This window comes from Zalophus californianus, chromosome 3 (assembly GCF_009762305.2).
Source record: "Zalophus californianus isolate mZalCal1 chromosome 3, mZalCal1.pri.v2, whole genome shotgun sequence".
NCBI lineage: Eukaryota > Metazoa > Chordata > Mammalia > Carnivora > Otariidae > Zalophus > Zalophus californianus.
Genome location: NC_045597.1, coordinates 92,530,996 through 92,649,914, shown reverse-complemented (window position 1 = coordinate 92,649,914; position 118,919 = coordinate 92,530,996). Strand labels below are relative to the sequence as shown.

At 50.4% G+C, this 118,919-nt stretch overlaps 1 protein-coding gene across 2 annotated transcripts; it reads right to left on the bottom strand.

Moving 5' to 3' along the window:
- Positions 1–39,082: 39,082 nt before the first annotated feature.
- TFCP2L1 (transcription factor CP2 like 1) lies at positions 39,083–96,414 on the bottom strand. 2 transcript variants are annotated; one of them, XM_027589892.1, is made up of 16 exons: positions 96,267–96,414; positions 95,628–95,657; positions 92,660–92,811; positions 63,500–63,576; positions 62,839–62,944; positions 62,061–62,167; positions 60,842–60,994; positions 57,492–57,602; positions 54,578–54,669; positions 52,881–52,929; positions 52,693–52,786; positions 50,551–50,641; positions 49,721–49,824; positions 46,224–46,366; positions 42,175–42,226; positions 39,083–41,268 (listed from the first exon to the last, which is right to left on the bottom strand). In XM_027589892.1, the coding sequence occupies exons 1-16, from the start codon at positions 96,326–96,328 to the stop codon at positions 41,222–41,224; spliced, it is 1,470 nt and encodes a 489-aa protein (XP_027445693.1). In that variant the 5' UTR covers positions 96,329–96,414; the 3' UTR covers positions 39,083–41,221. The 2 variants fall into 2 exon arrangements, with proteins under 2 accessions (XP_027445693.1, XP_027445695.1); XM_027589894.1 differs by lacking the exon at positions 95,628–95,657.
- Positions 96,415–118,919: the final 22,505 nt, after the last annotated feature.

The window sequence follows — 118,919 nt, the reverse complement described above, 5'->3', positions numbered from 1 at the left end:
CTATCCTTTCTGCACTAACTTGCCCTAGTAGACTGTTACAAATCAATTGTCCATATATTCATGGGTATGTTTATGTACTCTTCCTTCTCCTCCATGAGTCATGAAGAATTGTAAACTTCCTTCTCCTCCATGAGTCATGAAGACTACCCCCAAACCATAGAATTTCTTTTTGTGGGTATGTCGTGATCTCCAACCAGATAGGGAACTCTGTGACAACAGGAGCTGGTCCTCAAACACGTTGTGGCCCCCACACCTAGCATGCACCCAGCCCAGAGCAAACAGCAGGGAAGACTTACTGGGTAGCTCGGTAAGGAAACGAATGGGGAACTAAATGGCAGAGGTTGGCCTCTGGGTCTCCAGCTTCATCCTCTGCTTCCGTCAATTTCCGGTGGCTCTGAGTAACTTACCGGTCTAATCTAAGTCTGCCCCTGGGACGTGATCCAGCCCTTTGTAAGGTAGAAGGGAAAAGCAAGCAGTCCCTGGTTTCAGTACAGTGAGAGTCCACGGGGGACTTTCTCCCTGATAAAGTTCTGGGAAAGCTGGGGCAGAAGTATCCTGGCCACAATTGTCCTCCACTAAGTAGCCTTGGTTTTCTCCCTTCCCTTCCAAGTCTGGAGGTTTAATAAAAAATAAGGGAGAAAGGGTATATGTTTTGTTGCCATCTGGAACAGTAAGAGAGGTGTAGCGGCCGAGGCCCATAAGCCTGCGTCTTCCCAGGCACCTGTGTCATGGGCAGCATCTCATTCTGTCCCTGGCATGGGTAAGAAGGGGAAGCCTGCAGCACACAGGACTCAAGTCACTTGCCTAAGGTCACACGGAAGCTCAGCGGAGGGTGTCACCAAGAACCCTCAAATCTAAGACTCCTGGCCTGTGGGCCTTGACCTGGCGGTGAGATGGTGTAGGTGGACACACCCATGGCCCTGGGGAAGAGTTGCTCAGAGTAATTGCAAAGCGCCTGTGAACCCACAGTCACTCCAAAGATCGCCTCCATTCCGAATAAATAACATCACACACATTTACTTGGTGCCAATTTTTCCAACCAAAGTAGTTGAATGTTATCTTGGTGAATAGGTATAAATTCATGTTTAAAAAACTACGTATCATGCTTTTTTATTTCATTATATAGTCTATCAAACCGTGTATACAGAGGCCCAGCTGCTATCATGGTCCTTGACATTTTGTTGATGTTCTTAATGGAGGTATCCCCTGCTTAACAAAATTGGAATCTTCCAGGTTCCAGGCCTGAGAGGGACTCTGCCCTGGGGTTCGCGGTTCAGTTTCTTTAATCATGTCTGCAATAGTGATGAGCACTGGGTGTTGTATGTGAGAGATGAATCACTAAATTCTACTCCTGAAACTAGTATTACTCTATATGTTAACAAACTGAAATTTAAATAAAAACTTGAAATAAAAAATAAATAAATCGTGTCTGCAAAAGCACGCTGGAACCGAGACAGGCTTTAGTCACTCCTAGCTTTGCCTTCCACAGTGGAGACAGAAGTGAGTTCCAAGGGCACAGGGTGAGTAAGAAGGAGGGGGGAGCTGCCTCCCTCTCGCCCCAGGGTCAGGCAGACTCAGCCCAGGTGCTGCCTAGCACCCCAATCCCCCAGGGTTGTTCAACTGCTCCCCCAACCCTGCCCATTCATGCATCAGGAAAACCACAGACTTGAGCCCTTTCCATTTTGTGGTCGTTCAAGTGCCTTGGCTAAGGGCCTATTCTCCCCTGCACGGTTCCACCAGGCTGTCATTGAACACCTGGAGAGCTGTCAGAATGCATCACACTTGGTACCCAGACACTTCCTGCAGACATTTCTGACCCCTGTTCTGGGAGGTGAAGGGCCAAGGATGGATTGAGCCCAACACCCTTCCCAGGTCTGGACTTCCTGGGGCCCCGGGACACACAGCAAGGCAGCGAGCAGGGCGAGACAGCAGGGGAAGGGATTTGGGGTCTGTCAGAATCCTCACTGTGCTGACATGGATGAATCCCTTAACCTCTCTGAACCCTGATTTCCTTATCTGAAAGTGGGGATAAGAGCCTACCTAGCTTCATGAGCCTTGGTAAAGATTAAAAGAAACATTGGAAGTGCCTGGCCCTACGTCTGCTCTATGGCCGCCTCTTGTCTGACACCCGTTCCCTTGGTCTTCCTTGGCTTCCCTTCCACACCCTGGCTGTGTCTGCCCCACCGGGCCCACTCAGCCCCATTCTTGCGGGTGGAGAAGGGGCCTCTGGAGGCAAGTGGGGACATAGAGGCGACTGCCGGGGGGGACATGGGAACGCAGGTGTGTGTGCGCACGTGCGTGTGCTCATGTGTGTACAGACGAGGTCAGCCGGCGGGACACAGAGTAAAGGGCTCAAGAGAGCTTCCGCCTCATCGAATGCCCCAGATCCCACCATTCTTTTGAAGTTCTTTTGCCATAAGTCATCTTTTTAAAACACGAATGTCCTTGGGAGGCCTAACAAAGGGAGTCCCTCCTGCTCGAGTGTGAAAGCTTTTGCTGTTTTTAATGGTTCCATCTCCCTAAGAGTGATGCAGCGGAGGGAGACAAGAGGGGCAGGGGGGTTGGGGTCAGGGAGGGAAAGGCCCAGGTGAGGGGGGTGTGGTGCTGGAAGAAGACCAGCAGGGCTGACCTCACAGGCGGCACTCAGGTGCAGGGGTGGGAATCCAGGGTATCTTTTCCCTAGGGAGGCGGTCAAGACCCCACCCCAGCGTCAGGAAGGACACGGGCCAGCAGGTCGCTTGAAGCTGCGTGTACACTGAACTGTTCTCTGAACTTCTAGAACGTCTATGGCATGAGCAGCCTCAGGATGGCCACCGAGCTCACGCCTGCTCCCTGGGAGTCCGAGCTTCCCTCGGGGGACAGACAGGTGCCTGGGCAGACACTGGTTGGATGGACCCCAGGGAACTCCCCTAGAAGGTAATGGTTGGTTGGGCTCCCTTCACACCAGCTGCCATGGGCTTTTTGGGCATGGCACTCATTCCGACCTCCTGGCCCTCCTTACCAGAATCTTGTTTCCTCTGATCGCCCGATCCTTCCAGCTCATTTCTGGACCTTTTTCAGTCTCAGCTCAAATGTCACCTCCTCAAAGAGACCATCCTGGTTCCTCCCCACCTAAAACAATCTCCTTCTCCCATCAGAGTGCCCTCCTCCTCCCCTTCACAGCTCTGATGTAATTTGTAGGATGGATTCGTTTGCTTGGGGGGTGGGGATCATATTTCTAGGATATTCACCAAGGCCCAGTGAAGAACAGGTCCAGGGTAGGTCTCTGAGAGCTTGAGGAGGCCAAGGAGAAGACTCTGAACAGAGCCCCAAGAGGGCTGCCGGGCCTGCCGGGCAGTAGGCTGCACCCAGGGACCCTGCCACGTAAATTTGCCACGGAGCTGCATAAGCCTCCCAGAACCTAGACATAACCCACGGGGCAGTAAAAAACGGAACCCCAAGCTAACTGTGATCACTAAACATTTGCTCCCCCAGTGAAATGCAGTCTCAAAATAGAAATTAAGGTAAATTATAGAAAATTAAAGTTACATTTTCTTGCACACCTGGCATTGAGAGTATGAAATTTATGCCTGTCTCATTTACTTACTCAGCTATGGTCTGTATCCCGCACTTGACTCTAAGTTCCATAAAAGCAGAGACGTCGCTCCCTTTATAACTACTGTTTTCCCAGAGCAGGCACTGGACCTGGCCCCTAATACACACTGTAAATTTGGGAGGGGGGAGTGGTAGCTACACGGATGAACAACAATGGGCTTCCTCCTCTGCCAAACCCACCACCCACCCAGGTCTCCTTGTCCCTTAGGACAAGTATCCCTTCCCTCTGAACATGGACCAGCATGTCTGAATCCTCCCTCCAGACCTGTTTTCTGGGAAGCTGCCACAGGGGCTTGCCCTGCCATGATGCCTGAAGCCTCTGAGAAGCAGGTGACAGCTTGGGCTAAACTGGTCTCTTTGTTCCCAGCATCAAGGCGGGCTGAGCAGAAGCTTGGCAGATACCACTGGCAGGTTGGGCCTGCCAGAACAGGGGGCCGACGCCAAGCCAGGGAATGTGTCAGGAGATTCCGGGGGTGGGGGAGCACAGAGAGCACTCCTAGGTCTTCTGGGAGCATGCCCGAGCTCCAAGTTCACATGTCAGGCCATGCTGTCCACTGAGGCAAGAGCTCCTGCCAAGGGCAGGAGGCCACAGAGGCAATGAGGTCTGCCTCAGTGCCTGCTGGGAAACAAGCCAAGTGGTCATACAAGCTGCCAGTACATGTAGAAGGCTGAGTGCTGGAGTGGAGTGCATGTGGTTTACCGGCCCTAAGACTTGAGGCATGTGTCTTTAGCTCTCTGAGCCTCCATTTGCTCATGGCCAGAATGTTTCCCTTCTCCCCTCTGCCCATGCAGCTCTTTGAAATTCTGCACCATTGGCTCCCAATCACAAGGGCCGGTGAGTCATGCTGGCATGAGCAAGCATGAGTGAAGGCTCGTTTGGGTGGTTGCTCTACATACCTCATTAGAGCGTGTAGCCTTTACATCCTAAACCGCATCCCGTCCAACCACGGTTCAGTCTTAAATCTACAGGTCATCATTTAGTGTCTCCATTAGTCCTTTGTTGATTTGTCTCCAGTGATTCTGGTTGTCTGAAACGAATTCTTAATAGCCTTCTCAGGCAGGGCTCGTGGGAATTATAGTCCCTGAGTTCTTACAAGTTCATAACAGTTCATGGTCTGTATACTTGAAGGTCACTTTGGAAAGAAAGAAAATCCTTAGCTCACATATTATTTCCTTCAATATAAATATGTTTGTCTAATGTGTTCTGGCATGAAATGCTTCCAACAAAATATCTGATGCCAACCTGACTTCTTTTACTTAGAGAAGTGCTGTCCAACAGAACTTTTTGTGATAATGCAAACTTTCTAGAATCTGTGCTGTCCAGTGTGACAGCCACTAACTATGTGTCCTTGCTGAGCACTTAGAGCATGAAAAGAATTGAATTTTTTATTTTATTTAATTTTAATTTAAATAGGTACATGAGGCTGGCCAACTACCATACTGGACTGTGCAGCCTTACGTTGACTTGGCCTTATTTCCTACATATCCAAAAGATTTTTTCTTTAAAATTTGCTAATTTTAGGGGCACCTGGATGGCTCAGTCAGTTAAGCATCTGACTCTTGATTGTGGCTCAGGTCATGATCTCAGGGTCGTGAGATCGAGCCCAGAGTCAGGCTCGGCACTCAAAGCAGAGTCTGCTTGTCCCTCTCCTCCTGCTCACGCTCTCTCTCTCAAATAAATAAATGAATAAAATCTTTAAAAAAATATAAAATCTACTAATTTTACTGTAAGTCTCATCATTGCCCTTCTGCTCCAATTTCCCTAGGTATGGAGTGTCAGCTTTTGATATTTTGTTTCAAGTTTTTTTTTTATTTCAGGAAACTTTAAAAAATTAATTTAATTTTAATTTAATAGATTTTAAAGACTTTATTATTATTTATTTAGAGAGAGAGAGAGAGAACATGAGTGGGCGGGAGGGGCAAAGGGAGAGGAAGAATCTCAAACAAACTCCACACCGAGTGCAGAGCTCGATGCATCAGGGCTCAATCCCAGGATCCTGAGATCATGACCTGAGCTGAAATCAAGAATCAGACACCCAACAGACCTAGCCACCCGGGCACCCCTTAATTTTGTAGATTTTAATATTCATTCTGTCCCATTGCTAGGATCTTCTTCCTCAGACATCACTCTCATACATATATTAGATCTTCTTTGTCCATCACTGTCTCTCAAATCCTTTTCACTTCTCTTCATTTCCTTTTTACCTTTAAAGATCACAAGGGCCAAGTTCAAAAGGATTCAGGGGTTAATCCGAAGTAGACCCTACATGGGACAATTTGAACATGAGGCCACAAAACATCATAAGGTGGCGAATTTTTCCCACATTGTTGGGGGAGTCCATGTGCTGTGCAGCCCAGAAGAAAGACAAACACTGGGGCGCCTGGGTGGCTCAGTTGGTTAAGCGACTGCCTTCGGCTCAGGTCATGATCCTGGAGTCCCGGGATCGAGTCCCGCATCGGGCTCCCTGCTCAGCGGGGAGTCTGCTTCTCCCTCTGACCATCCCCCCTCTCATGCTCTCTATCTCTCATTCTCTCTCTCAAATAAATAAATAAAATCTTAAAAAAAAAAAGAAAGACAAGCATCACCAGCATTCATAAGTGTGTTTCCTGAGAGCTGCTACTGAGCCACCAATCTCCAATCCAGTCTGATGTGGAGGCTGGTCCCAGAGTGGGCGAGGAGGATCTAGTGAGGAGGAGTACATTGAAGGCATATCTTCTACTTGGGCAGTCACTTTTTAGAGAGAAGAGAGGTCTTCAAGAGTAGGGAATGCTTCTTATCCAACTTTTCACCCCAAATATTTTATACAGAAAATGGTACATATAAGATGTTACATAAATGCTTATTAAATTGAACTCAACTTTAAGGGCGGAACCATATATTTATCCCTATTAAATTTAATCTCATTAGATTTTGTTCTTAATTATTATTGAGCAGCTCATTGAATTTACCTTCTATCATCCACTTTATATTCCTAAGGCCAACCAGCTGTGTGGCACATATCACAAGTGTACAGATACCAATCTCATCCCGGCAGGAACTATAAAGAGCAGGAAGGGGACAAAGACAAAGCCCATGGATGGCCTACCTACAGAGATAGCCCGCAGAATTGCCCCCAAGCCCTCAGTCATGCTTGCCTGAGTGAGGCCATGACTCAGTTATAGCCCACCCAATTATCAGGTAACAAAGATCACAGCTAACACGTACTGAGCACCTACTAGGTGCTAGGCACCACACTGAGCGCTTTACATCAACGAGATTATTCTAGCTTCAAAATAATCCTATCATCTGGAAGTAGAGTTAGGTGTCTAAGAATAGAGTCTCTGAAACCAAACTACCTAAGTTCAAATCCCTATGACCAGGGACAAGTACTAACCCCTCTAGCTTCCCAGTTTCCTCTTCTATGAAAGGAAAGAATTGGGGCGCCTGGGTTGCTCAGTTGGTTAAGTGTCTGCCTTTGGCTCAGGTCATGATCTCAGGGTCCTGGGATCGAGTCCCTCTTCAGGCTCCCTGTTCAGTGGGGAGTCTGTTTCTCCCTCTGCCTCTACCCATCCTCATGCTCGCTCTCTCTCTCTCTCTCTCAAATAAATAAAATCTTAAAGAAAGAAAGAAAGAATGAATGAATGAATTGGCTGTACTCACCTCATCCAGTTGTTGTGAGACAAAATCAGATCATACATGTAACTGGCTTAACCCAGGTTCCCACAGGTGGTATGTGTCTAGGGCAACAGACATTGGTTTGATCCTTACTCTGAAGAAAATGGAGAGCCATAGACATTGAATAACTTGCCGAGGACATACAGCGAGAAAGTGGCCACACCCGTGCTCCTAACATTTCTCTCTCCATCTTGTCCACAAGGAGACTATGAGTGATTTTTACAAGTCCTAGTATAGTTCAGATGTGCCCTGTCTTTTGCATTTCCTTGCTCATCAGTATTTGAAGCCTGTCCTGAGAAAGACAAGCTGACAAGGAAATTAAGAAGGAGTGTTAGGGAATTTTCCGTCCTGGCTATTCATCTTTTTTTCTTCACCTAACCTGTGAGATCTGGACGTCAGAACAGAAAAATGACCAGAAACATGATCAGGTCATAAATATGGAGCAAGTGAGTAGTGCAAATAAATGGATGGGTGAATAAATGGACAGTTAGTCTGCACACTGCGAAGTTGTCCAAAGTCCAGACCCTTGATGATGTGGGCTGTGGCCTGGCATCGTGACAGCTTTCACTGCCATGGACATCCTAGGGAATTTTGTCCTCTGTTCCTTAGGAAGTTTGCTGTTCACGTGACACATGGGGACAGTTCCAGTTCTAGAAACTATAGCCAGCCATAAAACATTTTTAAAGTCCAATCAACAATCATCTGTGCTGTATGTGAACATGCTAGGAAGGAAAATGACTGCCCGGGGACCCTGGCTGGAAACATCAGGGCCACACCCACCCCTGCCTCCTCCCTGTGTGGCTGCCCCAGCTCCCGTGAAGTCCCCTAGCTCTGTCATGCACTGAGACTATAGGAATGACTCAGATTTTCATCCCTTGCCTAGAACCATCATTGCTGAAAGATTTAAGTCCTCACACTTGATTGAACCCAACTGTGCCAAACTCCAAGGAGTTATTGACCTACCTGCTGCTGGAGAAATCCAAAACCAGTGAGTCCCTTCATTTTTTTGTCCGCAGTCAGGGGTGGAAATCCGAAGATAGGAAACAATCATCTTGTGTAGTAAGTAACTCAGCTCCTAAGGGCTGCTCACCACTCCAGCCCAGCTCTCCCCATGCTGCCCTGATCACACTTCACACTCGACAAGACCAGAGGGTCTTGGGTCTAGCTGTAGGTGCCCCGAGGTGCCACATGGCTGGACAACCCTGGGCTCCACCACATGTCTCCCTACACTCTGCCTCATTTCTCAAAGATTCAGTTCATAATTTCTTTACCTCTATCACTGTTTGAAAATGTTCATTAAAAAGCTGGGCTGTGGGGGGCCCCTGGGTGGCTCAGTTGGTTAAGCATTTGACTCTTGATTTTGGCTCAGGTCATGACCTCGGGGTGGTGAGATGGAGCCCTGCATCATCGGGCTCCAAGCTAGGCCTGGAGCCTGCTTAAGATTCTCTCTCTCCCTCTGCCCCACCCCATTGTGTGCCTTCTCTCTCTCTCTCTCTTAAAAAAAAAAAAATGGGGATTTACAAAAAAATTTCAGTTCAAGTACAACCTCTTCCAGGAAGCGTTCCTTGTCTTCTCTGGCCAATTTAGGTATCATGACCCTCCTTTGGGATTCCACTGCATCCAGAGTTTGTCTCTATCAAAACAGCACAAAGCAATGGTTCAAGCTGTGAACTTGGGGATCAACACACCTGGGTTCAAATCCTAACTCCACTAGTTATTTGCTACATGACCTTGGGCAGGTCCCTAGACCCCCAGAGTCTTCTATAAAATCTGGTTGAGAAAACACCTACCTCCTAAGAGTTTTACGACAACACATTTAGAGCACTTAGTGTAATACCAGGCATAAAGAACATTTGAGCAAGGATAGTAACACTTATTTAAAAGTTATTATTTTAACACAGATGACTGTGTAATGAGACCAAACACCCATCTGTCTCCCCACTGGACTGTGGGTTCAATTTTATTTCCAACTCCTATCAGAGGCTGAGAACGCACAAGGAAACGAGATTTTTCCAGAGTTTACATCTTCCAAAGCCCATATCATGTCAAATGCCCTTTCTGGAAAGTCCAAGCAGCATGAAGCCTATGAAACCTGCAGAATTAGAGTCTAATTAGCAAGTACTAAAAGAGCAGAATAGATGACGTGGGGTCTAGAAGCCTCGAGGAGGGTCCACAATGAGGGCTGGAAGAACTCTAGAGGGCTTCATGGAAGAATGTCCTGACCTTTGGCCTCTAAGCACAGAAAAGATACAGCCACTGTTCTGTCCATGGTACTCAGCCTGACCTGGCCAGCCACCTTGCAGGTGGTCCTCGGGAGCAACCAGAGCCTGTGTTTCTACCTCCCTAGGCGTGCATATCCTGCAGCACTCCCAGTTATCACTGGCTCCGTTCTAAGATGCGGAAGCTGAACCATAGAGAGAGAACATGCCTTGTACGGTGGAGGCCAGTGTGGGAGCACCAGGCCTGTCTCACTAGGACGCCCGTACTCCTCGCCCTAAGGCTGAAGCCTCCCAGCACAACTGGAGAAATAGCAGGAACACTTTGCATTTCAGTCCTGCTAAATACTATTCCCAGGAATTTTCGTAACCTCCATGCCAACACTATGAGATGGCGTGGGCCACCTATAATTACCCTCTTGAGCAGTCGAGGAACCCAAGGCCAGGGTCAGCCAGCTTTCAAGGACTGGAGTTTTGAGTAGGTCTGGTACCGGCTCTCCACCCTGATCCAGCCTGGCCGCTGCCTCCGTCTCCGTGACTCGGCTGGGGGCGGCTGGGGGTGTGGAGCGAGCTGGGGAACAGATCCCATTAAGCTGTGTCCGTCCACAGGGTGTAAGGCCACACCTAGCCATTCCCTGGAGCACGGTGGTCGAAAGTGCAGAGGGAACGCTGGTCTGGAGGAACAATGGGTATTGATTACGCTGGCAAGTGCCGCGGACACACTCAGAGGCGGTTTGGCTTGGGGTTTGGGGTGGTTTTTCTTGGATGCTGCAGCCCAGTTATGCATCATTCTTGCTCTCCCTGGGGCCCTGGGCTGTCTGAGGACCCAGTGGGAATGGCTCCCCAGCACAGGACATGTGTTGTTACATGTCACCTCTCCTCTTGGGAGTGACTGGTGTTACCGCACTGGATGCGCTGAGGTTGACCTGATGTCCCTCTGAAGACTAGGACAGGGGCCTGGACGTACTGATCTGCAACATCCCAGCCCTGGAGATGGGGGCTATCCTCCTTTATACGGGGGCGCACACACCTGAGAACATTCTAGAGAGGACTGTGTCCATGCTCCATTTCCTGGCCATCTACATGTCACTCCAAACACTTTCTCACACACACACATACACACACACACAACACACACAACACATATACACACAACACACAAACATGGACTCTACCTAGACACACAGGGCCAGGCCATCCCTGCCACCACCATGATCACCTCAGTGGTCGGGCAGTCAGATGATCTCAAGCAAGTCTTGCTTCAGTCATCACTGCATGACCTCTCACCTCCCCTCTCTAGAACTCAACGTCCGCAACCATACGGCGAGGAGACTGGACCCATCGACTGCTCTGCACCACATCAGACCCTCTGCACCTCACCTGCCTCCTCCAGCCACCTGGCTACCTCTGCAGGGACCAGCTCTGCGTTCTTGCCCATCCACACGCCTTTCCTGGGGGCCACACAGTCACAACCTGAGAGGGCAGGATGCAGGAGCACGTGGGTAAATTCTCCTTCTCTCTTCCCTAAGATGAGGTTGGGAGCTTCTCAGAGCTAGGCCGGGGAGCCTGCTCTCAACCACATGTGACATCAGCTGTCCATCCCTCCCGCTTCACTCCCCTGCCCTCGCTCCGTCTCCGTGGAGTCACACTCCCTAACACTCGGCTGGGGCGGACTCAGGTCAAGACCGTGCGTTTGAGAACTTCTTAGTCCTCTATTCTGTGACCTGGGAAGGATGTTCTTCCAGGAAAGACTGCCAAGGCCTGGGTCTTACTCATCTCACAGCTGGTTTGCCTGCCTGCCTTCTTTACTCACTGGGTGGTAGCAGATTCTCGCCCAATTCTCACCTGATTCTTGCCGGCCCTTCATTCCTTCCTCTGTAAAATGGGCTGAGCCCTTGCAGAATTTCTCCAAGGATTAACTGAAACAACGCACATAGTGCACTCTGTGCAATGCCCAGTGTCCAGTAGGTGCTCAGTAAATGAAACACAAACAAACAGAAACAACGCTAGGCTTGAACAGAGCACAGAGAGGCAGTGGCTGAAAGCAGGGCCCCTGGGAAGTTTCCAGCTGCCCTGCTGGCCGGCCATGAAGGCAGAGGGACCCACGTCCACCCAGATCTCACACACACTCCAGTCTTGTCTCCCTCCTCTGCAAACCCCCAGATCCAGTGTTTGCAGGCTGGACACTGCACGCCCTGGGTAGGGAGCCCAGAATCGGGGCCAAGATTCCGGCAGGTGCTCAAGATCAACAAACTTCAGGTTTCCTGGTTGAGGTCATGCACGTACAACATGTTCCTTCTTTCCAGGAGGGGGGAGCAGCCCCCGAACCCAGACTTCATGCTTCTCTGTCACCTTGACCCCCTCCCACTCCCCTGCCCTCGTTTCCCCCTCCGTGGCTCGGCTGGCTGGTAGACCCGAACAAACAGAGCTCGGAGCAGAGGCTCCAGAGATAACTGTCTGCTTGCCCAGTGCCTCCACTCTGTGCCTGGAGCCAGCTTCTGATCCTGGGGGTCCCACAGCCCTGGGGCCTTGGCTGTGAGGGCACCTCTGACAGCAACCCCCTCACATCCAGCCACTCTGGAGGTGACGGGAAGGTGGGCAGCAGGGAAGCACGGGGAGCGCCGGCCTATCTGCAGTAGGCAAGAGCTCCCTACCAGGCTGGCACACACTGGCATGGAAGGTCATCCAACACAACCATCTAGAGCCCCTGAGTCAGCTACAAATTCAGCCTTGCCTACACATGCACCCCCCCCAGCCATCTGCCCACCCTCCAAGCTCCCCCTCCCCACCCCCCTGGCCTGCCCAGCACTTGTCAGGACCGTGGAGCTGGTACTACTGTTTGTCGCAGGCTCGGTGACACCCTCCTCTTGCAGTCATTCCACAGGAATGCCGACCACAAGCTTGCCCACCCTCTACAAGGCTCTAGGATGATGGCTCCGGAACATGATTCACGTTGGGGTGACCCTTTGCTCAAAATCCTTCCATGGCTCCCTAGGCTTTCAGGATGAAGTCCTCCAAGACCTCTCGTCTTCCCACAGCTTAGCCTCCTCCCCTGCCTGTGCTCCCTCTGTAGGCTTCCCCAAAGGCTGTAACCATGCTCTCTGGCCGTGGGACTTGGCACATTCTGTTTCTTCTCATTGGGATGCTCTTCTCTTCTTCCTTGACAGAGGATCCCGTAGTCTTCTTTCAGGACTAGGGCTTCTTCCTTAGGAAACCTTCCTAGATGCCTCCAGGCTGGGCGGGGTCTCTTCCTCGCCCCCACCCCCCCACCGCCGAGCTTGGGCCCTTCGAGTCCTTATACCCATACCTGCTTGCTCTTCTGTTCCCACCTATCATCTGAATTCTTTGAAAACAATTTCAATGTCTCCTTCATCCTTGGTAGGCTCAGCAAATTTCCAGAACATAGTAGTAGATCTCAAAAAATGTTTATGAGATGGATGGATGGATGGATGGATGGATGGATGACTGGGTGAACAGATGGATACATGGATAGATGCAGGATGAATAAGCAGCAAAAGATCCAAAATTTCCTTACATCCTCCACAATCAATAAAAATGTGGAAAATAATTAGATTAACTGAATTGAAAATTTGCCACCAGAGTGAGAGCTTTGCCCTTGGGATGTGGACTTTACTTCCTGTATTCACGCAGTCAGCATTTACTGCAAGCCTCCTGGGTGCCTGAAGGAGGAAGAAAGCCCGGAAGTAGAAGGTCAGGGCCCTGCCCGCAGGAAGTTGGCACCATCACCAAGCAGACTAGACATATCTGGGATGAACTCCAAGAGCCCATCAGCCCCCTCCTGAACAGGCACAGTGGGTACAAGGAGGGGGTTGGAGAGGCTCAGAGAGGGTGACCCCAGGCCTGCTCTGCAGTGAGCACTCGAGCCCCATCAAACTCTGACTCCAACTTCCACATCCCTTGAGATGGACAAAAATATGACCCAAACTTGGTGCCTGACCCTTGAGCTCTCGCTCTCATATTAACCTCAATCTAAATAAACGTTACCCATATCTGGGAGGCTTATCTGGCCTTAATGCAAACTTGGACAGAACCCTAACTGGGTGGGTCAGGCTGGAACCCAGACCTCAATCTTTACCTGCACAGAAAGTTCCAGAAGCCCTTGTGCGACAAGTAACTCTGTCGAACTCAGACATCCTCTGAGAGAAAGACTCTGGCAAAGGCAAAGCAGGTTCGGAGAGTGGCTCTGCTGTGGAAAGCCCACCTGCTCCCCCCCATCCTGCCACAGCCCAGGGCCCTGTGCCAGGGACTCGGGTCTCTGGGAGAGACACGGCCTTCAGAGGAGGGCCCCCTGGAACCTGAGGTCAGTTGAGGTGTATGGGAGCAGGAGAGAACAAATGGACCCTGTCCTCTGGATCAGGCCCTGCACTAGATACCCGGGGAGACCTTGCCCTCAAGAACCCAGTTCCCATTGGGAAGGCGAGATTTATTCCTTCCTTCATTCAACATCTATTACACATCTTCCGTAGTCTCCAAGCTCACGGGGTAAGCGTCCCGCAATCCAAGGATTTGGAAATCTGATCTAGGGACACTCCAGAACGCAACGGTCTCACATGTGTGAACGCTCAGGTTGATGCGTGGCCCAGGCACTGCTGGCATCCGCCTCTGTGACACTCCCTGTCTGAGTGGCAGTGCTAGAAACATTTCTTCTTTTTTTAAGATTTTATTTATTTATGTGACAGAGAGAACCACAGCAAGAGAGGGAACACAAGCAGGGGGAGTGGGAGAGGGAGAGCAGGTTTCCCACAGAGCAGGGAGGGGAGCCCGATGTGGGACTCGATCCCAGGACCCCGGGAACATGACCTGAGCCAAAGGCAGACACTTAACGACTAAGCCACCCAGGCGCCCCAAAACATTTCTTCTTCAGATGTTGTGGCAGGTAGCAATACGCCTGGCTTCAAATACTGTGAGAGCCTTTCCCTTTCTGCTGATTGACTCATGGTGACAAAATGGCTGCTGCCACTCAAGCCTCACAGCCACATTCCAGTCAGAAAAGATAAGGAAGGGCAAAGGGGCCAAAAATTCCTTCCCGGCAAACTTTGCCCTTCCCTAGGGACTTTCACCCATCTGCTGCTGTCCAGATCCATGTCACGTGTACACTCTGAGCAGCAGGGGAGATGGGACGATTGAGTGATTTTGTTTTCATAAAGGGAAGCAAGGAGAAGTGGGGGAGCATGGAGGCTGGGCAAACACCCAGCAGGGCCCGTCATAGATGGGCTATAACTCTGGGGCAGGGTGCAGCCCAGCTGGCTGGTCTGGGAGCTACATGTCCTCTTCCAGGGACAGTGCTCTTCTCTCTGACCTCTGCTGTCAACCTCACATTTAAGGGCTCACAAGCTGGTCTGCTCCCGCGTTTTTAAGGCTTTGCAGGGTTATGGCATTCGGGATCCCAGATACTTAAGACCTCTCCTCCGTGCAGGGGCCCTGCTGGGCTCTGGGGATGCATGCCGAGGCAGTCTCCCTTCCTCAGAGCTGGTCCCGGGGCACTCCAAGAAATGGTGCTTCCCGTCCTAATGTTTGGTCTCTCCGTCCACAAAGCCCCTGCTCCTGCTCCGCCTGGGCACGTCGGCCCACCCTTCTCTACTCACCCAGGCCTACCTCCTCCATGAAGCCTTCCGGATAGCTCCACTCCTTCCCAAACTCCTCCTCAAGCCCCTCCCAGCTCTAACCCTCCTCAGGACGCTGACAGCAGGTGTGCCCCCTGCCGTGAGTCTCACGTTCACGGGCCACCCTGGGTAGAATGTGTGCTGCGGCAGAACTCAAGGCCCCGCATGTCATCTGCACTAACTAGGTAGCATTTCCTTCAACGTCTCCACGGGCACAGACCCAGCGGGGCAAACACTCCCCCTGACAAGCTCCCTGGTTCCTGTCCCCACACAGCCCGTGTCCTCGCCTGAGCATGATCTCAGAAGCGGGGGGCTTTAGCCCTTTCTCTTCTCCCCCCAGGAGTGAGGCCCATCTGAGACATGGCAATGCAGGACCAGTCGTCCCTCAGTCTGGGCGCCCACAACTGATCCCTGCTGCCAACCCCAAGAGAGCGAGAGAGCTGCCCAAGGCCAGGCATGCCCTTGCCCCTCTCCTTCCCTCCCGCTATCCTCCTTCCAGCAGTGACAAACACTGCTAACTGGGGCGCAGCAGGTGCAGTGGAGAAGTGTTGCCCCGCCCCCGCCCCCGGTGATGCTGTGATGCTGTGAAGCAGGCAGCAGGGGGGAAGCCTAGGGAGCTGGAGCTCAGAGAACTCAGAGGGGCATCTCGCTGTGGTCAAGGGGGCCTGGTGAAACCTGCCCCATGCCTCTCTCACAGCAGATGGCCACTTTGCCCTCAATGCGCCCCACAGAAGCTCCTAGCAGGCACCCTCTGCCCACAGACTGGCATCCTCAGCCCAAGGGGCATTCCAGTTGCTTGCAGGGTGGCCTCTCCCCCCGCCTCCGTGCTGGAGCTGATTCCCCTCCACTCTCCCCCAAGCAAGAGGTCTGACTTCCCTGGCAGGCTGGCCTCTAGTTCAGATTCTCAGATCAAAGCAGCAATTCCCAAAATGTTCTCCATGGAGCACTGTTGTCGGTGAGTTGCCAATAGGGCGAGAATAAATTTGGCAAATGTTTGATAACACAAAGGGAAAGAGGTTCTTCACGGCAGACCTTCGCAGAGCCTTAACGTGCTTTGGTGTGGGGTGACCCCTGGACAGGAAGATCCTACGTGCAGCATTTCCCCCACTCATTTAAACACTGACTGTGGAACACCAAAGACATCTGTGGACTACAAGAGAGTTTGGAGAACTCCTTCATTCACTCACCCATCCAACGAGTGTGTCCATCCCCTGCTGGGCGCTGGGATGGGGCAGCAAACATGCAGGCTTGGCCCCGCCCTCATGAGGTTTACATTCCAGTGGGGACAGACATAACCGTACTTCATTCACCCACCCACTCAATGCCCACTGAGTGCCCCTCAGTCCTCAGTCCAGTGCCAGACCCTAGAGCAGAAATGAATCGGCCGGGATGGCGGCCCTCAGGAGTTCTGGGGTCAGCTGATGTAAGAGACTCTCCCTGGTGTGAGGTGTAGAAGGCATGGCTTTTTTGCAAAGGAGGCTTCAAGTCTTTTTCCCTAATCCAAGCCACCCCTGCATCCTTCCTCTTCCAGTCCTGAGTCAATCCAGCCTTCACGGCCTCCTTGAGCCCCTCTGGCAGGTGCTGAGGGCACCCCACTAGTCTGGGGACGGCGTGGCAGAGATCTGGTGTCCGGCCTGGGGCCCAGCCACAGTGGTGAGGGAGTATTTGCCCGTGAATGCTGGGTAGCCTGGTAGTGTTTCCTGCTGTGTAGCCCCCAAGTCTGGCCCTCCATGCTCTGGGGAGTGCCCTAATCCCTCTAACCAGGATTTTGGGGCTTGCCACAAGAACCCGCTCCAGGCTGGGCTCTGGGAAGCAGACTCCGGGTTGGAGATCAGCACGCAGGACACTTACTAGGTAGCACTCTGGGCATCCGTATGGGGTGAGGGAGGGGACGCCGGGGATGAGCGGTGACGGAAGTGGAGGGTGGGGGTGGCCGCCGTGTGGGAAAAGTTGCTCCTGGCAGAGGAGCTTCCCTGCAGTGACCAGAGGGCCCCCCCCGCTCGAGCTCAGGGAAGCGCAAGTGGCTGCCACGGAGGGAGGGGAGAGGTTAGAGGGGAGGCTGGACAGCGGATCGGGGCCAGGTCCTAGACAGCGGGAGGGTCAGGTGAGGGAAGGCTGGCCTCACCCCACCCCTAGGAAAGGACCAGGGATGTTTCTACACCCTCGCCGTAATGTCACGTTTGCACAGCTTTCACAACGTGTTCGGGCTGCTCTTAACAGTGCACCTGCACTAGCTCATGAAACCTTCACAGCACTGCTCAGAGGCAAGGACTCTTAGCGCCCCCATTTTGCAGATGAGAAAACTGAGACACCGAGAGGCCCAGTCAGTCATCCAAAGTCACACGGCTAGTAAGCAACCCCAGGCTGTCTGGCTCCAGAGCACCTGCCCTTCACCCCCACACCGCTCATCCCGGAAGCATCTTTGAGTGGCTGGGGCCAGGGCTGTGTCCTCTGACCACCTTGATTCTGCTTGATCCCCCGGCAGGCCCATCCCTCTGCCAGCCCGGTGGAGACGCCACTGACCCAGCCCTCCCAACCAAAGCCCTCAAAACACCAAACCCTCAAAGGCAGCTTGTCTTCCAAGGACAGTGTGGCCGATGCCAAGCCCCGGGGGATGGGCTGCAGGCCAGGGACACGGTTTGGCTGCAGAACATCATAGAGCAATTTGCAACACCTTCAAATCTCCTAGAACAGCCAAGGGAGGCAGGTGATGTGCATGTCTGCAGGAGGATGGCTGGTGTCAGGTTACCCTGGGGGGCAGAGGAAGGGCCCTGCAGGAGGGCAGGAGCCAGGGCTCCCCCCGCCACCCCGCCCCTCCTGACAGAACACCCACATTCCCCCCGGTGTGTGGGGCACGGCCTGGGGCCCCCACAACCAGGTGCCCAGGGCCTCTGCCATCGTGTCCATGAGCTCCTGTGGTACCGCACCTCGGGTCCCTGGCCACAGCTCCCACTGCTGCCCTCCTCAGCTTCAGCCCCATGGGCAGGGGGCTTCTCCCCTCCTCAGCCTCAGCCCCGCGGGCAGGGGGCTTCTCCGTGCCATGGGAGCACACACTGGGGGGTGGGGGAGGCTGGCAGCTGCCTGGCCTGCTGTGAGTGCCCATCTGCGTCAGCACGGTGGCCTCACGCACCGGGCCACCTGCCCCTGCCCAAGGGCATAACTGCGGATGGTGTGAAGGTGTGTGGGCGGCCTGCTGCATGCCAGGCACTACCTCCCGGGTTTATCTCCCGTCTGGCTTCCACAAGCAGCTGCTCAAGCCCTACCCTGTGCCGGGTGCCCTGGCAAGAGTGCCCAGGTGAACCAGCCCCAGGCCTGCCCGCGGGGCTCCCCCCTTAGCCGGCGGGAGCCCACCTCACAGCTGGGGAAGAAGAGCACGTCGGCGAAGAGACCCGCAGGGCCACCAGCGACTGAGCCGGGCCTGCCCTGGAGCCTGCTTCGTGCAGAACGCTCACCCCAGCCACCACAAGCTACAAGGTGTGGGCTGCCATGCCTGCACTCGAGACATAAAACTGAGGCCCAGAGAGGTCGAGCAACTTGCCCAGGCTCACACACCGGCCGCGCTGGGATCAGAACCTGCTTCTGAACAAATCCAAGGCTGTGGGCCCAGCCTGGGAACATGACAGGCTGAGAGAGGACGGTGCTGGGGGTGGAACAGGGAAGGCGGAGGGAGCTGAGTGATGACTCACTGGAAGACGTTGTCCTGGTTACAAAACAGGCCGGCTTGTGCCAGACACACACTTTCACTCGCTTTCCCCCTTTCTTTCCCTGCCCTTCCACTCCCTGATCCTTGGGCTCCTAGAGAACATTCTGTTCTTACTGAACCTTTTACTAACAGGGTAAAGCGATCCCTCGCCCGTGGACTGAGGGCCTCAGGCGACTGGGATCATCAGCTCCAGGCCCCCCGGCCTCCTGCGGGAGAGGGACGTGCTAAAGTGCACCCTCCTGGAGCCCAAATCTGCCAGGCTCCCCAGTGCTTTCCCGGTCAAGTTCAACCTATCCTCAACTTAGTCCCAGGACCAGCCCTCCCAGGGTTGCTGCACAGACTTTTACACACACACGGGGCTCCACATCCCCACCCACACTGCTCCCTGCAAATTCCAGATGCTCCTCTCTGTACTGTGGTTATGTCAAAAAATGCACTTGCGGGATGCCTGGGTGGCTCAGTTGGTTAAGCGTCTGCCTTCAGTTCAGGTCATGATCCCGGGGTCCCGGGATCGAGCCCCGTGTCAGCCTCCCTGCTCAGTGGGGAGCCTGCTTCTCCCTCTCCCTCTCCCCCTTCTCGTGGGCTTCCTCTCTCGCTCTCTCTCTCTGACAAATAAATAAAATCTTTTTAAAAATGCACTTGCTTCTAGGAAATACTGAAGTACTTAGAGGTAAAAGGACATCGTATCTGTAACAGTACTACTCTGAACCATTTTAAAGAAAAAATGTTTTGAGAGAGATGGGTAGATGATAGATAGATAGATAGATAGATAGATAGATAATAGGTAGGTGGTAGATATGGGGGAGGGGGAGGGAAGAGAAGCAAATGTGATAAAATATAACACTTTAAGGAAACTGAGTGAAGGCTATTGAAAATTCTTTGTACCAATTTTGCATCTTTTCTGTAAGCTTAAAATTGTTTCTTTAAAAACGCAGAAAATAAATTAAAAACGCACTAACCTTAAGCCTCATCTCCAGAAAACAGCCCCAATTATGGAGGCTGGGTGTTGGTTCCCTCCCTGGCCCCACCCAGCCCATCCCTCCACTGTTTCTTCGTGTTCCCTGTCACACTTCACTGGGATGGTCTGTTTCCCTCCTCAGCAAGTGGGCGCCTGGGGAACAGGGGCGGGGATTAACTCACATCTGTGTGTCCCCTAGCAGTAGGCTTAGTGCCCTGAAAATGCTGGAGCAGGATGGGACGTGCCCATCTTCAGGAGCTCCTGCTTGTGCAGGGCAAAGAGAGGAGAGGGCGAGCCACATTGGTGCTCGCCCTGGCTCGGGCCACTGTCCTGAGCTAACGGGCCACCACTCCCCTGCTACTTGACCCACTGGTAGCTGACTCCCAAGAGCCTGGGGCCAGGCTCTCCGAGAGCCCAATGTCCCTCCAGGGAAGTTGAAAGGAACAAGCAAGAGGAAAGGCCAGGCAGCTGAGGGCCAGGAACTGAAGGTGGGAGGTCAGGCAGGGCCATCAGGGGCTCTGTAAGATGGTATCACAGCAGGTGCATGATGCAGGAGACTGACCAGTGGAGAGGCAGAGCGGCAGGGACACTTGGAGAGGCCCAGGCTTGTCACCCTGTCACTCAGTCCTTGCTCTTCCTGGAGCACCTGCCCGTCTGGGCTCTGCTCCATGAACAGGCAACACAGCAGTGAGTGAAACAAACCTCATGGATCCTTCCCCCTCCCACGTCCGACTGCTGGGGACAGTCAACCCCACACAACTGCAGGGGTCTATATGTATCTGGCCCTTTTTGGTATGATGAAGCAGGGGACAGAGAGAGTGAGGGATGCGGTGGGGAGGGGGATGTTCCTTCATGAAGTGATAGGGAAGCCCTCTCTGCTTGGTGGCCTGCAGGGGGCACCATTCCCATGGGCCCTGCCTGTGGGGCTTGAAGGAAATAGGGAGGAGCCGTGCAGATACTGAGAGGAAGATCTTCCCAGCTGGGAACAGCAAGTGCAAAGGTCCTGAGGCCAAACAGCATTCCAGAAAGAGCCCAAGAAGGCCAGGGAGGCTGGGACAGGTAAAAGGGGAGGATGCTGACATTAGAGAGACCATGGGCCTCTTGAGTGATCAGACTTACAGTTTTAGGATTTTTCTGGCTGCTTCGCGTGGACAGACCGTAGTAGAGGGCAGGGGCAGGGAGACCTGTCTGGAGGTGACTGTGGCATCCCAGGGCAAGATGATGCTGTTGGTCAGGGCCACATCATGACTCATCATGACTCTTATGGGCCCCTTCCTCTATTACAAAAAAATTTAATCATATTTTGTGACTACTTGGTATAAGGATGAATATATGTTATACATTCATCATTATTATATTCATTTTTGTTCCTGCTTATTTCAGAAGAAACTAAAATTAAAACATTTTCTTGGGCCCTCAGCACAGTGCCCATGGTGCCTAGCAGAAACACTAGCCTGAGGGGAAGTGGTCAGATTTGGGGTATAGAGACAGCATGGGAAGACCAGGCAGACCCCTTTTCGACACTTTTCTTGCCCCTAGCTCCAAGTCCTCCTGGAATGTCACCACGTGAAGACAGGAGCAGGTGTGCTTCTTGGGCCCAGGATGGCACCTGGCACCTGGCACCGAGGTCCCATCCCTCTCCGGAGGCCCATCATGTGACCCTGCTCGGCAGGGTCACCTTTGCCTGAATCTCTGGAGCTACGAGTACTTCTCTGTTCCTTGCCATCGAAGGACTTTGCAAATCCTAAGACAGGGCACGAAGTTCAGAGAGGGGGAAGCTAGACCAGAGTTGTCAAAGACCACATCATGAAAGAGAGGATCTTGGGATGGCCCTTGAAGAAGAAAGAAGATATGGACAGGGTGTCAAAGGAGGATTGTCCCACAAAGGATGTCACTGGGGAAAGACTCAGCACGCTCCAGTGGCAGAGAGAAAATGACGGATTAGTGGGCCCCAGGAAGCTGTGGAAGATGGGGCCCTCAGTAGCTCAGTAGCTCCTCAAGCTGCCACCAGTGAGCTTCCATTGCCTCCTTTTCTTTTCTCTTTTCTTTTCCTTTCTTTTAAGTAGGCTCCACACCCAGCGTGGAGCCCAACACAGGCTTGAACTCACAACCCTGAGATCAAGGCCTGAGCTGAGATCAAGAGTCAGACGCTTAACCAACTGAGCCACCCAAGCACCCCAGTCCACTGCCTCCTTTTAAAGGCACACACATCTTTGTCTGGAGGGAAGACACACAGGCCTTCGGCCCCCAGTGGGATTTGACATTCCCGCTCCCATGAAGGGGAAGTGGCCTTGGTTAAAGCCAAAGGGGATCTCAGCTGCAGAGCCCCATTACCACCCCGCACCTTGCCAGGACTGTCTTCTTCCCCCAGGCACCACCCCTTTCCCTGGCCCATCACCGAAAACAAGATCTCTGGTCTTCCCCAAAGTCATAGCCAAGCTCAGCTATAGGCATGGTGCTTCCTTAGTGGACTTGAGGCCTCCCATCCCACCCAGCGTTGGCATAAGTCCCTTCAGAGGATCATCATGCAGGGATTAGCGTTCAAAGCTGGGACAAAGGAAAGTGAGAGAAACCTGTGTTCCAGTCCTGACCTTCCAGGTTTGGTGGCCTCGAATGACCCTTAGAACTTAGTCACTTCCTGGGGCGCTCGGGTGGCTCAGTCAGTTAAGCGTCTGCCTTCGGCTCAGGTCATGATCCCAGGGTCCTGGGATCGAGTCCCGCATCGGGCTCCCTGCTCAGCGGGGAGCCTGCTCCTCCCTCTCCCTCTGCACCTCTACAGTGCTCGTGCTTTCTCTCTCAAATAAATAAAATCTAAGGAAAAAAAAAAAAAAGAACTCAGTCACCTCCTCTGTAAAAGTGGGCCTCAGGACATCTGCTTTGCAGGGTCAGTAATGAGCATGAGCCATATGGACTCCAGGTGCCTAGCCTGGTGCCTGGCACACGCAGCCTCTGGACAGACAAGAGCCATTTTCGTCCCTGGGGGATTTGTTCCTGTGTTTGGGGTTGTTTTGGTTGGCTGTTTTCCATCATTATCTCCCACTAGTCCAGGAGCCCGTTGAGCCAGGGATGATGCATCACTTTGCCTGGGCGCCCAGTGCCGAGCGTGCTCTGTCACGTGTAAGTGCCCAGTGACTGTCGCGTGGATGTCCTTACAGCCCTGCCCCCCACCTCCAGGTCTGGACATTGGCCCTTGCCTGGGGCAGTTTCCAGGGGAGTCTAGCTCTGTCCATCTGACCCCAGGCTGGGACAGCCTTTCCTTGGCTCTGCACTGGACCTCTTGCTGGGCTCTGAACCCCTGGGTCTCAGCCCAGACTCAGCTTCTCGTTCGCCGGGAGCACACTTGAGTGCCGGTGGGCGGGGCGGGGAGGCAGGTGCACGGTGAGGCAGGATGCAGTGTCTGGACAAGCTGCAGGCCTACAGACGTCACAGAGCAAGAAGGGAGAGTGCCGGGGCAGGGAGCCGAGCAGCAAGAGGGGTGGGAGTGAAGTTCTGACAGTCTCCTGGTAATGTACCTTTTCCTCCTTTATTTTCACATCTGGAAAATGGGTATAAAAACACCCCCCCTTATATAGCCATTGTGAGAGTTTTCTGAGAGAATGAAGCACAGGGCCTAGCACATAGAAGGCCTTCGAGAAACAGCAGTTCCCTGATTCTTCCTCGTAAAAGTTTCATGTGACAGGGTATGTATGGTGGGTACTGATGAGCGCCCAGATTCCCTTTCAGGGATGAAGACTTTCTCCTCAGGCTGCTGGGCAGGGGCAGGGGCAGGGGCAGGGGTGTGCCCTCCACTGTCACTAGGAGGATGGCCTCCTTCGAAGTCACGCCGATCCCACCCCTCCTTCAAGTGACTGACTGGCCCCTGTGTGGAGGCAACTCTGAAGTTCGGGTCAGCTTCGAGCTGCCCGTAGGGCCCACGGAGGCCCCCACTGAGACTCCATGCAGCCCAGCTTTTCCCCTCCCCTCCTCTCCAGGGTGGACCTCAAGAACATTCCTAGTAAGTGTCCTACATATGAATCACCGTCCCAGAACCTGCTTCCCAGGGAACCCAGACCCTCCAAAATCCCAACATCTGAATTCATCTAAGAGAAAAAGAGTTTGTTTGTTTTTTTTCTTTTGGACGTGGAGGTGGGCTTTGCTATGTTACAAAAGAATCTTTTACTCTCCGGAAGAACGAACCCATCATAAGCTTCCCTTAAATGGTGAGTCTCGCTGGTGCATTTAAAGCAGCACTTGATGGACCGGCATTCCATTCGAGCTCAGCAATATGACTACTGTCGGAAGTGCATGGTGTCCAGACTAACCTGCCAAACCAGAGGCATGGAAGCGAGCAGGGGGCATTGCTCTGGACATCTGGTCCGAGCCCTCACTTGCTGGGGCTTCTGGGTCTCAGGGCTTCATTATCGAGAGACCCATGGGTTATTCTCCTGCTGTGTCCAGGCCCCCGGGTTGGTGAAGGAGCGCCTGGAACGTGGAGCTGAATAAGACAAGTGCCCAGGCTCCAGGGGCCCTCCGTGCAGTGGGAGGACAGGGCAGGGTTGAGCCCCATTGCTGAGGCAAGCCAGGGGCCGTGGGAGCCGGAGGAGAGGCGTCTGACCCCACTGGGGTTTGGAGGAGGTCAGGAGGCCTCCCTGCGGCCAGCGAGGGGACCGAAGATGTTAGGTCAGAGAGTGGCACCGTCGGTGGGGCTTTGGACACTTTCTAGGCCTGCAGAAAGGAAAGGCAGTCCTGGGCAAGGAAGCCACGCAGTTGGGCCCCCTCCATGCAAGCCTGCCGCCACGCACTTTTCTGATGGCGTCACAATGAAACCAGGCAGCCAGCCGTGGGAAATGGGTGTGATTACTTTACTCTATGGACTCAGAAGCCAAGGTCCAGAGGAAAAGTCGGGACCAGGTCTGCCTGAGTCCTTCCAGGTGCCAGCTGGCCCGGCATGGGCTGAATTGCCTCACGGTGGGCAGCTGAGCACTTGTTCCTGAGGCTGGGCTTCCAGACTCAGGCCCTAGGCAGAACCCTGGTGGCAAGGGGTGGCCGGGGCTTCGACGGGGAAGAACAATGGGGAGCCACTGCAGGCCCTTGCCTGGCCTGCTTGCCACGGTGTGGGGTGGCGATGGACTTGCCCCCGGGCAGGGTCCCTGCAGCAGGGAGCGCGCCACATCTCCGGTTCAAGCAAGCACTGTGAACGTGGACCTGGGACCCGTTTGTGGAGGACACCAGAAGAAAAGCTGGTGCAGAAAAGACAAGACAGTAGAAGTTTCCCCAGAGCCACAGACGCTGCCCACCTCAGCCAGCAGCTCTCATGGGGCGAGTCCTTCTTTTGCAGAATGATATGATTCATTTACTCTCTCGTTTAAAGCTGTTTTATTGTGAAATGTAATATGCGCACAGAAAAGGGCACAGACAGACACACAGCTCAGTGACTTACCACAAAGCAACACTACTCATTAAGTCACCACCTGGGGCAGGAAATGGAGCATGGCGGTCCCTCAGAACCAGCCCCAAACTTGAATCCTCTCCCACTGCCCTGCCCTGCCCCCCGACACTAACCACTAGCCTGAATTCAGGGCCATCACCTCCATGCCTTCCTCTCGATATAAGAGGTACAGTTACCACCTACCCGTCTCTAAACACTGCTTAGGTGTGCCTGCTTTATCATGCTACAAGGTCAAGCCGTGGGCTTTCTTTCTGGTTTCTTCCATTCACTGTCAGGTCTGAGACTCTTCGGCACGAGCACTGAGAGCCCTGTGCGGACATTTACGTCAAGAGCACTAGGTAAGCATTGTTCTGGAGCCAGGCTGGCTGGCTTCTGGTCCCAGCCCCACCACGTCCCTATTGCAAGCCACCTAGCCTTCCACGCCTGGGCGTCCTCTCTGAATGTCGTGAACACACTTGAGGATGTCCTATGTATTGGCCTGGCACAAGAAACTGCCTCCCAACTAAAGATTTCCAGAACTGAGTCTGAATCCGGGCTCCACAGTTTCTGACTGTAGTTCTGAACAAAGTACTCATTTTCAGAGACTTGTTTTCTCCTACGTAAATAGAGTGATAATAGTATTCACCTCGCAGAGTGGTTTTCAGAATTACAGATGTTTGGGTAAAGAGAGCATTACGGATGTTTGGGTAAACCCGGTAGACATCACTTCCTATAAGCTATGAACATCCCCAGCTGGCTGTTATGTATAACATGTTACTTATAAAGCAACCACTTGTAAGAGGGACCCTTTTCTCCTTAATGTTCATTTCAAAAGTGTGATCGTATCTGCAAAAAGCCACCACGGCACCTAACTCGGGGGACACCCTCAGCAAACATGCTTCTCGGCCCCCGACCCATGCCCTTGGGCTGGAAGGAAATGGGAGGAAAAGGTCTGCAGCTCCAGGGGGGAGCCCTGGACCCCAGCAGGGGCCAGCAGGAGCCTCCTAGAGACCTCTGGATTCTGCCTGTGCCCTCTCTCCCTCTCCCTTCTGCCTTTCTCTAAAATAAATAAATACATCTTTTTTTAAAAGATTTTATTTATTTATTTGAGACACAGAAAGAAAGAGAGTGAGCAAGCAGGGGTGGAGGAGCAGGGGGAGAGGGAGAAGCAGGCTTCCCGCTGAGCAGGGAGCCCAACATAGTGCTCGATCCTGAGACCCTGGGATCATGACCTGAGCTGAAAGCAGACACTCAACTTACTGAGCCACCCAGGCGCCCCTAAATAAATCTTTTTTAAAAATACAGAGAACAGTCGCAAAAATGTATAAACAAACAAAAAATAAGTAAATAGAACAAATTTAACATACTCACTTACAAGCGAATCCTCCATAATTGTATTGTTGAGTCTGTTGGCAGCTTCACCCATGGATCAAGATGTCCCACTGACTTAGAGAAATAAAATTTACACTCAGATCCCCAAATGTCCCTCTTGGTCCTGCGTCACCACTGGACCCCAAAGAGAACAGGCTGGAGAGGGCAGGCTTAGGTCACTTTCCTTGAACTGGAGACACATAACATGGGCCCCAGATAGTGAAAACTAATCTTGCTCGAGCACTTTCTGCTCAAATCCCTCACTGGTCACCACACAGCTAGTCAGGCTGCTTGTCTTGAGTGCAGGCGGTGTCCCCAGTGCACGAGATGGCGTGAAAAGGCGGGAGCCCCGGCTTGCCTCCAGAAACCCCACGTTCAGGGCACTGGCCCACACTTTCTGGCCGAGTATCTTGCCACAGCACATCGGCATGTAAGCCTGAGGTTTGTCCCTGGAGAACAAGGACAATAGCCCTAACTCATGGGCGTTGCAAGCGTTAAAACAGCCAGTGTCTACCATGTGCTCAGGGAGGTGCCTAAACCACGGGTGTATGCATTCAGTAAGTGGTGGTGACAAATGTCTGCCACAGAGACTCTCCCAACCCCAATATGCTCCTCAGCCCTGGCAGAGGGAAGTTGGGTGCCTGGCCCCTCCAAGCCAGACAGGCAATATCCACTTGCCTCCGCCGCCATCCTCGGGTCAGGTACACCAGTCACCTAGGGGCTCCCCATGATGGTCAACTTCCGGCATCCGCCATGCACCATCTTCACTCTCTTGCAGCTTCTTCCTGCATCCCTGTTTCGGGAAGGCAGTCTCTCCCTGCTGAACAGGCCCAGTACCACCCCCTTGTACCAGCACAGCACCCTCGGTGGCCACTCCGTCTTGGGAAGCAGCCACTCCCAGGCACGTTCCTGACATCTCTGGTGGGGGGAGGGCCTGAGTTTGAGGGCAGAGCCCTGGCCCGGGGACAGGGGCACCTGGGTTCCTTCTCAGCCTAGATGGGCCACTGGGTGACCAGGGGACCTCAGCATGTTGCTTCCTTTCTGTGGGCCTCAATTTCCCCAGCAGCAGCTGCAGCAGCAACAGAGTCTAGACAAAAGCTCTGAGTTTTGCACAGTCTGCCCCTTACCACCTGGGCATCCTCAGACCCCCTGTCATAGTCCCCATCAGGCCCCACAGAACAGCTCTTAGTTTGGAAAGCCCTGCCACATACTATTTCCTTTAATGAAGGCATTAGGGGACAAGTCCGAAGACCACTGGTGGGGACTGTGTCTCGCAGCATTGCCCCTAGGACCCTGTAACCCAGAGTCTGGTTGGAATTGGGCCACATGGTCCCGAAGCCATCAGGCGGGAGCCGTGTCCTCCCCACCACGTCTTCCGTGCCAGAGGCAGTGGGGACTGAAGTAAGCCCAGAGCCTCGGCCCGCCTCACAGTGGGCCCTGTGTGCCACTGCCCAGCCCCGCCACCCCCAGGCCCAGCCTCTGTTTTGTACACAAACACCCAGGATGGGTCATTGGAAACCTGCAGGCTGATTTCATCTTTCCAATAACAATGCCGTTTTTTTCTTAAAGGCCCCACGGCACCCTCTCAGGGTGGGGAAGCAAGTAGAGGCTGTAAGAGGGGTCTGGAGGAAATAGGGCTCCTTCCCCGGCTGCCTCCACGGGGTTGTGGGGGCGGGGGAGGGCCTGCACCACCCCATCCAACAGAGGGCCTGGCACACAGCACCACGGGCTAGGAATGGCTGTTGGCTAAGAAAAAAAAAAAATGAGGGGCGCCTGGGTGGCTCAGTCGGTTGGGTGTCTGCCTTCGGCTCAGGTCATAATCCCAGGGCCCTGGGATCGAGCCCCACATCGGGCTCCCTGCTCAGCAGGGAGTCTGCTTCTCCCTCTGCCTCTGTCCCTCCTCCCACTTGTGCTCTCAATCTCTCTCTCTCTCAAATAAATAAAAATTTTTTAAAAGTTTAAAAAAAAGAAAAACAAATGAAAGAATGAATGAATGAACGTTGATGCAGCCCACTTTGACCCTTTTTTTTTTTGAGCCTGTGTGTCTACTAAAGCAGAATGGAGTAGTGGTTGAACACAGACTTGAGTCAAAAGCCCTGGGTTCAAAGTCTTTCTTGGGCAGGTCCCTGAACCTCCCCTGGCCTCAGTTTCTTCCTTCCTACGGTAGCGTCGATGAGGGCCCCAGAGCAGGGCCATGGGGCGCATTGGTATCTACAGACTCCAAACAGAGCCTGGCACAGGGCTGACACTGTATGTGCTGGCAATTTCTTTTTCACTGGTTTTGGTGGGTTAATTTACTTCTTTACTACATGCCATGGTGGCAGAGGATGCTGGACCTATTGCTGGGCCACACTTTACAGTCACCCAGTGACGAGGCAGGCTGGGGCCCCAGGACCATGTTCTGCCCCCTGTCATGGGAGGGGAAGCTGCTGGATGCCACTTGCAGGCCTGGTCTGACACCTCTCCCTCCACTCTGCAGGCTCTCATCCCTTCCTCTGCCTGGAGCAAAGGATGCAGGGGAGGCCTCTGAGGCCCTAGAAATGGCAAAACCACCAGATGGAAGACACACAGGTCCCCAAGTGACCATGTAGAACGCAGCCTAGTGAACCAGATGGACCTGACACACGAGGGAGAAATACGCCTTTATCGTGTTAAGCCACTCAGGTTTAGGGATTATTTTTATAGCGCCTAGCATTACTTACCTAATAATATGGGCATAATGTGAGGCTATTTTAATTGATTCTCCTCAGGGTATTTCCAACTTGATTTTTCTTTTCCTAACAATTATTACCATAGTGGTGCTGTTTTATATTCCTGACGGTCTTCTTCTTTTTTTTTTTTTTTGACAGTCTTCTTTTTAAAGATTTTATTTATTTATTAAAGATCGAGCGAGGGAGAAACAGCATGAGAGGGGAGAGAGTCAGAGGGAGAAGCAGGCTCCCCACTGAGCTGGGAGCCCGATGCGGGACTCAATCCCGGGACTCCAGGATCATGACCTGAGCCGAAGGCAGTCGCTTAACCAACTGAGCCACCCAGGTGCCCTGACGGTCTTCTTTTTAGTGTGACCTTGTGGATACCTTACAGACAGTTCCATTCGTCAATTAGTCTACAGACCAACCCACCCTTCAAACTCTTAAGTCACTAGCAGCACAAAAAAAAAAAAAAAAAAAAAAATGGCACTCAAAACTCTGACACATGGCTCTCTCTGCACGGGGCCCTCATGATTCCTCTCCTAGAGTCTGGGTAATTTCAGAACATAGAGGCTGCTCTTATAGGGGCATCGGGGACATCGGGATATGGGGAGCAGCAGGCTTCCAAATGGACAATTTGGTCAAAAGTCAAAAGGTCAAGATGAAGGCTTTCAGAACCCCTGGCAGAGCTCCAGGCCCTGTCCATGCCAACACACCCAGGGTCCCTTGGCCCCACACTTAGTACTTTGCCCAGTTCCCTACTCTCCCATCCGAACTCACCTGTCCCCATCCGCTGCTACCGTGGCCCAGTTCTCAGTGTGCTAAGCTAATAAACTAATCTGAAGTCCTGTTAGGAAGGCACACCAGCTGGCTCCCTGCCTCGTACAGGACTCTCTCGTGATAGCCTCGGGTCCCCCTTCTTCACTTGCCAATCACCATCCTGCTATCATTTACTCACTCAACAAAAACTGGAGAGGCTTGTCCCTGCCAGGCCCTGGGCGGGACTTCCAGAGTGGCAGTGGTCAGGCAAACCAATCTCTGTCCTCTAGGAGTTCTGCTCAGTGAGAGACAGACAAGCAGACAGTTCAGCCTCTGCACGGGAGCCCAAGGGAGCTCAGGGGAAGAGCGGGGCTGGTGAGCTCTGTGACTTGGAGCCAGGAAAGAGCTGAGTCCACAAAAGGAATGGAGGAAGTGGGGAGGGAGGGAGGGAGAAGGAAGGGAGGAAGGAGGCAAGGAGGGAGGGAGGGAGGGAGGGAGGGAGAGAGGGAGGGAGGGAGAGAGGGAGGGAGGGCGAAGGAAGGAAGGGGAGGAAAAGAAGAGAAGGAAGGACAGGCAGGCAGGCAGGCGGGAAGTTGGCTGCTTTCCCTCGTCCACCTTTCCCCACTGGACCTGTTTGAAGCCCCGCCCCTGCCCCTACTCCAGGTCACCCTCTCTGGTTATCAGATATTCCAATAGCTGCCTCCTGCCCGATAAGCTCTCTCCAGATAACCTGTTTCCCTTGTAATTGAGTTTAAATATTGATCCCCCCAATCAAGGCAGGTTAATGTTCAACCCAGCTGAGCTCTGGAAGCCTCCTAGTCACCGGCTCCCTTCCCTGGAGTACAGGGATACAGGGCTGAGGGAGGGGCAGCTGCAGGCGCCACAGCCTTCCCTGGAAAGCACGTGCCTCTGGGGGCTTGCTCTGGGGGCTGTAACTCCTGGTTCTGCCCGGACGGGCTGAGTCTCGCTGGCGGGTCCAAGAGCCCTCTCCAAGCCCAATTTCATGGAAGCCCCAGTACCTGCCCTGGATCAGGTGAGGACAGAGGACAGGGGTGCTTTGGGAAGTGTAAACTGAACTGACCAAGAAAGGATGCAGAGGGCAAGCCGATTCACTCCGTTGCTGTGCTCAGCTGGGAGAACATGCTCACACACACACATCTCTCCGGGGATTCTGCTTCACTGGCCCTTGGCTGATGCCCTCTGGCTCCTGAAAGTTTGGTCCTCGGGAGTCAGTCTTCTAGGGCCTACCCTGTCTGACACACTCCTGGTGGGATCTCCAGCCTACGGACGGAGGCCCGGACACTGGGTGCCCCCACCCCCACTGCTGACTTTGTCTGGTCTCCTGTGTGGACTGCCACAGTCAGTGACGCGGGGACGGCTGCAGCCCAGACCTCCTGGACTCGGGGGTGCTGAGTGTGGCTGCCATGCCTGGCCCAGAGCAGACACTGGGGTGGGGGAGCAGGCTGCCTGCACCCAGGATTGCACCCAATCAGCAGGTTTCAGAACTGGAGTCAGCTTCCCTTACAGTGAGGACGGGAGGGTGCCACAGCCGGCCCCTGCTTCTTGGGTTCTAGGGGACCACATCAGCTGACTCTGACGTTCTCTAGTCCCCACCACCACCCACCCTTAGCTCACACCCAGGTCTGCATCTTGAGTGACTCGTTTCCCCTCTTGGAAGCTTCTTCAAGCAAGCAAGCTCGCTCCTCCAGGCCAGTGGTTCTCAAAGCATGCTCTCCTGCCAGCAAAGAGGATCCACTGGGAACCAGTTAGAAATACACATTCTCAGGCCCCCACTCAAACCTACTGAGTCGAAAAGTGGCCGTGGGACCCAGCAGTCTGTTGAACAAGCCGCCTGGGTGATTCTGACACTGTCTGAGGACCACAGCACCCCACGCTGCTGCCTGGAAAGGGGCACCGAGGGGAAATCACCCTGGAAGCTTCATGGCCATGGCAGGGCCAGCGGAATGTGTGTAGGAAGGAGACTGTCTTCCAGTGCCATTCTGCTCGAGCCCCTGGGAAGGCAGCTGGGCCGTGGGCTGGGCCTCAGTACATTACCTCGCCGGTCCCCGTCTATCTACTCCGCACCCCCACGGTGTCACTCCCCTTTGGATCCTGGAAAACACGGAGCCGTTTCCCACCTCCGAGCCGCGCCCCCCACCCCCAACCCACACCGGGAAGCTGCTCCTGAGTTTCACTGGGAACCTCCTCCTGTGTCCAGGCTCATGCTCACTGCTTCACCCGCATGGTCTCAAGGCCAGTGACATTCCCAATTCCCAGATGAGAAGGCAGGTTCAGGGAGGTTCAGGATCTTACTCTACATGAGGTGGTTCCAGGATTCCCACGCGCACCACGCACACCCTGCACACAAGCTAGCTAGGGGGAAAGGGGGACTTTACTGGAGAGTGGTGGGGAGGGGAGCTGTGACCCCTGGGCTCGGGAGGACAGGCAGAGCTCCGGCAGGAGGCACGCAGGAGCGACAGCCCCGGCTGGGCAGCATACAACACTGGATTGCAGTGGAGCGCCAGGGGCGGGCCGGCCTGGAAGAGGTGTGGTCTGGGGAGGAAGGTGTCTGAGCAGGGGAGGGGCTGGGAGAGAGAACGGAAGCCGGTGGGTGGCTCCAGAGATTGCACCCTCAGCCCTTGATGGTGACAACGGTCTGGAGTGGGGAAACTGCAAATGTGCCCACAGCAGCACTGAGCCCAGCACACCCACTGATGGAGCTTCGGAGGCCCGAGGCCGCCCACCAGGGTGGCTACAAGCGAAAAGAGAAAGTGAGTGTTGGCCAGAGCAGGGAGGAATTAGAACCCTCATTTGTGGCAGGTGGGAATGTGAAGTGGCGCAGCCGCTGTGGAAACAGTATGAGCATATGAGCCCGCAGCCGCACCCCTGCTCTATATCCAGAAGCCAAGGCAGAGACTCAAACGGACATCTGCACACCCGTGTTCAAGGTCACAACAGCCAAAAGGTGGAAGCAGCCCAAGATGGATGAATGGATTAACAGAACATGGTGTATACATACAGTGGAGTACTATCTAGCCTTAGAAGCGGGGGGGGGGGGGGGGGGGGGCAGTCTGCCACATGCTGCAACACGGATGAGCCTTGACCTTACGTGGAGTGAGATAAGCCAGTCACAAAGGGACAAATACTGCATGATTCCACTCATCTGCGGTGGCTAGAACAGTCACGTCACAGAGACACAGAAGAACCGTGGTTATAGGGTGCTGCGCGGGGCGGGGGTGGGGGGAAGGTCGAGTTTCTGTTGAGGAAGATGAAAAAGTCCTTGGGAGATGGTGGGGATGGTTGTACAATATGAATGTACTTGATGCCACTGAACTGCACACGCCTCAAAATGGTTAAGATGGTAAATTTCATGGTATTATGTATTTTACCACAATTTTAAAAGAGAGACTGGAGGCCTGAGCCACAGGGGTTTCTTACAAATGAGTTTTATTTGCATTTCTGACCCAAGCACAGATCCCACATACAGATTTCTCATCTGCACAATGGTACAGTAACAAGTGCAAAATATGCTTTATTTCAGGTACAAAAACAATGTGGCAGTATGACAACTTCTGTCTCGATGCCCACCTCCCATGACCCATCACACCCTCTTGACCCATCCAAGGCCCACACCACCCAGTAGACTCCCCACCACCTTCAGGAAAGAGTCACCCAATCTGGAGAAAGCTTGGAAAGTTACACGTTAAGGAAGAATCACATTACATACATGAACATTAGAGGACACAGTAACCAACTTTTTACCCAGCAAGGAGAGGGCTGGGGAGAGAGGCACACAAAACCATCTTCTTCTCCTCCTTCTTTTTTTAAGATTTATTTATTTGAAGGAGAGCACGTGAGCAGGGCAGGAGCAGAGGGAGAGGGACAAGCACGCTCCCCGCTGCTGAGCGCGGAGCCAGACACGAGCTGTATCTCACAACCTGAGATCATGACCTGAGCTGACATCAAGAGTCAGACGCTTTAACTGACAGAGCCACCCAGGCACCCCTCCCGTTCTCTTGTCTTTAACAACCAAGCCCCACCAATGCTTCACGACCAGGGTGCACCAAGCCCAGCGATGGAATCGCAGGGTGAAAGCTAGCACTGCGTTAAGAGCTCGCCCCCCAAACCTGGCGTGAGAGAGTGGGGGGTGTGGATGTGGAACTCAGACCCGGATGCCCCAGTTCTCATCCTGGCTCAATCCACCAGTGCTTGGAGGACCATGGGCTGGCATCTGATTTCTTATCTTGACTTCCTCACCTGGAAAACTGGGCCACGGCGGCCACGCAGCACAGTGGGGAGGATGAGAGGGACCACAGCAAAGCACTGACCCAGGAGAGGACAGCCAGCATCCGCCGTGGCTGTTAGCATTGGTGTGATTACTAATAGAAGGCTGGATGCGGCATCCCGCGACCTGTACCTGGAGTGGAGGCGGTGGGCCCACAAAGACCAGACCGCCCCAGCAGGAAGGTGACCCCCGGCATGTAGGACTCAAGAGTCCTAGGCAGACCCGCCAAGTCCAGGCCCAGAGAACCCTTACTCAGGGCCAGGCAGTGGCCCCTCTCTATCACCACGCCGAGTTCCCTTTGTACGAGGAAGAGCCAGCAGAACGTGCAGGGAGAAACATGCGGGACCCTAGGGAAGCCCCAAGGTCCTCAAGGCGCCAGCTGGAGGTGAAGGTCAGGCTATGACCTCCAGGAGAGGAAAGTTCCAGTGACCTAAGCCCAGAGGCCACTGCCCACCAGCTTGCTGACCTGTTAATACCAGCACAGAACCCTTCCCTGCAGGCGGCCCTCCAACGCCAACCCCTAGCACCCAACCCAGGGGTCCGAGGCCCACCGGGTCTCCAGGAGCAGGCCAGCAGCCGGGAAGAGGAAGGCAGGCCCGCAGAGGGACTGGGGTGGACGCTTCACAGAAGTGAGAGGCCACAGGCAGGGGAGGCTCCAGGGCTGCTCAGCCAAACACTTCTCTTGCTTCAAAGCTCAGGACAAATACTTTTTAAAAATTGTTTCAAAGTCCTTATGTAATAGGATTTCCAGTGGGGACAGAAAGCAACAGAAAACCTTACCTCAGTGGTTGGCAAAGTTTTTCTGGGAAGGGCTGGATAGTACTTATTTTCAGCTTTGAGGGCCAAGAGGCAAATCGATAATTATGTCAGAAGAGAAAACCAATTTCCACAACTTTTTTGTTGATGGAATTCAAAATACAGTAACTGAATCCTTTTTTTGGTAATACAGGTCTACTAATGAGAAGAATGGAATTGGGACAGGGGGTTGCGGGATAACATTCCACTTGGTTTCAGAGATCGTGCTCCCTGTCATCAAACATCACACAACCCGGCAGTGAGCTGGCTTTGGCCGGCAGTTTGCTGACCCCTACAAGAGCAGGTGTGTGTTGATCCTGGTGGGAGCTGGGTGATGGGTACTGGGGTTAATGATATTGTTCTCTCCCTGATGAAGGTTTGCAAACTTCTCATGATAAAAGGCTTTCCGCTCCTTGCTAGCTCCCTGCAGCCCACAACCCCGCCCCCACCCCAGGGTTCCTCAAGATGAAGGTCATGAAGACAGGCTCCACACAGCCCCTTGGAAGGGGACCAGTATGACTGCTCGGATGACCGGGCTGGTCATCCCAAGACTAGGCAGTGACTGCCCCTCCCCACTGCATCACCATCAGCTGCCCAAACCCACCTCTCAGAGCCACTGCCTGGGGACGTTGCCCCTAGAAAGCCCCTACAAGCCAGTGGGGGATGGCAGGTCCAGCCCTGGGCCACTGGCCTGGGAGCCACCACTCAGAACTACTGGCTAGTCCCCACGGGAGTAAGGGGAAGGACGCCTGGGAGAAGCCTTTGCAGAGAGGTCTAGAGAGCTCCGAGGAGCTCCCAGGGGGCCTGGCTGGGTCCCAGGAAGGCCTGGGGGGGGGGGGGGGGCCTGACCAGCACCTCACTGCCCTGCCCCCATGGGGCAAAGGGAAAGGGCTGGGAGGTGATCAAAAAGAGTGTACAACCACTTCCTACTGGCCACAGCCTGACTGATGGTATCATACCCAGAGCAAGGAACTCGAGGAGACAAAGGGCACGTGAGCCCCGGCTTTGGGGTCCTTGTCAGATGTCTGCTGCCAGCACTGCTCCCCTCCCCGGAAGAGGTGGACCTAGGGTGTGCATCCCCACCCCCACCCTGCTAACTAGGGCAACTTTACCCCAGACCAGTTAGTTTCATCAACAGAGCCTGAACAAGCGTCACACAAGATCTAAAGGGAAGAGCATGAATCACCGCTTCGGGCTGAGCTGAGAAGATCCAGGGCTGCGCTCGGGCCGTATACAGGAGCGAGGAAAGGGGTTTGCGCTGACGACCCGCGCGCGTGCACACACACGCACATACATGTGCGCGCACGCACGCACGCGGGCATCTGTAATGCAGGCACAGAGTCCGGGCTGGGGCTGCCAGGGAACAGCAGGTCGCTGCTCTGGGGCGCTAATGGAGCAGCCGCCCAGCTGTGAGCAAGACACGCTTCTTAAAGACCCGGCCCAGGCGCTAGACCTCACGCTGCGGGGCACCCCGCGGGGTGCATGAGCGGTGCTCCGTACAATGGGGACACTCGCACGGGCGCGTCACCTGCCCGCCGTAGGACCTTACGGAGGGAGGAGTGGGAAAGCCCCACCACCCCTCACATTCACCTCCTGACCGAATCAGCCACAGCTCGAGATGGGCAGACGCGCGGGCCAAGCAAGGGTCTGGAGGCCCTGGCTCCTGCACCCTCGGGCCCTGCCACATCCACGTCCACGTCCGCGGCCCCTGCCCCTGCCCCTCATCCTCTGCTCCTCCGCCTTCTGCGAGCCTCCGGGCTTGCTCCCTCTGCTCCACGGGCAACAGCAGGAGAGGTTTTCCATGTTTCTCATCAACTCGTTAATGATTTTCGAGCTTAAGCTACTCAGGCCAGGCCCCGAAGCCGCTCTGGACTCGGAAACTTGTGACCCACAGCTCAGCCAGCTCCAGTCCGCTCCCGGGGAAGCGCCCTCTAGGTTAACAGCTCTTCCCAAGGGGCCCAAGGCCGCCTGAGCAGGGTCAGCGGGTCCGCTGGCTGACCTTTGCTTCGGACCCTAAGTCCCGACTTCAGACTCCCTACTCCATCTTGTTCTTTCTGTCCATCCCCTCCCCCAGCAAATCGTCTTGTCCCCCATTCAAAGGCCTCTGTGCCTTCACTGTAAAGGTGCAACCTGGCAGACGCGATAAGGTTTATCACAACCTTGCAAACAGAAAAAGAAACATGACGGCCTGAGACTAAGGAACTCAGCTCAAGGCTTCTAGTTCACAAGATGGTGGCCTGAGCACATGAAGAGATCTTCTCTTTCTCCGGGGATCACACCTTTAAAAATGGCTGCTGGAGAAGGAGCCACAGGAGAAGCCACAGCCTAGAACCCGTGGGGTGGAGGCTACAGTTCTGCGCAGGCTGACCCAGCCCCCAGCCCCAGACTCTGGCCTCAGAACTCATGGGAAAGGCAGTGGACATGAGTGGGGCGGGCTCTGGCTTTTCTGTACTTTCAAATGAAAAAAATTAAATCTACAGCCAGCTCATCTGACTCCCGTGCAAGGAGGACAAGCCGCCGAAACAAAGCTGCTTACATTTTGGTACCAAATTATGATGTGCATTTATTTCCTACTTCTTTATAAGCTACAAGATGCATCTAGAACCATTAGGAGAAGGCAAAAGGGGCATCTGGCTGGCTCAGTGAGTAGAGTTTGCGACTCTTGGTCTCAGGGTTGAGTTCAAGCCCCATGTTGGGTATAGAGATTACTTAAAAATAAAATATTAAAAAAAACAAAAAATATTCAAACAGACAAACTAAAAAACAGACAGCAGTGGGGGTTCCAGAAAATGGAAGCCTCCACTAACAGAGAACTTAAGGTAACAACAGATCTTTATTAGACCTTCATCTGGAATTAAGAAATAAAAATATTAGCCTACCACATTTCTATAGTGAAAATCGAGCCTGTTCATCACTTGGCCTGGGAAGTGGCATCACTTAGGTCTAGCGATTAACAGACACCCTGAAAGACTGGCAGTCAGGACACCGGAAGGTCTAGTCCTGATTCTCTGTGACCTTGGGCAAATGACTCCACTTCCTTGTGACTGAGGTCCCTCCAGAAAGGAAATGACTGGTCCTGACTTTCCCCTAGGACTAATGTGTGGAGTTAGAACATGCACCAAGTAGGCTTGCAGAATTCTGAGCAGAGCGCGGTATGAGCCAGTACTGTTGAGAAGGTTAAGGGGGAGACAGTAGGCGGAGAACAGAAAGACAGTCATAAAAATGGTGGAGTCACACATAGGCTGGGTTTTAAAAAAGAAGGAGGAAAAAAAAAAGGAGTTTCCCAATGACAGCCCCATGTCCCAGAAGAAAAGATCCAGTAAGAATCAGGGGCCTCTAGCAAGAGTCAACAACTGATGGGGGAACCAGGCATCCGCACTCAAAAGAAGGATGTTGGACTTCTACCTCATACCATGTACAAAAAGTAACCTAAAATCAAAGGCCACTGGAGAGCTAAAACTGTAAAAATATCTTAGAAGGAAACAAAGGCATAAATCTTCTTGACCTTGGATTACACAATGGTTTTTCAGATACTACACGAAAACCACAAGCAACAAAAACACGTATCTTAAGACTTCATCCAAATTAAAAACTTTTGTGCTCCAAAGGACGTCATAAGAAAGTGAAGACAATACACAGAATGGGACAAAGTTTTACCAGATCATGTATCTGATAAAGGATCTCCATCTAGAGTATAAAGAGAACTCATGCAACTCAGTAATAAAAAAAGACAAATGACCCAAACACAAAGGGGCAAAGGATCTAAATAGATAGTTCTCCAAAGAAGACATACAAATGGCCAATAAGCACATGAGGAGAGGCTCAACACTATTAGCCATCAGGGAAATGCAAATCAAAACCACCAGGAGACACCACTTCACACCCATTAAGAAATGCTCTAATCAAAGGCAGATATTTAGCAAGCGTTGGTGAGGATGTGGAGAAATTGGAGCCTTCGTGCGCTGCTGGTGGGAATGTGAAAACGGTCTGGCTGTTTCTCAAAAAATTAAACATAAAGTTCTATATGACCCAGCAATTCCACTCCTAATATATACCCCAAAGAAATGAAAACATATGTATGTGTACATAAAAACTTGTACAACTATGTTCATAGCAGCATTATTCATAATAGCCAAAGAGTAGAAACAACTCATGTATCAATCAACCGGTGAATGGATATACAAAATGTGGTAGGTATATCCACAGACCCGGGTCTGTGTGGCGGGTCCTACACATGCAGTGTAGTGTAGAACGAAATATTACTCAGCTCTGAAAAGAACTGAAGTATGGATACATGTTCGACATGGATGACCCTAGAAAACATTTAGTTTAAAAAAAAAAAACAGCCACAAAAGGCCACCATGATAGGTCCAGAATAGGTAAATCTATATGGAAAGGAGATTTGCAGTTGCCTAGGACCAAGGAAGTTGGGGGGAGAGAGGGAAGGTGATCACTAAAGGGAATAGGGTTTCTTTTGGGGGTAAGGAAAATCTTCTCAAATTGAATGTGCTGATTCTGTGAATTCACTAAAAACCACTGAGTTGTATACTACTATAAATGGGTACACTGTATGGTATGTGAGTTACAGCTCAATAAAGCCGTTACCTGCTCCCCATCCTCCCCTAAAACAGAAAAGGAATCAGGAGCCTGTTGTACTCTGGAGGAACACCATACCTGTTGTCCCCACATAACCATGACCAGAGAGCCCTTTCGCCATCTGAAGTGTCTTGATTTATATGATAAATTTCTATCACTGCCCTGTCACTACGTGATTATCAGGCAGGTGGCTTTGCCCCTCTAGGCTTCAGTTTCCTCATCTGTAAAACAAGGTCTACCCAGTTCTGATCATCTTTGACCCTAACACTATATTCCCTATAGTCCCCAAAAGGTCCACTTTAGAAGTTGTAAAATCCTGCTCGGTTGGTCATAGGGCTTCCTGGTGCTTTGGAAGATAAACCTAAGTTAGCAAAGGGTATAGATGACTGGGTCCCAGGAAACAGAGGCAAGATGAAGACTAATTCCTGAGTAAACTCAAATTTCCCCATAATTAAGCCACTAAGAGAGGTGATCCAACCATCCTAATGCAGGCAAAATGCCCTAAACACTCCCTCTACACATGAAAAAAGATAAAACATTTAAATGGGGGCCCTCAGAGAGGAGACAAAAGTCCTTAGGAAACTTGGCAAGTTTGGCAGTGGTTAACCAAGGTCTTCTCTAACGGGGACTTGGTTCAGTCCATGTGCAAGGGCCTGCTATCATGACTGTCAAGGTCATCTGATCACGCACTGGGACACTCATTTCCTAAAATGTCCTCCTTTTATCCATGACCGCTGAGGAAATAAAATTATATAAAAGAAGTTCAAGAAAAAATAAATCATTTTGTTCTGATCCCTTTTATATGCGTGAAAAAGTACCTGAAAATAGTTGTTCTAGCCTCTCCCTCCCTCCCAAGGGCATAGACCCGGGTCTGTGTGGCAGGTCCTACACATGCACTCTAGTGTCTACATGACTAATACAGAGACAGGAGAGCCCATCTCTGGGCGCTGCGGCGGCAGGTCCTTAGAAACGAGAGTGAAGGTGAAAGAAGCAGAAGGCACAGAATAAATCCCATTCTCATCAATCCAAGAACTGGAAAGACGGACGCTCACCAGCGTCGCTGAGAAGGGAAACCAACATGAAGACAGAATGGAGGCGACCCACCTACATCCAGTCAGCAGTCCTGGTCATGGAGACGGTTACCAAAGAAGGGGAAGGTTGGGGGTGAGGCAGGGCTTTCCCTGGAGGCAGGGGAGTGGTTCAGGAGGGTACAGTGGCACCAAGATACCCAATGAACTAGCCTCCAATAAGGGAGTGAGGGGTTTCAGAGAAGATGCCCCCTAGGGGGGCATCTGTTTGCCTCTCTAGGACAGTAGGCAAAGAACAAGGAACCATTCAAATGCTGGAGGCCAAGAAGGGCAAGAAGAGCCATTGGCTTTCTGCATGCCAGAGACCGCATCCACGGGTTTCTGCTGGTTATTGGTCCGTGGTTTTCACAGACTGGGCCAAGTCCCTCCTAGTCACAGCTTGCCAGGTGAGGCCGCAGCTTACAGAGGTGCAACTTCTATGTCCAAGGGAATCCACGGGGCTGGGAGGTGGAGGCTCTACTTTACACACGCTACTTCTGCTCAGAGGCCACATTTCAGGATGATGTGATAGCCATCATTGCTCTCGGCTGCAAAGAGAAACACTGGGCATTTTACAGGAAGAAAGGCACGACGCTGTGACCTTGGGGAATTGGGGAGGGCACGGTACTGGTGTACCAGCAGAAGCCCTGCCAGGGGTATTGGCTCCAAATACAATTGCATAGAGCGAAGTGTGCTAACAAAAACAGGTATTTTAACACATGCCTTCACATGCCTTCTGCCTTACTGAGTTTCTCTTTGGCAATGGGCCTTTCTACCATAGCTCTAGGCCCAAGAACTAAAGGCTCTCTCTATCCAAGGCGGCTTTGGACAAACTGTGGTTCTCAGGGTATTATGGCCCCCAGCACTCCGAAGGCAGGTGCTGGCTAGATCCAGAGAACAGGGGAGGACAGGAATGGCCCTGTCACCGTTCAGGGTCTATGACCCACTCATAGGGCTTTCATTCTGATATACTCCATACGTTCACCTGCCCCAGCCCTAAGGAAGGTCACAGCTAGTCTCCCCTTTCTCCTGGCACAAGATGTTCCTTCTCAGACCCCTTCCTCAGGTGAAACCTTCATGCCCCACCCCTGCCCCAGATCCCTGCCCCACTAGGCCTGCAGGCTCAGCTGCTGTATTCCACACTTGCTCCTCCCGGAGAACCTCACTGTAGAAAACCTCAAATGCATCTTACTTCTACTCAAGTACTGAGTTCATGGAGTTCACTTCTACTCAAGTTCACGTTGCCTGGCCAGGATTTCCCTTTCAGAACTGATTTTGGAGCCAATCTCCAAAGTTCTCACATCTCCAGGGCAGGGTTTCACAGGACGTGAAATGGGAAACGTCCTTTTCCCCAGAGGATGTTCCCAGATGTCTCTCAAGGGACCCACTGTGCAGGCAGGCCCCACTTACTTCGATTAAACAAGAAAAAGGGGTGTGCGGGGAGAGGGCTTTACCTTTTAAGGTACTGAGGATAAAACAAGACTCATCTTGAAAATTCTGCACCATCTGAAAGGCAAAAAGAGAGACCATGTCCCTTCAACAGTGAGTTCATAATATGAAAAGCCTCAGTGACACGGGGCCCAGCCACCGCAGGGAGGCAGAAATGACAGTCACTGTGTTTGCACAAATGCAGGAAAATGGTTCCACTTAACACTCACTAAGGAAACACGAAACAAGATAAACGTACGAGATGATCGCAGTCGTAATTAACAAAACCTGAACATAAAGGACAGAAAGGAGCCAGGCAGGGAAGCGAAACGTTAACATTTAATACAGGACTACATGTTTGTTTGCTTTCGTTTTCCTTTTTCCTACTTACTAGGACCTCCAATCCCTATAACGGACACATTATAAGAGCATGTATGTGTATAATAGCAACAAAGAAAAAAATAAAGTCCTTAAAAAAAAAAAAAAAAACCTTGGTAATTAGCAGCCTCTGCATATCAGAGTCCTATGAGGACCAATATAAACATAGCGCCACTCCCTATGTCTACAAAGTGGCAGGGACAGAACGATTACTCAGCCGCCTCTGCAGTTCTCGTTTTGATTAACTACCAGGTGACCTTGGAGAAGTCAGCCTTTCCCCTTCTGGTCTCCGTGCCCCATCTGTAAAATGGGGCTGCTCCCATGACAAAAGAACAGAACCAATATACAGAAGGATAGGAATTGGCTCCCACTGCCGGTGGAGCGTTAATCTCTACAACCACTTTACAAAGCTGTCCACAGGATCGGGTACCTTACTCCTCCGGGCCAGTGTCCCAGAGAAAGCCCTGCGCGTGCGCACACAAAGCACACCTAGGAACTCTGACAGCAGCAATGGCTGGTAAGAATGGGAACTGGAGGGACACCTGGCTGGCTCAGTCCGAAGGGCACGCGACTCTTGATCTCAGGGTTGAGTTGGAGCCCCACGTGGGGGGCAGAGATTATTTGCATAAAAACTTAAAAAAAAAAAAGATAACTGGAAGCAGCCCCCGTGTCAATCAGTAGTAGAAGCATGAATGAACTGTCACCTAATCACGCCACGCCATCCAGTGGGCCAGGGGCCTCCGGCAGCATCTCAACATGCTGAATCTCAAAATCTATGAATCTCAAAAATATAAAGTAAAATGAAAAGAAAGTCACAGAAAAACATGCTATTATCCACCTATATGAAGTCTTAAAATGGGCAAAATTAAAACAATGTATGGAGGAAAAGGGAATAATTAGTACAAAATTCAGACCAGCAGGTGGAGAGGTGGAGAGGTGGAGTGGAAGAGGAAATCAGCCCACAAAGAGGCTTCTAACATAATATTGCATTAACCTGAGTGCAGGTATTGGGCACTTACTTCTTCCTTAAACTGTAAAAATAAGTTCCATATACTCCTTGCATACATATGCCGTACTTCACAATATAAATGGAAAGACCATTTTAAAAATACTTAAACATACCCACAACACACATACTAGCTAACATGCAGCAAAAACCCTTTCCAAATTAAAAAAAAAAAAAAAATGCAACCCACATGTCATTGCCTCCTCTGGATTATTGCCCCAAATCCTGCAAATCCATCCACCTGTCGACCCCTGCCCCTCCCTGCAGAGGCTAATGATGCGTGAAGTACATTTATTCTATACTGCTGGCCTGCTCCCTCTAGGACTCTTGGCAGCCCAGCCACTTGGGCATGCGAAGCCCTACGCAGAGCCCACATGGGCTTAATCAGTAACTCCCTTGTTTAATTAAGTGCCCTTGCACCTCAGGGGCCGGCTCCGCGCCTGGCCGGGCTGCCTCCAGCAGTCGGGGCAATTAAGAACCAAAGGTTTCCAATTGATTCAGGGTTAAGAGGCAAGGAGACTTCGGGGAATATGAATCGCCTACTTAGCTGAGGTAGCACTGTGGTTCTGTTCTCTGCTTCACTTGCTTAACTGCCCACTCGGGAGGGCACAGGGCGAGCTGGGGAAGGGACTTCCTGCAGGGACCCGTGACATGGCAAGGGTTCCGCACATTCTTGGCTTTTGTCTTCACCAAAGAAATTCATTCCAAAATGCAGAGTGCCGAGTTTTCCTGCGCCCCCACAGCAGCCCATTGCTCAGGTGTCGTAACCTCCCTGGCTATTCTCAAGGAAGTGCTCAGGTCAGGAACCCTGGGCTCCAGTCTGTCTGGGAAGTGGAAATAGGGAAACAGCTGCCTGAGATTTCAATGGAATGATATGGAAGGAATTCTGACCCGGGGGCAAAACTAGCCAGTGGCAGATAAATGTACAGCTGGATCTCTGCTGCGTGTTTTAGGAATCCACACCTACACAATGCTCAGGCACACGACAGATGCCCGCACAAAACATTATCTGGCAGAATCACATCTAAGCTAATATGAACTCCTCTAGGAAAAGAGTGGGGAAGACAAGTGCCTTTCGCATTTGCCCGCCGCTGTTTTCTATTTCCTGACTTAAGCTGTGGATTTTTTTTTAAGTAATCTCTGCACCCAACATGGGGCTTGAACTCACAACCCCGAGGATCAAGAGTCTCATGCTCCCCCAACCGAGCCAGCCAGGTGCTCCATGAACTGCTTTTTAATTCAAGAGGAAGGAACCCACCAGCGCTTTGCCAACCTCCAGGGCCAAACTCCCATGAAATGGGGACTCCCATTCAAGGGGCTCAGGCAATTGTAATGACAAGTGGGAACAGGATTATCACCAATAATGACAATATATGAAATATACAGACCATTACAAGCCTTACAGTTCATATACTGTCAAATTTAAAGATCTCTCCATTACTTGCTCTCCTAAGTTAAAAGTGCCTAGCACCATCAATTACCACCACCACCAGCTTATCTGGTAACTCCGGGTGCCTGACACTGTTTTCTGTTTTCTCATTTCATCCTTACTACAACCTGCTCAGTGGGTGTAATGATCCCCATTTTATAGATGCGGAAACAGAAGCTCAAAGGGGTTAAGTAAATCTGCCCAGAGTCACACCACTCCTGGCAGCAAGGTCCGGGCGGGAACACATGTCTGATTCCAGAGCCCACATTCTCTCTACTTCCCCAGACACCATTCATGTACCATTTCCTCTACAAAGATGCTCTCAGAGCTCCCACAAGCGGCTTGCTGGAATCTGCTGGGGGCTCAGGGTGCCCCCCCCACTCCCATCAGCCCAGCTCTGTTTCTTTAAAGGCCTCATTTCAGGGGAGATGGTCTCTGCAGCTGGACGCCAGGGTTCCCACCCTAGCTCCACCCTTTACCGGCTGTGCAACCTGAGGCAATTACTCAGCCTCTCTGGGCCTCAGTTTCTTACCTGCGAAATGAGATTTCACCCAGTTCATAGGGAGGCTGTCAGGATTAATAAATGAGTCACAACCTGTGTACTTAGGACAGTAAGCAGTGGATAAATGCCAGCACTCCACACTATTATTAGCAAGAGGAGGGGTCCAGGATAGAACAAGCTTAAAAACGAGGCATCAGGAATGCCTAGATGTAGCTGCAAACCCTCCTTGGCCATGATGGGACCAGATCACTCTGTGCCCTCTGCCAGAGGCCACTCATGCCCCCACACAGATCTGTGCAGCCAAGGGCAGACCCAGGGAGGCCGTGGCATCTTCGCAGGTCAGCAGAGAAGGGTTCTGGGCTCCCATGTGACCTGCGTGCTCTCCATCACCTGGACCGCCTTCCATTCCACGGCCCCTGGGACCTGCCGCTCTCCCTCCTCCTGACTTCTCACAGCCCTGTTGAAGCATCCCGGGGGCAGGGGTGCAGTCAATGCCATGGTTCCTGCATGGCGTACGGCCGAGGACGGCGTAAGGAGTGGATACTAGGTAGCTATTCAGAGCCTCGGAACTCCCCCCACACCCCCGCCCCTGCACTCCAGGGGTAGCCAAGAGCCTGTGGCATGCAGATGAAACCCGTTTGCCATCTTTGGGCAGAAGTTATCCCCAAACCCCAGTGGGGGGCGTTTCTGGCGCAGGTCTGCCGTGCCTCCCTACGGCCCCAAGCCCCAGGCCACGAGTGGGGGTGGGGGCAGTGCTCACCTCGTTGCTCACCACCACATGGATGCCTGTGGGGCCCTGCCGGTAGACTCGGTGGATATGCTGGGGGGAGATGCTGTACAGGTTGGCGATCTTCTCAACCAGCTCCAAGGTGGTCAGCTCTTCCAAGAAGATGGCATGGTACACTGGAGGGGCAAGGGACAGGGCCTTCTATAGAACACACCCCTGCCTTCTGAGGAGACTGCCTATCCCCAAGCCCAACCCGCCCCCCCCAAAATCAGTCCCTCGGTTGTACGGATACTCATGCCCAGACCCATTCCGTGGGATCCGGCTGTAACAGGCACAAAGCCTCCGCACAGCCCAGTGGCAAGGGCAAGGCAGCCAGGCCACGGTTCTTCATTTCTGTTCCAGCCTCTCTTGGGAGATCGTACGTAAAATGGAGAATTCCCGCATCCAGCCTGTACCCAATGACACCCATGGCGGCACAGAGGCTGGAGAGCTCTGTATTTCTAACAAGCTTCTAGTGATTCTGACGTGTGGCCAGATGCACACCCTTGCGAGAGGAAGAACTCCTGCATTCCCTTTCCTTTCTTTCCACGGCTTAGAGGGGTCACTGGATGGCTCCAGGGGGGCAAGAGCGGGATTTAAGGATAACTCCTACTTTTTAAAAAAAATTTTATTTAAAATCAATGAATTAACATATAGTATATTAGTTTCAGACATAGAGCTCAGTGATTCGTCAGTCGTGTATAACACCCAGTGCTCATCACATCACGTGCCCTCCTTAATGCCCACCACCTGGTTACCCCATCCCCCACCTCCCCTCCCCTTCCCCAACCCTCAGTTTGTTTCTTATGATTAAAAGTCTCCTATGGTTTGTCTCCCTCTCTGATTTTGTCTTTTTGTTTTTCCCTCCTTTCCCCTATGATCCTGTTTTGTTTCTTAAATTCCACATATGAAGAGTTCATATAATTGTCTGTCTCTGACTTATTTCGCTTAGCATAACACCCTCTAGTTCCACCCACGTCGTTGCAAATGTCAAGATTTCATTTTTTGATGGCTGAATCATATTCCATTATGTATATATACACCACATCTTCTTTATCCATTCATCTGTCAATGGACATCGGGGCTCTTTCCATAGGTTGGCTACTGTGAACATCACTGCTATAAACCTTGGGGTGCAGGTGCCCCTTCAAATCACTGTGTTTGTATCTTCTAGGTAAATACCTAGTACTGCAATTGGTGGGTCGTAGGGTAGCTCTATTTTTAACTTTTGGAGGAAGCTCCATACTGTCTTCCACAGTGGCTGCCCCAGCTTGCATTCCCACCAGCAGTGTAGGAGGGGGGTTCCCCTTTCTCCACAAGGGGTAACTGTGACCTGACATCCCAAGGGTCTTGTCCTTGCCCTTCTCCACAGCACAAATACCACTCCACTCCGGCACCGTGACCACAAAGGGAAAAGGGGCAGTGGGAGCACCACCAGCCCACTGGAAGAGAACACTGACCCGGAGGCTGGAAATGCTTCCTTATAGGAAACCCAGCTCTATGGGTGCCCTGGGGCAGATGACTCAACACTGGGGGGCGGGGGAGGCTCAGGTTTCTCAAAAGCGAAGCACAACAGGATTAAACTAGAGGTTCCCAAACTCCTACCTCAACTGAGGAACCCTTGGTTTCAGAGGCCCTGTATTTCCAAAGCACATATGCACGTGCACACACAACACACCAGCTCCCTCTGAGAGGGGGTGGCAGAGGCCATGGCATTCCAGCCACACGACAGATCTGCCGTCCCAGGATTTCAGACAGGCTGACCCACCATCAGACTCTGTGCAGAGCACGTGGCCACCGCCCCTCCCAGTGCGGACAGCAGGTAAGAATGCCACGGCTCTTCTCTAGCATTGCCTTCTATGACAGATTCGAATGTACTTTTGTTGCTTTGCAACATTTTCGGAGGCCCTTCCGCTTTTTCTGAGTTCACTTCTCCAACAAATCAGGCCGGCCAGAAAGACCTAGACGGCTTGCAGGCCAGCGTGTTTTGTTGTAACCTGTGGTCACCAGCCTTTCCTGCCCCAGGTGAGTGTGGGGGCGGCCAGGAGTGCTTGGGGCAGCTGAGGGGTCTGTGGGACACTCCTCTGAACGCCTCCCAAGCCACCTCTCCAGGGCCATGTCGGCAGCAGCTCAGGGAAACATGAGGCTCTAGAGTAGGCAATCCCAGGCTGATGTCCCAACTCAGCCACCCTAGAAGCAAGCCCTAGAACAATCTCTACACGTCCTGGGGCCCCAGGGTGTGTGCAGGGGCAGCACCAGCTCTTGGGGCCTCCAGGAGCATAAATCAGAGCTGTGCTTGGAGCACCTGCCCTGAGCAGGTGCCGTGCACGAGGCTGCCCTTTCCGCAAGTGCAGGAAACCCCAAGGCTCAGGATCTGTCCTTCACAGGCTAACAGCTGAGAAGCAGGGTGAGGACCTAGCCGCTCTCCAGAAATGTAGAGGGGCCAGACGGAGGGCTCAGAAGCCAGCCCCCACGGTCCGAATGTGTGGGTCCTGGCTCTGCCATGTACAATGCTGCCATCTGGGGGCAGTGATCCACCCTGTGCCTCAGTGTCCCCCCCAGCGAAACAACATTACCAACAGTGCCTACTAGGAGAAGCGAGTAAGCAAGCACACGGGAAGCCCTTTGGACAGGGACTCGGTGGGCCTTCCTTCTCCTCCGGTGCTCCCTCGCTCTCTGCAGACATATGCAGAAGAGCACGGACTCTGCAGCTTGAGACCAGCCACTGGTCAGACCGTCAGCACTCACAGACGCTCAGAAGCAAGGCACTTCGCCTTACACGCCTTGTCTCACCGAAACCTCCCACCTCTGGGGGTAGCGTCGCTATCTGCACGTGCAGAAGCAGATGCACGAGCCCTGGTACCCTTCCCAAGGCCACACGGCCAACACGCGGCATGGCCAGCACTGGTGTCCAGACTCAGCTGACCTCGAAGCTTCTGTCCTCTCACCAAACTGCCTCCAAACTGCCAACCCAGAAGAGTCACGTGCCCCTGAGGTAGCTCTAGCTCCCACAGCCGTTCTCCTTTGCCCTCGGGCAGCCGCCAAACCAAACGGGAAAGACTCGTCCAGCTGGGGGGACACCACCATAGGAGGAAGCGCTCCGGCATTCAGGCCATCAAGCGTCACTAGCCTGGGAGCCGAAAGGCCTGATGCCCAATTCTCCCACGAGTGGCTAAGCAAGCGGCTGTTGGGGGACACATCCCCTCTCTGGGCCTGCTCCCCAGGGAGCAAATAAGTAAGCTGGACCAGCTGTTCCGGGACAGGACTTCCACCTTAAATATTTCAATTCCAGGAGGAAGTTTAACAAAAACTCATCCTTTGGAAAAAAAAAAAAAAAAAAAAACCTTCACCCTTTGAGAAAGCAGAGTGAGGTGATCGGTGGACACATTCTCGGCAAGAGGACTCATGTTGCTGCTGTGTCTTCCTGTGACCTGGCCACCCAATAAACAGCCCTGGGTTGGTGGGGCAAGGGAGGGCTCCCCACAACTCACCACACAGACTGCTGTCCCCACCACCATCCCGCTTCTGCTGCAGTGGTGCTCGGTTCTGCTCCAGCTCCTGACAGACGTAAATGGTCATCTTTGGCCTCACATTCCTGGCAGGAGGAGGGGAAATAAATAGCAGGTATTGGGGGAGGGGGGTGGTGGGGAGGAACATTCCAGAACATCCCAGAACACAGGGTGGAACTAGCAGAGAAGGATTCAGGGAGAAGAAAGGAGGCCGCGGGGATGCAGAAGGCCTTTGGCTGGGCCTCTACGGCTTCATGCAGGTTTGCCCAGAGGCAGAAGGATGGCCAACCCCTCCAAGTCCTATGTAAGCTGCCATGAGGGCGCTCTGCCCAGAACATGCGTCTCAAGACACAAGGTGTTTTTCAGGGCGATAACAAGAGCAAACACTTTCTCGGGCTTACCCTGCCCCAGGCACCATTTCCAGAACTTCATATGCCTACCTCATTTCATCGTCACACAACTAGGGTGCTGGAACCACGGCCCTCCTTTTACAGAGGAGGAAACCGAGGCTCAACAGGGGTTAGGGCTTTCGTCTAGTGAACAACTCGTAAGAGGCAGACCTGAGATGCACACCCAGGCTCTCGCCCTCACTCTAAAACTGTGCTGTCCATGCGTGAAAGGGAAATGAGATTTAAAACTCGCTTGGTCAGTCATATTAGCCTGAGACAAAGCGCCCCACAGCCACATGTGGCCAGGGCTGCTGGACTGAAGAGGGTGGCCCTGAACATATCCACTGTGGCAGACCCAGCCCATCCCTGGCTGAGATGGGGCTCCCTGCCATACCCTGCATCCAGCTAGAAACTGACACCCACCGGCCTTTGATGGCATTGAAGAGCCGGATCCCATCTGCAGGGCCACAGATCTGGACCAAATCGTCTCGAGACATCTTGAGCAAGTCAGCACCTAGTCAGGGAAATGGGGCCGCCCGTTAGGAGGACACACAGAAAAACTTCTGTCCTCAGGCACCTGCAGATGTTGCATGGTGACAGAGTCAGCCTCATGCTCAGGGAGCACTGGACGTTCCACGGAGACAGAAACAACAAAAAGCTAAATATCAGGAAATCACAGCCCCAGAGATGAGTGGTGTTCTCAAAGGTCAGAAAACAGACAGGCATTTACCAAAGCCGACAGGTCCTTACCAGCTGTGCTCCCTGTCCCTCCCTCTGTACCGTTTACTGGCATGTAACAGAAGTGCATGTAACCTAGCACAGGCCGCTGATGACACGCGCACTTGTCTAAATGCAGGGGTACACAGCTCCCTGCATGCGGCCGCTGGGAGTGAGAGGCAGAACATTCCCACCTCCCACTGGCCCCCCAGGCCGGCCACTCCCCTGCCTCTGGGGAACCACCATCCTGACTGCTCGTGCTCAAAAGTCTTGCTGGCTTCTTTGAAGTTTACATAAGCGGAATGGAATAGGATGTACTTTCCCATGTCCGGCTCCCGTCCTCCAAGTCCTGTTTAAGGGCTCATTCATGGTGTCTGTGGTTAGAGATCACTCATGGCCATTATCAGCTAATATTCGTTGCATGAATACACTACAATCACGTGTCCATTCTCTGCTGATGGGCACGGGGGTTGCTCCCAGCTGGAGAGATTATGGATAAAGATCTATGAACATCCTTATCGGTGGATGCAGTCCCTCCTCAAAGCCCAAAGAGTCCCTTAGAGCCTTACGCCCATATGGCCTCTCCAAGGGACAAGTATGCTACCAGCCTTCTGCTAAAAACCAGCCGGCCACCACATGGCCAGGGGCGATGATATCCATCCCCCTTTTCCTGCCACGGTGCAGATGCAGTTTCAGGCATAGCTCTGCAGGCACAATGGCTCCCACTACATAAGGAGTAAAAGCGCCCCAAATCCCTCCATTGTTCTACCAGGCCCCTCGGTCCCTCTCTGACCTCACCTCCTTCCCCAGTCCACTTAGCCCCACTCACCTGGGTGCCCAGCTCTGTGGCCACACACCAGGCAGGCCCCCACCTTGTGGCCCTTGCACTTCCCCCCTGCTTGGACATTTCACTGGCCCCCTACCCACTTGGCTCACTTCCTCCCCTGGGCCCAGCCCCTGCTCAAGGGCACCGTCTCGGGAAGGCCTATGCTGAGCAACCCCCCTCCCGCCCCGAAAATGGCAGCATCCCTCCCTGCTCCTCCCTAACCAGAGCCAGGTCCCTCCTCTGAGCCTGCCCACCACCAAAGGGTCACGTTGCACTGAAATATGTGGTTCACACATCTGTGCAGACTCAAGGCTGCAAGCTCCTGAGGACGGGGTCCCTGGCCGACCCTCCTCGTACCTGCCTCCCCCAACACAAACGAAGTTCTTGCAGAAGCTGAGCTGAGAGACAACCATGTGCGGTTTTCCTTCCCCTCTCACAGATGTCCTTGGGAGCCACTCCTCTAGTTCTGGGTCAAAACTTTATTCCTGGTCACTGTGGATTGACTCCACTTGGTGGCAGGGTTCACTGCTCCATTTACCCTTTTGCCAGACAGCCCTGGCTCCAGGTCTCTGTCTGCCGGCCCCTCTGGTAAGAGTCTGAAGGAAGCAGCTAGCTGTGTGCTCCCTCCCCTGTGGCTTCACCACCATTTCCCAGGTCGTGGCTCTGGAGACAGCGTGACGGATGGGCGGCATGGGGCGGGAAAAGTGCTAAGAAGGCTTGCTGAGTGTGCCCCAGCCCACCTGGAGCAGGGGCCCTTCCCGGGCAAACTAGGGCCCACCCCAGGGGACCCAGATGGTCCTCCCTGAAGGCCACACTCGACTGGAAACTCCGAGGAGCAGGGCTTCCTATTTTAGCACTTGGCCCAGGGTCAGCAAAAAGTGAGCAAGCAACCCACACCACACTGGGTCCTCAGGAACAAACCACGACCCGGCAGGCAGTGCGGGCAAGTCCAGGAAGGCAACTGATTTGTGAAGTGTTTCTAAGATCCCTGTGGGTTTTAAGAACAACACAGAGATGCTCACCTGAGAAGCTGGCGAAGAGCCGGCAGAACTGTGAGAACCTGTTTCGGTGGAGCCACTGCTGGGCATCCTGGATCGAGGCTGACGGAAGCAGGTGCTGCAGGCAGAGAGAGAGGGGAGGGGGCCTTGACATGACCACGCCGGGTCTGCCCAGGGACACACGGCCAGAGAGCCCGGCTGCAGACACTTACATCATTGCCCAGGGGCAAGGTCTCCACGGGGTGCGTCGGAGAGCTGTTCCTGCAAAGGAAGAGAACAAGCGATCAGCTGCGGGGACAGCCCCTTCTCCCAGCCCGGCGCTCTCCCCTCCCCTCATGGAATGGCACTCCCTCGTAAATGCAGCAGGGCCTCAAGAATTTCCCAGATCAGAGACATGTAGGCGGAACCACCTGCACAATCCCTCAAAATCCCTGACCAGCCCTTCAGGGCAGACACGATGTTCTGACTAGCAACATAGCCGGGCCAACAAATCACCCCTCCACCCCGAGCTTGGGGTTTGTTTGCATCCGATTCCCTCCCACGCAGAGATCCCCCCACCAGCCTCGGCCCCAGGGGAGGGCAAGCTGCCCAAGGAGCCCCAGGCGCTGTTTGGGTGCCTGGACAGCGCCAGCCAAACCCCCCTCTGAGGAGACAGGAGAGGGCTGCAGGCTCCTGGGGAGGTATCCCGCCCTGAACAGGTAGGCCGCAGCATGGCATCCATCCACGAGAACATTCTCATGGCTGGAGACACACCGCCCTCCCTCCAGGGCTCACCCATGGGGAAGGCACAGACCTAAATGCCTGGATTTTTTTAAATTAAGAGAAAGATACATCTTTAAATGACCCTCCCAGACAGACACAGTGAAGAAGGCACAACGTGGATGGACATAGGTGTCTCATTCTACGTTTAAAATGACAACGTGGTAAGTGTTACTTTGCGTGCACTTTACCACAGTAGCAATGAAGAAAAAGCCCTCGCTGGGATGACCCTCAGACTGGTCGTCAGCGACAAGAGCTACCCTTTGTCCAGTGTCCGTGAGGCGCCAGGCGCCTTACACAGTTCCCCCCCCCCCCGTCCCTGCATGAATCCTCACTCCCTTGGTAGCAGGGAAAGTGAGGCTGAGGGAGGTTAAGGAGCTCACCCCTAGAGAGGGGGGATTTAACACTTGGTCCACCTGAATCTGAGCATGACACCTTGGCTATGTGCGCCCCCTTCTCAGGGAGGCCCCTCATGACCTTGTGAAATCAAGTTCATGGACACTCTCACTCTCCCACTAGTAAAGTTCTCTGTACGCCAAGCACGGGCTTTGAGGACCCCACGGGTTCCACGCCTACCTGCTGAACCTGCCTGGTGTCTCCCTGCTTCCCATTGCCCCCCAGAAACAGGATCAGGATGTGTGCAGCCATCACAGTGGCACCGTGAGCCCTTCCTGTGCCACGCAGCCCGGGATGGGTCGGACCGATGCCCGCCAACCCCTGCACCATGGTCACCTTACAGTCAGCGTGGCCTGTGCATCTGCAGAGCCGGGTGACCAGGAGTGAGGCCACTCCCATATTACAAGCCCTGAAACATCCTGAGCCGACCCATGCTACCTGGAGAATGCACACAAGGACCCGGAAAGAACCAGGACAGGCCCTTGCAGCCACTGGAGCCGCCCGAACGGCTGCCTCCTAAGGCCCCATCTGTCTAGGCCACTCTGCCCACCTGCTTCTACCGGGGGGAAGGGGTGGGAGGGCGGCTTCTGCCCCAGCAGACAGTGTTTACAGAAGCGTGTCCAAGCACAGAAAACGTGCAGCCCACTCTGGTGCCAGCACACCAAGCGGGGGAAGACACAGGGAAGAAGATCAAGGAAGGAGCCAAGACCCATCATCACTCCAGGACCTCCGAAGGGAAAGATGGCGGACGTACCCTTCACCAAGGCCGAAGCTGTTTGGAGAGCCATTGTAGCTTGGAGACGGGGCGCTGTTCACTTGGTAGGCCATGTCCGGCCACGGGGAACACTGCAGAAAGAGCAGAGGGCGGCAGTGACTCGCGGGCCGTGGCAGTCAGGAGGAATTCAGGCTACAGAGGTGCTGACCCGGCTCCCCTCCCCCGCAAACCAGCATCCATCGAGGCCGGTGCAGGAAACCACGGATCCCTCAGCATTCCCCCCGAGTCTCCCAGGGCCCACATGAGGCAGCGAAGTGTGGGTTTACTAGGGCCACGCCCAAGAATTCAAGCATGGCACAGGAGAGACCTGAGATGCAGCCATTCCCAGAGCAAGCGAAGCAAGGCATGCGTCTCCGTGGGCTTGCTAGCAGTCGAACCAACGAGGGAAAGAAACCTCATCGGTCACCTGGGTCCACAGGGAAAGAGCTGACGACAGAGGCCAGCTGCCTGGAGGGCAGGGTTTCCAGGTGTAGACGAATGTGTGTCCACGCATGAAAGAGGGAGCACTGGACACGGATAACTTCCAAACAAAAATCATCAGTGAAGTTCAGTACTGAGGCGCCTGGGTGGCTCAGTCGGTTAAGCGTCCAGACTCTTGGTTTCGGCTCAGGTCATGCTCTCGGGGTCATGAGATGGAGCCCCGCGCCAGGCTCCACGCGCACCGGGGAGTCTGCTTGTCCCTCTCCCTCTCCCTCTGCTCCTCCCCCTACTCTCTCGCTCCCTAAAATAAATAAATAAATAAAAATCTTACCAAAAAGTTCAGTACTAAAACCCGCACTATTTGAAAACAGAAATGGCCAACAGGCCCTGGAGAGCACAAGGCACGTGAGCACCTCCAAGAGCAGGCCAGCCCCTCTGGACATCATTCTATGTATGTTTGTTACATGTCAGGTGTCCTGCGAGGAGCTAAGGGAGACAAAGAAAACACGAAAGACGTGATCCTTGACCTCAAGGCACTTCTTGTGCAGAAGCCAAAAATGAACATATGTGAGAATCGCCCAAAGAAAGCAAAGACATACAGGTTTTGCCTGTTGGGGAAGCCAGCAGACAAAGTATTCATTTCTTCCCTTCCCTGTGATGACACCTCTTTGGAGACAGCCAATTTGAAGCATTCCTAAGATTTACTATCATCCACCGAGCCACAGGTTGGTAAATATTTAACTCTGTTGTGCATGTGGGCTGGAATTTTGCGGTGCTAAACTTGGGAGCTGAGGAGGAAAAGCCAACAACCTGTCACCTGGCAAGGTCATGGGCCAGGTGGGGGTTTTGACCAACTGCACCACGCTCTGAGAAGGGCTTGGAAGGACGTGGTCTAAAGCACCCCTGGCCATCAGGTGGAGGTCAGAGGAGAGTCAGGAGCAGAGAGGTTGAGGCTCAGCCTAGAACGGAAAGGTGTCTGGAGGCAGAGGGCTGTGGGAGCATGGAGAGCACCCTGGGGTGCCCCCACAGAGGGGACTAGGGCCTGGGGAGAGCTAACTGGTCTGAGCGCTAATTCACAAATGCAGGGCCTAGCACTGCTTTGCTGCTGAGAGTAAGCCAGGCTCTTCCTACGCCGGGACTCTCTGGCCACTGTTATCCTGAGCCTGATAAAACACCAGTACATATCTGTCTCTGCCGCAAAATTAGCTTCCGTACTCTATCTTGTTGCAAATACCCTTCTGCACATGGCTTATTACACATGCGCGCGCGCACGCACACACACGCACACACACACACACGCGCACACACACACACACACACACACACACCTCATCAAGCAGGACTGGCCACCATTCTCTTAGGTGCTCTGTGCCCGGGCCTCCCCTCCTCACTTAACACAGTCTTAACCCCCACCATGGCCGGTGCGGGGCCTCATGTATTTGTGGAGGGCTTTCTAAGCAAGTCAAATTATTCAACAAACAAACGCCCACGAGCTGGACTGATTACAGAATGCAGTGGGGAATAGTTGTTTAAAAAAAAACAACAGAGCCCAGAAAGAAGTGGCACCAGCGGTGACCAGTGGCAGGAGGAAGAAGCACCTGAGACAGTGAGTGTGTGAGAAGTAATGTTGGACACAAGGATGGTGGGGAGCAGGGTGCTGCTGGAGTCTGGGTTAGGAGGGAACACATTCCAGTATCCATCCAAACAACAGGGCAGCAAAGTAGTTCGCAGCCCTTGACCTGGGGAGCCCACTCTGAGAACGGAAGCCTGCAGAGATCTCTACCACACGCAGAACCTCAAGCGCCCAGGGTCACTCGCTGCACCCTGTGGACACAGCGAGCCCAGAAGGCACCAAACGTCCACCCACAGGCCATCTATCTACATAACAGAGGCCACGCCTCTGGGTAAAGAACTAGAAAGCTCTTTATGAACAGATGGGGAACAGACTCCAAGCTAGGCTATTAGATAAGGCAAGCAAGTTACAGAAACAGCATGTCAGTGTACACCGCTGGGTGTAAAGGCAGCGGGTGTGGATGAACTGGACGAATTGGCTTCACTGGAAGAGAAAGCTGGGCCACGTACATGAGGACCCAGAGACGCCAGGCGCCCCGGGGAGGGAAAGCTCGAGGCCAGGACAGTTTGGAGAGAGGTATTCTCTGATGTATATACACTCTCCTCTATTGGATTTTGGAGCTTTACCTATTAAAATGATAATCACCAGATTCTGGAAAGTGCAAATGGCAGCACCAGGCTGGAAGTTATTTCGGAAACGCCGTCCCGACCCCCGGGCCTCATCACATGAACCACAGCTCTGGACCTGGGAACCTACCACGACTTCACGGGCACTTTCAAAAGAGGCATTTACCCACAGGAGGCGTTCTTCCCAAGAATCTAAACCAACAGTGCGCCATCATCCTGCTCCTGGCAAAAGGCTGGTGGGGGCAGGCCACACCCCAGCAGTAGGCCAGCTCACCTCTGTGAGAATGGTGGTCTCGTAGGACGGCTGGTACTTCTCCTTCTCCTGGGCAGTTCTTTTCTCCATCTTTTCCCGGTCGGTCTTCTGTTTCCGGTCAGCTCCCTTGGGCTACAAGTGCAGAGCACAGGAGTCCAATTAGTCCAAAGTGAGTAGAGGCGGCTGTCACAGAAAGACCCGGGGCTCGGCGACAGTCCCCAAGGCCTGCGTGCTCCCGGCCTCTCCCCGGGGCCCGGGAGTCCAGGCAGGATCCTCGCTCACCTCCCAGGTGTCAAGCACAAGGTCCTCCTCCTGGAGCCCCTCCCCTTCCTCACCTGAGGGAACTCACGGCCTGCTACAGGGTCCTGCCACTCAGCTGCTCAGGGGGAAATGCCAGCCCCTCTACCAGGGGCTGCTGGCCCATGGACAAAACCCTTGGGAGCCACAGCAAATTGCAATGCGTGCCTTGGGTTACCAGTGGAGGGCGAAGGAAGTGGAAGAAGTCAGGGCTGCTGGTGGGAGTTTGGTCTGCACCTGTGTGCTGGGAAATCCTGGACACATCGTGAAGGCCTCCCAGCTCCCAACTCCAGGACTAGCGTGCAGCTCCCCGCTCACACGCCCCACACAGGGTAACCCCTCCAACCTCACAGAGCCTATGCTGGGCGCCCAGCAAACATGAGCAACTTACAGAGGCACTACTACTCCTGTCATTTACAGGTAAGGAAACTGAGGCTCAAGTGACTTGTCAAGAATGGAGAAGAACCTGCTCTGGCTGGTCGGGGTCTTCAAAAACAAAAACCCAAAGCAGAAGCAAGTGTTGACCAGGTGAAGAATCCAAGAGAGCATGTCCAGGTATATATCGCCACCAGGCTGGCCCACCAGCCCTGCTCCTGGGACGCTCTGGACGTCCTGTGACTATCACCTTCTCTGAGTTCACAGCCTGCTTGGTGGTTTCTGACATTAAGCCTCCAAGCAGCCCCAGAGCCCCAAACTGAGCGGTCTCCCTGTGGATGCAGTGGACCGTGCATGGTGCACAATCAGTGAAAACAACCTTCAGGGTTGCCACCTTCAGGGACTTTCATCCCAGAATGCACCTGCCTCAGGCCACACAGCTTTTCATTTCCAGCTCAAGAGCGTTTTAGGAGACCACCCTCGGGGTGATGTGATACCCATGTTAAAACAGAGGCAGGTCTGCAGGGGGTCCTCTGGGGGCAGGGATGACAGATCTGGTGTTCAGAGAAAGACCAGGCACGCAGCACCTATACCCCAGTGGCCTGCCTGCTCCCCAGCCCCTGCCCCTAACAGGAGGCTCTTCCTCACCGTCCAGAGGCCATAGGGCAAGCCTGCGTGTGGGGAAGGCACTTGTCCCAGTGAGGCCTGTGGAGAGCTGGCTGGTCCGAGAGGGGTCCTGTCTGTCCTGTCAAGAGGCCCTGACACCCCCCCCACCCCCAAGCCCGAGCCTTGCTCCAGCCAAGCAGGAGGCTTCCCCGTGACGAGGGTGACTGGGGTGGAAGAATGACAGCCAAGTCATTGAGACTCTGCCTGGCGCTTGCACGCAACCGCTTGAACTGCTTCTGTGATGGGGCTGGGCGCACAGGGTAGCCACACCTCCCCAGGCATTCTGAGAAGCCAGTTTCAGGTGACTGGGGCCCCTACGTCCCTGCAGGAGATGCCAAGGCCTTCCTTGGGTCACTCAGACAAGGCAGCTTCCGGATCAATTCCCGTGATAGCTGGTGTGTGGTCCAAAAGCCTGGAGCCCTCACCCCTGAACTTCTGCCTCGAGGTGTAGACAGGGGAGCTGGCGGGGGCCATGGGAAGGCCTAGGCACTCCAGCGGGGGGAGACACTGTCCGTCTCTCCTGCTGCGCTGTGCGGCCTCTGAGCCCCAGGAATTCCGCTGGATGCCACTGGACCTGAGCACAAGGACAGCCAGCAGGGCCACAGATGTGGCGCACACGACGAGGACAGAGGTGTGACCGGGGACAGGCACAGACATCCAGCGGCGCAGCTGTGGGGCCATCCACGGGAAGTCAGCACCCCGAGATCCCGGAGCGGGCAGCAAGAAGGAAGACCGGAGGCCGCAGCACCCACCGCACCGGTAGTCGGGCTCAGGGGAGGGGTGTGCGTCAGAAACGGCCACGTCCTGATCCCCAGGAGCCTGAGGCTGTCAGCTCCCAAGGCTGCAGCGGAATCAGGACTGCGAGCAGTGGGAGAAGGGCACAGGAAGATGAGCCTGCGGCATCCCAGAGGCTCCGACGTAATCACGGGGCCAGTAAAGGTGGGCGAGGGGCCGGGGAGAGGAGGTCGGAGCGGTGTGACCCCAAGAGCCCGGCGCTCTTGCCAGCTCTGAAGACAGGCGGACGGGCCACAGGCAAGGAACGCAGAGGCCTCTAGAAGCTGGCAAAGGGAAGGAGAGGGAGCCTCCGGAAAGGAATGCAGCCCTCCTCACACCTTGACTGTAGCCCAGTGAGACCTCGTCGGACTTCTGACCACCAGCCCTGAGAGGTAATACGTGTGTGTGGCTCGAAGCCACTAAACCTGTGATCCTTTGTTCCAGAGGCAACAGGAAACAACTATGGTGGGCTTGACTGCAAGGAGTCATCGTCCCGAAGCAGGTTTCTAAAGAGTGCTACCGCTCTGGCACGAAAGACAATCACGCTCCCACCACGACCCGTGCCTTCCCACCTGGGGCGGCCTCGCTAACTGAGCCGGGGCCCGCCCCTCCCTCACCCCTGTGGACGCCACAGGCTCTGCTGCGACCCTGCATCTCCCCAGGCCACGCAGGACTCTGGGCTGCAGCACCAGCCACCGACCGTGTCTAGGATGCATCGGTCCAGAGAGCTGAGATGAAAAGTAGTGAACAGGCAACTGCGGGGGGCGGGGCGGGGGAGAGGGGGGACACAGGAAGGAAAAGAGAGGAGATGCCTCCAAACATGTTTCCTTCTCCAGCAGGAGGCCGCGACACAGGGAGCTCTACGGCCTCGGGCCCTCCATAAGAACATCTGGGGCCAGGACTTCCGCACGGGGTCTCTTGACTTGATTTTTAAGGAGAATCTAATGGGCTACTACAGAATCCGTGGCCAACTACAAAGCGCTTGGGAAGAAAACGAAAACCTAAACACGTGCAAGTCCTGGCAGTCTTACAAAGCAGAGCCGGGCACAGCCACCCGTGATGCTGCACGACAGAAGGTGCCCCCGCACAGGACGCCCACAGCGGGCAGGCCCTGTCAGCCCAGGACGTGCGGGCTCACGCTCCTCGGGGGCCCAGGTGCATGGGACGCCAGGCTTGCGCGGCTGTCCCTGTCCAGCACAGGCGGGGACCCCACGGGCATGGCGGCCACAGGTGTGCACAGTGGGGCAAGGACATCCTACCTTGAACACCTTGATCTGGCAGCTGGCTGAGTGCAAGTGCTCTGTGTACTCCCCATTCTCGTTCTGCTTAAATGTATCAATCTGCACCCGGAAAGGCACCCCCTTCTCGCCGCCGTGCTTCCGGGGAGTGAACTCTGTGCTGATGCAGTGCACCTGGAAGGGGAAATGTGGGCCAGGAGCAAGGAGAGGGGTGAGGCCAGGTCCTGGACTCCTCAAGGGCCCCTCGCCAAATGGAGGTTTCCGTCCTGCCTCGTCAGGTGCACACCTGCCTCAGTCTCCCCGCTCTCCCACCCACACTCCCATCGGGGCGATGGCCTCCCCCTGTCCCCTTTACAAAGGGCACGCCCTCCCACCTTTGTCCCTTGACCTTGGAGGCCCTGCCTGAGCAGCTCCGTCCTCGCCACTGCTCAGGCCCAGGGGCCCCAGCGGCCCCACCCTCACTCCCTCCTCCCCTTTGGCAGATCCCACAGACTGCACAGCTCTGTCCCCAGTGGCCCTGGCATCCCGGTTACTCGGGCCAGGCCAGGAGCAGGACCGGGAGGCTAGAACCATTTCTATGTTACCAGTACCTGCTACAGAAAAAGGCACTGGGTAACATATTTCTTATTGTAATACTATACTACTGCAATAATATATATTATTGTGGTAATACAATAATATTGTAATCATAACTTTAAAATACAATAAGAATATTGTAATTATGTAAAAAAAAAAATCACTAACTTTTACTGAGCAATTGCTATGGACCAGGCACTGCAGTAATGACTTTATGTTCATTATCTGATTTATAAGACAGGTAGAAAAACTAAGAGGCTCGGAAAGGGACATAGAGTAAGGGAGAGAGCGTGTGTCAGCCCAGAAGCACAGCGGCCCCGCCATGCCCCTGGATCCACACCAGGTGCTTGATCACCAAATAATTAATTGAATTAAAGAAACTCTCCTGGAAAAAAATTTCATTACATGTTATCTATGCGAGGACATACTTATTTTGTAACAAGCTTACATATTGTTAAGCAAAACCCACACAGAGTTCTACAACATGCCAAGTCCTCTTCTAGCTCTGGGGACCAACCAGCTCTGTGACTGAGCCACACTCCTGTACCCCATTCCCTACAACGTGCATCCCTGCAACACAGAACAGAGCCCATCGGGACCCCGCGGGTGGATAATTTTGAGGAACATACAGGCCCCAAAACTCTGGCTTCCCCCTCCCGCTTACCTGAATGAACGCAGAGGCTCTCTTTGAAGGGTCCCACAAAAATTCAACTGCGTTCAGCTGGGTCGGGCTGGCCCTGGGGTCCAAGATACCAACAGACAGTGGAATATCTGCACACACATACACACACACAAAAGTGCAATTGTCAGCCACTCCCGAAGATTTAGGGAAGGACTCTCTCATTACAGGTCCAAATTCCTTAACCACAATTTGAAATGCCGAAAGTCCTGAAAACTAAGTTTTGCATAACTCATTTGGCAGCAAGCCCAACTTAAACTGCCATGAAGCCATTTCGAGTCTTTGTCCCATTTTGGGTGAACATTTTAACCCTACTGCAGAATATTAGTGGGCCTGGTTGCCTCTTGTGAGGCATTACCTGTCACTAGGGGGTCTATGTGCCCTGTTGTCATTCTAACTTCTAAATTCCAAAACCCAATGGCTCCCAGGGTTCGAGATAAAAGACTACGCATAGACCAGTGCCTCAGACCCCAAAATTCAATTTCTGTTGCCCATCTCTGCGATGCCCATGCTTCCCTTCTCAAACTCCTTTAAGGCAGGACCCTCTGCAAAGCCTTCCCAGCAATCCCCGATGGTAGGCCTTTGAATCAGAAGTCCCCGAGGGCAGCCCTGGTGGCATGGGCATGTCTGCCAGCCCCCACAGCATTTCACCCAGGGCAGGAGTGTATTAAAGTGCCCTATGGAGGCATGAGTCCGATGGTATCGGGGAAGAACCCCAATGTGCTCAGAGTGCCTTGGGCCCCTCATGGCCCAGGAGACTCACCGATATCCAGGATCCGGTCCCCAGGCCGGCTCCACCGCCATCCCTCCAGCTGCTGGTGTTCTGTGTACTGCAGCCGACGGTCGTGGAAAACCACGCGGATGATGCTCTAGGGAAGAGAGGCCAGTGGAGGGACAGGTAAGTGTGGGGCCGAGAAGGAGCCCCAAGGAAAACTCCCACTGGGGCAAACCTCCCACCTTTTAAGACCAAGACCCCTCCTGCTGGAGCCTTCCTTCCTAGCTCTCAAGCTCCGTAGGCTTCTCCCCACTCAGAACCCCAATAACAGGACACTGAGAATGAGGACTCTCTCTTTTCCAGAATTACTAAGTGCTTTACATACATGGCTAACCTATATACCTTTTTGTGCAGATGAGCCAACTGAAGCTCAGGAAAGTTCAGTAAGTGGCAAAGCCAGGATCAAACCTGAGTCTGTTCAACCCAGAGCCTGTTCCATCAGCCCAGGACCCTCCAGCTCTTAGCACCGCCGGCTTGCCCCTGGCTGTTCAGACAGCACACTCCAAGGAACAGAAACCCACTCCCACTCTGGAGCTCTCCCCAAACCTCCCAGGCACTCCTGACCCCACCCCCAGCAAGCCCAGGTCCCCAGACATGCCCCCACCCCGCCAACAACTCCTGAGGAGGGAGAGCGGCCCCGCAGCCTTGCCTTGACATATTTTGTGTTCAGATCTTGAAAGTCTCCCAGCTTCCGATTCTCCAGCAGCCGGATTTCATAAGACTGACCTAGAAGGGGGTTAACAGGACATTTTCCATTTCTGAGGAGTTTCAGACCTGGGGTTCACCCAGACAGTGGCCTTCTTGACCTCCTCAGTGGCCACCCAGGCCTCACGGCCCCAAGGGACAGAGCGAGGAGTCAGTCCACGGCCAACTCAGATGGCTCTCTGGGCCACACACCCCCATCTGTCCCCCAACCTGGTTGCGCTTAGGACACCCCAGGGAGCAAATCATGTGTCCCCAAGACACAGCACCTCTACAATTTTCAAAGAAATAGAATTCAATAAAAGATAGTTAACGTTAAATTTATGGAACAGAACTTCACAGTTCTTTACCTCATAAAGGACGCCCCCCCATTCACTTGGATGGAGAACACAGCCACCCACTCAAATCCACGTTACTTATTGTAACTGACCATACCCTTTCAGAAAGCAGGTTAGAGGAACGAGTAAAAGCCTGTTAAACATTGTCTCTAATTGCAGAACGAAAAGCATTTTCCCAAGTTAAAAGAATTTCATGTATTTAAAGGGTGTGGGGGATTCTATTTGGTGACACAGAACCAGCACAAGCTGGTTAAAGAATATACATGGGGAAAAGACTCATCAGTCATAACAGAGAGAACTGCATCTATGAATAACCTGAAGGAAACTACACGTGTTATCAGGAAATAAAATAGAGTCTGAATAAATAGGATACATCACATTCCTAGACAGGAAGACCATTTATCAAATGATGTCAATTCTTCCCCAAATTAAAGAAGTGTAACCACAACTCTAAAACACCCGTACATATTTCACAACTTAATAAAGGATGTTTTACAAATTAAGAGAGAATGATTTAATGATGGTACTGGTAAATCTGATTGGCTGTTTGACATTGTTTTAATTTTTAGATGAGGATAAGGACAGACTCACAAGAAGTAACAAAAATAGTCCTGAATACCTGTCCCCCACTTTCCCCAGTGGTGGCAGCCAAGGTAAATATGGTACATCATGGAAACCAGGAGGCTGACCATGGCACAGTGCGGTTCACTCCACTACAGGCCTAACACGGAGCTCCCTGGGTTTTGCAGGTACTCACCTCATAGCAAATATCAAAACAAGATACCACTGGACTGAAGTCAACTTTCTTAAGGTTTTATGCAAACATGAATCATACATATCAGACACTCAATAGGGAAGGACTTTCTGAAACCAAAATTGGGGAAAAGGGAAATCTACATATATTAAAATCTCTCTCTCCATATATATATACACACACACACACACATATGTATGTATATTTATATGTATACATACACACACCCATATATATGAATGAAACTTAAATGCCAACAACAAATTAGGAACAGCACAAACCCAGTGGCTAGCAGTTTTAAAATAGTGAAAACAGCCATGATTAGAAAAAGCCTAACCCCCCCACCCCCGCCCTGGTGGGTGGAATGCTGCCCATTCCCCCAAAAAGATTCGTCCATATTATCATCTCTAGAACCTGTGAATGTTATCTTGTATTTGGAAAAAGTGTCTTTGCAGATGCAATTAAAGACACTGAGATGAGGAGATATCCCTGGATTATCTGGAGGTCCCTAAATCTTATGACAAGTGTCCTTGTAAGAGATACGCGGGGTATAGAGAGGAGGCAATGTGACCAGCAGGGACTGGAGGGACCCAAGCCAAGAAACACCTGGAGCCCCCAGAAGCTGCAAGATGCAGAGAATGGATTCCCCCCTAAAGCCCTGCCAAGCAGCATGGCCCTACCGGATTTCCGACTTCTAGCCTCCGGAACTACAGGAGAATAAACTTCTGCTGTTTTGTGTTAAGCCAACACGTTTGTAGTAATTTCTTAAAGCAGCCACAGGAAGCTAATATACTTCTCCCTATGATGAATAATAGAATGGGTGAAGAACATGCAATTAAATCATTTATTCCAAATATTGGAATAAATAACAACTACTGCAAAACACCACGTGAATCCTAGGGACCTGGAGAAGAGCAGAATGGACACAGGGCTGTAGGTCACAGAGCTCGTCCCCATGGCTCCCACCCAGCCTGAAAATGAGGTTGGCCACGCGCAGGAATACCCACTCAGCCGGTGCCCTTCCCAGCTTCCACCAGCCCCCGGGACAGGCCCAGCAGACACAAGGCTGCACCACGCCCCCGCCCCCCTCAGGACGATGGGCTGGGCCCCCTTCCCATCAGAGGGAGGAGGCGCAAACCCCAAACTCTTGGCCTGCCCACTTGCCAGCTCAGAAGATGCAACTCATAGAAGGGTTTTGCGGACCTAACCAACACTTCTAGCTTTCGGAAAAAGCCAGATTTTTAACAGACATTTCCGGGCTCCTGAGCCAACATTCCCTTAACAGCAACATAAAATGGAGCCTCACACACCCTAACTGGTTTTTCCAGTGTCCTCCACCTTCTCCAAGGAAAAATGTAGCCAGCTCTGGCATGAGGCCTGAGGCCCAAGTGGTCATCACCATGGGTTTATGGGCACCCCAGGACCCAATTAATACTGACCCCCAGCTCTGCAGGGCAGCCCCAGCTCATGCAACCCCAAGGCTCCTCCTGCCCCACCCAGGGCACTTTCTTGAGCCTGAACATAAGAGTCTGGAATCAGTGCTAGTTAAGTGAGGCCCTAGGCCCGGGGCTACGGCCTCCTCCACCTGCTGCAGAGACCTGACCCATGCGGTTCTCCACCGCCTCTCCAATCTCCCGCCCTTGTCCCTTCCTCCTGCACACACACGCTCTGGAGCCCCTCCCTCCCATGCCTGCCTTGATGCCAACACTGGGGCCAGGCCAACCTCCCCAAGCCCAGCTCTCACACAGTGCGGGGCCATCAGAAGGCCATGGTTGGTCTGTGGTCACACACACTGATGAGCAAGGTCACAAAAGCAGAATTGACCGGGGGCACAGGGGCACCTCTCTGCTTCGCCTGCATCGTTTCTGGACAGGGTTGGGAGCCATAGGAAGTGGGCTCTGGGAAGGCACAGAGTCTATCTGTTCTGCTTACCACTGCACTGTTTGACACACAGTAGGTACTCAGCAAGTGCTTAAATGTGATTTTATATTTCTTTACAATGCTGTTCTGTGCTATGACTGTAGGGTTTACAAAACTAAGACACGCTTTTGCCCTCAAAGGTCAGCAGTCTTCTGGGTTGTATCACACCACACAGGAAAAGCACTTATATAAGGCAGAATTTGAAAAATCTCCCTAAGAGACAAGAGAGATCCAAAGTTGGGCAACACTCACAGAGAATGGGGAGGGTGGGAAGGGTGACAAAAGGTCTGAATCAGGAGGTAACATTGAAGTTGGACTTTGAAGAGTGTGCAGGATTTCCGTAGGGGAGGGGGTGAATGAGTGAGTAAGTAATCCCAAGTAAAACTGAGGCAAGGTGGTGGGAGGGGAGAGGCATGCCTTTGGGGAGCAAGAACTAGCAGCTTCCATTCACTGGGTGCTTACATAATGGCAAAGTCCTGCTCGGGATTAACTCACCCAAAGCTCAGCACAAGTCAACAGCTTGTGACAGGGGCAGCTTAGGATCATGAGCCCCACTGAGAGAAGGAGGCAGAGGTTCAGAGACATTACCCGACTTGGGCAAGCTTGCACAACTAGAAGTGGCAGAGCCAGGAGCAAAAACTAAATCTGTTTCCAGAACCTACCACATCCTACCTGGTGGGTGTCATTTGCTGGGCAAAGGACATCTGTAGTTCTACATGATTCTCTCTCAACTTCTCTCTTCTGGAAGGCATCAGGTTCCATTTCCCACCCTAACTAAAGTTTGTCTACAGCATCTCATGGCATATAAACCATCCCCATCCCAAGTTAAGATGGGTTTTTTTCTCCTTCCTTCTCTCTAGGAATAGCAGATTCCTAGGATGACCAAACCAACTTGCTGGGTGATCCTGCATATAGCATGTTGGCTCCATTTCCTAGTCTATAAAATATTCTGTTTCCCGGGGCGCCTGAGTGGCTTAGTCAGTTAAGCATCTGCCTTCGGTTCAGGTCATGATCTCAGGGTCCTGGGATCGAGCCCTGCATCGGGCTCCCTGCTCAGCGGGGAGTCTGCTTCTCTCTCTCCCTCTGCCCACCCCGCTCATGTTCTCTCAAATAAATAAAGTCTTTAAAAAAAAAATCCTATAAAAAATATTCTGTTTCCCACATTCTAAACAACAATCTGGGAAGAAAAACAAGTACTACAGGAAATGATAGGAAAGCCTGTTCTAATTTCAGAATCGTAAAATGTGGCAAAAGAAAAAGTCGGCCCTAGAATCAAGGAAATAGGGCAATAAGTAACTACCATTTAGTTTCTGTACAGCTACATGTCAGGACATTGCCAAGCCCGTTATGTGCACTACTTGATTTAGTCCTCTCAAGAGTCCTGTGAGGAAAAGCCATTATTGCCCTCATGTTATAGATGAGGAAATTAAAGTTAAGATCCAGAGAGGTTAAGAATCTTGGTGAAGATCAAATCCGGGTCTGTCAGACTCCAAAGACTGATCACTTAGCTGAACTACTACACAGAGTGTCCAGTGGCTTCAAAGGTCCCTTCTGGTTCTAACATTCAAGGAGTCCATCTATTACACTTCCTCCTGAATTTCTTCATATTCATCTTATCTGATGACCCTCTCCCACACACTTAAACCCTCCCCTTCCCTTCCCTTAAGGCTCAAATCCCTAATACACTATGACTTCAGTACCCCTGAAGCAATATGCACCTTCCAAGTCTGATGGACATGTAACCACATTGTGGCGTAAGTTCTGATATTTGTTTCCTCATGATAAAATAGTCTCCCTGAAACACATATTCCTACTCCATTTAAAATACTCCAAAGATATATGGTTACAGTACCTGAAACCATTATCATTTTTGACATGGAAACAGACCAAAAGAAAAGAATAAAGAACCCAGAAGTAGACTTCTAGATACCTGGAAACTTGATCTATGACAGTTGAGAAAAAACATAGACTTTTTAAGAGTGTGGAATAACGGGTTATCCATATGGAAAAAACACATCCCTACCTCACACCATATATAACAAACGAATTCTAGGTGAACAAAAACCATAAAATAAAAGCAAAACCTTAACATTTCTGAAAAAAATATGAGACTCTTTCATGACTGTGGGGTAGGAAAGGATTTTTTAAAGTAGACACAAATACACAGAGGAAAAACTATGTCCTTTATATTACATAGAAAACGATGTTAAAATTTATATTGAAACACTTTTGAAAATGCCAGGGGTAGGGTGCCTGGCTGGCTCAGTTGGTTGAGCATCCAACTCTTGGTTTCAACTCAGGTCGTGATCTCAGGATTGTGGGATCAAGCCCTGCATCAGGCTCATGCTCAGTATGGAGTCTGCTTTTGTCCCCCTCTCTCTGCTCCTCCCCCCACTCGCATGCTCTCTCTCTCTCCCCCCCTCAGATAAATAAATAAAATCTTAAGAAAAAAAAAGGACGCCTGGGTGGCTCAGCCGGTTAAGCGTCTGCCTTCGGCTCAGGTCATCATCATGGATGGAGTCCTGCTTTGGGCTCCTTGCTCAGCAGGGAGCGTGCTTCTCCCTCTGCCTGCCACTCCCTCACTTGTGCTCATGCTCTCTCTCTCTCTCTAACAAATAATAAAATCTTTAAAAAGGAAGGAAGGAAGGAAGGAAGGAAATGCCAGGGGTGCTATTAATAATTACACAGTCTCTTTAAGTGGGGACTGACCTGGAAAACTGGGCCATAATGATCACCCTATGTTAAAAGAAAATGATCAATATACACACAAGAAGATGCTGGTCTCTACAAGTATGCAGGATAATGCAAAGTAAGGTAAGATACCATCTTACATCGATTGGAGGGGTAAAAACTACAGTCTGACAATATCAAGCGTTGATTACAATGTAGAGAATGGGTACTCTCAGAAGTTGTTGATATTAGTATTATATTGATATAACCATTTTGGAGAAGTCTGGCAAAAAAGAGTTTCATTAAGGATATACAAATCCTTCAGTCAGGCAAATCCTAGTCTAGAGGCATATCCTAAAGAAGCACTTGATGTATATTAGAAGAAAGACAAAAATTGCTCACTTCGGCATTGCTCATTATGGGGAAAACCTGTCAACAACCTATATATCCAGCACCAGGAAAAGAGATACGTTAATTCTTTTATTTGACTTAGAGTTTCATGCTAACTGCACACAGCACTTAAAATGAGCACTTTAGAGACACATACCAACACGGAGAAATCTCAGAGTCATAATATTAAGCAAAAAAGGTACATGGTAAGGACACCTGGCTGGTTCAGTCGGTAGAGCACGTGGCTCTTCATCTCAGGGTTTTAAGTTCGAGCCCCACACTGGGTGTAGAGATTATTTTAAAATAAATAAATTTTTAAAGAAAGGTTCATGGTGACACATAAGAAATTACTTAGATATAAACTTTGAAGACAAAAGAAAATGATGCTGTTAGCTTTTATGGTTAATTACACAAGGAAGTAAAAAAGTTAAGAATCTGCATGGAGATTCAAACCAACACCAACATTTCAAACCAACATCAACTTCACAAGTGGTTTTGCTTCTGAGGAGGGAGGAAAAGCTTTAGAAAGAGGTAAAATCAGAAGCAAATTTGGCAAGGTTGAAAACTGTGTTGGGCACGTGAGTATTTGTTCTCTAATTCTCTGTAGTATGCAATCATCTGAAATTCATACACACACACAACATGACTGAGTGAAGGAAGAACACTTAGAGCCGGCTGTCATTTGCAGTGCATTAGGGTTGTGTGTATTCTGATTCCCCAGCCCCACCTGAGAGGGAGGGTCCTTTGGACTCCATTACTGAGCAGTCACCACACACCCCCCACTGCCACCTTCATACCAGTGACGTGCTGGGTAGAGGGTATTCGGAGATGCTAGCGGGGAGAGCCTTCACCACACTCATTTACACACCACCCCACAATTTTGGCACTCAAAAAAACTGCCTATAAGTGATGAGCCGATTTAATCAACCCACAGTTCTGTACCATACCTGCGTACAGAAAATCACAATCACTTACCATAAATAGTAACTGAAAAATTAGAGATATGCACCTCCCAGTGTTCTTCTGCATGCTCCCAAAACCACCTAGGGAACCTGGTTAGCACCCAGGTTTGGAGTCTGGGTTCATAGCTAGACCCACTACTGACCCACCAGCAAATCGCTCCATTTGTGAGCCTCAGTTTCCACATCTCCAAAATGTCGACAATATTGGTGCTTAAGGCAGAGGGCTGCTGGAGGATTGAAGGAACACCCAGCAGCAAGTGGTGCGCAGGTCTTGGGCTGGATCTTGAACCTCCCAGTGGTGAGGACACTGGCAGACACCACTCCACAGCAGTGCCTACCAGCTAGGGGTGGTCTTTCTACAGCCTCCCCCAAAGCCTTCAGGGCAATTCCCTCCAACATCCCCAGCCCCACCCTCTATGTGGAAGGCTGTTCAAGGCCTTTTAAAAGCCAGTGGGAAGGAGCCCCAGGGTCAGCACTTGAAGATGTGAACTAGCCCTTGGCAGGTGGCCCCCAGGCCAGCCCAGCCCAGAGGAGCTGAGGTGCCAGGAGTGGCGTGAGCTGGACCAGGGGCGGTCACAGGCTCCACATCCCCCTCCCCACCCTGCCCAGCAGAGCCCTGGTGACCCCTCCCACCTTGGCACTCCAGCTTTAGTCCTCAGGGAGCCATGGGGGCCCTCACCTGGCTCAGTAAGGTGATGTGACCTGGGCCACATCCTGAAGAATGGTTTGGACCCTGCCAATGGGCCCTGAAGCCATTCCAAAGGGTGTAGAATCTTCCCTCTACCCCAACCTTAAGACTGTGCCCAGCCTCGGCCCCTCTGCCCTTCCTCACCTCCACCTCACACCAGCTGTAGCAGAAATGGAGGAAGGAGGCAAGGACCATATGGCATAGAAGAGAAACTTCTTTTCCAAGGAAGGGATGTATGGCACTTGACATTGCACCTGGTCCAGACAAGTGCTCAACAGACCTTCATTTTCTCCCTCTTCCCTCACAAGCCATGATTTCTAAAACCTTCTAGCCCAGACATCAGCCAGCTTTCTCCCTGAAGGGCCAGACAATAACTATGTTCGGCCTTGCGGGCCATAAGATATCTGTCACAACTCCTTGACTCTTGCCACCGTAACAAGGAAGCAGCCATAAACATGTGAATGAATGCGTGTGGCTGTGTTCCAATAAAACTTTATTTAAATACACTGAAATCTGAATTTTTATGTAACATTCACTTTTTCTGCTGACCTCTTCCTCCCTCCCAAATTCTTTTGATGCTTTGCAGCTTTGCCCCTTGGCTTTCTTGCACGATGCCTAAATCAGAGCTCATCAACTAGACTGGAAGCTCTGAAGGAGAGGCCAGCAACTGGTTTACCTGAACCAGGAGTGTGTGCGTGCATGTGTGTGTGCGCGCATGCGCGCACACACCACCCCCTTGTACAGTACTGGCATGTGACAGGCTTGTAATTAAGGGTGCCAGAATTTGATATTAAATTCCCTAAAGCCGTTAATAGAGCTAGAACTAGTCAGCCAAACCAAGAAGAGCATGAAGAGATGCCAGCCTCCCTAAATGGTCAAAGAAATGCCAAGTGGCAATAATGTCATATGCCAGTTTCATCTATCAGACTGGCAAAACTTTGACTGCTAGCATCCCAAAAGGACAAAACACGGGGCTAGGCCCTCACACATCCTGGAGGTAGGAGATCCTATGTCACAGCCTACTGGACATTTCGACAATACCCATCAATACTGAAGATACACCCAGTCTATTATACAAATGCCCCATTAAAAAGTTGCTGAATAATATGCACACAATGTGACTGCATTTTTAAATGTTCTACACATCCCCTTTTTATTTGAGCCTAATATAATGCATCTCACAGTTGACAGAAAAGGACCCTTCCCTCTTAAATTCCATACACCTTTAGCATTAACTTTGTTGAGGACTAGGAAGATATGACACGTGAATTTGAAAAACACATAAAACAAAGAGTAGGGAGTGCCTCCTACTGTTCCGGGCACGTAACAGATGTCCACAATGACAATGATTGGTATTTTTGCTTCCAGTGTCAGGCCAGTACCCAAAACCCAACCAAACAGGTAGGCATTTGGGGAAAACAGTCTTCATCCAATAAGAACACGGAACACATGCAGATGAGGGCAGACACAGGGAGGTTCCTTCCACCTGGCATCTCTCTGCGAGACCACCCTAAGAATCCACAGGACAATATGACTGTGCCCATTTTAGAGGTGAGGATACCAAGGCCCAGAGAGGTACTGATGTGCCCCAGGTGACACTGCAAGTTAATGGCAAAGACTCAGCAGCCTGTGGCCTGGCCCAGGACGAAAAGAGGGGAGGGCAGCTGGGGTCAGGTCAGATGCCCTGGAGTTGAGCCTAGATCCTCCCGTGTCCTAGCAAGTTCTCGAACCTCCCTGCACCTTCCCCTCTACGTCTGCCAACTGTCCCGTGCAGGATGGTTGTGAGATTAAACGAGAGAACGTACCTCCAGCCTGGCACTCAGTAAGCGCTGCACCCTTGCCGGCCGCCATCTCAGGCTCTCAGCTCCATCCCCGCACCTCCCACTGCACTCAGTGCTGCAGCACAGATGGGCCCCTCCAGCCCTCACAATAGCTCCCAGTGACCGGGCCACCCAAGGCCACACAGTCAGGAAGCAACCCAACTGGGACATACCATGGGACGACTCCACCAGAGCCACCTGAGTCTCTTCCCGGCTGTCTGGGGGAGAGAGGGCAGGGGACACAGCCACCACCACCCGGGTGCTGCCCCGAGCAGGCCCGGCCCTGCTTGCCTCCCCCGGGGCCCTGCCTACCAGGTGCTCCCGCTGAGCGGCTCTGCCCAGTGAGCGGAACCCAGCGCAGGGCCTCCTGCCCAGATCACGGTGTTCCCAAGAACAGGAGGCAATTGCCTGGGCCAGCCAAGATTTAAAGGTTGTTTACTTTCCAACAGTTACTGCTTTGGGTAATTAATGCCACATAAAACATAATGGAGGCCATCGTCACCTCTGAGGAGGGAGCGCTGGATGCCACCAGCACTGCAATAATGGCAGGTGAAGGAAGCAGAACTCCGCACACACTGGGTCCAGCACGTGGAGTTTGTCTTGTCACCTGCCCATGTGCGGCATCATGCAAGTGTGTCGACACGGAGCACTCGACACAAGGAAGGCTTTGCCATCCACACACCCAAGTCTTGATCGTGATGGCCTGCTGCCCGTGTGACCTTGGGCAGGGCACTTAACCTCCTCACAGCCACTTATGTCAGGGACTGGGCACCATGCCCAGCACACAATGGATCCCTTACATGCATACAGTAAGTATGTGTGCGTATGTACAGAAGTAAAGGTCTCCATGTCCTAGAAACTCTTCAGAGAAGGGACTGCTCCCAGGGCTGGAGGAGGGAAAATGCAAGATGCTCATCTTGTCTTTGGCATCTCGTGAGTGCCAAAAATGAGGACAGGCTCAGAAAAGGGACAGAGGCATGTCAAAGCGACACAGAGGCTGGAATTAACTGGGTAAGAACAGAGAAACAATGACGTTAGGTTTTAACACAGAATAAAATATCCACAAGTCCATACTGATGTAATAAATAAGTGAATGCATAAAGTAATGGTAAAGAAGAAAAGGCTCCTTATACTAGCATTCCAATTACTCAATGTAGAAAGAAGGAAACAGAAAATCATGATTAGGCAAATGCTATGTAAGCACTGGTACAAAAATGATCAACTAGTGGATGCTACAACAGTGTGCAGCAGTTTGAGGATAATCAAGACATCAGCATATCAGATTATCTCCCCATCCCAAGATATTTATTAATTACAAAAGGAAAAATATCAACTTTGCAGCAGAGAAACCTGGCAGACGCCCCTAACTCATCAAGGTCAGCACCACCCGCAATGAGACAAATCAGCATCGTGAGCCCCTAATATGATGCACTAGCAGGGCACAATGTCACTTCTGTGACGTTCTTGCCAAAAATGCAAAATCTCAATCTCATTACTTAAAAACATCAGACAAACCAAAATTGACGGTATTCTATCAAATAACTAACCAGTATGCACTCTTAAAGTCTGAAGGTCATGGAAGACAAGGGAAGACTAAGGGACTGTCACCAATGGCAGGGGGCTAAGGGGACATGACAACAAAATGCCATGTGAGGGGCACCTGGTGGCTCAGCCGTTTAAGTGTCCGACTCTTTATTCGGCTCAGGTGGTGATCTCAGGGTCATGAGATTGAGACAATGATGTTGGGGCTCGTGCTCAGCAGGGAGTCAGCTTCTCTCCCTCTCCTCCGCGCCCCCAACCCCACCCCACCCCCAAATAAATAAATACTTTTTTAAATACCATGTGAGATCCTGGCTTGGATCCTAGAGCAGAACAGGGACAGCACTGGAGACACTGGTAAAATGCAAGACTGTGGTAGAGGTTAAGAGCATCACACCAATGTAACTACCTCGTTTCAATCATTATACCATGTTTATATATGATGTTAACATTATGGGAAGCTGGGCAAAAGGTATGTAAAAATCTTGGTACTGTTTTTGACACTTGGTACCTCTTAATCCCCTTTGACACTTTAAGTCTAAAATTATTCTCTTCTCCCTACCCAAAATGCTCTGGATGCCCAAGTTCCACCCAGAACTGTGAATAGTAGACCTAGATGGGACCCAGGAATGGTCTTGCTCATAAGCACTGCTGGCTGATTCTAAGCCAGGGGCTTCTGGGCCCTGGGATATTTGCTAAGCAGTTTTTTAAATTGTCTGATGTGCTCTGAGTACCGGGAATGGTATCTCTTTTTCCTATTTTATTTCCCATTTGGTTATTGTTGGTTCATAGAAAATTCACTAATTTTTGTATGTTGAGCTTATATCCAGGCACACTGCCGAACTGAATCTTTAATCTATTTAAATGAACAATATTTAACTGCAGACTGTCGACCCATTTTGAATTAACTGGTCAATTTGACGGTAAGGTAAATTAAATGGTAACTGCAAATGGTTCAACTTAATACAATGGTTCTTGCAAATCAGTAAGCGAAAGGGCAACAGAAAAATGAGCAATGGCTATAAATGGCCAGTTTTTTGTAAAAGAAAGGTAAAGGCTTATAAACATACAAGAAGATGTTCAGTTACACCCTTAACATTTATTAGAAATTAAGTAAATGCAAATTAAAATAAGGAGCTTAGGGTGCCTGGGTGGCTCAGTTGGTTAAGCGTCAGACTCTTGATCTCAGCTCAGGTCTTGATCTCAGGGTTGTGAGTTCAAACCCCACGTTGGGCTCCACGCTGAGAGTGGAGCCTACTTGGAAAAAGACACAAATAAAATAAAAAATAAAAAATAAGGAGCTTACTTGTGTGTGCGTATTAGAACGGTTTAAAAGGTTGACAAGGGAGAGCCCAGGCATGGATATGGAGAAACAGGTACCCTCCTGCTCAGGTGGTAAGGGTATGAACATAAATTACTAGAACAAAGGACAGTAAAGAGTAGAAAACTCAGGCGCCTGGGTGGCTCATACGGTTAAGCATCTGCCTTCAGCTCAGGTCATGATCCCAGGGTCCTGGGATCGAGTCCCGCATCGGGCTCCCTGCTCGTTGGGAGCCTGCTTCTCCCTCTGCCTCTCTCTCTCTTTCTCTCTCTGTCTCTCATTAATAAATAAATAAAATCTTAAAAAAAAAAAAAAAAGAGTAGAAAACCCAATCTCTTAAGATAAGGTCAGAACTGTGACTCACTCGAGCACCTCCCCTCTGAGCCCTGCCCTGCACCACGTCCTGGGCTGAGGTGTTCACGTGCCCTTTATTGGCCAAGATTTTGGAGGCAGGAGCCAGACTTCCTGGTCATTCATATGCCGACCCCCAACATCTGGCCCTGGGCAGCCCCATTTTGTGTCTGAGCCTCTGTAAGACGAAGGACTTTGCAGGCCCTGTCCATGCAGCCCCAAGACAACCTAGGCCTCTTCTTCCCCCTCACCCCAGGCCTTCCAAAAGAGCAGGCACCTAGGACTACCTCCAGGAACTGCTCCACCTCAGCCTCTGCTTAGAGGGTAGAGAAAGGGAGAGGGTGGGAGCAGCCATGCTTACACAGGGCCCAGCTCAAGGGCCACAACCCGGCCAGGGGAGCATGGGACCCAGTCAGGCCAATGGCTCCCCTGAGAACGCCAAACCAGAGGCTGGGAATGAGAGCCACCAGCCCCTCTGCGCGGCCGGGCTGAGGATCTATGTTCTCGGGAGCTCTTGGTGGTCTCCCCGTCTGCCCTCTGGCTATGGGAGCGGGGAAGCAGGGAGGCACAGAGAGCATAAGGCAGATCCCCAGAGAAGAAGAGCGAGGAGAATCAGAGAATTCTCAATGGTGTTTGAGCCTCTGGCTTTAGTTTGCTCCTGTGGCCCGGCTGCAGCCATGCCTTGAGGTTGCCTGCTCTGTGTGATGCCAGCAGAGAGCCAACAGTGGCCACCAGAAGAGGCCTCCACCACCTCATCCTTACACCGACCAAGAGATGGGCAATAACAAGTGCTGGGTGGGAAGGCACCAGAATCCTCCTGTATGCTGCTAGCAATGCAGTGTGGTACAACTGCTCTGGAAAGCAGTCTGGCACTTTCTCAAAAAATTAAACGGAGTCCCCGTATGACCCAGAAATTCCACTCCTAGATATACTCACCAGAGAAATGAAAATACAGGTCCACACCAAAACCTGTACATGAATACTCACAGCAGCCTATTCATAATATGCCAAGAGGCAGAAACTACCCAAACGTCCACCAACGACAGAACAGATAAATAAAATGAGGCCCACCCACATGGTGAAGTATTATTCAGCAATGAAAAAAGAATGAAGTATTATTCAGCAATGAAAAAATCTGATTCATGCTACAACATGGATGGCCCTTGAAAACATTATACCAGGGGCGCCTGGCGGGCTCAGTGGGTGGAGTGTGCGACTCTTGATCTCAGGGTTGTGAGTTCAAGCCTGCCCCACGTTGGATGTAGAGATGACTGAAGAATACAATCTTTAAAAAACAAAACAAAACATACTAAGTGAAGGAAGTCAGTCACAAAAGGCCACCATTTGTACAATGCCATTTACATGAAGTATCCAGAACAGGCAGCTTTTTAGAGAGAAAGCAGAGAGTGGCTGCCTCAGGCTAGGGGTGGGGACAATGGAGGGAATGAAGACTGACTGCTCACTAATAGGTACAGAGCTTCTTTTAAGAGGGACAAAGTGTTCTGAAATTGGTGGTGGTGGTGTAGTAAGTTCAGTTGAATATATTAAAAACCATGGATTGTGTACTTTAAATGGGTGGATTATATGGTATGTGAATTGCATTCCAATAAAACCATATAAAAACAGAGACCAGATTGAAGTAACCACTCTGTGACCTGGGGCAAGTCACACAGCCTCTCTAGGCCTCCGTTTACTCACCTACACTACAAGGGGAGTGGGGTGGGGAGGGGGTAGGCTAGATCAGCACTTTTCAAAACTTTGATACATTCGTAAATTACCCACTAACTTATTAAGATGCAGATTCTAATCCAGTTGTCCTGCAGCAGACCCAAGATTCTTTATTTCTAACAAGCTTTCAGATGATGCTGGTTCATGGAGCACATTTCCAGTAGCAAGGCGAGATGAGATCTTAGGCCTCTCTAACCCTAATCCTTTAGGAAATTGACTCTTGCCCACCTCTGTGAATTCCCAGAGCATGTGTAGTCCTTCCCATTCAAGACTCATACGGCCCTCTAACCACTCCCATGAGAGCTTCTGGGGCATGAACACTGGCTAGAGTGGAAGAGAAAGATCAAAATGTCCCATGTCTGCTGGAGCACAGAGTGCTCAGCTAGGTACAGGTGAGGTCCCCAAGCTACAAGCAAAGAGCCAAGAGTGGGGCAGGGCCCACAGTTGCCTTGCAAGGTCCAATCCTCTGTTTCTGGAAAGAAAGAGGTGAACAGCAATGCCCTCAACACAGTGACTAACAAACCCTTGTACACCTAAGCATCAATTAGTGAAAATTCAGACATTCCTGCCCTACCCAGTCCATCACAGTAGGAACCATGAACTCCAAGAGACTCTGATGCTGATGGCCCAAGGACCAAATACCATCCTTGAGCCACTCCTGAGAGAAGACAGGCTTGCGCTCCAAGAGAACGTCAACAACACACGACACATGCTGACAAGTTGGTTCCTCTCTCCAGACCTCAATTTCCCCATCAATAAGAGGGGGCTGGATAAGATGTCCCTCAAGGTACCCAAAGGACATTCCCTTGGGTGAAAGTAGAAGGTAGGAAGAAAGGTCAGCTGGCCATCTCTGGCCTCCAACCAAGATAACACCCACACATCTAAGCAATGTGTCTCTTTGCTAGAGAGTTCTGCAAGAAGAGTATCCCATAGGGACCTGTCAGAGGGACACAGAGTCCTGAGAAAAATGAGGTAGGAACACCAATCTCTTAATTAACACCAAGGAGCATTTTTCCATCTCCCCATGACCCCTACAGACTCTAAAGCTGTCAAGTCCTGGGCCTGGGAGCTGAGAGTTCTGGGCTCACACCTGGCCCTGCCCCTAGCAGGTTGGATGGCCCAGAAACATTCCATCTTGACTTGGGCCTCCTTCCTTCTCTTGTGAAATGAAGGGGTTGAGACAATCATAGTAGCTACTTGGGTAGAGTGGCGCCTTTAAAACAAAACAAATGCAAAACACCTTCCTCCTCCAGAGCAGAGAATCTGTACACATTCTTCTAAGTAGTTAATTCTAACCATAGTTCAGTGGCCCCCAGAAACCCAAACTCGGGCCATTTTACAAAGAACAGGGTGGTTCTTCCTACCCTGGCCTACCTTCCTGCTCTCCTCCCCTCTAAACAGCCATGGGGAACAGCCAAACTTAGCAGCTGAAGGAATTAACATTTACTGAGACCCAGTGACATACCTGGCATTTAAATGTGATTAACTTCCTACAACGCACCATACAAACTCTAACCTTTTCCACCTGAGCAGTGACCAGAGCCAAGTTTATTAAGCCTGGTACCCTGTCCCTCAGCCTCACTGATTCTGTCCCGGCTGCCAGGCCCTTGTTTGGTTTAGGGGTAGGACACTCAGGGGCCTGGCAGGCAGCTGTAGCCCACAAGCTACTGGCCAGGGGCAAAGTGCAATGCCCTTTGGGGCCAGGGAGAGCCCGCCAGTGACCACAAAAATGTCACTGCTGCGGCCACGTGGCAGCTGTGCAGTGCTCTGATGAGCTGGTCTGAATTATGGGCACAAGGATCAGGTTTGTTTGGGTATCCCCTGGAAATTTTGGTATGTGCTGCTTTGCTTTTATAGTCAAAAGCCAAGGTATGTTGCTGGAGAACAAGCTAGCCAAAAGATTTTCTGCCCAAGTGGAAGAATCTGTCAAGTCGGTGAGCAGATTAACTACATTACAGAAGCCTTCGAAGCCCTGCCTGCAATGGGGACCAGTCCTCTGGCGCCGCAAACTCTGTGCCTGGCAGCGCGTGGCAAAGCTACGAACAGGTGCACCTCTTCACTGGGGTATAGGGCAGACCTCCTTGAGTGAGAGCAGAAAAGTGAGTCCCCCAGAATTTCATTCTGCGGAGTAATGATAGCTCACCTGGTAGGACAGACAGGGTCACTCACAGAGGCATCAACACCCTTCCAGTCCCAAGTGACTGAGGCCAAAAGCACCTTAAAGACATCTGAGAAGAATGCTGAACACTGATGGAAATAGTGAACAGTTTTGATGAAACTGGTCAGCTTCAGGAAAGCCTAAAGCGGCTCCCTGACCAAGACGCTAAAGAAGAGGGTAGCTGAAAGAATAAAGCGACTGCGGGGCGCCTGGGTGGCTCAGCGCATCTGACTCTCGATTTCAGCTGAGGTCATGATCTCAAGGTCGTGAGATCCAGCCCCATATCAGGCTCCTGCACTTATCAGGGAGTCTGCTTGAGATTCTCCCTTGCCCTCTGCCCCTCCCCTTCCCCCCCACCCCCGTGAGCTTGAGCGCTCTCTCTTAGTATTTAAAAAAAAAAAAAGAGCCTGGGTGGCTCAGTCAGTTAAGCATCTGCCTTCGGCTCAGGTCAGGATCTCAGGGTCCTGGGATCGAGGCCCACATCGGGCTCCCTGATCAGCAGGAAGCCTGCTTCTCCCTCTGCCTCTGCCCCTCCCCCCTCCTCCCATGCGCTCTGCGCTCTAACAAAATCTTTAAAAAAATAAAAATGGGGGGGCGCCTGGGTGGCTCAGTCGTTAAGCGTCTGCCTTCAGCTTGGGTCATGAGCCCAGGGTCATGGGATCGGGCCCCGCATCGGGCTCCCTGCTCCGCGGAAAGCCTGCTTCTCCCTCTCCCACTCCGCCTGCTTGTGTTCCCTCTCTCGCTGTGTCTCTCTCTGTCAAATAAATAAAATCTTTAAAAATAAATAAATATAAAAATTAAAAATAAATAAAAAGAATAAAGTGACCACAAACCCACCACACACAAAGGGAACAGGAGAGCAATGATAAGGGGAGCCAGCTACAATCTCTGAGATGATACACTCCCCTGCTCTCTTTAGAGAAGATTACAGGAATGACAGCAACGTGGCATCGGACAAAAAGTCAAAAAACAGATACCAAGATGATCAGAGGTCATTTTGAAGAAACTCAACGACGCTATTAACATTTCCCTAAAAAGTCTAGAGAGTATTTCTCAAGTGACGTGAGGAAAACTACGCCCACAAAGCACCTGCGGTTCAAATCACAAGTCTGCGACCTGAGCAGGCGGCTCTGCAGTGTGGAGATGCACGGCGGGGGGGGGGGGGGGGGGGGGGGGGGGTTAGCGAGGGAGACTGGGAGAGCTCCATCTGGGATTCGGCACTGCCTGGGCTACATCAAGACCCTGACATCCAACTCTGCAAAGGACCACGGGGGAGGGCCCGTACTGCCGAGAAACAGGGAAGCTTCCAGAAGTGTAGGAAGGCATCGAGCTCGCACATCTAAATATTGGCTCCTGCGGGAAGATGGCCAAAGAAAGACCTGGAGAAATCCAAGGTGGATCAGCTCCCGTGAGAAAACGCTCAGCAAGCGTGCTGGTGGTTGTGCAGACGGACGGAAAACTCAAGTCGTGGAAGAAAATAAATGGCTGAATTCAAGTCAGAAAGGTAGCTTTTTCCAAGTAGCTCCTTGGTGCCTGCCCTTCCGCGGGACACGCAGGGCGGCGCCCAAGGTCACGTAATTAAATGAACCTTGTTTCTGATGCTTTGTCCTTTGGGGCCTTGCTGACCCCAGAGGCCACCCCTCCTAGGGCTAGACAGTTCGGGGATTATCAAAGCCTAGCTTCTGTGTCTTCCTTTCATATGCAAACCAACCAATCCAGACACCATGCCCCAATCACCTCCTCCTCCAAGGGTTTAAGCCCACCACCCACCACTATTTCTCTGCCTGAACCACTCCGGGGCCAGGTACCAGAGGATAGACAGCCCTTAGGCCCCAGAGCCACTCCTAAGCCTGTTCGCGAGGCCTCGCCCATTCCCTCCCCTGAACACCCCAATAAAGGCTCTTGCCCAGGTTTTCCCCTCAATTTCTCGGCCTCCTGACCAACTCTGGTGCTTCCCCACGGAGCCCTGCATGGAGGGTGTGCCCCCTCCTCTTGAGAACAGTGACAAACACGCTATCTTTCAATGGCAATTGTCTCCTTATCTGTTGGCCTCACAATGCATGAAAAACAAGAAAACCTGCATTTTAAACAGATGTGGACATCCCCCTGCATCATCAGGCCCCCTTGGGAGCTGGAGGGGTTAGCTGTGAGGGAGGGACAAAGGGTGCTGGGCAGACTGGATCCACAGGCACCATCCTCTGAACCTCTGCAAGCACAGCGGGGGATCTGAGGTATCTTCTCCAAATTCATTCTGATTGGGGCCTATTTATCGTGTTACTGAACTGATGCTGCATTGTTCTCATTTCTGTAACAGTGCTTCAGAATATAGATGGTATTAACATAATTTTTTTAAGATTTTATTCATTTATTTCAGAGAGAGCGCAGGAGGGGAGTGCGCAGGGAGAGAGCGGAAACAGTCCCCACTGAGCAAGGAGCAGGACTCAATCCGAGGGACCTTGAGATCATGACCTAAGCCAAAGGCAGATGCTTAACCGACTGAGCCACCCAGGCGCCCCTAACATAATTCTTATGAATATATCATTCCCAGGTCATTGGACACTCTGGAATTAGACCGTGTGTTACATGTTAACTTAATTAATTGATCCGCTCAAGTTTGACATAACCAGGAGACCTTTGAAACATTAAAAATCATTTCTCTATGCTGTGAGCTAAGAATAATCTGTATTATTCTTTCATAATTACAAAAATATTCTTACATAATAATGAATAATCATTATTCATTTCAATAAATGTTCGTTGGTTTGAGTGAAAATCAAAGAAACAACAAAAAAACCCAATCGGCAACCACACCCCCAGCTCACTTACTAGTATTTTTATTAGTTTACTAATTCATACATGAATCATGAGGAACTGACACTTGGGAAAGTGTTGTTCCTTATTTTGTTTTGTTTTTTTTTTAACCTGTGTTACTATGCTGTTTGTAAAATTCTTTGCTGATTAAACATTTCTAAATTTTACGTACCCAAAATAAAGTATCCTTGCATGGCAAAAAACAAACGAAAAACAAGCAACAAGTATTTCATTTAATTCTCAAAACAACACCTGAAGTGGGTGTTAGGTCTTCCACAGAAAACACGGGGTGACAACAGGTTCAGTGAGCCGGGAAAGGAGAGAGCCAGAACCGGAACCTGGGTGCATCCAAATTGAAAATTCCCCACTTTTTATCTGCCACCGAGTTTCTAAGAAAGGATCATTAATAGGGCCATCCAAACTGGTGTTACCAAGAAGGGGAAAGACTTTCTTAAATTTAACAACACACGCTGGATATCTTTCATGGATAAACTCAAGAATCTGCCCCATGCTCTTCCTGCTTGCCTAGTGTTCTACAAATGAAGGTTCCATATTCAATCAGTTAAGGTGGGACAATATGATGTAATAGAGGTGGATTCCTCCTTCATTCCTTACATACCAACATGAAGGCCAAAAGTGCCAAAGACTTAGAAAAAACATTTTTTAAAAACAGGCAAATAAATTAAAATCCTAAAGTAGAGAAGCTCTTTTCCATATGGGACATGAAGAAATACACAGAAAGAATCAAGGCAAAATCCGATAACCTGATCCCATAAAAAATTATAAAAACCTATATTGTGTAAAAGAACAAACAAATAAAAAATGAATGAAATAAATAAAAACATGGAAAAAATTTTTTTAAGATTTATTTGAGGAGTGCCTGGGTGGCTCAGTCTGTTAAGCATCTGCCTTTGGCTCAGGTCATGATCTCAAGGTCCCCAGATCGAGCCTGGCATTGGGAATCCCTGCTCAGTGGGGAGTCTGCTTCTCCCCTCTGCCTCTCCCCTCCCCCCTCGTGCCCTCTCTCCCTCCTTCTCTCAAATAAATAAATAAAATCTTAAAAAAAAATAAAGATTTGACAGAGATTGTGTGTGTATGCAGGGGGAGGGGCAAAGGGAGAGGGGGAGAGAGAATCTCAAGTAGACTGCCTGCTGAGTGTAGAGCCCTACACAGGGCTGGATCCCAGAACCCCAAGATCATGACCTGAGCCAAAATCAAGAGTCAGCCACTCGACCTACTGAGACACCCAGGCGCCCCTGGAAAAATACTTCTAACACAACATCCCAAATATGAAAAGAGCCTATATGAATAAACAAGGATAAAAAATCCCAGCTGAAAAATAGGTATATCACATGAAAAGCAAACAAAATAGTAATAACCAAAGAGCATAAAAAGTATATATATTCTGGGGCAGCCTGGCTGGCTCAGTCGGTGGAGCATGCGACTCTTGATCTCGGGGTTGTCCCCTGTCAGGTACAGAGATTACTTAAAAATAATATTCTTTAAAGATTTTATTTTTAAGTAATCTCTGTACCTAAAAAATATATACATATATATTCAATATCATCAAGGAAATGAAAATTACAACAGGAATACCTTATACTCTCCCCACTACTTTATGGTTTTTAAGGTTAAAAGGTTTTAAAAGGCAAAGGTATGGAAGAAGAGACATTCTTCATTCATTCAAAGAAGTCATGTACGCCGGGCACCGAGCTAGATAGAATAGCAGTGAACAAGGTCTTTGCCTTCCAGGACTTCATATTTCAGGTGTGGTAAGAGGAGAACTGCATGATAAGGCAGGAGGAAATAAACAATTCTTCAATACTTATTGTTCATAAAAGTACAAGTTAAGTACACCTTCATTGCAGGGCAATATGACAGCATCTATCAAAATGTTGTACCGGCAATTATTATGTCTAGATATTTATCCTGCAGATATTCTCACTCTTGCTTAAGCATAAGATATGTGTACATGCAAGCTCACTGGAGTGCTGGGTGTCATTCTGGAAAAAAAAAAAAATGGAAACAAGCCTGATGTTCCTCAAAAGAACAAATTACAGGACACCCATACAATGGGCCATAATGGAACTAGTGAAGATTAACTTCTGTTTTTCATTTTTGTAATGTACCCACATAGAAAGACTATGTTTTGTGGGGGGGGGAGCAAGTTGCTGAAAATATATAATGTGATCCCATTTATCTTAAAAAGAAAGGGGCACGGAGCACCTGGGTGGCTCAGTTGCTTAAGCATCTGACTCTTGATTTCAGCTCAGATCATGATCTCGGTGTCGTGAGACTGAGGCCTAAGCAGGGCTCCGTGCTAAGCGTGGAGCCTGCTTAAGATTCTCCCTCTTGGGCGCCTGGGTGGCTCAGTCGTTAGGAGTCTGCCTTCGGCTCAGGTCATGATCCCAGGGATCGGGTCCCACATGGGGCTCCCTGCTCCACGGGAAGCCTGCTTCTCCCTCTCCCACTCCCCCTGCCTGTGTTCCCTCTCTCGCTGTGTCTCTCTCTGTCAAATAAATAAATAAAATCTTTAAAAAAAAAAAAAGATTCTCCCTTTCCCTCTGCCCCTTCCCCGCCCCACTCGTACATGTGGATATGCGCACTCTCTCTCTTAAAAAAGGGGGGGGCACACACATTTCTACTAAGTATGTATGCCTGTGTGTCTATATAATTAGACATATGTGGGTTAATGCAGGGCTAAGAAAAATCTGGGAAGTGGGATTATGGAAAACTTTCTAGAGTACAAATTTCTGTGCCGTTTGCATTCTGTTTTATAGTAAGTATGTGCCATTTTTTTACTCAGGAAAAAAACAAAAGGGAAAAAAAGCATTTAAAAAAAAAAGTATGGGGCGCCTGGGTGACTCAGTTGGTTAAACGACTGCCCTCGGCTCAGGTCATGATCCTGGAGTCCCAGGATCAAGTCCCACATCGGGCTCCCTGCTCGGCGGGGAGTCTGCTTCTCCCTCTGACCCTCCCCCCTCTCATGCTCTCTCTCTCTCAAATAAATAAATAAAATCTTTTAAAAAAAAAAAAGTAATGTATTTAAGGATCACTTGGCTTACTCAGTTTATATTCCCAAACTTCAAGCTAAAAATTAATCTGGAAAGAAAACGTCAGCTATGGAGAAAGTGTAACAAGTAATCCTTTGCCTCATTCCTTAAATTCAAAGTCACTGACGTAACTGGGGAGAGGGGGCAATGTAACTGTGCTTACCACCTGCCAGACACTTGTTACTTAATTCTCAAGGCCACACACAAATGAAACCATCCCAATTCCACAGGTGAGGAGTCTGAGGCTTCTCAAGATTAAGTGACTTCCCTAGAGTAAAAGCTGGTGAAAAGGCAACGGCCATCTGTCCTGGTTTGGGAGCAGAAGACAGGACTGCCCTGCCCCGAGCTCTTATCTCCCTGGCCAATTCCCTCAGGTCACCGTGGGTGGAGAACATGGGGGGGGGGGGGAAGCAACTGATTATGGTTTTCTGTTCAAGGAGGCATTTTCTACCCCCTCCATTCCTTCACAGTTATCTCCCCCACTCACCCTCAGAGCTGCATCAGGAGTAGCAGGTGACAGTCACCGCTCCCAGAAATGCCGGGGGGGGGGGCGGTCTCCCCTTTCATAACTCCCGTTATCACATCACACTGCTCAACCATTCCCCAGGCTTGCCTAATTGCATGACACAGGAGAGAAAAGCAGATTTCACATCTCTCAGCTTATCTGTAAAATGGGAATAATACCTTTTGAGAGAAGTATTCAAAAGAGAATATCAGAAAGTGTAAATTCTACAGTGCCAAACAAAGGATCACACTAAAGGCTGAGGTCCTTGCACAAAGCTTTACTTGGCTGAGGATCCAAGCAAAGTAATCCTCCATAAAACAGCTGACATCATTTAGGGAGGGGTCGAAGTTAAAGATAGGATTTTAACAACCTGTGTAGGAAATGTCTCCTCCAGGTTATGTCCATTATCTGGTTGTACAGTGAATGAAGAATGAAAAAGTTCAGCAGGCCTTCTTGGCTTTAATCTGTTCCAAAGTTAACACCCTGCAGTTCCAAAAGGTACAATTCTTAGTTCTAGAACCAACCCTGTGTTAATCTTTGAATTAGGAAAAGGATAAAAATAGTAAAAAATTTCAAAGTCCCAATTTGATAACCTTGTTAACTTCCAAAATAGAATTAGGGTAGGGGGTAGGGAAAAAAAATCTGTCTGTCTATCTATCTATCTATCTATCTATCTATCTATCTATAGCATTAAGGTAAACAAGTGTCTACTTTATCATTAATAATGACCAATATGTGAGCGCTTCCTATGTGCCAGGCACTGAGAGCGTAAGTGACTTGCCCAGGTGGCTGCCCAACAGCTCAGCCTCAGCAAGGCAGCTGGGGAACTTGGCCAGCTGGTCTACCGCTCGAACCATATCATTGACACTCTTTTGTGTTCCCCGAACCTTAGCCATCCTAAACCACTCAGGGTTCTGGCACAGACAGAGTGCTTAAATGCACCCCCATCCCACCCCTGCACACACACACACTTCATTGCCTTTGCTTATTATGGCTTTTCTTTCTTCTCGCTAAGCCATTCTCTCCTTCCAAAGGACAGGAAGTTTCATTCCATAAATGAATGAAAGTAAGATTCCTGTAAGAATGCATTACTATAATAAGATCCAAGGGCCATTCTTGCAAAGCTGTTCCTTATCTCCAAGACAGAATTCCCACAGATACTGCCTGGGGTTCTCTTTCCACTCTTCTCCCTGACTCCTCCCCCACAGCACACTTCTACCCCTTCCTTCCTGCTCCAACCTTCAGGAAAGATCTGGCCACTGACAGAAAGGTTGATCTGGGACGCTGCAGACCTCCATGCAACAGCCGGCCACCCATTCCTTAGGACTCCATGTCACAAGAGGAAGACACAATTTGTTTTACAAATTGTTTTCACCATACATAAAATTAGCCACTGGGCTTGGTGACAAGGCACCACAGGTAACACACTGGCTTGACACTGCACTGAGAAGTGAACATCTGATGGTTTCAAGGTCTTACAGCCAGAACATGCCCTCATGTTTTCAGAGAACTTTGAAAACACCATTACAAGGAAGAGGGTATGGCACGGCCTCAGAGAAATAGCGTAATAGACATCACAGAGCCGATGCAATAAACGTCAAATACTATTAACAGCTAACTCTTCAATTAACCAAAAAAAGGTTTTGACTGATGTGTCAAAACTATGGTTTTTAAGTGAATCAATGACTATTTGTCATATGACATGGAAGTAGAGGCTACTTTAAATAAGATATGCTGAAAAAGATAACTCAGTTCAGCATTATTAATAACAGCAACAAAAAGGGAGGAGAGAAAAAATAAAATGGAAATAAAATAAGTCATGCCTATTGTTTAATTTTCCAAGTATCTATAGAGCACCTACTTCAGTGTCAACACACCAAGCTTGATACAATGTTTAAAAAAAGACAGATATAACTGCCCGGCTAGCTCAGTCGGAAGAGCATGAGACTCTTAAAAAAAAGACGGATATGACATAATAAAATTTAAAAAAAAAACAGATATGGCTCTGCCCTCATAGAGTTTCCATTCTATTATGGGAGACAGACATTAAAATAATTACATTGTGGGCGCCTGGGTGGCTGAGTCATTAAGCGTCTGCCTTTGCCTCGGGTCATGATCCCAGGGTCCTGGGATCGAGCCCCGCATCGGGCTCCCTGCTCCGCGGGAGGCCTGCTTCTCCCTCTCCCACTCCCCCTGCTTCCGTTCCCTCTCTCGCTGTCTCTCTCTGTCAAATAAATAGAATCTTTAAAAAAAATAAAATAAAATAATTACATTGTGTATTTTCTTCCAGCAGTTATGCCACTATGCTCTCCTAAATAACAAAAGAGAAATAGCGAAATAATATGCAGACATCTTAAGTGACGGTAAAGAGGTTTCAATAATGACAGAAAATGGGGCACCTCGGTGGCTCAGTTGGTTAAGCGGCTGCTTTCAGATCCAGTCATGATCCCATGATCCCAGGCTCCTGGGATGGAGCCCCGAGGCTGGTTCCCTGCTCAGCCGGGAGTCTGTTTCTCCCTCTTCCTCTGCTCCCTCCCTTTTCCCCCCTCTCCTCATGCCCTCTCTCTCAAATAAATAAAATCTTAAAAAAAAAAACGACAGAAAATGTTATTACAAGAATAGTATTTAATAAAATCATGAAATGGGGGCGCCTGGGTGGCTCAGTCGTTAAGCGTCTGCCTTCGGCTCAGGTCATGATCCCAGGATCCTGGGATCGAGCCCGCATCGGGCTCCCTACTCCGCAGGAGGTCTGCTTCTCCCTCTCCCACTCCCTCTGCTTGTGTTCCCTCCCTCACTGTGTCTCTCTCTGTCAAATAAATAAATAAAATCTTTAAAAAAAAAAATCATGAAACAATTTCATGAAGTATATGATCTCATCGATGTAAAGAAAAAGGTATACGAAGGAGGTTCGGTAATTATAAAATCCATCTGTAAGAATATATGACTGAGATTACTAAGAAAAATGATGAAAGGAACTCCTACACTTGAATGGGGAAACAATTTCCAAGCCACAATGAATAGTTCAGTGTGAAATGGGGCAAGAATCAGTGAATCTCAGGGCTAGCTACAGGACATATACCTCTACAAGGGTCTGTTTCTGGACTAATACTCTAGAATACAGCTTTTTTAATGTTGCAAAGTGGTATTTGAAGCCAGTGAGAAAAGGATAAACTAGGCAATAGCTAGCAGGTTGACTATTTAGAAAAATAAACAAAGTTAGACCTTTATATCACATCATAAATTCCAAATGCAACATGACAATATAAATCTCACTGGTAAAGCTGAAATAAATAAATATATATATATAATGCAATAATAATTCAAAACATCACTAGATACCTAATTATTAAGTTTCATAAAAACATTCCAAATGCATTTCAATGTTAAAATTTAGAAACCATGAAATGAAATTTAGGAAACTACTATGTGATTGTGGGGTGGGGAGGCATTCTTAGAATAGAAGAAAAACTATTTTAAAAGACTGTAGGATTTTACAATAGACATTTCAAATAAATTTTTACACAGAAAGAAACATGACATAGATCCCACAACATGAATATAGTTATCACAAAATAAATATAGTTGAATGGCCAGCAACCAACAAGGAAAAATATTTGCAACGTATAAGAACTAAAGGTTTCATAGTTTTCATATATGGTGTGCTCTTACAATCAACAAGATAAAAAAAGATATAAACATCCCAAAAGAAAAATGTGCAAAGAACATGAACATAATTGGTGGAGAAATTTAAAAGACTCAGAAACCTATTTTATAATATTCGACCACAGTGGCTGATACGTGCTAGTTTATAATAACCACAGTGATAGAAACGCTGTTTTAAGTTCTATGTTTCACTACTCAGATGAAAAGACACAATGTCCAATATTGGGAAAGGCTAGCATATGAGATGGGGCATTCTGCTGAGACGGCAATTTGGTAAAAATGAGTCAAAAGCCTTATTCAAATCCTTCAGTCCAGTAATCCTACTTCAAAGATAATTTATTATTATTTTTTAAAAAACATTTTACACAAAGACAACAACTCAGGGCTAAGTGTCCCCCCCCCATGAAACTGATGAAAGCCACAGACCTGTAACACATAATACTATGCACGCATTACAAAAATTTAAGTTCTCAAAAGCATTCTGAGTGAAATGAGAAAAGCTCATAAATCTAATAAATGAAAAGAAGACATACATCTGGAGCAGGATCAGTTCTAAAAGACGCATACACAAAATATGTGTGGAAATCAGGCTAGCAGTGGTCCTCAGCTGAAATCAGCAGAAATTTCAATTTTTTTTTCCTTCTCATCTTCTTCCTTATACGTGTCTAAATCATCCAAATTTTCTATAATGAGCATGTTACTTTAATAATCAGGAAAATGCAACTTAAAAAAATATCTGAAGTAAATACACCAAACTGACACAGGATGGTAAGACCATAAGGCAACTCTTTTCCCCTCTGTTTCAACTTTTCTATACTGAGCCAAGGAGAAACTCTTAAAAAGGCCTAGCATGCGGACTGTCAAACATGGCCCAAAGTTGGCTGATTACAGGGGGCAGGGGTGGAGGGAAGGGGGTGGGTGGGAAGGCCTTGCAGAGGAGGCAAAGGTGGGTGGCCAGTGCACCCTCAGTGTCCCCCTCAGTGTCCCGGGCCAGCCATGGAGCCCCAGACCACGCACTCACTCCTCAGCACCAGAGGACGGGGCCAGGAACAAGACCAGCCTCGGAGCTCAGTGCTCTGTGAACATCAGCCAATCTCTTCAGGCTACCTTTAGGCAAAAAAGCAGAGGCCCAGAGAGGAAAGCAAAGCTCCGCAAGCTGGGAGAAAGAAAGAAAGAAAATGGCCAAAGCCACTCCGCAGACAAGCAGTGAGGCACAGAGGTACCCCTCCACAGGGCCTGAGTCAGGCGCCCTGCTGCTAACCGAGCTTGGGCTTGTCAACCAGCGGAGGCCACAGAGCTACCCGCAGGGAGCATCGTGCCCTTCCACTGGGCCACATCAACCACAGCAGGGGGCTGCTTCCATCCCCAGGCCAACGCAGAGCCACCTGCTAACTCGGAGGTGGCAAGCCAGCAGAGGACAAGCCTGATGACCGGGCTGGATTCCCAACCCCCAGGGGCTCTCCAAATTAAGGTCTCCAAGTTCTACAGAACCAATGAAGCCCCGGGAAGACCAACTGCTTCCACACGGCAGCTCCCCTGCAACTCAGTGCCACCCTAGAGCGCACCGCATTCCCCTGCCCCTCTGCTCTGCCCATTTAAAAACCTAGGGGCAATTAAGCCACTTGATGCCAGGGTGTCTACGAGGTGACCCAGGAAGGAAGTGCAATAAACACATACACACGATCACACAGAAACCACAAAAAATACCATCTGTTAGGACACTGATCCACGTGTCCTGATAAAGGGAAGCAGCAACTGAACAGCCATTATCATACCAGGCACTTTAAACGGGTGCATTCTTTCAAATGTCGCAAAATTACACTTCTCAGTTTACACAGGCCAACACGGAGCCAAAGAGAAAAAGGAAAGGCAGCTCAAAGTCACGGCGTGAGGAAGTGCTAGAGTGCAGATTCAAACGTCAAAGCCCGTGCCACCTGCCTGAGGACACAGCGGGCGGTCCTGTCGCCACCGCCACACGCGTGGAACCCAGCCCCCGGTGCTGTGTGAGGACGGGGCCGACCTTCCCACCACTGCAGCTCCAGAAGGGACCACAGACCTCGTATACCTAAGGTGCTCAATCTATGTCCAGGAAAGGACACCGGTCACGGTCACAGTAAACAGCAGCCCTAACGATGGCTGCTGATCACTGAGCCTCCGCCCCGTCGGGGACCGTGCAAGAACTGTTGCCTCCCTTACCCACAGTTGGCTGAGCAACTCTAGAGCTGATGCGCCCACTTTTCAGACGAAGACGCGGAGGCTCAGGGAGGTCTCAGCGCTGGGAAACGGAATCTCCCTGACACACCAGTCTCCTTCCCAGCCAACCCCACTGTGACCAGGTAAGGAAGCCCAAACGCGTCATCCGGGTCCGCTCCCCACTCCTGCTGGGAGGTCTTCCCAGCCCCACCCACCACCCCCACCCCGCGTGGCGGGCGCTACCTTGGTTGAGATAGGTCAGAGTCTCTTCGTGCAGCTTCACTGCGGGCGACGTGGCCGCGCACAGCACGTACTGCAGGGGCGGCAGGCGGGCCTCGTTCTCGGGGGACAGCTGGGGCTCCTCTTGCTTGAAGATGGGCAGAGCGAGCACATCACTGCAACACACAGGAGCGGGCAGTCAGGCGCCCAGTGGCAAGGACAGAGCGCAGTTGCAGAAGCGGGTCCTGACCAGGGAGGGGCATCAATGGCAACACAGCCAAACCCGGGGCAGTGTGCTTGGGGGGGTAAGGGGGGGCATCCCAGACCCACACGTCACCGGCCCTCCAAGAGGCTCATTTCAAACCAGGCCAACCAATCCTTGAGGAGTCTGTTTTTCACTCAATGGCCCTCCAGAGAGTTACTGAATCAAATCATGGAGGCAAAAATGCCAAGTTATCTAGTATCTACAAATTACAGAAATCTCTGTGACAAGGGAAGGGGACCGGCAGCAATGGAGCGAACTTTAAATGCCGCATGGTTTCCATCCACAAGAGATGCCTCATTATGTAGTCTTGCTCTTAGCCTAAGAATCTGAACAAAAAATTTCATTTTTTTTTAAGTAAACTATTCTACTCCTTGGCAGCTTCTCAGACCAATTCAACCCTGTCCTCAGGGATCTGTAAACTATGCAAATGGAACTGCATTTCACTCATCCGGGCTGTGACAGCCCACCACCCCCAACATTCAAATAAAAATGGACAGTTGGCCCATAATCCTGATTTTAAGGGTCAACACTAATATCTCCTAAAGGCAAAACGAGAAGGAAAGACCTCGGTTTTAATTCCGTTTTCTTATTCAAATGCAAAATATCAAGATGCTCAGAGATACTTTTCCTCCACCTCTGAACAGAACTCCCCGCCATATCCAAAAAAAAAAAAAAAATCAGCCTCACATCAGCCTAGGACTTGACTCTAGATGTACTTTTTAAATGCCCTCACATGGGAAAAAGAAATTCTTGAGAATATGAATGACCTGTGAGCAGGAGAGGCTTTAAGACCTCTAAATTACAAGCCACCTAGAAACAGGTGCCCCCAAAAGTGCTGTGTCCTTATCTTGATAACCCTCCTCCCTCTGAGTGTCCCGCGTTAGGGATCAGATTCACCGACCCCACTTCACTATATAAACAGTAGTCACTGGTACAATCTGTTCCTCGTACAACACAATAAACCAGTAGTCTCTAAAACACAAACCCGGCACACACCCCAGCAATCCCAAACAATTCTCAGAAGTTCAAGTCTGGCCTGGAGCACACCTGGAAGCTCTCCTGTGTGGGGGCCGCCCCTGCCACCATCCCCAGCCCAAAGACAGGAGCAGTGCTGTCTTGGCTACCCCCACACCACCCCTTCCTTTTGCCACCCTGGCGCACACTCCCAGCCCAAGCGGTTATCTGGGAACACAGGAGAAGCAAGCAGGCCTGCTCACCTGGGGATTGCATAATTTCATGTTTGCCCAGACCGTGTTAAGTTAATAATCCATGGGCTGCTGCCTTTAAATTTAAAAAAAAAAAAAAGAAAGAAAGAAAGAAAAGGAAAGAAAAGTAGGGGTGGTAAGAATCATCACTCACCAGTAATTTGTTTCAAGCCTGGCATCCTTACTTGCCAAGGAATAAAAGTCACGAGAACATCAAACAGAAAAAAGGAAGAAAGGAGTAAAGGCCACTACCTTCGTAAGGTCAGACAACTTGCAGAGGTTCTGCAGAGTAAGGAGATGACCAAAAGTAAAATATATAAACCAAGGAAAAGGACAAGACTCTCACTCTAGAGTTGGGGGAACCAGTGGCATATTCACTGACCCTCACTTTGGCCTTCACTGAGGTCAGACTCTAAAAGGGTGAAAATCCCAGGTTCCAAGACATGAAATTAAAAAAAAAAAAAAAATTTTTTTTAACAGCATGGACCAAATGCTTCCTTATCCACGGTCCCTAAATGACCCAGAAACCAATATGGCTTTCTGGCACCTTTTACCCCAATTTCCACCCCACCTCCCAACCCCTAAACAATACCAAAATCCTAAAAAGGTATCTAAGGAATTCCATAGACCAATTTCCATTTCAGAAGCAGAAGCACCTCCCATACAAGGGGAGAACTATTTCCTAATGGGATGACATTTTAAGTATCCAGGAAGTTTTACACACACTCACATTCCACTCAAGGTCACCTTCACACTCATTTTTTTTTTAAGATATGGCAACATATTTAATGGCCACAAACTAAAATTTAGGCAAAACCACAACCATAACCCATCACACAGTACAATAAAAGCGGACTCCATTGTAGCATTTCATGCAGGTGAATGGACACAATTTTCTGCAGACTCTTAACATCTGCCCCGTGGACTTCTGACATCCCCCAGAGCAGCTTCCCTCTGGTGACATTTCCATGGTCTGTAAGGAAGGCCATCATTCCTTAATTAAGATGTGAGACTTTGGCCGCCTCCCACTACTCAGGCCCATGAATAAAAAACAGAGGACACATCAGTTAAACCCAATCACTTCTTTTCTTCTGGAACGGGGATGTCTTCAGAGAGGACTAGCGGACACATACGTATCAGAAGCCAGGACTTCCAAATAACGTGTACTGCTAAATCTGAGTGGGAACTTCTTGGGAGGGAAGAAAAAAAAAGGGCACTCAGAATGGCTCTCACTTCGGGGCTGTTGGCACCAGCGATTCCTTCCACCTCACAATTCACTTTCTCTAAGCCCATACCAAATGCCCTTTGGGTTAAATTAGACACATTTCATAAACTGTGACTAGGATGGAAATAAAGACAGGCTAAAGCTGGTTCAGGCGAGTTCAGTAAATGAAATGACTGCCCATTAGTGCCCAGCCAGCTGCAGAACAGGGAAAAACAATCCTCCAGGAACTGAAGCTAACGGGCTCCTGACTTCCTTAAAGGGGATAGGAGAGAACTTTGAAAAACAAGGCGGACTTACTTTTCCCTTTGAAGAGCACTAGTCAAGTCCCTGCAGAAGAAGAAAGATTTCCATCAAGGGCAATAAATGTGCCGGCCGCAGGCCAATACACGCAAGACCACCTGGAGGGAGGGGGCAACCTGTCCCTGAGCCCCCGCCCGCGGGGCCGCGAGAATGAAGCGCAAGGTCGGCCCTCGCCACTCACTCGCCGGCCCGCCCAAGGACACCGGAGAGGGCGCGAGGCTCGGAGAGGGACCCGGACAGAGAGGGGCAAAGAGCAGGGGGCGAGGCTTCCCCACGACGGGCACCGGACTGATGGTAGGAAGTGTCCTCTGCTCCGACGCGAGCCGGGAGAAGAGGGACGGGGGAGGCGGACGGAGCGGGAGGCGCGGCCAGCCAGCACGTGTGTGCTCCGCGCCCGCCAGGGTGGTCAAGGGAGGACGGGTCCCGCCGGAGTCCGTCCCCAGGCGGGACTCTGGGCGATGTCCCTCCCAGTCCCCAAAGGGCGGACAGCCGGGGGTGGTTGGGGGAGGCCAGGGCGCAGGGAGGGCGCTCGGGACCCAGGACCCTGCGGCTCCCGCCCCACCCGGGGACGTCCGACGGCGCCTCGCCCGCCGGCCCCGGCCGCGCCCCGTCCAGCCGGGGCGGCGCGGCCCTTACCGCAGGTAGCTGCCGGAGTTGTGCTGGTTGTAGTGCTCGGGCTGCGTGTGCCAGAACAGCATGGCTGCTGCTCCGCGGCCGCCGCGCCCCAGGCGTGGCAGCGAAACAGCGGCGAGCCGCGCCGAACTCGCCCGGTCCCCTGGAAGCCGCGCTCCCAACCCGCGGTGCCGGCCGGCCCGGCGCATTTATGGACGGCTCGGGGGCGGGGCCACGGCCGGACCCGCCCCCCCTCGGGCCGCGCGGCGGGGCGGGGGCCTCCGGAGGCCGCGCACCTGGCTGACCCGCTCGGGCGCGCCCTTCCCGGGAGCGAGCGCGCCTCGGGTCTGCGGGACAGGAGGGGGCGGCGCGGCCTCGGACTGGGGCTGAGGCCCGGCCTCCTCTCTCGCCCCCGAGGGCGGGGCCCAGGGGACCCTCACCGCCGCCCCGACGACCTCCCGCGTTTACCCCGCGCGCCGCCCTCGACTCTGCTGCGCCCAGGGCGGGTCCCCACAGTGACACCGCGGCCGGGGAGAGGCTGCCCTGAGCTTGGACGTTAGGGACCCTGGACCAGACACCGTCCGCCCCCTTACCTTGCTCTTGTTTTTTCATTTCACTTTACACTCTCTGAAATCGCGGTACTTTTTATTTTTGTTCATTGATTGTCTTTTCCACTACAATGTAAGCTGCGAGAGGGCAAGGCTTGGACTCCAATTCATCGTGTTTTCCCATTGCCTAGAAAAGTGCTTGGGAAATAGTAAGTGCTCTCCATAAATATTTGTTGAATAAATATGAAAAAAAAGGAGTGCATCGAGGGGGTAATCAGAGAAGGCTTCCTGAAGGAGGTGACATTGAGCCGAGGCTTTACAAACATGGAGGAAGCATCTCTGAACATCTGGAGGGAAAGTGGGTCCAGGCCCTAGTAATTGCCAAGGCAGACCAACTTTAGCATGACTGGGGCTGGGTGACCAAGGGGATAAGGAAATAAGGTGAGAGAGGTGGACAGGGCAGATCACAGAGGGCCTGGCAGGGCCTGGCACGGAGCTGAGATTTCTCAGTGTGTTTTCAGAAGAGGAGGTGAATATGTGATTTGCCTTTTGGAAAGATCAGTCTGGAAGAAGTGTAGGCAGTGGATCATGGAGGGGAGGGGATCAGGAAGGAGGGCATCGAGGTCATAGAGCCATGACTCACACCCAAGTGATATCCCCCACTACATGGCACAGTGCCTGGCACAGAAGAGCTGGACGTTCTGTCTCTGAGCGTTGATGGAATGGAATGAAGTCCCACGAAGCCCCAGACCTGAAACTCCAGCTCCCCCAAGCGTGGACGTGGGTAGAACCCTCCCTCACTCTGCTCTCGCAGCAACTCTTCCTCCAGCACGGGTCCTCGTAGCGGCTCTCAGGGACCACTACCTCCCCACTGCTCTCCAACCCCATGAGGAAAACAGAAATGTGTCATCCCAATGCCCCCGCAAGGAAGGACTTACTGTGCGAGCCACGAGGAATGCTATAAGCAGAGAGCCCTCAGACCTCAGCCCCTTCAGGGACAGGCTTTGCTGCAGAGAGCCTCCTCACACAAGGTCACACCCAGGGAAGGCTGTCCACATCCCACTGCCTATTGAGACAAGAAACTGAAAGTCTGGAGTCTCTGCTGATTGGCTCTTTTAGCCCTAGGACTCCCCGAGGGGCCAGTCAAATGTGTCATGGGTTCCTCCCATGGGCCCTCCCTCAGTCCACTCCTGCCTCCTTCCCATCCCTTGCACAGGGGTGTTAATCTCAAGGAAACTTCCTAATGAACATCCTGAACACTAAGCTCCGTCTCAGGGTCCATGACAAGCGCAGCATCTAAGTGGGAGGCTCTCTGGGCCGGTGTGCAAAGAGCACACCCTTAGCGGATCCCGTCACTGGATAGATACCCCCAGAGCACTTGCCGTGTGCCAGACATGGCATGGGGTGTGAACTGGTGCTCTAACTGGAGAGGCCAGGGGAGCAACAGTAGAGGCTGCTCTAGGAGTAGGAGGGAGGGTTGTGGAGCTCTGGAAAGCCCCCGGGGAAAGTGATGTCCCCTGACGGATGGGTAAGTGGAAGTTAGGCCAATCTGTGAAGCGGGGCTTAGAGGAGGGTCTCCAGCAGCACACACAGCATGTGCCAAAGCCCGGAGGAAGGGCTCTGGTCGTGGGAAACAGGTGACAGCATCTCAGACCTGGGTTTTCCACCTGCCTCTGTCAGGATCCGTGACCCTGGGTGGAGTAAACTGTGTGCTGCTTCTCTCATCAGGAGGGCCCTGTGACTTGCTTTGACCATAGAATGCGGTGGAAATGACGCTGGCCCTGTTCCAGGCTGGCCCCAACGAGCTTTCTGCCTCTGCTTTCCTGGAGTTCTTTCTGGAGCACCCTGGAGAGCGTAGATCAAAGCCCAGCCAGCCCCCAGGCCATCTCAGATTTGGCAACGGATCTGCTCCAGCAGGCGCCACACAGAATGAGTTTGAGCCCTGCCACCGGGCCCTGCCCAAAATGCAGACTTGATGCCCAAAATGCAGACTTGAGAGCCCGTGCTCTTCAGCCACCATCAATTCCTATCCTAAGGCCCTGCATTCCTTTCTGGGAACAAGGTTGGGCAAATGCGCTGGGATCCAGATGTGTGTCTGCTCCTGAGTAGTAGCCCAGGGCCCCCTAGAGTCCTCAAAGGACCACACCCTCTTGGCCACTCCACAAGGGGGTCCAGCTGCTCTTCGAAGAGGTCACCCTGAAGAATCTGGGGCCTGATGCCCCGGGGGGATGGTTTCCACGAATGCACAGGAGTTTAAGGATGGCCAAAGTAGGCGGGGAGGTATCCTAGCCAGAGGGAAAAGTCTGTATAATTATGTTTATCCCGGTATTGTTTATAATGGTAAAAATTGGAGACAAACGAAATGTCCCATCAGTAGGAGGCTAGATACATCATCTGCAGCCTGTTCACATGATGGAATTCTCTACAAGCTTGAAAATGAATTAGAGCTCCATGGTTGACGCTCACAAGCATAAGGTAAGGCGAAGAGAAACAAGATGTAGATTATATATTGTATAATATGCTTTATCAGGGTTAGCAACATGCAGAATAACACTAGCTATTGTACAGGAGTCTTTACGTATGTGGCTGGGAAGTGATAAATACAATTCTCAGAGCAAAGCTTACCTCTGGGGAGGAGGGCTCACGTAGAGGCTCACACAGGGGCCTTCAACTGTAGGCCATTACCATGAGTGGCCATTAGAACATTCTTTATATATTCTGGCAATTGGAAATATTTCATTAATAGATTCATTTTTTAAAAGATTTTATTTATTTAGTTGAGAGAGAGAGCATGAGCAGGGGGACGGGCAGAGGGAAAAGCAGACTCTGTGCTGAGCAGGGAGCAGAGCCCGATGTGGGACTCGATCCCAGGACCCTGAGATCATGACCTGAGCCCAAGGCAGACACTTAACCAACTGAGCCACCCAGGCGCCCCTCGTTCATAGATTTATTTCTGAGTACATGCAAGGCCAGAAGCATTGGCAGCCCAGGGTGTGGCATAGGAGAGAAGAAAAGGACCATGTTTGCCCTGCGCCAGAGTTCAAGTTTCACATGCTTTGCCTTGAGAGGACAGAGCCCCTTCTAAAACAACTAGAAAAGGCAGATATGGATGCTCCCAGGTATTTGCAGGTAGCAAGTAGCTCGCCATCTGCCCAGACCCCGTGACCTTTCCTTGGACAGGCTGTGCCCCATGCCCCGATGTCAGCCACTTAGGGCCCACACACAGAGGAGGGACTGCTGGTTTGGGGGCTAGGTGGGGAGGCGTCTATACCTGCTGTCCATGTCCTGGGAGGGCAGGACAGTGCACTCAACAATGTATGATGCTAAAAAGCCATCTTCCTGACTGGGGTTCCCTGAAGGGAAGAAGAACTGAGACCCCCAACTGTGATTTTGGGAATCAAAAATCTGTTTTGATTTTGTTTTTTTTTTTTTTTAAAGATTTTATTTATTTATTTGAGAGAAAGAATGAGAGAGAGAGAGAGAGCACATGAGAGGGGAGAGGGTCAGAGGGAGAAGCAGACTCCCTGCTGAGCAGGGAGCCCGATGCGGGACTCGATCCCGGGACTCCAGGATCATGACCTGAGCCGAAAGCAGTCGCTTAACCAACTGAGCCACCCAGGCGCCCAAAAATCTGTTTTGATTTTGAACCCCTACTCTGGGCTGGACACTTTCCACAGTAGCCCTGGGAGGGAGGGCCTGTGAGCCCTTTTGCAGATGGGGAAGGAGAGGCTTCAACAGAGTAAGGGAGCTGCTCGAGTGTGTAAGGCCACACAATGGAAGGGAAAGACCAAAGGGCCAAGACGAGGTGCGGACTGTGGTGCCCACAGGGGCACCTCCTCTGCCCCTTGGCAATTTCCCTGGCAGGTTCCCCTAGGTCGGGTGCCTCTGCAGAGCCCAGGGGCAGGCATTTGCTCCTGGGGAGAGCCTCTCCTGTGGGTGCTGTTATGCCAACAGGCTAAACACAGAGCGTGCAGCACTGTCAGGCTGGAGGCTGGGCCAGCCCTCACTGCTGTGCACATGGCCCAGACAGGAAAATGGGATGGACCTGGGGCTGGCAGGAAGGAGCCCGCCTAGCCCTGGTCCCTGGCCTGCATGGCCCTGACTCCTGCTGAGGGGCGGGGGTAGGGGGGGTGGGGGGGATGGTGGTGGATAGGGAAGAAGTTCCCACCTGCTGAGCGCTGCTATTAATTTAATTCACCAATCCCCACCACACCTCTGTAAGGAGGGGAAACAGACTCCAAAGGCTGCCTTGACTAACCTAAGGCAAGGTGACGGAGATTCAAGATTTGAACCCAGGCCATCTGATTCTGGTCCCCTGTACTCAGTCCCCTGTTTGGCACAACCCTGTGACCCTCAGCCTAGGCCAGGGTATGGGAGGGGCAGCTGTGCACAGGGTTCTAGCCCAACCCAGGTCACCCCCAAGATGCACCCAACAGCTGGGGAAGGCTAGGATGTCTGAGGCCCTTGGGAGCAGACGGCCTTCCTGGGAAGGCAATGAACTTCCTTGAGTCTGTGCCCCCATCAGGCTCTGGAATCTCCCAGGCAGGGGCCATGTCCTTCTCCAAAATGCATGCCCTGTACCTGACACAGGGTCATCACAGAGGGGCTACTTAGGAGCCACAGGATTAATCTGATTGACATAAACTGCCATGAGACACCCTGGTGGATGCTTCCAATAGGAAACTCACTAGTGTGGTCTATTACATAAGTAACTAATCTTCTAGGAATAACATAGAAATGCACACAAAATTCCAAGGGTGGTACCTGGAAAGGAAAGTATTCTCCCTGCCCCCTCCACTTCTCTCTTCATCCAACTTTCCAGGGTTAGCAGTTTCCGTGGGCTCTTCCCAAACATGTATGGGAGGCACACTAGGGATTTAGAGCTATCTAGAGATGTTAGGGCTAGGTAACCCAGACAGGCTTCCTGGGGGAGGAGTGGAGGGGTAATTTGAGCTGGAGCCCTGAGGGAGGTAGGATTTCTGTGGTCAAAGAACAGAAGGGATTCTCTAGGCATGAGTAACAGTGTGTACAAAGGTGAAGAGGGAGGAAAGAGTGTGCTTCTCTAGGGATAGGATAATGGGGGGAGCCACGGGGAAGCCCCCTGGAGCAAGAAGGGGCCAAGTCACAGTAAGCCTCAGTGACCTCTGACTTCTAGGGAGTAGACTGGTCGTGTCACCTTGGACAAGTCACTTAACCTCTCTGTTGCTGACTGCGTGATGGACGTTTGCTGAGGAGCGCTCTTGGGATCAGCAGCTGTCGGGGAGTGAGTGAGGGTAGGAGTGGGCAGGGATCAAATTAAGCTGTGAGGTCTTAGTGGACCCTGTGGGAACTCTGGGGCTGGGGTGGTCCTCAGAATTGTCCAAAATTTGAGCAAGGGATACACCCACACTCACCAATAACAGTCAGATGCAGGTTGCCCTTAGGGAAGGTTGATGACCTTGAGCAAAGTGACTCAGCTGGAGGCGAGTCCGGAGAGGGACCCAATCAGGAATATTAACGGCCCGCGGGGGCCTGAGTGCCTCAGTGGGAAGGGGACCTTGGCCGGGCGCAGCACCCACCAGGCTCTCCGAGCTGAGTCTCATTCGTGAAATGAAGATGATGATACCTGCGTCTTGCGGCTCTTGGGAGGCCTAGCGGAGACAATCCCTGGGGCGTGCAGAGCGCCCTCTCCCTACCTTCTCTAAAGCACTTTCCACTTTCCAGCTGCCCATCACCAATCTTGTTTTTAATTCTCGAATATTCAAAAGTGTGTGGTGGATCAAAAATCCAGGTGCCGGTTAGAGTTTCATTCTGCTGCGAGTGACAAAAGCCCCAAAATAAAGAGGGCTTAAATGAGATAGACACTTGTTTCTCCCTTAAATTCTAGAAGTCTAGAGTTAACGCCATCCGATACGGTACCCAGGAGCCCCATGTGGCCATGGAGCACTTGAAATATGGCCAGCCTTAGCCAGGATGTGTTATAAGTGGAAAGTACAGCGATATCCCCCTATCCGCAATTTTGCTTTCTGCAGTTCCAATTCCCTGCAGTCAGCCGTGGCCTGGGGCGGGGAGATGATCCTCCTTCTGATACATCGTCAGAAGGTCAATGGCAGCCTAATGCTACGTCACTGCACCTACGTCATCCCCCTCACGTCACCTCACACGTAGTCATTTTGTCATCTTGCAGCCTCCCACGAAGGAGGGTGGGTGCAGGACAGTAAGATATTGTGAGACAGAGAGACCCCATTCACGTAACTTTTATTACAGTGTATTCTTATAATTGTTCTATTTTATTATTACTTATTGTGAATCCCGGGCTGTGCCTCATCTATAAGTTAAACTTTATCATAGGTACATATGCATAGGAAAAAGTCATATATACAGGGTTCAGTACTATGGGCGGTTTCAGGCGTCCCCTGGAGGACTTGAAATATATCCCCCATGGATAAGGGGGGACTATTATACACACCAGTTTTAAAGATTTTATATGAGGGGTGCTTGGGTGGCTTAGTCAGTTAAGCGTCTGCCTTTGGCTTGGGTCATGATCCCAGGGTCCTGGGTTCGAGCCCCACATCGGGCTCCCTGCTCAGCGGGGGGTCTGCTTCTCCCTCTCCCTCTGCTCCTCCCCACCCTGCTTGCACTGTCTCTCTGCCTCTCAAATAAATAAATAAAATCTTTTAAAAATAAGTAAATAATAAAGATTTTATATGAAAAAGGAATAATATAGCCCTGTCAATAATTTTTATACGAATCCTTGATAAGTGACAGTAGTTTTAATATATTGAGTCAAATACACTATATTACTTAAATTAATTTCACCTGTTTATTTTTACTTTATTTTATTTTATTTAAAATTTAAATTTAAATATGTGGTTTGCATTTGTGGCTTGCATTATATTCCTATTGGACAGAACTGCTCTAGAGCAGTGTTTGTTTGTTTTTTTTAAATTTTATTTATTTGAGAGAGAAAGCACATGTTGGGGGTTGAGCAGAGGGAAAGGGAGAGGGACCAGCAAACTCCCTGCTGAGCACGGGGCTCGATGCAGGGCTCCTCTTGGGAGACAGACACCAAGTCGTGGGGTGAGACAGTGAGACGCAGGGCGAGAAGTGGGGCTCCATCCCAGGACCCTGAGATCATAACCTGAGTCGAAGTCAGACACTTAACCAACTGAGCCACCCAGGCGCCCCTCTAGAGCAGTGGTTCTTTTTTTATTTATTTAATTTTATTTTATTATGTTATGTTCATCCCATACAGTACATCATTAGTTTTGGATGTAGTGTTCCATGATTCATTGTTTGTGTATAACACTCAGTGCTCCATGCTAGAGCAGTGGTTCTTAACCAAAAGTGACTTTGGCCCCCAGAGGACAGATAGCAATCTCAAGAGACATTTTTGATTGTCACACCTCAGGGAGTGGGATGCTACTGGCATCTAGTGGGTGGAGGCCAGGGATGCTACTAAACATTCTGCAATGCATAGGACGGTCCCCGTCCTAAGAATTATCTAAGAATTATGCAGCATGAGATATCAATAGGGCTCAGGTTGAGAAACCCTGGTCTAGAGGTCCATGCCATTAGTCCATGGAGTTCTACAGTATCAGGGACCTGGCCTTCTTATACCTTCTTAGCAATGTGTGCCTTCCATTGGCAACACTGTGGCACACTCTAAAATGGCTGCTGGAGCTCCAGCCATCATGACAGCATTCTATCCAGGCACAAAGAGGAAGGGCAGAATAAGGGCACACCTTCTTTCCTCAAGGAAGATGTGCACACCACTTCTGCTTACTCCCCATTGATTGGAACCTAGTCACCGGGCCTCATCTTGCTATATGGGAAGCTGGGAAATGTAGTCCTTAGTGGAGTGGCATGTGCCCAGCTAAAAAATCAGGAGTTTCTTACTGAGGAAGACGGGAAATGGGTCTGAGGCGGAGACTGGTATCTGCCGTACCTTGCTAGGAGCACCAGGCAAGGAATGTTATTCCCATTTTACAGAAAAGAAAACGAAAAGAAACCCGGCACCCAGGTAAGGGGAACGGTCCAGATTAAATGGCAGACTCAAGCATGAACCTAGGTCACCTGAATCCCAGCTGTCTCTTCCTCACTCCCTGCTACCCTACAAACTTGGCTAAATCACACTTTTGTCCTTTGAATCTCATTGGCCAATTGTGCATATTGTCATCTCCATCCCCACAGTGGCAGTTTCTCTGTCAAGAACTTCACTCTCTCAAGGAAGAGAGTAACTTTTCAAAGATGCGCCTTCAAATTCAGATAAAGCCTGGTATTCACTTAACAGCACTGTACCGATCTCAGTTTCTTAGCTCTGACAAATGTACACAGAACCCTAGGATGTTAACAACAGTGGAAACTGGGTGAACGGTGTATGGGCATTCTCTGTATTATACTGGCAATTTTTCTGTAAGTCTAAAGTTATTCCGGAATAAAAAGATCCTTAAAAAAAAAAAAACCTTCTTTCAGAATTCAAATAGTCAAGTTGATACATTTCAGCATGAGTGGTTTGATTTTCTTAAAGCAAAGGTCATCCCCACCACTCACATTTATCATTCACCAAACAGCCCAGACAGGGCGGATATATTCTAATAAATAACTAGTGTACGTCCAGCCCTTAGCATGTTCCAAGGGTTGTATGGGAACGTTATGTTTACGAGCTAGCCTGGTTCTCACAAACGGCCCTATGAGACAGCTACTGTGCCCATTTTACAGATGAGGCTGTGGAGGTCTGAGTGACCAGGCGACCTTCGCGGGGGCACAGGGCTAACAAGAGAAGGAGCTGGGATCTGAGCCCCAGTCCCTCCCACTCCACAGACCCTACTACTGCCTTCTGCCGACTCTCCCCTCTCCATTTAGATTCTCCCATCAGTCTTTTGGGCAGTCAAGCATCCTCATTGTGATGACAACTGCCCTGCTTCCCACTCAGCGAATTGCCTTGGGCAGAGTCAGCCACAGGCACTTTGGCACAGTGCCTTCTCTCCGGGGGCCAAACAAGAGCCCTGTTATCTGCTTTATACCTCCTTCTGCAAACTTCCCCAGTTACAAGTGTCAGCCTCTGCAGGGAGGCCAGATTTAGCGCCTCTTCCCCAGGGGGCTACTACTCCAGAGAGATGGAGGGAGAGGGTGGGACCGCTGAGAGCCCCTCCCCACACCGCTGAGGGCCCCGCCCCACGCCGCTGAGGGCCCCTCCCCACACCGCTGAGGGCCCCTCCCCACACCGCTGAGGGCCCCGCCCCACACCGCTGAGGGCCCCTCCCCACACCGCTGAGGGCCCCTCCCCACACTGCTGAGGGCCCCTCCCCACACCGCTGAGGGCCCCTCCCCACCGGCTCAGCCCAGGGGTTTAAACTCCCACCCATTATCCCATTTAACTCTCCCAACATCCTAGGGAGGTGGACGGCATGACACCCAGCTCACTGACGGGAAAACCCAGGCTCTGAGATTCAGCCACTTGTCTAAACTTGTTCGGCTGGAGCCAGGATGGGGCCCAGTGCTGTCTGTCCAACTGCACCAGCCTAAAAGGAGAGTGCCGGGCTGGGACCAGACTCAGGATGGCTCCCCACGGGAGGCAGGAGATGTTGGACAGGCTGCGAGCAGAGCCTTAGCTCCTGGGGGAAAGAAGCAGGACTCAAGAGAAACTATCCTCCTGCTGTCCTTAGAGAGGTTGTCCCCACTGCCCACCATGCCTTTACACCCAGGAGCCTCTTGCCTCAGAGGCTCTCTCCCGCCTACTCATTCATCCCAACCCTGCCCAGAAAGAGGATGGACCTACCATTGTATCTATCATTGTGTCTTCCAGAAACCCTCCACAGTGGAAGTCAAGACTTCTGTTTTCAGGTCAGGCAAATAGAGTGAGAAGAGTTGGCAGCCGCAAAGATTTGGGATCTGGAAAGCAGATGGGTGAGGCCATCCGACCCTTCTGATAGAGATGCTTTTTAGCCTCTGTAAGGAAGTCTCACGATTGTACAGCAATGCTGATGCCATTACAAAATTGCCAAATGGCCAAGAGCCGTTACTGGTTGTCAGAAGCATCCTAATTGTAGAGACATGAAAATATGAACAAAATTACGTGTCTTAGAATGAATGAAATAGGCTGGCTCCACACAACTGCGAATCCTACCTTGTTAAGGTAGGATTTAAAAAAACTACACTTCCCAGAGTCCCTTGCGGACCTGTGACCTAGTTCCCACCAATAAGATGCACCCATGGAAGGTTCTGATTTGGAAATGACAAGAAGGTTGGATAAGAAGTGAGAGGCTGGGAGAGCTCATCCATTTTGCTGAAATGGGTGGCAAAAACAACAAAGTTAATTTTCTGAGATTAATCAAGACAATTAAGCAACACTGTGAGAGCATTGCCTAGACTTGTTTCTTCTTCCCTTCTAATAATTCTGCGGGAAATACATTCCTTTTTGTCCAGCTAGTTAGAATTGCCCACCTGAAATATCTTTCATTTTTTTGTTAACAAAACCCAGATTTTGTTGGGTCTTAGCAATTTGTGCCCAGCTAACAACTATATTTCCCAGGCTCCTTCAAAGGGAGGGCTAACCACATGACTAAGTTCTGGCCAATGAGGTGTAAGGTGACGGTGGGTGGGGTTTTTGGAGAAATTCCTCAGAAGGTGAGCTGACCTCAGTGTGTCCCACAAGGTCATGTCTCTCCATGGGGTGGTATGGGTCAACTCTTCAAAGCTAGAGTTTCATATATTATTGTTAATTGTGACCATAGGGCACCTATTCGAAAGGAGTGTCTTCAAAACAAAATCGCACCTCAAAATGGATATTTGGAATTATGATAAGACAACAAAGATACGGAACCTTAGGTCCCCTGCTGTCTACTGATAACCCCCACAGCTGGTGGAGAATGTTCTTTCGGCTTTGTACACATGTTTAGACTTGGCACCTTTGTGTCTGAACCACAGCCAGCTGCAGAAGGAATCACCTGACACAAATCAACAAAGTGCTTCTGTAGATAATGTTAGTGCAGGAAATATGTGACAGGCTAGACTCTGAGTTTATTGCCTTGCCTTTTTCCCAGGTAGATTATTAATTACCTGACCACGGATTTGAGTTTCATTTTGTATTTGCAGGATTTGTCATTGAATAACAGTTAACGTCCTTAACTGAGGTGATGGATGTGTTAATTATTTTGATTTGGGTAATCATTCCACAGTGTATATGTATATCAAATTATCACTTTGTACTTTTTAAATATATACAATTATATTTGTCAATTATTCCTCAATAATGTTGAGGGGGAAATTAACCACTGTCTTATGGCAAAAACCCATATTTATAACTCAACAAATACTAATTTTCCATCTACATGGAAATTTGCCCTACATCCCTTTGGTACCTTCAGAAGTTGGTGTTGTTTTCCTGATGGTCCTATTTCTTAGTGTTTTAAGTTGGAATAATCCGGCTTGATGAAGTTTTAAATTATCATTAAAAATTTCTTTGTGGATCAAGTGTTCTTTCACATTTGTTTCAGTGTGTCACCCCTATTCCACACTGGAAATAGCATTTTTCCACATTATATTCTGTTGAACCCAGTAGTGAAATCTGACCATCACCCTTCCTGCCTGAGAGTGACTCGATGCTCGTATAAATATATTTTAGAGCAAAGAACAAGAGGAGGGAGAGCTGAATCAGTGGACCAATCTGCTTTTGCCCTTGCCTTTTCCTCCTCCCTATTGCCTTGAATGCAGATATGAGGGCTGGGGCTCACGCAGCCATCTTGTGAAGGCTATATGCTCATTTTTTTTTTAAAGATTTTATTTATTTATTTGACAGAGAGACACAGCGAGAGCAGGGACACAAGCAGATTGGGAGAGTGGGAGAGGGAGAAGCAGGCTTTCCGCTGAGCAGGGAGCCCGATGTGGGACTCGATCCCAGGACCCTGGGATCATGACCTGAGCCAAAGGCAGACGCTTAACGACTGAGCCACCCGGGTGCCCTCTATGCTCATTTTAACATTGTCTTAGCAGAAATACAAAAGGAGTCTGCATCCCTGAAAAACCTCATGAGGACACCATTTCAGCCAGGGATTGCTCATCAAATCTTCATTGATATTCATTGACCATAATTTGATACTACAGAGTGGGGGCTGCAAGTTACAGAATCTAATGTTTTGGAAGTGGCTGACTGGAGAGGGTCACGTCTGGAACTGTAGAGGTACATATGTGAGAGGCTGGAAGGCTGGCAAGTTGTTACCTTTAGTTTCGGGGTAGTGAAACATTTGGTCACATTCTTGCCTGTGATGCTTTGGAAACTGGACTCCGGGGCGCCTGGGTGGCTCAGTCGTTAAGCGTCTGCCTTGGGCTCAGGTCATGATCCCAGGGTCCAGGGATCGAGCCCCACATCGGACTCCCTGCTCCACGGGGAGCCTGCTTCTCCCTCTCCCCCACTCCCCCTGCTTGTGTTCCCTCTCTCACTGTGTCTCTGTCTGTCAAATAAATAAATAAAATGTTCTTTAAAAAAAAAGAAAAAGAAACTGGACTCTGTGCCAGCCAAGGGCGTAGATCAGGGCACATGGGAGAAGAGGGGGCAGAATATCAGCATAGGCTGGCTCAGCTCATTCTGGCTGCTTTGAACCAAGTCCTTCAAGAGCAAGGAAAGCCAGGCGGGAGCCAGCTGGTCAGAGACGAAGGTAACACACTCTGCCTACAGCCTCAATTGGAAATTGATCGAGGGTCCTGTAATTTGGAGACTTGTAGAGTTGAATTCAGTTGCTCCTGTTCCACATAGCTGTGAAATGAATGTGAAGGGACGTTAGCAGAAGACAAGAAAATTCACCTTCAGGCTTTTTCAATTTCCTTCCAGTGAAGACAAGGTAGCTTGCTGCCAGAGGACAAGGGAAAAACCCACCAGGAAAATCAGATTAAGGGTGAGCCTTCCCACCTAAATTTATTGTTTCACATGACCTCAAGGCATGAGCAGAGGGGACTGGGCCAAGGAGGAGGGGCCAAAGGGGAAGGGCTGAGCCAGCATCAGCTGTGACAGGGCCCAAATTTTTAGACTTAAAAAATAAAGGTCATCACCGTAAGTGTAATTGTGGGGATTAGTGTCCAGAATATCTTAAGGATTCCCATAAATCAATGAGAATACGAGAAACCATTCCATTGAAGAATAGGCAAAAGAATTGAAGAGGCATTGCCCAGGAGAAGAAACACAAATGGCTCACAAACATATAAAGCATTATTCAACCTAATCAGTAATCAGGAAAATAACAATTTTTTTTAAAGATTTTATTTATTTATTTGACAGACACAGCGAGAGAGGGAACACAAGCGGGGGAGTGGGAGAGGGAGAAGCAGGATTCCCCCTGAGCAGGGAGCCCGATGCGGGGCTCGATCCCAGGACCTTGGGATCATGACCTGAGCCGAAGGCAGACGCTTAACGACTGAGCCACCCAGGCGCCCCAGGAAAATAAAATTTCACAGCCTGGAAAAAATTTCAAAGTCAGAAAACACCAAATGTTGGGCAGGATGGGGAACAGGGCTGAGGGTGGGATGAAGTGGCAAACCACCGCAGAAAAGGGTCTGGCAGGAAACAGTTAAATGTGTACACATCCCACTCCCCAGCAACTGCACCCCTAAGTATTTGCCCTGGAGAAATTTTTGAACTTTTTTTTTTTTTTAAGATTTATTTATTTGAGAGAGAGAGAGACAGAGCACGCACTAGCGGGGGGAGGGGCAGCGGGAGAGGGAGAGAGACTCTCCAGCAGACTCCCCACTGAGCACGGAGCCCAATACAGGACTCCATCCCACCCCCCTGAGACCACGACCCGAGCTGAAATCAACAGTCAGATGCTTAACCAGCTGAGCTACCCAGGTGCCCCAGATTTTTGAACGTATGCACCAGGGGACGGTTGCAAAAAATCTTGAGAGCAGCAGTGTTCATAAAAATTAGGAGCAGTAGACATCCTCAGCTGGAGAATGGAGTAACACATTTCTTACACAGAAATACACAGAGCAGTAAAGATGAAATAAAAATAGCCACATGCATCATCAGTATGGTTCAATCTTAGAAACACAATACTAAAAGGAAAAACTCTAGTTGTAGAAGAATTTTTAAAATTTATAAATTAATAAATCCATTTATAAAATGTGCAAAACTAAACAATATGTTGTAAAGGGATACATAAATATGTACAAAATCAGGATTGCACTGAAGGGAAATGGCGGTTTAGTTTAGTTTTTCCTTTTTTTAAAAAAAATATTTTATTTATTTTATTTTAGACAGAGAAAAAGCACAGCAGGGCAGGAGGGGCAGAGGAAGAAGGAGAGAGAGAATCTTAAGCAGACTCTACATGGAACATGGAGCCCAGCACAGGACTCAACCTCATGATCCTGAGATCATCACATGAGCTGAAACCAAAAGTCGGACGCTTAACCAACTGCAACACCCACGCGCCCCTGTTTTAGTTTTTTAAATATCTGTGACAGTAAATGCCCTTTCTTATGTATGACACATTTCACAATAAAAACAAAACAAAAGGCCATGGGAAGGCAAGTTGCTGGATTAGGATTACTCATACATGAATATATATATATATTTTTTAATATTTTATTTATTTATTTGACAGAGAGAGAGCACATACAAGCAAGGGGAGCAACGGAGGGAGAGGGAGAAGCAGGCTCCCTGCCGAGCAAGGAGCCTGATGCGGGGCTCAATCCCAGGACCCGGGGATCATGACCTGAGCCAAAGGCAGATACTTAACCAACTGAGCCACCCAGGCGCCCCGAATTTGACCAGAGGAACAATAGCCTCCAAGTGGAGTAAGTTACTATATTACCAAAGATTAGAAAATGAAAGTCTTGCCACAGGCTCTGGTCCTGAACTCATGTCAACAGCAAACAGGCTGCTGGAGCCCTAATTATGGTTTCCAAGAGGGACATCTCCCCAGTGCCCACACCAGCTGTGAGAATGGAAGAGAATGGATCCCAAAGATCCTCACAGAGGTCAGAACCAGGATCACCTGGTGGGCTAACCAAGGCACTCACTCCATTGCCCAGGCAGCGAGTCTTCGGGATCTGACCATGTTCTGGGTCTGTGATTGCACTGTGTTCCTCACTATCTCTTTCCTGAATGAGTTTTGTTGTGGACACCCCATTCTTCCTCTACCATTCATTGTATATTTAGCATGTTTGGGACAGAGGACTTGTCTTTCAGTTTCTAGGTCCCTGACAAGCTCCATCTGCCCCTGATGAAGAAGACACCATCCAGGGGGCCCGGACTTGAGCTGGATGCAATCAATGCATGAGACACAGGGCAGGCTAACTGTATTCTACGGAGAAGAAGAGTATGTGATGGGTGGTAGGTTGCCCAAGGAGGAAACTGGGGTGGAGACTGCTAGTTGCCCACCCATATAAACATCCCCTTTGGGCGCCTGGGTGGCTCACTTCGTTAAGTGACTGCCTTCGGCTCAGGTCATGATCCTGGAGTCCCGGGATCAAGCCCGACATCGGGCTCCCTGCTCAGCGGGGAGTCTGCTCCTCCCTCTGACCCTCTTCCCTCTCGTGCTCTCTATCTCTCATTCTCTCTCTCCCAAATAAATAAATAAATAAAATAAACATCCCCTTTCCTCCTTATTAATGAAACCCTAATTTTGTTGGGGGAACAATGCACTTCACCACCACAACAACAAAAACTACATTCAGCAGTCTTCCTAATAAATGGGATAACAATATGACAAGGTTCTAGCCCATGAAACTAAGTGAAATTTGAATGACACTTTAGGGAAAGCTTCTCAAGAAGAAATCTAACTCAGCTAGCAAGTGCCATTCTGCCCTTGTGCTTGCCTGCTTTCTGTGCCTGGATCACGAAGTGAATGACGGAACAGCAGCAGGTATTTTGTGGCCATGAGGTACTCTTGAGGATAGAAGCTGTTATACACCAAATGTCTGTGTTCCCTCAAGATTTATATGTGGAAGCCCTGACCTCCAGTGTGGCTGTATTTGGAGTGAGAAAGTAACTAAGGTTAAATAAGGTCTCAAGAGTGGGGCATTGATAGGATAGGATTAGTGTCTTTTTTTTTAAAGAGCCCCATAAAGAGACATATAAAAAAAGTCATGTCATCTGCAAAGCAGGAATAGAGCTCTCACTAGAAGCTGAATTCTGGCACGCCTGGGTGGCTCGGTCAGTTAGGTGTCTGCCTTCGGCTTCGGTCATGATTCCAGGGTCCTGTGATCAAGCCCCACGTCGGGCTCCCTGCTCAGTGGGTAGCCTGCTTCTCCCTCTCTCCCCTGCTCATGCTCTCTCACTATCTCCCTCTCTTTCTCAAATAAATAAATAAAATCTTAAAAAAAAAAAAGAAAGAAACTGAATTCTGCTAGAAACTTGATCTTGGATTTTTCAGTCTCCAGAACTGTGAGAAAATAAATTTCTGTTGTTTAAACCTCTCAGTCTAGGATATGTTGTTATGACAGCCCAAGCTGACTAATATAGAAGCCATGTGCTAATGATGGCAGCAAGAAAAGATTAAAAAGTTGAAGAATTGTAAGATGAATCAAGGAGTGAAGAAATAGATAATTCAATTGTGATAAATGGAGACTTTAACCCCACTTTCAATAATGGATAAAACTAGGCAGATAGAAGACAGGAACAGCACTGTAAACCAGCTAGACCCAAAAGACATCTATCAAACACCCCATCCAACAACAGCGGAATACATGTTTTCTTAAGCTCACATGGAACATTCTCCAGGATAGACCACATGCTAGACCATTGAACAAGCCTGGAATTAAGTTAAAAGCAGAAAATTTGGGAAATGCATCAACATATAGAGATTAAACAACATATGCCTAAGTGGGTCAAATGAAGAAAGGGTCAAAGAAGAAGTTGCAAGGGAAATTAGAAAATACTTTGAAACGAATGAAAATGTGTGTGTCCAAATCAAAACCTATGGATGCTGGCCAGACACCAGCAAGATGATGGACTAGAAGTCTCCAGATCCTTGTTCTCCATTGAAATATTAAATAAGCAACTGGAGACTGGGTGAAATAACTTTATAGGAGCTCTGGAAATCAGTCGAAATCTACAGCAAACAAGTGAATGCCCAACCAAGAAAAAGCCATGTTCAAAACAGTAGAAGGGGTGCCTGGCTGGCTCAGTGGGTAGAGCACGCAACTCTTAACCTCAGGGTCACGAGTTCAAGTCTCACACTGAGCATGAAGCCTAGTTAAAATTAAAAAAAAAAAAAACGAAAACAAACAAGGAAAAACACAATAGGACAGTTTATGTTGTTTTTACTCATCCTTCTTCCAACCACTCCCTGGCATGGCATACTTTGGGAGAAGTGGTAGCCAAGTTCCCAGTTCCTTCTGTAAGCCAGAGAGAACAAAACCATCCAAGTTTGCAACGTTCTAACCTGTCCTGGAGCTGCCTAAGGGATTGGTCTCTGTGTCATCTAATGTAGAGTTCAGATGGCCAAAAGCAGCACGGCTTGGATCTCAGGCTGGAGGAAGCCAGAGAAAGCAGCTGGAACAGTTCATGAAAACTGGAAGGGGACTACAGAGCTGCAGACCCCTGACATAAGAGATTACTGATGGAGGAATTACAGTAATACCACTAAGGCCCTGAGAGGAAGCTGAGTGAGATTCTTAGGGAAATTAAGCCATTTAAAGGCAGTCGCATGGGGTGCCTGGGTGGCTCAGTTGGTCAAGCGGCTGACTCTTTTTTTTTTTTAAGATTTTATTTATTTATTTGAAAGAGAGAGAGGGCAGGAGCGGGGTGAGGGGCAGGGGTGGGTGGGTGGAGAAGCAGGCTTTCCGCTGAGCAGGGAGCCCGATGCAGGGTTCAATCCTGGGACTCTGGGATCATGACCTGCTCAACCGACTGAACCACCCAGGCATCCCAAGCAGCCGACTCTTGATTTCAGCTCAGGTCATGATCTCAGGGTCCTGGGATCAAGCCCCACATAGGGCTCCACACTAAGCGGGGAGTCATTTGAGATTCTCTTTCTCCCTCTGCCTCTGCCCTTCCCCCTGCTCACACTCTCTCTTTCTCGCTTCTCTCTCTTCTCTTTTAAAGATCTAAATAAATCTTTAAAAATAAAAAATAAAAAAAATATAAGCAGTCATGGATATGGAGGGATGGGAAATAAAGCACACACACAGGCCAAGGGAAATACCCACCCAGAAAAGGCCTTAAGCCTTCATATCACGTTGATTAGTGAAGACCATCCCTCGCTCAGAATCAATCTGCAAAGACTGAGAGAAGATAAAGATAAAGAAGATAAGAAAGACTTTTTTTCAAATGCTCAATTTTCAACAAAAGATCACAAGACATACAAAGGAATAGGAAAGTATGGCCCATTCAAAGGAATAAAATAAGTCTCCAGAAACTGTCCATGAAGAACCACAGGCTGTGTGGACTTGCTACACAAAGACTTAAAAACAATTGTCCTGGTCCCTCAAGCAGCTGAAAATAGAGCTACCCTACAACCCAGCAATTGCACTGCTGGGCATTTACCCCAAAGATACAAATGTAGGGATCCGAAGGGGTACGTGCACCCCAATGTTTATAGCAGCAATGTCCACAATAGCCAGACTGTGGAAAGAGCAAAGATGTCCATCGACAGATGAATGGATAAAGAAGAGGTGGTATATATACACAATGGAATATTATGCAGCCATCAAAAGGAATGAGATCTTGCCATTTGCAATGACGTGGATGGAACTGGAGGGGATTATGCTAAGCGAAATAAGTCGATCAGAGAAAGACAATTATCACATGGTTTCACTGGTATGTGGAATTTAAGAAACAAAACAGAGGAGTGAGCATAGGGGAAGGGAGGGAAAAATAAAACAGGACAAAACCAGAGGGGAAGACAAACCATAAGGGACTCAATCATAGGAAACAAACTGAGGGTTGCCGGGGGGGGGGGGGGATGGGTAACTGGGTGATGGGCATTAAGGAGGGCACGTGATGTAATGAGCCCTGGGTGTTATATAAAACTGCTGAATCACTGAACTCTACCTCTAAACCTAATAATACACTATATGTTAATTAATTGAATTTAAATTTAAAAAAATTAAAAATGGATGCCTGGGTGGCTCAGTGGGTTAAGCGACTGCCTTCGGCTCAGGTCATGATCCTGGGATCCTGGGATCAAGTCCCACATCGGGCTCCTTGCTCAGCAGGGAGCCTGCTTCTCTCTCTGCCTGATGCTCTTCCTGCTTGTGCTTTCTCTCTCTCTCCCTCTGATAAATAAATAAAATCTTTAAAGAAAAAAAAACTAAAAAAAATAAAATTAAAACCCTGTCTTAAATATGCTCAAAAAGCAGAAGGAAAACACAGATAAAGAACTAAAGGAAAGCAGGAAAATGATTTATGAACAAAATGAAAATACTGACAAGAAGAAACATATAAAAAAAATTCTAGGGCTAAACAGATAAAAACTGAATTTAAAAATTCACTGGAGGAGTGCAATATAATGAAGTTTATATTTGGTCATTCAGATGACCAAATATATATTTCCCAGGTATATTTGGTCTTCATCCACAGTTCCTGAAAATGTTGCAGAGCCATAAAGGTGACATGAGTGTCTTGTTACTAATGAAGGTGACTTTTGGACCCCACCCAGGGGCAGGGGCTGGTTGCAAGGAGGACTAACCATGTGATTAGGAAGTTGGAACTTTCACTGCTCCCCCCTGACCTGTGGGGAGGGGAGAAAGGCTGCAGGTTGAATCAGCCAATGGCCAATGATGCTCAGTCATGACTATCTAATGCCTCCATAAAAACCCAAGAGGACTGGTCTCGGAGAGCTTCCAGATTGGTGAACACATGGATATTGGAGAGAGTGGAATGCCTGGAGAAAGCATGGAAACTCCGTGCCCTTTGCCCATACCTCACCCTCATCTCTTCATCTGGCTGTTGTTTCATATCCTTTATCATATCCCTTAATAAGTTGGTAAATGTAAGTCTTTCCCTGAGTTCTGTGAGCCACTCTAACAAATTAAAAGAACTCAAAAAGGAGGTTGTTGGAGCCTCCAATCTATAGCCAGCCAGTCAGAAGCATAGGTAACTGCCTGGGGCTTACAACTGGTGTCTAAAGTTGGAAGTGGATGGCAGTCTTATTTTTTTTTTTAATAGTGATTCATTGGTTTAAAAGAAAGAGAGAGTGAGCAGGAGGAGGGGCAGAGGGAGAGGGAGACAAGCAGACTCCCGACTGAGCAGGGAGCCTGATGATGCAAGGGCTCAATCCCAGGACTCTTAGATCATGACCTGAAACAAAATTAAGACTCAGACACTTAAACCAACTGAGCCACCCAGGTGTCCCTGGAGGGCAGTCTTGTAGGACTGAGCTGTTACTTGATACTATCTCTGGGTAGCTAGTGTCAGAATTGAGTTGAATTATTAGAAACCTCATGTCCAAGAATTGCTCATGTTCCAGAATTGTTTGGTGTTGGTAGGGGGGACCAACACCGTGTACCCTCCGCCACATTGGAATTGGGTCTGGGAGCGCAAAAAGAGTTGGCATCAGTAGAAGGGGTTCGATAACAGACTTTAACAGGAAGAAGGAAGAATCAGAAAACTAGAAAACAAGTCATTTGAAACTGTCAAATGTGAGGAGCAGAAAAGAAAAAAAGTGAACAGAGCCTAAAAGAATTATGTGGACATCATCTAGAAGATGAGATCCAGAAGAAGAGAAAGAAAAGGAGGCAGAGAGATCATTTGGAGGAATAAAAGCCCCAAACTTCCCAAATTTGAAGAAAGATATGTATATACAAAATTCAAGCTCGGCAAGCTCCAACTAAGATGAACCTAAAGAAACCCACACTGAGACACATCAAAATCAGACTGTCAAAGACAGAGAGGGAATCTTTAAACCAGCAAGAATAAATCAACTCATTATGTATGAGGAATCCTCAATAAGATTATCAACAGCTTTTTCAGCAGAAACCTTGCTGGCCAAAAAGAAGTAACATGGTATATTTAAACTGTTAGAAGACAAAACAAGACAAAACAAAACAAAACAACCCTATCAATGGAGAATTCTACATCCAGCAAAACTGTCCTACAAGAGAGAAATTAAGACACTTGCAGATAAACAAAAGCTGAGGAAGTTCGTTGATACTAGCCCTGCTCTGCTGAAGTGCTAAAGGGACTTCTTCAAAATGAATTGAAAGGATGCCAGACAATAACTCGAAACTACATGAAAATATAAAGTTCTCCAGTAAAGGTAAATAAATGGGCACATATAAAAGCCAGTGGGACTATAATTTTGGTGACAAAAGCATTAAAACAATCATAAATCTATGTTAATGGATACACAATATTTAAAGATGTGATTTGTGACATTAAATAGAAGGGAGTCGACCTGCAAAGGAGAAAGGTTTTGTATTCACCTGAAGTGAAATTGTATGAGTTTATTTATTTTTTTAAAAGATTTTATTTATTTATTTGAGAGAGAGGGTGAGAGAGAGAGAGAGAGCAAGAGCGGGGGGAGGGGTAGAGAGAGAGGGAGAAGCAGGCTCCCCACTGAGCAGGGAGCCCGATGTGGGGCTCGATCCCAGGACCCTGAGATCATGACCTGCGCTGAAGGCAGACGCTTAACTGACTGAGCCGCCCAGGCGCCCTGAAGTTGTATGCGTTTAAAATAAATTGGTATAACTTTAGGGGCACCTGGGTGGCTCAGTCGGTTGGGCATCTGACTCTTGATTTCAGCTCAGGTCATGATCTCAGGGTCATGAGATCAAGCCCCACGTCGGGCTCTGCGCTCAGTGTGGTATCTGCTTGAGATTCTCTCTCTCTCTCTCCCTCTGCCCCTCCTCCTCCTTGTGCACTCTCTAAATAACTAAATTAATAAATATCTTTAAAAAATTGTTATAACCTTAGGATGTTATATGCAATCCCCATAGTAACCACAAAGAAAATAGCTATAGAGTATACACAAAAATAAATGAGAAGGGAATCAAATATATCACTACAAGAATGAAAAGGAAGGTAGTAATGGAGGAAATAATGGACAAAAAACTATAAGGTATACAGAAAACAAATCACAAAACAGCAATAGCAAGTTCTTTCCTATGGTTAATTACTTTACATGTAAATGGATTAAACTTACCAATCAAAAGGCATTGACTGGCAAAATGGTTTAAAAAAAAAAACAGTTTCAGGAGGCTGGGTGGCTCAATC

Excerpts from the sequence above, each read along its gene's own strand:
- TFCP2L1 (XM_027589892.1), bottom strand. The coding sequence starts at position 96,328 with ATGCTGTTCTGGCACACGCAGCCCGAGCACTACAACCAGCACAACTCC. Across the intron at positions 92,812-95,627 it reads AGTGCTCTTCAAAGGGAAAA|TGATGTGCTCGCTCTGCCCA; the intron begins GTAAGTCCGCCT and ends TGTGTGTTGCAG. Across the intron at positions 62,168-62,838 it reads GGACCGGATCCTGGATATCG|ATATTCCACTGTCTGTTGGT; the intron begins GTGAGTCTCCTG and ends ATGTGTGTGCAG.